General features: G+C 35.7%; 2 protein-coding genes across 17 annotated transcripts; one reads left to right on the top strand and one right to left on the bottom strand.

Moving 5' to 3' along the window:
• Positions 1-31262: 31262 nt before the first annotated feature.
• On the bottom strand, positions 31263-59899 carry GIN1 (gypsy retrotransposon integrase 1). 4 transcript variants are annotated; one of them, XM_027100509.1, is made up of 9 exons: positions 59799-59871; positions 52234-52302; positions 50265-50410; positions 48441-48634; positions 46531-46836; positions 39894-40085; positions 39622-39798; positions 38858-39143; positions 31270-31953 (listed from the first exon to the last, which is right to left on the bottom strand). In XM_027100509.1, the coding sequence occupies exons 2-9, from the start codon at positions 52242-52244 to the stop codon at positions 31679-31681; spliced, it is 1587 nt and encodes a 528-aa protein (XP_026956310.1). In that variant the 5' UTR covers positions 52245-52302; positions 59799-59871; the 3' UTR covers positions 31270-31678. The 4 variants fall into 4 exon arrangements, with proteins under 4 accessions (XP_026956316.1, XP_026956317.1, XP_026956310.1 ...); XM_027100515.1 differs by lacking the exon at positions 46531-46836 and having other exon boundaries at positions 31263-31953; positions 59799-59870; XM_027100514.1 differs by lacking the exon at positions 52234-52302 and having other exon boundaries at positions 59799-59899.
• Positions 59900-60004: 105 nt separating this feature from the next.
• PPIP5K2 (diphosphoinositol pentakisphosphate kinase 2) lies at positions 60005-135633 on the top strand. 13 transcript variants are annotated; one of them, XM_027100466.1, is made up of 31 exons: positions 60005-60228; positions 67411-67795; positions 70585-70780; positions 73283-73373; positions 74866-74951; positions 75991-76145; positions 77553-77654; positions 78778-78939; positions 80331-80452; positions 81713-81814; positions 90297-90383; positions 90991-91066; positions 91150-91259; positions 91988-92073; positions 94444-94569; positions 94812-94930; positions 95202-95384; positions 100631-100772; positions 101377-101600; positions 107543-107670; positions 108251-108365; positions 111923-112030; positions 112120-112236; positions 115296-115463; positions 117831-118004; positions 119301-119373; positions 120985-121104; positions 122000-122062; positions 125658-125798; positions 128948-129073; positions 133919-134031. In XM_027100466.1, exons 2-31 carry the CDS (start codon positions 67682-67684, stop codon positions 134029-134031), a joined length of 3729 nt encoding a protein of 1242 aa, XP_026956267.1. In that variant the 5' UTR covers positions 60005-60228; positions 67411-67681. The 13 variants fall into 13 exon arrangements, with proteins under 13 accessions (XP_026956267.1, XP_026956263.1, XP_026956283.1 ...); XM_027100462.1 differs by having other exon boundaries at positions 60005-60279; positions 94809-94930; XM_027100457.1 differs by having other exon boundaries at positions 60006-60228; positions 94809-94930; positions 133919-135633.
• The last annotated feature ends 8546 nt before the right edge of the window (positions 135634-144179 follow it).

The raw sequence follows: 144179 nt of genomic DNA, 5'->3' as shown, positions 1-144179 counted from the left end.
AGAGTTTCTGATTCACTACATTGGATGGGGCCTAGAGAGCTGCATTTTTTTTGTTTGTTTTGTTTTTGTTTTGCGGTACGCGGGCCTCTCACTGTTGTGACCTCTCCCATTGCGGAGCGCAGGCTCCGGACGCGCAGGCTCAGCGGCCATGGCTCACGGGCCCAGGCACTCCGCGGCATGTGGGATCTTCCCGGACCGGGGCACGAACGTGTGTCCCCTGCATCAGCAGGCGGACTCTCAACCACTGTGCCACCAGGGAAGCCCGAGAGCTGCATTTTTTAAAAACATCCCTGGTGATTTGGATCCAGGTGTTCCATGGACTGTCTCCAAGAAATACAGTTCTCAAGAGAGTAGCTGAGCCTTAAAACAAATTATTAGGTACACAAAAACATTTTCTCAAATATGTGGTCTCTGTAGAGTGATGGTTTGGCCCAGAAGTGATCCACCCCAGTTCCTCAAACCTAGATCACAGAAAACGTAGATGCAAATAAACTTCAGGGCCAGAACTTACCTACCAGCAGCTTCTTTCTATAGTACCCTAACACCGATTATCCCACCATGGGAAGTAACTTAGATGCATACACAGAAAGGCTACTAGGGGCCTCCCTATAACCTCCTTTAAAAAAAGCATCAGAGACAAAAGATAAAATACAAGTGATATGTTCATGTCTTCAGCAGGTCACCATGCTAGACTTTGTGTTTTTGGTTTTTTGTGGGGTTTTTTTTTGTTGTTTCTTTTTGTGGCAGTGAAAGTGTTGGGGGCGGGTTGGATCACATCTAAAGGAGACAAGACTCAACCAAACCCATTTGGTGTGTTTTTCCAGCATCATGATTTAAGTAAGGGAGCATATTCATTGTAGAGAATATATTGATGATTGTAAATGTGACTCCTCATTACGGCCTTAAAATTTTTGAAGTACCAAAGCTCAAAGATGTCAGTTATATATCCAAACTACAGGTACAAAACAAGTACATGTATTTTCCATGCAGTACACACTGTACTGTCGTAGGGAAGGGGTTTACCAATGAAGACCTGACAATAAAGTACTCAAGACTGATATACCAAAGTAAAATATAAAATAGGAGTTTATAAAAACAAGTTTGACAATAGCAGATAGTACCCTTTTCATTTCTGAGCAAAAATGCATTTCGTTATACATACTCTCTCCTAAAATAAATAAACCGGTCAATTGAGAATGCTCTGTTTTTTCCTCTATTGTACTACAACATTCTCCACGTCTTTTGAAAAAAAGATATTGTGCGGGAACTGTGGGACAAGCATGCATGTGGATGAAACAGTACAATTGCACTTGTTCTTACAGCTCACTTCTAGATAAGGAGAAAATGTTATTCATTAGCATGGCCCAGTCTTAGCCAATGTTCAGTTTGGAAAGACACTGGGTTAAGAGCAGAATGATATGAAATTCCAAGTTCTAGAATTGATGATTTTATATGCCATTGTATTAGGCTTCTTTTCTTTTTTTAAATTTTTATTGGAGTATCGTTCATCTACAATGTTGTGTTAGTTTCTACTGCACAGTAAGGTGAATTGGCCACACGTACACATGTACACTCTTTACATTCCCCTCCCATACAGGTCATTCTAGAGTGTTGAGAAGAGCTCCCCGAGCTACACAGCAGGTCCCTATTAGTTATCTACCGTTACATATAGTAGTATGTATAAATGTCAATCCCAATCTCCCAACGCATCCTCCCCCCTGTGCTCCCCACCCAACCTCCGGCAACCACAAGTTTACCCTCCACATCTGTGACCCTACCTCTGCTCTGCAAACAAGTTCTAGTCAGACTTCTTCAGTCATTAATTACAGCTCAATTCAAATGGGCTGGAACATATACACACCACTATACATAAAATAGACAACTAACAAGGACCTACACTGAACTATAATCAATATTTTATAGTAACCTATATATATATATATATCACTTTGCTGTACACCTGAAACTAACACAACATTGTAAATCAACTATACTTCAATTAAAAAAAAAAAACTAAAAACATAGGCTGAAGAACAACTTTTATTTGTTAAGAATTAATGATATATAATAATGAAAATAAGAATCAGGAACTAATAATGTATCAAGAAAAAGGATTATTACTGACTGATACACATAACTGAAAAGCCCAAGCGTGGCTAGATTCCAAGACTCAGATGATGCTATCAGGATTCTGCCTCCTTCCATCCCTCAGTTTGGCTCCCCTCCCTCTAGGATTCACTTTCATGCAGACTCTCCACATGTGGTAATAAAAGTGGCATTCAGCAGCTCTAAGTTTAAATCCTACCAGCAGTAACTCTGAGACAAAAAGCTTCTCTTTCTAAAGGGTTCCGATACGTTGACTAATTGGCCTGATCCGGTTCATGCACCAACCTCAGAACCAGTCTCTCTGGGCAGGGAAAGTGTGATGCATCGAACCTGGGCAGGGTCACGTCCCACAGTAACCACACTGCCGATTTATAAAGGATTCACTTCCCCCAAGAAAATTTCAGATACTGTTGCCAGTTGAATAGGGTAGATTCTGGGAAGAAAAAAATAGCAGATATTCACTACTATTACCATAAGACCATAACCACTTAACCATATTTTCAGATAAAGGGGTTTACTGAAATAGCTATGTGTGTGATGGTTAAACTATAACATTAAAAAGGGACATTGAGTGATTGAGTCTACACCAATGTATTCGTGAAGGTAGTCTCAAACGCCCACAGACAATACTGAACATAAGAACAAATGCTCAAGACTTCCGGGAAGATGGCGGAAGAGTAAGACGCGGAGATCACCTTCCTCCCCACAGATACACCAGAAATACATCTACCCGTGGAACAACTCCTACAGAACACCTACTGAACGCTGGCAAAAGACCTCAGACCTCCCAAAAGGCAAGAAACCCCCCACGTACCTGGGTAGGGCAAAAGAAAAAAAAATAAACAGAGACAAAAGGATAGGGACGGGACCTGCACCAGTGGGAGGGAGCTGTGAAGAAGGAAAGGTTTTCACACACTAGAAGCCCCTTCGCGGGCGGAGACTGCGGGTGGCGGAGGCGGGGAAGCTTCGGAGCCGCGGAGGAGAGGGCAGCAACAGGGGTGCGGAGGACAAAGCGGAGAGATTCCCGCACAGAGAATCAGGGCCGACCGGCACTCACCAGCCCGGGAGGCTTGTCGGCTTCCCCGCCGGGGCGGGCGGGGCTGGGAGCTGAGACTCGGGCTTCAGTCGGAGCGCAGGGAGAGGACTGGGGTTGGCAGCGTGAACACAGCCTGCAGGGGGTTAGTGCGCCACGGCTGGCCGGGAGGGAGTCCGGGGAAAAGTCTGGACCTGCCGAAGAGGCAAGAGACTTTTTCTTCCCTCTTTGTTTCCTGGTGCGCGAGGAGAGGGGATTAAGAGCGCTGCTTAAAGGAGCTCCAGAGATGGGCACGAGCCGCGGCTAAAAGCGCGGACCCCGGAGACAGGCATGAGACGCTAAGACTGCTGCTGCTGCCACCAAGAAGCCTGTGTGCGAGCACAGGTCACTATCCACACCCCGCTTCCCGGGAACCTGTGCAGCCCGCCACTGCCATGGCCCCGGGATCCAGGGACAGCTCCCCCGGGAGAACGCACGGCGCGCCTCAGGCTGGTGCAACGTCACACCGGCCTTTGCCTCCGCAGGCTAGCCCCGCACTCCGTGCCCCTCCCTCCCCCCCGGCCTGAGTGAGCCAGAGCCCCCGAATCAGCGGCTCCTTTAACCCCGTCCTGTTTGAGCGAAGAACAGATGCCCTCCTGCGACCTACACACAGAGGCGGGGCCAAATCCAAAGCTGAGCCCCTGGGAGCTGTGAGAACAAAGAAGAGAAAGGGAAATTTCTCCGAGCAGCCTCAGAAGCAGCAGATTAAAGCTCCACAATCAACTTGATGTACCCTGCATCTGTGGAATACATGAATAGACAACGAATCATCCCAAATTAAGGAGCTGTGTGGCTGAAAGGCTCTTGGTGCTCCAGCCAGGAGTTAGTGCTGTGCCTCTGAGGTGGGAGAGCCAACTTCAGGACACTGGTCCACTAGAGACCTCCCAGCTCCACATAATATCAAACGGCGAAAATCTCCCAGAGATCTCCATCTCAACACCAGCAACCAGCTTCACTCAACGACCAGAAAACTACAGTGCTGGACATCCTATGCCAAACAACTAGCAACACAGGAACACAACCCCACCCATTAGCAGAGAGGCTTCCTAAAATCATAATAAGGCCACAGACACCGCAAAACACACCACCAGACGTGGACCTGCCCACCAGAAAGACAAGATCCAGCCTCATACACCAGAACACAGGCACTACTCCCCTCCACCAGGAAGCCTACACAACCCACTGAACCAACCTTAGCCACTGGGGACAGACACCAAAAACAAGGGGAACTACGAACCTGCAGCCTGCAAAAAGGAGACCCCAAACACAGTAAGATAAGCAAAATGAGAAGACAGAAAAACACACAGCAGATGAAGGAGCAAGATAAAAACCCACCAGACCTAACAAATGAAGAGGAAATAGGCAGTTTACCTGAAAAAGAATTCAGAATAATGATAGTAAAGATGATCCAAAATCTTGGAAATAGAATAGACAAAATGCAAGAAACATTTAACAAGGACCTAAAGAACTAAAGATGAAACAAGCAACGATGAACAACACAATAAATGAAATGAAAAGTACTCTAGATGGGATCAATAGCAGAATAACTGAGGCAGAAGAAGGGATAAGTGACCTGGAAGATAAAATAGTGGAAATAACTACTGCAGAGCAGAATAAAGAAAACAAAATGAAAAGAACTGAGGACAGTCTCAGAGACCTCTGGGACAACATTAAACACACCAACATTCGAATTATAGGGGTTCCAGAAGAAGAAGAGAAAAAGAAAGGGACTGAGAAAATATTTGAAGAGATTATAGTTGAAAACTTCCCTAATATGGGAAAGGAAATAGTTAATCAAGTCCAAGAAGCACAGAGAGTCCCATACAGGATAAATCCAAGGAGAAATATGCCAAGACACATATTAATCAAACTGTCAAAAATTAAATACAAAGAAAACTTATTAAAAGCAGCAAGGGAAAAACAACGAGTAACACACAAGGGAATCCACATGAGGTTAACAGCTGATCTTTCAGCAGAAACTCTGCAAGCCAGAAGGGACTGGCAGGACATATTTAAAGTGATGAAGGAGAAAAATCTGCAACCAAGACTACTCTACGCAGCAAGGATCTCATTCAGATTTGATGAAGAAATTAAAACCTTTACAGACAAGCAAAAGCTGAAAGAGTTCAGCACCACCAAACCAGCTCTACAACAACTGCTAAAGGAACTTCTCTAGGCAAGAAACACAAGAGAAGGAAAAGACCTACAATAACGAACCCAAAACAATTAAGAAAATGGGAATGGGAACACACATATCGATAATTACCTTAAGTGTAAATGGACTAAATGCTCCCACCAAAAGACACAGATTGGCTGAATGGATACAAAAACAAGACTCATATATTTGCTGTCTACGAGAGACCCACTTCAGACCTAGAGACACATACAGACTGAAAGGGGATGGAAAAAGATATTTCATGCAAATGGAAACCAACAGAAAGCTGGAGTAGCAATTCTCATATCAGACAAAATAGACTTTAAAATAAAGACTATTAGAAGAGACAAAGAAGGACACTACATAATGATCAAGGGATTGATCCAAGAAGAAGATATAACAATTGTAAATATTTATGCACCCAACATAGGAGCACCTCAATACATAAGGCAAATACTAAAAGCTATAAAAGGGGAAATCGACAGTAACACATTCATAGTAGGGGACTTTAACACTTCACTTTCACCAATGGACAGATCATCCAAAATGAAAATAAATAAGGAAACACAAGCTTTAAATGATACATTAAACAAGATGGACTTAATTGATAGTTATAGGACATTCCATCCAAAAACAACAATACACATTTTTCTTTAGTGCTCATGGAAACAAATGGTACATGACTCTTTTTGAATTATGGTTTTCTCAGGGTATATGCCCAGTAGTGGGATTGCTGGGACGTATGGTAGTTCTATTTGTAGTTTTTTAAGGAACGTCCATACTATTCTCCATAGTGGCTGTATCAATTTACATTCCCACCAACAGGGCAAGAGGGTTCCCTTTTCTCCACACCCTCTCCAGCATTTGTTGTTTGTAGATTTTCTGATGATGCCCATTCTAACTGGTCTGAGGTGATACCTCATTGTAGTTTTGATTTGCATTTCTCTAATAATTAGTGATGTTGAGCAAATTTTCATGTGCTTCTTGGCCATCTGTATGTCTTCTTTAGAAAGATGTCTAGGTCTTCTGACCATTTTTGGATTGGGTTGCTTGTTTTTTAATATTGAGCTGCATGAGCTGCTTATAAATTTTGGAGATTAATCCTTTGTCTGTTGATTCCTTTGCAAATATTTTCTCCCATTCTGAGGGATGTCTTTTCGTCTTCTTTATAGTTTCCTTTGCTGTGCAAAAGCTTTTAAGTTTCATTTGGTCCCATTTGTTTATTTTTGTTTTTATTTCCATTACTCTAGGAGGTGGATCAAAAAAGATCTTGCTGTGATTTTTGTCAGAGTGTTCTTCCTATGTTTTCCTCTTGAGATTTATAGTGTCTGGTCTCACATTTAGGTCTTTAATCCATTTTGAGTTTATTTTTGTGTATGGTGTTAGGGAGTGTTCTAATTTCTTTCTTTTACATGTAGCTGTCCAGTTTTCCCAGCATCACTTATTGAAGAGACTGTCTTTCCTCCATTGTATATCCATGCCACCGTTATCATAGATTAGTTGACCATAGGTGCATGGGTTTATCTCTGGGCTTTCTATCCTGTTCCATTGACCTATCATTCTGTTTTTGTGCCAGTACCATATTGTCTTGATTACTGTAGCTTTGTAGTATAGTCTGAAGTCAGGGAGTCTGATTCCTCCACCTCTGTATTTTTCCCTTAAGATTGCTTTGGCTATTGGGGGTCTTTTTTGTCTCCATACAGATTTTAAGATTTTTTGTTCTAGTTTTGTAAAATATGCCATTGGTAATTTGATAGGGATTGCATTGAATCTGTAGATTTCTTTGGGTAGTATAGTCATTTTCACAGTATTGATTCTTCCATTCCGAGAACATGGTATATCTCTCCATTTATTTGTATCATCTTTAATTTCTTTCATCAGTGTCTTATAATTTTCTTCATACAGGTCTTTTGTCTCCTTAGGTAGCTTTATTACTAGATATTTTATTCTTTTTGTTGCAGTGGTGAATGGGAGTGTTTCCTTAATTTCCCTTTCTGATATTTCATTGCTAGCATATAGGAATGCAAGAGATTTCTGTGCATTAATTTTGTGTCCTGAAACTTTACCAGATTCATTGATTAGCTCTAGTAGTTTTCTGATGGCTTCTTTAGGATTCTCTATGCATAGTATCATGTCATCTGCAAATAGTGACAGCTTTACTTCTTCTTTTCCGATTTGGATTCCTTTTATTTGTTTTTCTTCTCTTATTGCTGTGGCTAAAACTTCCAAAACTATGTTGAATAAGAGTGGTGAGAGTGGGCAACCTTGTCTTGTTCCTGATCTTAGTGGAAATGCTTTCAGTTTTCACCATTGAGGACGATGTTGGCTGTGGGTTTGTCATATATGGCCTTTATTATGTTGAGGAAAGTTCCCTCCATGCCTACTTTCTGCAGGGTTTTTATCATAAATCGGTGTTGAATTTTATCAAAAGCTTTTTCTGCATCTATTAAGATTATCGTGTGGTTTTTCTTCTTCAATTTGTTAATGTGGTAGATCACATTGATTGATTTGCATATATTGAAGAATCCTTGTATCCCTGGGATAAATCCCACTTTATCATGGTGTATGATCCTTTTAATGTGTTGTGGGATTCTGTTTGCTAGTATTGTGTTGAGGATTTTTGCATCTCTATTCTTCAGTGATATTCATCTGTAATTTTTTTTTTGTAGCAATCTCTGTCTGGTTTGGTATCAAGGTGATGGTGGCCTCATAGAATGAGATTGGGACTGCTCCTTCCTCTGCAGTTTTTTGGAAGAGTTTGAGAAGGATGGATGTTAGCTCTTCTCTAAATATTTGGTAGAATTCACCTGTGAAGTCATCTGGTCCTGGACTTTTGTTTGTTGGAAGATTTTTAATCACAGTGTCAATTTCAGTACTTGTGATTGGTCTGTTCATATTTTCTGTTTCTTCCTGGTTCAGTCTTGGAAGGTTATACCTTTGTAAGAATTTGTCCTTTCTTCCAGGTTGTCCATTTTATTGGCATAGAGTTGCTTGTAGTAGTCTCTTAGTATGCTTTGCATTTCTGTAGTGTCTGTGGTAACTTCTCCTTTTTCATTTCCAATTTTATTGATTTGAGTCCTCTCCCTCTTTTTCTTGATGAGTCTGGCTAAAGGTTTATCAATTTTTTTTATCTTCTCAAAGAAGCAGCTTTTAGTTTTATTAATCTTTGCTATTGTTTTCTTTGTTTCTATTTCATTTATTTCTACTCTGATCTTTATGAGTTCTTTCTTTCTAGTAACTTTGGGTTTTGTTTGTTGTCCTCTTTCTAATTCCTTTAGGTGTAAGGGTAGATTGGTTATTTGAGATTTTTCTTATTTCTTGAGGTAGGATTGTATTGCTATAAGCTTCCTTCTTAGAACTGCTTTTGCTGCATCCCATAGGTTTTGGATCGTTGTGTTTTCATTGTCATTTTTCTCTCCGTATTTTTTTGAAATCTTCTTTGATTTCTTTAGTGATCTCTTGGTTATTTAGTAACGTACTGTTTAACCTCCATGTGTTTGTGTTTTTTATGTTTTTTTCCCTGTAACTGATTTCTAATCTTATAGCTTTGTGGTCGGAAAAGATGCTTGATGTGATATTAATTTTCTTAAATTTGCGAAGGCTCGATTTGTAACCCAAGGTGTGATCTATCCTGGAGAATGTTCCATGTGCACTTGAGAAGAAAGTGTAATCTGCTGGTTTTGGATGGAATGTCCTACAAATATCAGTTAAATCTATCTGGTCTATTGTGCCATTTAAAGCTTGTGTTTCCTTATTAATTTTCTGTCTGGATGGTCTGTCCATTGGTATAATTGAAGTGTTAAAGTCCCCCAGTATTATTGTGTTACTGTCAATTTCCTCTATTATAACTGTTAGCATTTGCCTTATGTATTGAGGTGCTCCTATGTTGGGTGCATATATGTTTATAATTGTTATATCTTCTTCTTGGACTGATCCCTTGATCATAATGTAGTGTCCCCCCTTGTCTCTTGTAACATTCTTTATTTTAAAGTCTATTTTATCTGATATGAGTATTGCTATTCCACTTTCTTTTGATTTCCATTTGCATGACATGTCTTTTTCCATCCCCTCACTTTCAGTCTGTATGTGTCCCTAGGTCTGAAGTGGGTCTCTTGTAGACAGCATATAGATGGGTCTTGTTTCTGTATCCATTCAGCAAGCTTGTGTTTTTTGGTTGGAGCATTTAATCCATTCACATTTTTTTTTCTTTTTTGTGGTACGCGGGCCTCTCACCACTGTGGCCTCTCCCGTTGTGTAGCACAGGCTCCGGACACGCAGGCCCAGCGACCATGGCCCTCGGGCCCAGCCGCTCCGTGGCACGTGGGACCCTCCCAGACCGGGGCACAAACCCATGTCCCCCGCATCGGCAGGGGGACCCCCAACCACTGCGCCACCAGGGAAGCCCTAATCCATTCACATTTAAGGTAATTATCAATATGTATGTTCCTATGACCATTTTCTTAATTGTTTTGAGTTTCTTTTTGGGTTTTTTTTGTTTGTTTTTTTGCGGTATGCGGGCCTCTCACCGTTGTGGCCTCTCCCGTTGTGGAGCACAGGCTCCAGACGTGCAGGCCCAGCGGCCACGGCTCACGGGCCCAGCAGCTCCGCAGCACGTGGGACCCTCCTGGACCGGGGCATGAACCCGCGTCCCCTGCATCAGCAGGCGGACTCCCAACCACTGCGCACCAGGGAAGCCCTCCAATAGCTTTTTAATCAAACACCTAGAGCCTTTCTAAAAATCAAGTATTGTATGGTTTTCTCAATATATTGTTGATACTTTTTCAATAAGAATATAATTCCAGAGTAACAACAAGAATCTAAAAAAAGTTCCAAAAAACAAAACTTCCAGGTGACAGCTGAAAGTATGTTCTGAAAACAAAGGCTGCAAAACATTGCATTGGTCCCACAGTTCCTGGGCTGAAAAAAGTCTGAATTACAGACCAAAGTTTAGAAAATGTTTTTAGTGAAGTTTTCACATTTGTATATGTAAATAGTTAAACTCTTTGTCATGTTACTTTTCTTAAAATACCTAGTATATCCCTTTTATTATTTAGATAGATAAAAATAAATATGTGCATTACAAGTAAATAAATTGATGCTAGATAAATAGATGATTGATTGATAGACGGACAGTCATTAGCAGGAAGGGGTGAAAGAGAGACAGAGGGAAAGAGCAATGAAAGAGACATCCACATTTATAGATTTCTCCTCAAGATTGCTTCAGGGTAGTTGTTACGAGTGCAGTGAATGGCTGACATCTGGTGGTAAAACTTAGTAAAAATTTTGCATGGATTTTTGCACTCATGAAAGAGGTGCTATTCAGTGAATGACGGCTCTGTCTTCAAGAAGAATGATTTAAAATGCTGCTAGTCATCTAGTTTTTATGGCTACATCATGCTGTACAATCAGGCCACTCAAGATGGCTGTTCTCTTGCTCTTTGTACATCCCCTGCTCCACCAGTGCCTGCTTCACTTACACGTCTCCACCTGCTAGTTTATTAAAGGGAAACATCTGCCCTGGTGATGGACATTAACCTGAGGGGCTGTGAGGGTCATGCCCCTCTGCCAGTTTCCCTGGTAACTGATGAGCCAACCTGACATCAATTCCCCTATAATTGGTAGCCTCCTTCTTCCCCAGTAGCATAGATTGCTGCCATATGCTGCTTGCCCCCAGCCGTCCACAGTAGGCGTGTTGCTGCAGAACCTTTGGTTTCAGACAAGTAAGAGTCCCCTGTCCAATAATCACTGATGTTTCTGTTGCTGGCTCTGGGCTCTTACTTTGGTCTTGTGGCTGGGCAACTACAAAGGCTTGCAGGCCTGCGGGGTGCAGCCCAACAACTAATGAGCCAGCCAGGAGGCCGGGGAAACTCCCGTGAGCACCAAGCTGTCGGGAAATAAGGACGGAGAATGGAAGGTTGCAGGGGTAATTCAGAGGTGGCCGTCCACTAGCATATGGGGCCCTGTGACAGCTGTCTACCATGAGAGATGTCTTTCTCTTCCATTATATTGGTGACATCCTGTTAACCTCGGAGCCTTGCACTCATCTGACTGCAGCGGGATAGCTGGTGAGTACAGACAAAATGCAAGAACCTGGATACCCCCAGCCCATTACCCTTAAACAATTACAGACACAGGCTTTAGCGATATTAACTCAGGTACAGGCTTGTGTATTTGACGTGACCAGTTTTTCCGAAAGGTTTGGTTGGGGCCTATTATTTCTGAGAGCAAAATAATAAAAAGAGTACTCTTGGGTTTCTGATCCCAGCTATGGAAGGGGACAGAGCAACCATATAGTGTGATGGAACAACAGCTATATGCAGTCTACAATGCATCATAAACAGGTGGAAGACATTACAGAACGCTTACCCGAGTCCTGGAGCAAGGCAAAACAACACTGTTCCGGGTCTAGAACAGCTATGTGTGAAATAGGGGACCCCAATGGACATCAGTAGTGACCAAAGAGCCCATTTCACAGGCCATGAAGTTCAGGAATGAGCTGATAAAAAAGCCATACACTGGCATTTCCACCTGCCTTAGAACCCCACTGCTGCTAGATAATCAAAAGGATGAATGGACTTAAATTAAGAGTGAGCCAGAAATCTGATCTCTCAACGTGTGGACCAGGAGGCTAACTCAAGCCGTATGAGCTATAACTGAACATCCAGGAGCAATCATCCCAGTGCCTAGGCCGTGTTAACCCAGAGGCAACTAGTCAACACCAGCCAAGTTCAGCTGTGGACCACCAGACCGTTGCCAACTATCAGTCGGGACAATAGCTCACTTCTGCCCTTGCCACGGGAGCTACCCGCAGGGGAACACATTATAAAATGGCTCTGGGGGACTTCCCTGGTGGCGCAGTGGTTGAGAGTCCGCCTGCCGATGCAGGGGACACGGGTTTGTGCCCCGGTCCGGGAGGATCCCACGTGCCGCGGAGCGGCTGGGCCCGTGAGCCATGGCCGCTGAGCCTGCGTGTCCGGAGCCTGTGCTCCACAACGGGAGAGTCCACAACAGTGAGAGGCCCGCGTACCGACCGAAAAAAAAAAAAAAAAAAAAAATGGCTGTGGGACCGGCAGGTGAGTCCCCGGTGGTTTGGATTTGCTGCCTGTGGGGAGGAGGATTAGAAAGAGATTTACCGATTTCACCGGTGTTCTACCAGCCTCGCCTAAGACTGCTAAAGTAATTAATCCAGACCCTCTACTGGAGAAAGGCACCATTATATTACACTGCCTGTCCAGGATTTAGCTTGGACTGTGGGCTCCGAGGGTGAACAGGCGGGACGGTTCTGCAGGTCAGGACAAAAACGACACACGAGGTGGTATTATCTCAGAATGTGGTCACCGCTATTTTTTTTACTTAATGGTCATGATCTTCCCCGCATTGTGCCTGTTAAACATCTCCCATTTCATCCCTAGTCTGAGTGGAGGGAATTTCTTCTGACTGGGTGACAACAGTGGCCTCACTGTGAAATGAATCTGATTGTGGAGTCTACAGCGAGATGTTGGTGTCGTCCTCTGAACTTCTGTGAAAAACTGAGTCAGTAAGCACCTGCCTCTTGAACTCTTGATACTCTTTAGCTGCTGTTACCTGTATTGCATTTGTGGTATTTGGTTGCAGTGCACCTCTACATAACTGACTCCAGGGGTAGCGAGGAAGAGGGTTGGACCAAGATTGTAAGGGTTATGCAGGGTCTGTATGGGTGGAGTATACAGTCAGGTCATTCAAGACAGCTGTGCCCTTGCTCTTTGTACATCCCTTGCTCCACCAGTCCCTACGCACTTGAACGTGCTTGTCCCCTGCCCAAGCTGGTGATTGTTCTAATCCTTAGGCCAGGTGGCTCCACCTGCTAGTTTATTAAAGAGAAACATCTGCCCTTGTGATACTTGTTAACCTGAGGGGTCTGTGAGGACATGCCCCTAGCTGCCGGTTTCTCTGGTAACTGATGAGCCGAACTGGCATCAATTCCCTCTATAAATGGTAGCCTCTTTCTCCCAGAAGCAGTCTGCCATGTTCTGCCTGCTGTATACCGTGGGGAGGTCACTCCAGGACCTTTTTGCTTCAGACGAGTAAGATCTCCCATCCAATAAACCATTGATGTTGCTGTCACTGTCGCTGTCTCTGAGCTCTTACTTCAGTCTTGAGGCTGTGCAACTACAAGGCTTGCAAGCCTGCAGGGTGCAGTTTTGTTTTTTTTTTTTTTGCGGTACGCGGGCCTCTCACTGTTGTGGCCTCTCCCGTGGTGGAGCACAGGCTCCGGATGCGCAGGCTCAGCGGCCATGGCTCACGGACCCAACCGCTCCACGGCATGTGGGATCCTCCCGGACCGGGGCACGAAGCTGTGTCCCCTGCATCGGCAGACAGACTCTCAACCACTGCGCCACCAGGGAAGCCCCAGGGTGCAGTTTAATACATGCCAAGCAGGTATCTGAAAATATCTGAAACGTCAGGTGTCACATAGATACTGACAGTATCCATGCCTGCTCTTCTCTAACTGCTGTTTTCTAACCAGAAAACAGAAAATTGTGAAATTGCTTAGCTATTTTTTACATGAACACTTAAGGAGGCAAAAATAAACATACATACATAATGCCATTCAAAAGTCACTGAATGCTTATCTATTGCCATTTTAAAAAATAAAAGTGACACCACTGCCCTCACCGAGGCCTGGACCCACCCGGACCATAAGTTTGATCTTAGACACACAGAGCAAACCTTTGTGCACTGCTGAGATGCGGGAGGCTTGGAGCAAGGAAAGCTCTCTGAGGCCCAAGAGGGCCTTGCAGCTCTAGAGAAAGATTACAAAGAGATGGGCATGGATTCCGGGGAAGCAGAAGAGGAAAAAGAGGAGGAATAATAAACAGGGGAGTGCAGCTAGCAGGCATCCCTCTCTTCTGCTCTTTACTGCCACCCTTCAGACAGCTGGTTTCAAGTTGTTTGCAGTTAGAGTTTCTGTATTATATGACTAAAATCACAGCTCTGAATGCTAAAAGCCTTTGAATTTTCACCTTAAATGAGTGGATTGTATGGTATGTAAACTATCTCAACAAAGCTCTTAAAAAAGAAAAAAAACTGTCCAATAACCTTCAAGCCAGATAAATCCCTGTCCACCTCCAAGGCCTGAAAACTCCCAGTCACAGCTGGGCCACGTGGAAATGCATTCTTGGCTTCCACAAACTGTGTCATGGCTCCTTTGAATACTGAATTATTCCAACTCTTTCCAGGGGCCTAGTTAAGTAATTACCTAACCTACACTGGTGAAAACATCTGTGGATGGTCTGCTTTTCTATACCTTTCCCCAAGGTGTCCTGCAACATTGCTTTCCTTGCTTAGGGAGAGGCTCACAGATATGGGGTGATTTTTGCTTGGAAGTCTGTGTCGTCCCACAGCAGAATCTCCCTGCCAGTTGGTGTCCTTTTGCCATGGATTAAACCGTGCCCCCAGCCCCTGCATCCCACCATCAGGCAGATCTACTCCCTACTTTAGCTTTCTCAGCTCAGGGAGACCTCAGTCTGTGAGATTGGAAACCTAAAGCCCAAGAGGCCTCTTAGTGGGGAGAGATGTGAAGCTAACTATGGAAAGAGCTAACGAGGTGTGTGAGGAGAACAGAAAATATTCTTCTTTCTGCTGCTGTGCTGCCTTCACTGCCCACTCTGTCTTCCCTAGTGGTACATGACCTTCCAGTCATTGATCACAATTCGAATGAAACCCTTTTACCACTGGAGCCAAACACACTGTCTTCCTCTGAGTGAACAGAAATGTCTTATTGCTTCAGCAAAGCCCTGTATCCCAGTGACCTTGATAATTTAGGTATCTTAGTAAAATTATGTACAATGCTAAGATTTTTAGAATCTATAATTCACTGACAGGAATTACAAGGAAGATTAGAATTAAGGGTGAATAACTTCAAGTTTGAGAAGATATTCCAAAGAATCTGATCTTTATTCTGGGGAAAAAATTTCTCTCTCCAGTTTTCAAATGCAAATTGAGTTGGAAATAGGAAAATGATATAAGAACAACTTCAGAAATTCTATGTAAATTACATTGGATTGCAAATTCCTTAGGAAAGACAAAGTACTGTGTGATGGCAAAATAATAAGTTGCTGCAGAGGCTAATGTTCTGCCTCATTCAGTTTCCACTGGCGGATGAGAATGAGATTCTTGAGAACTTACCTGCTTTATTTGTAGTCCCTTAAATGTGATGTTAGCATCAGATATATCCATCAAAAGGGGGAAGGGAGTTGAATGCTCTGCTGCCGTCATTCATAAAGCTAGGAACCTTGCTTAAGCATCTGTTTGCTCTGCCAGGTAGTATAAATAATGCCATCAAGTATGTGTAATCAATCACCAGGTGCTTTGGATCGCTGCCTCAGCAATAATTTAACGAGAAGTGTGGTGGCTCGACAGCAAGTGCAGTTCTCTGCAGCAAAGAGAATGTCTTGGTCTCCCAAAAGGACGCATATTAAAGTTTTATTTTGGAGAGTTCTGAAATGTGCATAAACGAATGCTGAATTCCTGTCTCTTGAACTTCAGGCTCTTATATCCAAATGTCTACCCAACATATCCATCTGCATGGTTATCTCAAATGCAACATGTTCAAAACTGAAGTTCTTTCTTCTTTCCCAAACCCACCTCTTCAAACTCTTCCTCATCTCATTTAGTGGCAACTCCATCCTTCTGGTTATGCAAACCTAAAAAGTTTAGAGTCATCACAGACTCCTGTCTTCCTCTAGATACCTACATTCAATATAAGCAAATTCCATGTAAACTAGCTTTAAAATATAACAGATACTAAGCATTTCTCGCCACACCCCACTGCTACCAGTGCCATGTCATCTCTCACCTGAATTATTGGAACATCCTCCTAACCTTTCTCAGTCCTCCATCGCCCTTTCTCAGTGCATTTTCATTCCAGCTTCCAAAGCGATTATCTAAAAACACGTCAGATCGCGTCACTTTTCTCAAATACTTTCAGTGAGTTACCATATTACTCACACTAAAAACAGATTCCATACAATGGCCTACAAGGCCTGAAACAACTTATTCTACCCCTTTGCCTCTCTGATCTTTTGTTATACAGTATTCCCTCTTACTCTAAGTCTCCTGGGCCCCTTGCTGTTCCTCAAAACACCAAACACAAACACCTCAGCACCTTTGCTCTTGCTGTTTCTTCTCCTCTGGAATGCTCTCCCCCCAGATATGCGCATGCCTCCTTTTCTCACTTTCTTCAAATCTTTGCCCATGTCTCACCTTCTTTAAGCTGATTTTTCTGCTCCCTTTTGGTTCTTGACTTCCTCCATGCTTTTTTATGTACCTGTAATTTATTCATTTTCATTGCTATTAAGTATTCCATTGTATGAATAAGCCACAATCCACTTATCCATTCTGTTGATAGATATCTATGTTGTTTCCAATGTTTTGCTATTACAAAAATTCCTCCTTGAACATGGCTCCTGGTGCAAAATCGCTGATTATAGGCTTGTGAATCTTCAACTTTGCTATATAATACTAAATTGTTTTTTCAAAAATGGTTGTATCAATTTATACACTCACCAATAATGTATAATTGTATTGTCTGTTCTCATCCTTGTCAATATTTTAAATTATCCCCAATCTGGTAGGTTTTAAATCATCTTTAATAATGGTTTTAATTTGCATTTTTTTCTGGCTATTAATGAGATTGAACATCTTATAATGTGTTTATTGGTTGTATCTGGATTTCAACAGTGAACAAATGACAAGTTAGCATAATCAAAGGGACTAAGCACAAAGATGTGCGTGGGATGTAGGCAAAACCCAGACTGTTACCAATAGACCTAACTCCACACCTAGATCCAAAAGGACCAGAGGAAGAAGAGGTTACTGGAAACCCAGAAGAGTAGAGTACTGTAAAGCAGGGGCCTTTTCTTGAAAGTAACAGCCAGAATGAGGACGCGGACAAGAAGAACAAATATCTCAACCTCATTTTCCTCCTTCCTTCTGATCTTTTGCCAGGAATCCCCATTGGCCAAATCCACCTGGAACTCTGCTGAGGCCAGGATCCTGGGCGGAGCACAAGGTGAAGAACAGTGGGAAGTTGGTATATAGGGGCAAACAAAAGATACTTGTAGGAGCCGTTCTCTTTCTCTTCTATGAAGTACCAATTCAAGACTATTGCCCATTTTTATATTAGGGTATCTTTTTCATATTTACTTATATTAGTTCTTTAGGTGGATAATTATTTCTATTGCAAACAAGATTAGTTTTCTTTCTAATTCTTATAACTTTTCCTTTTCTTGCCTTAATATGCTGGCTATAGCTTCCAATACAATAGTAGTAATCTTGTCTTGTTCATGATCTTAAAGAGAATCCTTTTAATATATGCTTCATTCAGTATAAATGCTTACTATAGTTGTTTTCTTAATAAAATACACTTTATCAGGATAAGGAAACGCCCTTCTGTTTGCCAAGAATTTTTTTTAATTTCACATGGATGTTAACATTCAGCAAATACTTTTTCTGCATCTACTAGATCAAGCGTCTACAAACGACTACCCCACAGGCCAAATCCAGTCCACAATTTTTTGGGGGGAAATAAAATTTTACTGGAAAACAAACACACCCATTTGTTTAGTGTGTATATATGGCTGCTTACACTACAACGGCAGAATTGTGTAGTTCCAACAGAATGTTTGGTTTGCAAAGCTGAAAAATATTTACTATCTAGCTAAGCTCTTTACAGAAAATGTTTGCCACCTAACTAGATGATTATGTGACTTTTCTTGTTTACATCTGATCATGTGGTTTTGCCTGTTCTTCTCAAATCACATGCCAACATCCATTCTCTGCCCTTTTCTGCTCTGTTCCCTACGAGGCTGATCTTAACCGCTTGCATCCCCAAGCTCCCTGACACTGACTTCCTATGGGGGCTAACAAATGAGAGGCTCTAGCAGGAGATGGGAGGGTTGTACCCACAGTTTTAACAATGACTGTTACTGTTCTAACTTGTATTGTTCTGGCAGAGGTTGCTTTCCTCTATGACTACCACCACTGATGGTTAAACTCTTTTCCATGAATTCGTCTCTCAGTGGACATTTTCACTCTTTGCCCCTTCAAGCCTAGAGGTTTCTGGCTATTGCTAGTTACTAAATGTCCCACCATCCCTTGTGGGTTCCATTAATCTTTAAATAGTTCCTTAAATTCTCCTCAGTTAAAATGTTTTGTGTGTTTCATCTCTTTTTTGCCAGATCTCTTAGAAATGCAGTCTTTAATTAAACCAAACTTGCATTTTGGGGACCCACTCAATTTGGTCATAATGCATATTTTTATAGGTCACTGGATTTGGTTTGCTAATTTATTTTTAGGTCTTTGTGTTCATGGGAGAATGACCTGTTATTTTCCTTTCTCATTCTGTCCTTTGCAGATTTTGGTATCAAGATTATGCTACCCTCATGCCAAAGATTTAAGGAGCAGTCCTTCTGCTTCTGCACCATGAATAATTGGTGTAAGATTAAAATTACGTACTCCTTAAATTTTGTTATAAATGTTTGGTAAAATCATATGGCTTATTATTTCTTCTTGAACCACTTTTGCAGGTTAAATTTTTCTATAATTTATCAGTTTTATTAAGGTTTCAAAATTATTAGAATAAAGTTATAATATCATTTATCTTTTAAATATCTGCATTATATGTGGTTCTGACCCTTTTTATATCACAATATTGTTTATAAATTCTCTAAGATTTTCTTAATTAGAACTTGCTAGATTTGTCTCAATTTATTAGTGTTTTCAGAAAAGCAATTTTGGTTCAGTTCATCCTGTCATAGGCTTATTTTCTATTCCATTAATTTCTATTATGTTCATGATTTCAAACCTATTTTCTTTAGGCTGATTCACTTGTTCTTTTTATACCACATTAAGTTGATGCTTAGCTCATTACTTTATAGCCTTTATTTTTTTCCAGTATAATCATGTAGGTCATAAATTTTCATCTAAGCACAATTTGAGCTACATCCCACAAACTTTTAAAAACAGCTTTATTAAGATATAATTCACATACCATACAATTCACCAATTTAAAGTGAATAACTCAGTAGTTTTTGGTATATTACATTATTAATTTTTCTAAATTGTGGTAAAATATATATAACATAAATGTTGCCATTGTAACCATTTTAAGTGTACAGTTCAGTGACATTAATTACATTCACAATGTTGTGCAACCATTACTACAATTCCCAAAACGTCTTCATTACTTCAAACAGAAACCTTGTAGCCATTAATCATCAACTCCCCATTTCCCCTCCCCTATTCCCTGGTAAACACTAATCTATTTTCTATCTCTATGAATTTGCCTATTCTAGATATTTCATGTAGGTGGAATCATACAATATTTTTCATTTTTTGTCTGACATATTTCACTTAGCATAATGTCTTCAAGGGTCAATCATGTAGCATTATTCAGAAATTCATTCCTTTTGATGGCCAAATAATATTCCACTGCATGTATATACCACATTTTATTTATTCATTCATCTGTTGATAGACACTTAGGCTGTTTCTACCTTTTGGCTATTGAATAATGCTACAATAAACATTGGCGTACACTTATCTGTTCCAGTCCCTGTTTTCAATTCCTTTGGGTATATACCTACAAGTGGAATTGCTGGGTCATATGGTAATACTATGTTTAGCTTTTTGAGGAACAAACAGTTTCCCATAGTGGCTGAACCATTTTACATTCCTATCAGCAATATACAAGGTTTCCAATTTCTCCACATTCTCAACACTTCTTATTTTCCTTTTTTTTTCCCCCAACTATCACAGCCATTCTAGTAAGTGTGAAGTGGTATCTCATTTGTATATCTTCTTTAGAGAAATGTATAATCAAGTATTTTGCCCATTTTTAAATTGGGTTCTTGTCTTTTTGTGTGTTGAGTTACGAGAGTTTTTATATATTCTTGATTTTATGACTTTTCACATTACATAAAAAGAAATCATTACCCTTTTAAGTGATAACATATTAACTACCTCAGGTAGAATTAGTGATTATTAAACATAGTTTGTGATCAGTGTGGCTTAACAGGGGATTGACTGTAAGTCCTATTCTCAAAGTCTAGGCAGATTTGCCACTGACTTGTTTCTAGCTATGACCAAGTAATATAAACCACCACTATGATTATTTTATCACTGTTTATTTACCACATAAAATTGTTAACTGAATAATATATGCATCTGTTTGTAAGGATGAAATTCTAAATGGAAAGAGCAAAAACCCAGAATAAAACACTCTCCAGAAATCCAGAGACTGTAGATTATATATTACAATGCAGTAGGAAAACATATTGGAGGAAGAGAACCATTCCATTTAGTATTTTTTTCTTCACCTCTATTTCAAAATAGTACACAGGAAGGAAGGAAGTCAGATTCCCTTTCCTTTCATTTCTCTTCTGTTCGTCACTTCATTTCCTGGGACCTCTTCTCAGAACTAACAGAGGCTTCATTGGGATGTGGGGGGAGAGGAGGGAGTGAAGTGGTCATTGGCTATCTGGTCTCCTCCAGCTACCCACCAGGCCAAGGAAATGGCTTTCCTCACTATGAGCTCTTCACAAGGAACTTCAACATGTGGACAGTGAGGCGGTCAGATAAGGGACGTCCCCTGGACCCAATGCTCCTTAACTTCTAAACAAGTTTTGGGTGAGTACACAAAGGAAGTAGTTTTTTTTTTTTTTTTTTTTTTTTTTTGTGGTACACGGGCCTTTCACTGTTGTGGCCTCTTCCATTGCGGAGCACAGGCTCCACACGCGCAGGCTCAGCGGCCATGGCTCACAGGCCCAGCCGCTCTGCGTCATGTGGGATCTTCCCGGACCAGGGCACGAACCCATGTCCCCTGCATCAGCAGGTGGACTCTCAACCACTGCGCCACCAGGGAAGCCCAGGAACTAGTATTAATGGGGGGTGAGGAAGTAAGAAAGGGGAGAGAGGAGGAAATTGAGGGATTCGAGGAAGCAGGAGAACCATTTGATCTGGTCCTCATGTTCAGGGCAATCTACCAATTTAGATACTTTTTAATTTGATGACATTGAATTGATCCTTGCCTGTTTAATATCAATTGTAACAATGCACAAAGCTGGCATTTCCCACTCAATAACAGATGCATTTGTGGAAAACAAAAGTTCGGAAAAAATTTGCTTTTTAAATGTTTATTTTGTTTTTAATTACTAATCATAATGGTTAGAAACTCCAGCTGGAAGTGGCCCAGTCCTTTTTAGACCTCTGAACAAAAACAGTTAGAACTTTCTACACAGTCAAAAAATAAGTGGAAGAGGCTTAAGGTCGGGATCCCACAAGATGTCTGTGCAAAAGGCTATCAATGAGATTTTAAGATTGGATGTCAGTAATGTATTCGTTAAGAACTACTGGTCACTATTCTATTGGAATGCAAGCTCTAGGAGGGCAGAGATATTTGTTTCTCATTGATATATCCTCAGTGCCAAAACAGTACATGGACATCGTAGACATTTAATACATACCTTTTTTGAATGTATGAATGAATCCCATAACTAAATATCTAGTAAGTTTTATTTTGTAAATCTTAGTGAGTTACTTCTTTTTTAAAGATGGTGATATAAGAAAAAATTTACACTTGGAATGTTAATTATGATATTTAAAAATAACTTTTCAAATGAGGAAATTATTCAAAAATTTTTTTCCTTTATTATAGCTTAGCATTTCCATTTCTTTCTATATCATGGTTTGAAGTGTTCATAAAAATACCAGAAGGTGGCATATAAAACCTCATAAAGACACTGGAATTTTTTTGGTCAAAATTTTACTATATACTTATAGAAAACCTCGCTTAAATCCAGTCAAGAGGGACCTCACTCTCGACCCTTTGCTTGAGGGCTAGGCTCTGTCCCCCTTAAGTATATGTTCCTCCCTGGAGGGTGAAAAGATCACAGGGCTCAGGGATGTGCCCCTCCCCTCCTGGAGAACCTCTTCAAAGGCCTCCCTCCTAAGGGGGTGGACAGAGAGGTGGAGAGCACATCCCAAAGGCTTGGGCTGGTCAAAGGGTGCATCTGCAGGAGCTTGAATGGGGTAGAGGGGCAGCAATGGAGGGGGGAGAGTTGTTCTTAGGAGAGGATGGAGTTGAGACAAAGAACTCTCTATGACCAGCTCTCCCTGCTTTGCCACTCATTAGTGTGAAGCTTGAAGAGTCCAAGAATTCTAGGAACCTTAAGGCATATTTGCCAAGGTAGGAATAGTTTATTAGCTCAATTTATAACTTCTAAATATTTAGGTATATGGTATATTGAAATCCATTTTCACTCTTGACAGGGCCCTGCAAACATTAGAGACAAGACTATGTATATGTATATAATTTGTTATTTGTTTACATAACATCTGTATTTGGAATCTCTATGTAAGAATCCTGAGATTTCAGTAATAAAATCAGCATTTTATTTGAATAGCTTATATTTGCTATCAGGAAATAAAAATAACTTTCATCATAGGTGGCCTTTAATAGAATTTGCAAACAAAATGAGTATGGCAGTTACTGCAGTTATATTCTAGTTTTCTTCCTTCAAGGAATATAGTAGGACTATATTAGGTGTGGCTATGTGGCTAGGTCTTTTTTTAAAACTTTGGTTTAGACTCTTTTTATAACAATTTTATTGAGATATAATTCTCATAAAATTCACCCTTTTAAAGAATACAATTCAGTGGATCTTAGTAGTTTTTCAGTTATGCATCCAGCACCATTAACTTTGGAACATTGTTTTCACTACAAAAAGAAACCTGTACCCATTAGCAGTGTGTGACTAGGTTTTACCCTTGTTATGTGAGTAGGAAGGATGTGCATAATTACACACCAAGTCTTTTCACAGCTAGTGCTCAGTTCACCGTATTCTCCCCTTGCCATGGTCACTGGTGTATTCCAGTACTCAGGTTCCTTCAGCCTGCATCTTGGAGTGAGGATGAAAATGGATGCTTAATGAACCAAGTGGGTGGCTAAGAAATGACACTGTTATTTTAAGCCACTAAGATTTTGGGGTGGTTTGTAGACATAACCTGGTGTAACCCAACATGACCAGTGCACACAGGATAAAGGTCTGTTTGATGAGAAAGTATTTAGAGGAGATAGAATTCTAAAAAAAAAAAAAAAAAAAAAATGCTTAGGAATTGTAATTCTAAAATGATTCATTACTAATTACCCTGTTACAATGGAAAAAGACTTTGAGTCAGATGATCACTGAAGAAAAGTCACTTTATTTGAGCCAAGAAAAGGGCACTTGACCACTTATATTTACCAGAGAGAGTTCAGTATGACTCCATCATGAACTTTGTTCTGCTAATAGGAGCAGGATAGGTATCACTGTTTGAGACAACTATGTTTTCTTAAGGTGTTTTTTTTTTTTTTTTTTTTTTATACAGCAGGTTCTTATTAGTGTTCTATTTTATACACATCAGTGTATACATGTCAATCCCAATCACCCAATTCAGCATACCACCAAACCCAACGCCCCATGGCTTCCCCCCTTGGTGTCCATACGTTTGTTCTCTCTATCTGTGTCGCAATTTCTGCCCTGAAAAACGGTCCATCTGTACCATTTTTCTAGGTTCCAAATACATGCGTTAATATACGATATTTGTTTTGTTCTTTCTGACTTACTTCACTCTGTATGACAGTCTCTAGATCCATCCATGTCTCAACAAATGACCCAATTTCGTTCCTTTTTATGGCTGAGTAATATTCCATTGTATATACATACCACAACTTATTTATCCATTCGTCTGTCGATGGGCATTTAGGTTGCTTCCATGACCTGGTTATTGTAAATAGTGTTGCAATGAACATTGGGGTGCATGTGTCTTTTTGAATTGTGGTTTTCTCTGGGTATATGCCCAGTAGTGAGATTGCTGGATCATACGGTAATACTATTTTCAGTTTTTTAAGGAACCTCCATACTGTTCTCCATAGTGGCGTATCAATTTACATTCCCACCAACAGTGCAAGAGGGTTCCTTTTTCTCCACACCCTCTCCAGCATTTGTTGTTTGTAGATTTTCTGATGATGCCCATTCTAACTGGTGTGAGGTGATACCTCATTGTGATTTTGATTTGCATTTCTCTAATAATTAGTGATGTTGAGCAGCTTTTCATGTGCCTCTTGGCCATCTGTATGTCTTCTTCTTTAGAAAGATGTCTATTTAGGTCTTCTGACCATTTTTGGATTGGGTTGTTTGTTTTTTTTAATATCGAGCTACATGAGCTGTTTATATATTTTGGAGATTAATCCTTTGTCTGTTGATTCCTTTGCAAATATTTTCTCCCATTCTGAGGGTTGTCTTTTCATCTTGTTTATGGTTTCCTTGCTGTGCAAAAACTTTTAAGTTTCATTAGGTTCCATTTGTTTTTTTTTTTTGTTTTTTTTTTCCATTACTCTAGGAGGTGGATCAAAAACAATCTTGCTGTGATTTATGTCAAAGAGTGTTCTTCCTATGTTTTCCTCTGAGAGTTTTATAGTGTCCGGTCTTACATTTAGGTCTTGAATCCATTTTGAGTTTATTTTTGTGTATGGTGTTAGGGAGTGTTCTAATTTCCTTCTTTTACATGGAGCTGTCCAGTTTTCCCAGCACCACTTATTGAAGAGACTGTCTTTTCTCCATTGTATATCCTTGCCTCCTTTGTCATAGATTAGTTGACCATAGGTGCATGGGTTTACCTCTGGGCTTTCTATCTTGTTCCATTGATCTATGTTTCTGTTTTTGTGCCAGTACCATATTGTCTTGATTACTGTAGCTTTGTAGTATAGTCTGAAGTCAGGGGGTCTGATTCCTCCACCTCCGTATTTTTCCCTCAAGATTGCTTTGGCTATTGGGGGTCTTTTTTGTCTCTATACAAATTTTAAGATTTTTTGTTCTAGTTCTGTAAAAAATGCCATTGGTAATTTGATAGGGATTGCATTGAATCTGTAGATTTCTTTGGGTAGGATAGTCATTTTCACAATATTGATACTTCCAATCCAAGAACATGGTATATCTCTCCAACTGTTTGTATCACCTTTAATTTCTTTCATCAGTGTCTTATAGTTTTCTGCATACAAGTCTTTTGTCTCCCTACGTAGGTTTATTCCTAGGTATTTTATTCTTTTTGTTGCAATGGTAAATGGGAGTGTTTCCTTAATTTCTCTTTCAGATATTTCATCATTAGTTTATAGGAATGCAAGAGATTTCTGTGCATTAATTTTCTATCCTGCAACTTTACACAATTCATTGATTAGCTCTGGTTTTCTGGTGGCATCTTTAGGATTCTCTATGTATAGTATCATGTCATCTGCAAACAGTGACAGTTTTACTTCTTCTTTTCCAATTTATATTCCTTTTATTTCTTTTTCTTCTCTGATTGTCGAGGCTAGGACTTCCAAAACTATGTTGAATAATAGCAGTAAGAGTGGACATCGCTGTCGTGTTCCTGATCTTAGAGGAAATGCTTTTAGATTTTCACCATTGAGAATGATGTTTGCTGTGGGTTTGTCGTATATGGACTTTATTATGTTGCGGTAGGTTCCCTCTATGCCCACTTTCTGGAGAGTTTTTATCATAGATGGGTGTTGAATTTTGTCAAAAGCTTTTTCTGCATCTATTGAGATGATCATATGGTTTTTATTCTTCAATTTGTTAATATGGTGTATCACATTGATTGATTTGCATATATTGAAGAATCCTTGCATCCCTGGGATAAATCCCACTTGATCATGGTGTATGATCCTTTTAATGTGTTGTTGGATTCTGTTTGCTAGTAGTTTGTTGAGGATTTTTGCATCTATATTCATCAGTGATAATCTGTAATTTTCTTGTTTTGTAGCATCTTTGTCTGGTTTTGGTATTAGGGTGATGGTAGCCTCATAGAATGAGTTTGGGAGTGCTCCTTCCTCTGCGATTTTTTGGAAGAGTTTGAGAAGGATGGGTGTTAGCTCTTGTCTAAATGCTTGATAGAATTCACCTGTGAAGCCACCTGGTCCTGGACTTTTGTTTGTTGGAAGATTTTTAATCACAGTGTCAATTTCAGTACTTGTGATTGGTCTGTTCATATTTTCTGTTTCTTCCTGGTTCAGTCTTGGAAGGTTATACCTTTCTAAGAATTTTTCCATTTCTTCCAGGTTGTCCACTTTATTGTCATAGAGTTGCTTGTAGTAGTCTCGTAGGATGCTTTGAAGGTATTTCTGTGGTGTTGTAACTTCTCCTTTTTCATTTCTAATTTTATTGATTTGAGTCCTCTCCCTCTTTTTATTGATGAGTCTGGCTAATGGTTTATCAATTTTGTTTATCTTCTCAAAGAACCAGCTTTTAGTTTTATTGATCTTTGCTATTGTTTTCTTTGTTTCTATTTCATTTATTTCTGCTCTGATCTTTATGATTTCTTTCCTTCTGCTAACTTTGGGTTTTGTTTGTTCTTCTTTCTCTAGTTCCTTAGGTGTAAGGTTAGATTGTTTACTTGAGATTTTTCTTGTTTCTTGAGGTAGGCTTGTATAGCTATAAACTTCTCTCTTAGAACTGCTTTTGCTGCATCCCATACGTTTTGGATTGTCGTGTTTTCATTGTCATTTGTCTCTAGGTATTTTCTGATTTCCTCTTTGATTTCTTCAGTGATCTCTTGGTTATTTAGTAATGTAGTGTTTAGCCTCCATGTGTTTGTGTTTTTTACGGTTTTTCCCCTGTAATTCATTTCTAATCTTATAGCGTTGCGGTCAGAAAAGATGCTTGATATGATTTCAGTTTTCTTAAGTTTACTGAGGCTTGATTTGTGACCCAAGAAGTGATCTATCCTGGAGAATGTTCTGTGTGCACTTGAGAAGAAAGTGTAGTCTGCTGTTTTTGGATGGAATGTCCTATAAGTATCAATTAAATCTATCTGGTCTATTGTGTCATTTAAAGCTTCTGTTTCCTTATTATTTTCATTTTGGATGATCCGTCCATTGGTGTAAGTGAGGTGTTTAAGTCCCCCACTGTTATTGTGTTACTGTTCATTTCCTCTTTTACAGCTGTTTGCAGTTGCCTTATGTATTGAGGTGCTCCTATGTTAGGTGCATATATATTTATAATTGTTATATCTTCTTCTTGGATTGATCCCTTGATCATTATGTGGTGTCCTTCCTTGTCTCTTGTAACATTCTTTATTTTAAAGTCTATTTTATCTGATATGAGTATTGCTACTCCAGCTTTCTTTTGATTTCCATTTGCATGGAATACCTTTTTCCATCCCCTCACTTTTCAGTCTGTATGTGTCCCTAGGTCTGAAGTGGGTCTCTTGTAGGCAGCATATAGATGGGTCTTGTTTTTGTATCCATTCAGGCAGCCTGTGTCTTTTGCTTGGGGCATTTAATCCATTCACGTTTAAGGTAATTATCGATATGTATGTTCCTATGACCATTTTCTTAATTGTTTTGGGTTTGTTTTTGTAGGTCCTTTTCTTCTCTTGTGTTTCCCACTTAGAGAAGTTCCTTTAGCATTTGTTGTAAAGCTGGTTTGGTGGTGCTGAATTCTCTTAGCTTTTGCTTGTCTGTAAAGCTTTTGATTTCTCCATCGAATCTGAATGAGATCCTTGCTGGGTAGAGTAATCTTGGTTGTAGGTTCTTCCCTTTCATCACTTTAAGTATATCATGCCACTTCCTTCTGGCTTGTAGAGTTTCTGCTGAGAAATCGCTGTTAACCTTATGGGAGTTGCCTTGTATGTTATTTGTTGCTTTTGCCTTGCTGCTTTCAATAATTTTTCTTTGTCTTTAATTTTTGCCAACTTGATTACTATGTGTCTTGGTGTGTTTCTTCTTGGGTTTATCCTGAATGGGTCTCACTGTGCTTCCTGGACTTGGGTGGCTGTTTCCTTTCCCCTGTTAGGGAAGTTTTGGACTATAATCTCTTCAAATATTTTCTTGAGTCCTTTCTCTCTCTCTTCTCCTTCTGGGACCCCTATAATGTGAATGTTCTTGCATTTAATGTTGTCCCAGAGGTCTCTTAGTCTGTCTTCATTTCTTTTCATTCTTTTTTCTTTTTTCTGTTCCGCAGCAGTGAATTCCACCATTCTGTTTTCCAGGTCACTTATCCGTTCTTCTGCCTCAGTTATTCTGCTATTGATTTTTTCTAGTGTAGTTTTCATTTCAGTTATTGTATTGTTCATCTCTGTTTGTTTGTTCTTTACTTCTTCTTTGTTAAACATTTCTTGCATCTTCTCTATCTTTGCCTCCATTCTTTTTCTGAGGTCCTGGATCATCTTCACTATCATTATTCTGAATTCTTTTTCTGGAAGGTTGCCTATCTCCACTTCATTTAGTTGTTTTTCTGGGGTTTTATCTTGTTCCTTCATCTGGTACATAACCCTCTGCCTTTTCATCTTGTCTATCTGTGAATGTGGTTTTTGTTCCAGAGGCTTCAGTATCGTAGTTCTTGTTGCTTCTGCTGTCTGTCATCTGGTGGATGAGGCTGTCTTAGAGGCTTGTGCAGGTTTCCTGATTGGAGGGACTGGTGGTGGGTAGAGCTGGCTGTTGCTCTGGTGGGCAGAACTCAGTAAAACTTTAATCCGCTTGACTGCTGATGGGTGGGGCTGGGTTCCCTCCCTGTTGGTTGTTTGGTCTGAGGCAACCCAACACTGGAGCCTACCTGGGCTCTTTGGTGGGGCTAATGGCAGACTCTGGGAGGGCTCACGCCAAGGAGTACTTCCCAGAACTTCTGCTGCCAGTGTCCTTGTTCCCACAGTGAGCCACAGCCACCGCCCGCCTCTGCAGGAGACCCTCCAACAGTAGCAGGTAGTTCTGGTTCAGTCTCCCCTGGGGTCACTGCTCCTTCCCCTGGGTCCCGATGCGCACACTACTTTGTGTGTGCCCTCTAAGGTGGAGTCTCTGTTTCCCTCTGTCCTGTCAAAGTCCTGCAATCAAATCCCACTAGCCTTCAAAGTCCGATTTTCTAGGAATTCTTCCTCCCGTTGCTGGACCCCCAGGTTGGGAACCCTGACGTAGGGCTCAGAGCCTTCACTCTAGTGGGTGGACTTCTGTGGTATAAGTGTTCTCCAGTCTGTGAGTCACCCACCCAGCAGTTATGGGATTTGACTTTACTGTGATTGTGCCCCTCCTACTGTCTCATTGTGGCTTCTCCTTTGTCCCTGGATGTGGGGTATCTTTTTGGTGAGTTCCAGTTTCTTCCTGTCGATGACTGTCCAGCAGCTAGCTGTGATTCTGGTGTTCTCACAAGAGGGAGTGAAAGCACGTTCTTCTACTCCGCCATCTTCGTTCAGCTTCTGTTTTCTAAAGGTTTGTTTCTGGAATTCTACTTGGAATTCATTTGTCTGTGGTATAAGATGGAGTCCTTGATTTCTTTCCTCCAATCACTTTTACTTTAGCCTATATTAAACATAATTTAACCTTTCTTAAATGAGTAACTGTAATACCTCACCTCAGGTTTCTATTTTCAATATCACTGTTCAGTATGGTTGATGCCAAAAATACGAGATATTCTGTAGATCTTGAGATATGCTCCATTTATTACTAATGCTACTAGAATAGTTCAGGTTCCTATTATTCATCATCAAAGTCATAACTAATCCTCCATGCTTTGCTTCTCTCCTCCTCTAATCAGTTCTTTACTAGTTGCCAGATTAAGCTTCCTAAATCATAGTCCTGATGACACTTCCCTATACAAAGACCTTCAATGGGTCTCAGAAAATAAAAAATAATTTAACTAGGTATTTATATTACTTTGCTAGGGCTGCTGTAAAGTGCCACAAACCTGGTGACTTAAAGAAAAGATACTGTTTCACAGTTCTGGAGGCTACAAAGCTGAAATGAAGGTGTTGACAGGGCTGCTTCCTTCTCTGGGCTCTGAGGAAGAGTCTATTCCATGCCTCTCCTTTAGTTTCTGGTGGTTTTCTGGTAACCTCTGGCATTCCTTGGCTTGTGGATGAATCACCCCGATCTCTGCCTTCATCTTCACATGGCATTCTCCCTGGCTCTATGACCAAATTTCCCCCTCTTGTAAGGATATCAGTCATACTGGATTAGGCCCCACTCTACTTCAGCATGACCTCATCTTAACTTATCAATATCTGCAATAAACTTTTTTCCAAATAAGGTCACATTCTAAGGTACTAGGGTTTACAACTCCAACATGTGAATTTGGAGGGAGGGGGACACAATTCAACCCCTAACAGTATTCAAAGCCCTCCACAAGGTTTCCTACTTCCCCTTCAGCTTTATCTCCCCATACCTTACCATTTCACCTTACACTGGAGGCAATGTAGACAACAAAAAGCCCTGCCTTTCTGTAAATCATTACAATACTTTCTGTCTCTGTGCATTTGTTTTCCTCTAATTTTTTGGACCCTCTCATCAAATCCTATTCATTCTTCAGGGTCAAGCTCAAAAGATCCTTCTTCCATTAATAGCCTAAGTTTCCTATCCAGAAATAAACTCTTTCTTTTCTTCCTCCCTAAATATATTATTTGCACTTTTCTTATGGAACTTAGCACGTAACTTGTAACTACTGTTGTACATGGCTTATATGATCTATATTCCCTACTGGACTGTATGTCTCTCTTGGGGACAAGGCACACACAGCATTTATTTTTCCCACAGTATTCTTCAAAGTGCTTTATAACAAATATTTGTTGAGCAAAGTTATAACTATCATAGAAATTATAGTTTAAAATCTTTGATATCAGTTATTTTATAATTATTATTTACTTCTTTAAGGCTGAAGAAAAAATCTTATTAATGGATGCTTCTGACTTTAATATATACTATGGAAATGCACAAATGTTTTCAAACCAATATATAGTTTCAGATCCTAATCCTGAGCCTGTCTAACAAGGTGAACTTACCAATACACTGTAGGAGCCCATTAAACAACTCTAAATTTTTTCCTACAATATTGTTTTTAGAAGTTCCAATGACACAGAAAGAGGTTTCATTTATCACATTTAATAAATATTTATTAATGCAATTCCAGGTAGTTCAAACATTTTTTAAAAGGGGGGAATATTAAAAAAAAATTAAAACTGAAAACATGGTACCAATATCAAACAAAGTTTTGAGCTAGAATTTAGTTTACTTCCTAAGAAGCAAGCATGCTTTGCCTGTTCTCTTTTTAGAAGAAAAAATGACATCTATGTAATATACTTCCTTTGCATATATATATATGCACTGACATTCAAATGAGGCACAACTTTAGATAAATAAATAGTTATAAAATAAATCTTCAGGATTTAGTCATTAAGAGTTTGTCAAGATACTTTTTCTAAATAACCTTTTTGAATGGAAAAGATAACAAGATTCAAGGAGATATACTTTCTAAACAATCACTTTAAATGAATTTTGGTGTTCACTAACTTAAGTACTCAAGGACTTGGTTTGAAGAGTCCAAGAGACTAAAAGTCTGCTTTTCAAGAGTACTATGATCTTCTATCAAGGGAGAGATTTTGGCATTTCTATATTCTAACAGTTCACGATCCTTGCTTGATGTCAGTAATTCATTGTCGACTACTCCAATAGTTGCATCTTCTACCAGAATATTTGCTTGGTATGCTCCAACTGAAATTTCAGGCATTCCAATGTAGTCATGATCTGCCACTACTGAACCTTGTAAGAGATAAAGACTGTCTGAAAGAAGAAACATAAGTTTGCCTTTTAGAATTATAATTAAACCACTTTAAAATTAAATAATGTTAAATGAGGAACAAAATTCCAAGTAATACAAATTAACTATCAAGATTAATTTCTGGTGGGTTCTCGTATCTCCTAAATAAATATGTCAAAGAATGAATAAAATGACATATGAATTTGACAGTGCATACATACAGAATTCAGGAAAGATCAAGGATTTTAAAAGAGCCAAACTTTTTTTTTCCAATTAAAAAAAAAAGGAATAATATAAAGGGATTTTTTTTTACAGGATTTAAAAAAAAATTTTATTGGGGTATAGTTGATTTACAATGTTGTGTTAGTTTCAGGTATACAGCAAAGTGAATCTGTTATACATACACATATATCCACTCTTTTTTGGATTCTTTTCCCATTTGGCCATTACAGAGTATTCTCTTGACCTGTGTTTGGTAGGTGTGGGTGGAGGGGGTGGTAGGTGTGGGTGAGGGGCTGAGAATCATGGTATAGATTAAAAATGAGAGTTATAAAACTATATTTTTGATATTGATGATATTCTTAATATACTTCTGCAAAGCATTTCTGGGTGAATTAACATCTCAAAAGATGTTTTAACAAATGGAATTGTTAAATACTTACATTTACAACTTTAGATAATTCTCTGGTCTTTATAGAAGCCATATCAGGGCAATAATATTAAATTGTCACAATATGAAATGATAAACTAAAATGAAGATTAAGTTCCTAGAATCAGGCTTATATAATAGGAATGTGAAAGTAGGCAGGCTACAACGAATTAGATTAAAAAGCTTAGCTTACTTAAGTCTAATTTAATATTAAAATGCTCATGACCTCTTAAGGTGTAGCTAAATCCATACTAAAATGTGACAAGGAATCTTCCCTGTCAGCATTTCATTCTATTTTGAGCAAATTTATCATCACTATCAGGAAAAAAAATGCTTAATATGAAAAACACATGGCAAAGTAGCATCATCTTTATAAATAAAGGTTAATTATATAAAAGAATTTCTCCCTACATAATATTTTAATTCATTACAACAAAGAACTATTCCACCGCCGCTGATTAACTTCCTGGACCCCTGCCTTCTCTTTCTGGATTTTCTCCCAAAACATTAACAGATTCTCTTAAAGATTTTAATACCTTAAAGAATCCTAAAATTTTAAGTCCAATAAATAGCAAAAGGAACATTAATTATCCATTTAGATTAGAGATCAATGAAAGTTTCTCAGAGCAGATAAATTTGGTAATATATCCCAGAACATCATTCCACCCTACCCATCCTCATACTAATATGTGAAAAGCTAACTGAATCTATCCCAACCCTATAAGTTACACATTTATGAACTTTAAATTTACAAACATCAAAAGATCAAACAGGACTTCCCTGGTGGCGCAGTGGTTAAGAATCCGCCTGCCAATGCAGGGGACATGGGTTCGAGCCCTGGTCTGGGAACATCCCACATGCTGCAGAGCAACTAAGCCCGTGTGCCATAACTACTGAGCCTGCACTCTAGAGCCTGTGAGCCACAACTACGCGCGCCTAGAGCCCATGCTCCACAACAAGAGAAGCCACCACAATGAGAAGCCCGCGCACTGCAACAGAGTAGGCCCCGCTCGCCGCAACTAAAAGAAAGCCCTAACACAGCAACGAAGACCCAACACAGCCAAAATAAATAAATAAACAAATAAATAAACTTTAAAAAAAGAATATTAAAAAAAAAGATCAAACAAAGCTATGCTCTCTCCCAACAATGGCATAAGTAGACTTGGGCTTGTATGGACATTTAGTTTTGCCCATTTACTTCTTCATTAGGCAAAGTGTAGTTGGTATTTTAGTTTTGAGAGGCTTTCTAAGTTTAACCCCACCAATTCTTATTAATGCAAAAGTAGTAATTAGATTGAAAATGCTGTTAAGAAGATATACATACTTATGATGGAAATAATAGTATGGGTAATTGAAGGTGATAAGAAAATGATTTTTGTATGTTAGTAGGGGATGTATTGCTGAACAAGAGAACAAGTCTGAAAGATACAAAAATCATGCAACCCATGAGAAGTGCTATGCCCAAGAGTAGCAGGAAAGAAGAAAAAATGATCAGTGAAATTGAAACACTTTTAGAATGTGTTGCTAGAGCTTCAACATCAAAGTCTGCTATTAGCTTGTTAATACTAGAGAAAGATAGGTTGTAATTTAAAAGAGAACTTAAAAAGGTTAGATATGGTAAAAATGTTGCTGATGAAATTTTTCTAATAAGCCATGAAGAATTTCATAAGTTCAGGGTACACTGCTGCAATGTATTAGTGACAGCAGCTACAATATAGCATTTAAAGTATTTCCAAATTGGATCTTTGCAGAGATCTTTGATGAAGGAAGTTTTCTGTCTCAAAAATTTTTTTGCATACAGAAAGCGGGTCTATTGTAGTAAAATATGTCCAGTAAACATGTATCAACAGGGAAACTATGGATGGATGTAAAGCTCTTAGAAGTTATCACTTTGATTTCCTGCAAATGCATTCAAAGACCTTGAGTGTAAGCACCTCCTAATTACAGTAGACTTAGAAACAAATGGACTTTACCAACCTCACCTGTTTGCAAGAGGACAGCTTCTATATGAAAGTAACCAATATATATCTGAATATACATACACACACACACACACACACTTTCTTTTAAATAAACTTTAAAGTAACTTAGTGTGATAAAACTGTAGAGAATAAAGATTATACTCAGCAAATTCTACACAAATCACTCTATATGCAATTGAAAACTACGCTGGAGATTTCAAGCCTTCTTTGTGTAGGAAAAAACAAAATTCTCATTCATTCATAAAGGTCAAATATGTTTCAATTCCTACTATGTTCTAAATCTAGTGGACCCAAGAGAAATGCTCTTTAACTTCGAAAAAGATTACCAAAGACTTACCAGAAAGAGATTTTTGAGGCCTTACATACATGTTGAAATAATCTATCTTAGATAGATAATAAATAATGCTATCTTAGATATACTGGGTAACTATAAAATATATTATTAACATTTTTTTCACCTACTTTTTAAACATGGCTACTAGAAAATTTTAAATTTTATATTACATAGTTTTTGCATTACATATCCATTGGACAGTACTGATCTAGAACAGTCCTGAGTTAGGGATATAGAAAAGAACAAGATAAGTTTTTGCACCCAAGATAAAAAGACAGAGAAATAAACAAACAAAACCATATTAAAGGACTTTTCTACTCAGTCACATTACACGATAGAATTTAATTATTTTAATTTTCTCATTCTATTTATTTAGTTACTATTATGACATGTTTGATGAAAGCATTATTTCGGTTTTGACTGGACTGAATACTTAAGTCTTCAGTTTCTTAGAAGCAGAGGTATTTTCAAGACATTTCAGGAAGGTGTTATCAGCAGTTTTGACAAACTTTTTCTTATTTAGTTTTAAGGAGAAAAAAAATGAGATTAAGAGTATTAAAATTTCCCTAGGGAGAAAAATAAGTTAAAACCAAAGCCTCAGAAAAGTCTGAGTGATTGGATTAATTTATTTTTTCAAATAGAAAGAAAAGTACAAGGTTTCAGAATAATTAATTTTCTTATTGTGAAGTGAGGTGTCTTGACTAATCCTATACATGGCCTGATATCCTAAAACTATTACAAATGTATTGCCATACTAGTACATCTTTTCTTATGATAAAATAACAAATAACTACAATTTGATACATAACACATAATTGTCATAATAGATAACCAATACTAACACAGAGAACTGAATGACTTTTAATTTTGAGATTACATAATTAGAGGCCAAAGGGAGGTGCTTTGCTAAAACTACAGTTGGCTCTCCATATCCCAGGGTTCGTATCCATGGATGTGCGGGTGGGGTAGGGGATAAAGGTTGGGGGTACTGTACTATGCCATTTTATGTAAGGGACCTGAGCATGAGTGGATTTTGGTATCCACAGGGCTCCTGGAACTGATCCCCTGTGGATACCAACTGATGACTGTGTATTAATAATAAAGTCAAGCTCATGGGCTTGATATTAATATAGGGACTAAGCTTTATTTTGTTTTGCGAATGTAGACCATAATTGTGGTAGGCAGAATAATGGACCCCTAAAGATAGCCATGTACTAATTCATGAAACTTGTGATTACGTTACCTTACATGGCAAAGGAGACTTAGGGTAGTGATAGAATTATGGTTGCTAACCAACCAACAGGGAGAAACAGGGAGATTATCCTGGATTATCAGGATGGGCCCAAGGATAAGAGTCCTTAAATGTGGAAGGGGAAGGAAGAATAGGAGGATGGAGTGATGTAATAAATGTGAGAAGAACTCTACCCCCACTGCTGGCTTTTAAGATAGAGGAAGAGGACCACAGCCAAGCAATGGGAACAGCCTCTAGAAGGTGGAAAATGCACAGAAACACCATCTTCTTGAGCCTCCAGAAAGGAACACAGCCCTGCCAATGCCTCAATTTTAGCCCAACGAGACCTACATTGGATTTCTAAGTATAGAACTGTAAGATAATAAACTTGTGTTGTTCTAAGCCACTAAATTTGTGGTAAATTGTTACGGCAGCAATAGGAAACTTATAAAAGAATAAAAACCATTTCACAAATTGTGAAGGGCAATCATACCAAAGCCTTTAGGGGAGGCAGACACAAACTGATCACAATAATTCCCACTCAGAACAAAACTACTCAAAATCTATGTCAGATAGAATAATGGGTCAATAACATTTTTCCTTTCAAAGGGAAACATTACGATTATGAAGAGACACTATGGTATGTCAAAAAATTTCTTGTTAAAATACTTAGTCTTGAAAAGGTGCCTGGCACTGAACTAGACAAAAAGGCAAATAGGCCTACTTAAAATAGCAATGTCAACCTAGTACTGAATGTGCTCCCTCAACATTATGTTCTAGATAAGAATGGATAAGTTCGCAATGGAAGCATATCTGCTTTGTACAGTGAACTTTAATACAGCTATGAAATCTCAATGCTGGTAAGAGAAACAATGCAGACAAATTCATAGTTCTTTTGGCTATACCTTATTCAAATTTATGTCAAAAGAATGGGATGACTATTCAAAGACATTTTGTTTGGTTTAAATTCAGTTCAAAGACTCTTTAAAATCAGCTTTTGAGGTGAAGATTTTCAGGAAAATATGTGATAGAAATCACATTTATTTTGAATTTTCTACAAATAAGAAAAACAGACAAAAACGGACCAAAGAGTAAACAAGAACCAGACTCTAGGATAGCTAGATTAGTACTTCCTTTGATTAATAAGAAAAAACAACTTTACCCATTAATCTCAGGTTCCTTATATGTATACACTAGTACTAATACTGCAATTTCCTTTTTATTACTGGAAGAATAATCTGCAGAGAATTCAAGCATGAGGCAATAATTGTACTGCCTCTGTTTAGAAATTGTTCTATTCAATTGGATTCTGAAATATTCAGCAGTAGCAAAATGTTAGGTCTCCTTAAGAAATTCTTCAGCAAGAGCAAATTGCAAAATGTTGAAACAGATCCTGATACAGCAACATTTTAAGCAGAAATTTTGTATTAATTAAGGAAGGTTAACACATTAGAAGGGAGCAAGTCCTGAACACCAAAGATTAAGGGGAAAATCAAAAGAAGAAGAAAGGACAACATGCACCTGTATAATCTTTTGTCCCTACTTAACTTGCAGAAAGGAGAAATCATAAAGGGCAGCTTAGAACTAAGAGGAGGCACAAGGAATAAAAGTGCTTATCTTCTAACAACGAGAATGAAGGTACTGTGAGCTTTCTGAATTGGAACAGTCCAAGCTAAGTTTACTACTAGAGCAACTAGTTCTGCCATAAGCAGAAAGGAAGGTACTCAGAGCTTTTAACATGAGAGTTGTGACCCAGATCAGAAACAGAGTTGAGCTATTACAAAGCAGCCCCAAGGGCTTCATATCCTAAGAAAGAGGGTTATCTATTATCATCATTTTTGTAATTATTATTTACTTAAGCCTGTTAAATACCTCAGTTGTTTATATTGTTTAAAATTGTACTAAATTGTATCTTCCTTAACTGCTACTCAGATTCAAATAATACTGATGCTTTATCTTTCTTTATAGAATAAACAAAATTAACTAGCTAAGGTACCAATTCACTCCCTCTAAGTTATCCACTCCAAAGAAACTCTAAGGAGCACATAAAATAGGACATAAAGTGGGACTTAATCTGAAAGCCATGTCATTTAGCTCCAGTCTATGAAAGAAAGGGTTAGAGAAGATCAGGATATCTTGACTATTCGTAATCACATTTTGAGGCAAGTATTACCTTGTCCAGTGTGCTATTTACCTCTTCTTATATGGCACTTTATAGCATTCTGAGTATCTCCCACTCTCACCTTCCCCTGCATCCACCATGACTGTGACTAAGATGCAACATTAAAAATTAATCACATTTTAAAATGTCCCCTAATTTATTTATCTCACAACAGAATTCTAGAGAGTATGTTTGTTTTTGGCATTATTTATCTTAGTTACTATCATTTCATGCTAAAAGTGACAAAATATTCTGAAAGTGAAAATAATGAAGATATAATTCTTCCTTCTGTGAAACACGTTCAGTGTCTCCCACATGAACTGTGGGAAAGTGTGTGAAAAGTACACTAGAAATCAAGATAAAATCTCTTACAAACCTGACAGTTCCAGAAGACACATGCTTATAAAAAAGACTACCTGGGCTCCAATACTGTACAAAATTTTATAAAAATGAGAAGGGAAAAGAAAAACTAACCAAAGGAGGGGTGCGGGGCGGGGGAGATTTCTTATATTTTTAACTTCTCTCTTCATTCAAAGAAAGTAAAAATGTAGAGAAGTGACAGATATTTACCTTGTTCACTGGATTCTCTTACATAGGGCTTGAGGTGGGACATTTTGATGGGTCTTTTAAGTCTTGTCCCAGTGTTGTCTCTCAGAACAGCACATCCATTTTCTGTAATATAGTCTATGACACAAGGACCAACCCATTCAGATTGGAAACGACCATCCTTCCACCAGTTTTTCCTTTGTCTTAAGACTTCATGACCTACTTTTAGTTGAAATGGATTTAATTGCTTTGGTTTCTTTTTAACAATGATTTTGCTTTTATTTAGTTCATCAAAACTGTTGTTCTCCATCTGCAAGTGTAAAAACAAAAAAAAAGAACAAAGGGATGAAAGAGCTAGAGTTTCTTGAAGGTATATACAGATAATATTATAAGAAAAAGATTACTTATTGAGATGCTACTGAAAGCTAGGCAAGAATCCCACTTAATTTTTTAAAACAATATTTCAAAGTCAGTATTATTACCTCAACTTTATAAAGAAAATAAAGTAATATGAGATAAAGTAACATGCCCAAGTTAAACAACTAGAAAGCAAAACCAGGGATTTGAATTCAGCTCTACCTTGATTCCAAAACACATAGTTTTCCTAGTAATGTCTCTCAGAATTTCATAGCTAATAAACATACTGTTTAATCAAAACATGCAGAATTCAATGGAAAAAAATTGGTTTTAGGGTATATCATAGGTATGTGAGTGTATGCTGAAATTTAAAAAAAAATCACTTTATAGATTTTTAGATTATAGAGTTTTTTTCTATTAGATAGAATCACCTGGCCCGCTGAAGTTGTCTTATTCTCCATTACTTTATCAGCTTCTTTAATTGCACCTAGAATTCTGGCAAACATACTTGTATTATTACCATCCACTTCACGAAGAATATCTGAAGTCTCAGGCATGTAAAGATTTCTATTAAACATTTGAAAATACGGTGTATTTTTAGTAGGTTCCTATTAAGAAAAATAAACAACAGTTTGTAATAAAACATTTATGTAGCCAAGAAATAGTCATAATTCACAAGTACAGATTATAAAAAGGTACATACCGAGTGAGTAACGTTGAAGGCAAACGAAACAGCTGCTAGGTGATCATCCCAGTTGTTTGGGTAGTCAGCACAGTGTTTGGAAAGAAATGTTTTGATTGTGCTAGGTGTACTTACAGTTGGATTAATAGTTTGGGAGGCATGAGAAATTACAATTTGCTTTGTACCAAACAATTCACACAGTTCTACATTGATCTGAAAAACATATAAAAAACAAAGCTGATTTTAAAATCTGTATTTTATTTTTCCCTGGATTGAAAGGTTGCAAAAGAATTTGAATCTTGCCTTTTCCTTGACCATAGCCAGTCTTTATGAAAACATACATATTTTGTTTAAAAGAGTAACTACCATTTATTGAGTCCTTACTATGTGCTGATGCTTTACATTACAGTCATTATACATGACAAAAATCTTATGAGATATTAACTCCATTTTAAAGATAAGCAGCTGAAGCTCTGGGAGGTTAAGTGCCTTGCCAGACACACACATACAGCAAGGAAATGGAAGAACAGAATTTAACACTAACTCTGAGTTCAGATAACATTTTAATTCAGTAGACAGTTTCTCAAACACAGTTAACATAATCCACTTGACAGCTACATGACCTTGGCCAAATCACCAAACCTCTGTGTACTCAGTTTCTTCATCTGTAAAATGAGGAAAATCCTACCCACGACTCTCGAGGATTAAATGAATAAATGTTTATAAGGCACTTAAAACAGTGCTTGGCAAGTAGTAACCACTTTATAACTCTTAATGTTACTATTATTTTTGTTGTTATATTTATTATGGGCAGGGCCTAATAAGTCAAAATGAGTTTAGAAAACTTCTAAGAATAAGCCTGTTAACTTATTTTTCCTACCTTATTTACACCTCAAACTATTTTTTCTTATTATTTTTCGTTGGGGTAGTCAGATAGTAGTGATATAGTAGTGGGGTAGTGATATAGTTCTGGCCAAAAAGATTTAAGTGAAAGTTGTTGGGCAGACTCAGCTAGTTCTAGCTTTTTTTGCCCATTAACCTCCCCCTTCTTTCTGCCAGAAATGTAGAATTTGTGGCATGCCATATTGTAAGCATAAGATTGAGAGTCACATCTCAAAGATGGTGGAACAGAATGCTAGAAGCATGGGTTCCCAATGACATTCAGAGTTACCCTTCCAACCCTGGAGAGGCTGGCTTTCTTTTCCCTAAGTATAAAATAAACTCCTATTGGAGTTTATATATTGGAGGGAAGAGAAGGGTTCTCTGTTACTCGCAGTGGAATACAATTCCTACCTAATATATGTACTAACGAAGGCCGCCTTTTTTTTTTTTAACATCTTTACTGGAGTATAACTGCTTTACAATGGTGTGTTAGTTTCTGCTTTATAACAAAGTGAATCAGCTATACATATACATATATCCCCATATCTCCTCCCTCTTGCGTCTCCCTCTCACCCTCCCTATCCCACCCCTCTAGGTGGTCACAAAGCCCCGAGCTGTTCTCCCTGTGCTTTGTGGCTGCTTCCCACTAGCTATCTATTTCACATTTGGTAGTATATATTAGTCTGTGCCACTCTCTCACTTCATCCCAGCTTACCCTTCCCCCTCCCCGTGACCTCAAGTCCATTCTCTACATCAGTGTCATTATTCCTGTCCTTTCCCTAGGTTCTTCATAACCATTTTTTTTTTTAGATTCCATATATATGTGTTAGCATACGGTATGTTTTTCTTTCTGACTTCACTCTGTATGAGAGACTCTAGGTCCATCCACCTCACTACAGATAACTCAATTTTGTTTCTTTTTATGGCTGAGTAATATTCCACTGTATATATGTTAGGCCACCTCCTTTTAAATCAAAAGTAATCTAAAAGAAATCCCAGAAAATAGGTATTATTTGGGTCAGCCTCAATCTGAGGTCATAATTAATGGTTTTAAAAATGACTGACTTTTGGAAAAGGCTTCAACTTGAAGAGGTTGCCTAGAACTGATCCAGTGAATCCATTTGTGAGATGCTACCTAGATATCCTTAACCCAAGAGCCTTTTTTTCTCCCCATCAAACCAGACATTCCATTAGTGGTCACAATTTTAGCTTTCCATAAGACATATTTTTAAAATTAAAGAAATAATTTTTCCTTTACAAATGTTAATTCTCTTTTCTTCACAGGTTTATAAAAAGGTCTTTGTGTATTTTATTGAACCAATTTAGCAAATACTCAAATGCTCTAAGCTGAGATATGTTAGAAACATCTGTACTTTCATCAACTTTATAATAAACCTCCCACATTGTGTATAATGTTCTAAATCTTATTTTAATACTTTAGCAGTGTTTCCTATGTCAGTATATGCTGACAAAAAAACCCATTTTATTTTGTCACGATTATGCCTGCTGTATAATATTTAAGCCATATAAATCACAGCAAAAAGAACAAATTTTCTTAATCACATGTGATTTTTTTTTTTTTTGTTAAACCTCATAAAAGGCTTATAAACATTTATTGTTACTTTTGGTAAAATTTTCAAAGTCTTGGATTATCATATGACTATTTTTTTATTTTTAAAATTTATTTTTATTGGAGTATGGTTGCTTTACAATGTTGTGTTAGCCTCCAGTGCACAACAAAATGAATCAGCCATACACATACAGATATCCCCTCTCTATTGGACTTCCCTCCCATATAGGTTATCACAGTGCATTAGGTAGAGTTCCCTGTGCTACACAGTATGTTCCCATCAGCTGTCTATTTTATACATAGTACCAATAATGTATACATCATATGACTTTAAACATGACTGGAAAGACTGCTGGTGATTCATAATGGTTTCATATTGTCATTACCTAGTATCTTGAAGTAATATATGCATTTAGGATGAGGCTTTTCATTAATAAAGGTGAAAGTAAGACAATATTTCAAATAGATTTCTTGATAATTTTGAGTTTTGGTGGCCAATTTCCTATCAGATCTGATTAGTCCACATTTATTTTTATATCGTTAATATATCTGTGAAAGAGCTAGTACTAGAAGTTACTTGTGTCAGCTCTATCATTTTCCTGTGGTTGAAAGGTGATTGCATTATTATTCGTATGATCTTGTTTCACTGCAAGAAAATTAAGCCACCTAGTTATTCTATGAAGGGTAGTTTGGCAAAAACTGGACAATATCCATAAATTTAATTACTGCTGCTAAAGCAAAAGAATGAGTGAGGGAACCACTATGGACTCCCACATGTTGCAGATTCTCACTTTTTTCCCAAGATGCCTTCCCGTACCATGTGCGACACACAATCATCTGCTTTGTTGATTCAGGATGCTATTATGAATCTCTATATATTATTAGTAAAAGCTTCATTTCTTTCTTATTTATTAGATAAAAATTATAAACAAAAGTTCTAATATTGTCATCCTACAAACTAGATTGTCTTGCACACCTCATTTTGCAGACCACTGCTATGTCAGTCAAGGTAGGCAATATTATACTGCAGTTACAAAACACATTCAAGGCTCAGTGGTTTAACTCAAAAATTTTACTACTTGCTCAGACAAGGTCAGCTGTAGGTCAGGGTGTCTCTCCAAAGCACCTAGGTGCCTCAGAAATCCTGGATGAGAGAAAATCCACTACCCTTTAGGGTAATATCTGAAATATGCAGTTAATTCTCCAGAGACAGAATAAGACTGGGAGAAGGAAGAATTGAGGATGAAGTTTTCAATACCTCAGGCTGAAAGGGGCACACATTCATCCATTCAACTTCTTTGCCCAGATGTGTTACTTGGGCTTGCCCACCTGAAAGAGGCTAGGACAGTCGTCTATGTTTGGAAGGCTAGGAGAACTAGTTATTGCTAAGCACTAGTAATTTATATCACAAAACAACAGATGATTATGTATATTTTAATCACTAATAGTTATAAAAACAACATAATGATAACATATAAACTGAAAAGTTAAGGGGAAAAACCTATAATCTCATTACTCTTAAAAACTCCATGGTTAACCATATAAATTTTTATTTTAGTTTCTTTACATCTATTTTTTTACATAGTTATCTGTGTAAAGTATGTATACATAATGTATGTAATAAAATCTTTTACCCAGAGTTTTAACTGAACATGTTTTAATCAGTGTCCATGTTATTTCCTTTTCTTGTAAACATTTTTAATGACTACAAAATATTTCATCATGTGGCTTGATGTTTTTCTGAAACACTTTCTTTATTTGGATATTTAGGTCATTTCCTGTTTCTCGTTAATATACATAGCATTGTGGTAAATAATATTGTAAAAGAGCTATTTTTCTATACTTTGGATAATCGCCTTAGAATTCTTAGAAATAGGATCGTTCACCAAGAGATATATATATATATGGCTCTTACTGGACCTTTGGCAGACTGCTTTACAAGAGTTAGTTTCAAGTTGCTATACTACCTGTAATGTAAGGCTATATTATTTTATCTGTAGTCTATTTGGTATTTTTGGTATTACTACTATTTTTCTTGATTTAGATAAACAAAAAATGGTCTTAATTTACATTACTCATTACTATTAGGTTTGAACATTTTTCCATATTTATTATTTTTATTCCCTCTTGTGAATTACGTTTCTGCCATTGACTAAATTTTTTAATTTGTTTGAAATTTTATAATAAAGGCATTAGCCCTTTCCTGCATGAATGTGCTTTATTTTTTTGGCCTATTTCTTGGCCTGTACGTTTTGGAGATTTTACCATATATAAATTTCTAATTTTTAAACAGCCAAAGTTGGTGATTTTTCCATTTAAATTTATGCCACTATTCCCTAAGCTTGGAAAGTTAACTCAGTCTCTAGAGATTGAAAAAAAAAAAGTCAATTGTATTTTTTTGTTTCAATTAAAAAAAAAATTTTTAAATTTACCTGAAAACAATTTTGGTGTGCAGTAATTCTAAAATCATATTATAGAAATAACTAGAAAAGAAAATTGTTATTTATGCTGTTAATTAAATTAAATTTATTAAATAATCCTTCCCTAACTCCACTCATTTATGATACCAGCTCTATCATTTTAAACATGGTTACTAAACTCTGTGCCAAAGGGCCTCCTTAACATCTGTTGGACACCTTGAAAACTACTAGCTTAAGGTAATTTATGGTTTCAACATTAGATCAGACTACATTGCTTTTGATGATGTTGTATCTTTACAGAACTGTTTTTTGACAGGTGCTATGATAAAAAGCAATGACTGTATAAAAATCAATGCAAAACAGGAAATGAGGATGGCAGTGTCCAAACTGATTCCAAAGTATGAAAAGCTTAGCAGTGGTAAACAGGTATACATATCCCATTAGTAACTAACTGTGGTTATTTAAGAATGAAATGAAAATGAAATGAAATGAAATGAAAAGAATGAAATGAAAATATTATTTCTTTCAATTTATGACTACTATTTTTTTAAATGGCTAAGTGGTTAGGATATAAATACTAAGTTGTTTGGACCTGTGCAGAAAAAGAGTTAACATAGCAGAACTAAGGCTGCTATCCTGTGAAAGTCCTGCTTACAAAGTTGGCCCTTGGCTGGTGTCTAGGACCTTGGATTTCGTGTGGGTTTCCACCATTCCCTAACTGATTAAGGGTGGCTCACAGTGCCAAAACTGTTTATACAATCAAGGTGGCTTATGCTGAACACCTTCTTTCTTTTGAGAATCTAGAATTTTTGGTGCTTATGTGATCAGCTCCCAGTAAAAATCCTAGGCACTGAGTCTCTAGTGAGCCTCCCTGGTAGACAACAATTTACATGGGTTGCTATAACTCTGCTGGGAGAACTGAGCATGTCCTGTGTGATTACACTGGGAGAGGATGTCTTAGAAGCTTGTTCCTAGTTTCCACTGGACTTATCCCCATGAGCCTTTTGTCTGCTGATTTTGCTTTGTATCCTTTAGTTATAATAAATTTTAGCCATAGTATGACCATCTGCTGAGTCCTCCTAGTGAATTATAAAACCTGGAGATAACCTTAGGGACCCCGTGGCACAAGCCCTAACTATTTGATAAGTATCATTTTAGGTATTTCTTTTGGACTGAGATATCAAAGGTGCCGTGAACCTAGACAGTCTGGTTATTTTCTTACACCAGTACCCTGTCAATTATAAAAATTTAATAATATGCCTTAAGTATGGTAGTTATATTCCTTTTTTAGAATTTTTGTATGTATTCCTGTCCACTTATTCTTTCAGGTTAACTTTAATGCGGATAAAGGCCAGGGCAAGGGAAAATGCTCCCTCCTTTTTAATGCTGATTAGAAATACATTAACATATAAATTAATTTTAATTTGGGAAAAATTGGTATCTTTCAATATTGAATATTCTCATTCACAAGCATGACTGTACTTCTCCATTTAGTCAATTCTCCCTCTACATCTCAATCACAGAATTTTTAAGCTAGAAGCAAAAAAAGACTCTTTGGTCCAACCTCCTCATTTTACTTTCAAGAAAACTAAAGACAGGTTTACAATTACTTAGTGGCATAGTAACTATTAAAATCCTTAATTTCCAGTCCAACTACCTTTGTACTATACAATATTAAACCTCTATATCTGTAGGAATTTTCTAAACTTATTAAGTACCATATAAGTTGCGCTGCTCACTGAAAGGTGAGTAAAATATGCTCCTAGATCTAACTAGTTTGTCTTACCTGATGAATGAACTCATCTCTTTGGTCCATTATTATTTTCTGAGGAGGTCCATATAAGAAAAATATATTGATAATAGCTTTAGAAATTTCTGATGCTGAAACATCACAAAGAGGCAAAATCACAACCCATTTTGTGAACAAATCTGTCATGATTATAGCATATACATGACTTCTGCTGCTTGTATGAAAAGGGCCCATCAGATCAACAGTAACTATACTCCATGGATTCTCCACTTTGAGAAGGTGCTGTTTAGGTGCTAGAATAACCGTATTTTTTGCCACTTGGCAATGCTGACAAGCATATACCTATAAAACAGGCATACAATAAAGAAAAGGTATACAAATGTTAATATATTCAATATAATAAAAGCAGTCTTATAAATCTGAACTTTGAAATGGTTGATAGGTACTTTGTGTTTTGAAGGAGAAACTTTTGGACTATTCTCATAATAAAATAAAACCTATTCAGAATATAAGCAAATATTACTTGCTACTACTATTCAATGACTGCCTTAAGGGTTTTTATTCACATGGAACATAATTCTGGTTTACAATCAATAAATATTTATTAAATGAATAGATCTTAAAACATGTTTGCTATAATTTTAAATCAGTATGTGAGTATATAATTTCTATAAGCAAAAAATTTTTTTCTTTTAAAGTTATCACTCTACTGAGTTCATTCATTCATGTATGCAATAATATTCATTAAAATATAACTTTATTCAAACAATATTTATAGATGCCAGAAATTCCACTAGGTCCTGGAAAAAGAGAATGAACAAAAACAAAGCCCATGCTGTCATGGAGCTGTGTGAGATGAGATCAATTGATCAACATATGGATGGTGCCATTGTTCAACATATTTCTGGAATTACACTTTGGAAACTACTTTCAAACCAAGTCCTGAACAAAATTTTTAAACCAGTCTTTTTGCATTATAGTTACTTTTGATCAAAATTTTTATTTTCTAGTTTTTCTAACTTAAACTAATTCTCATCACAAATTACCTTATTTCCCAAAATCATTTTTCAAATGATAAAGATGTGACAAAGATTTCATTGAATGTCTGTAAAGGAATGTGTGGCAGGTTCTAAAGGCAAATACAAAAACTGAGGTCTTTGGAATACCTGCACAGACTCACAAATGATACTTAGTTAAATTAAATGTTGTGTTAATTCTTTATGCCTGAAATGACAGTCTTTTTAATGCACTATTACGATTATTAACGGGCACTCACATACATACTAAGGAATTTCTATCATTTGCTATATGGAGCACACTAGAAAGAGTAGGGATCAACTGACCTAGCAGCAAGAATCCCAGAACTCCTAGGTGAATTTTCTATTAGAAGAAGTTGAGGTCCTAATGGGTTATAAAGTTACAAAAGTCAGACTAATTTCATTATCTTCACAACTTGATTTTGCAATTAGTTGGTTTGGTGTTTCTGCCATATTTGACATTTTCTATGTCAAGACAATATACGGACAAAAGAGGAGACACACATGGGGCCTGACTTATAATGAACATATTCTCCTCTCAAGAAAAGATTGTATGACTGCCATCAAAGAGGTAATGATTAATTTTTGGTCAAAGAAATTTCAGCCCCATTTAAATTCTGCCTACACAAGATAGTTCAATGATGAAAATCTGGTTCTAGATAATCTATCTAAACAGAGTATTTTCAAATATTTAAATAATGCTTTGTTCTAGTTCAAATTATATTTCAGTGATTTTAAAGAAGATTTTTGAAGGGAAATAAAACTCCCTTTAAATGTTTTGCAGAAAAACTACCCAGACAAAAAGTACTTAATGAGAAGTGATATCTAGAGTTAATCTGGAGCAAACATGAATTTTGGATATATACTACAAAGACATTATTCAAAATATTCTAAATACATAAGCCATACCCACTGTTTGACATCATTGGTCACAGAAGTCCAATAGTAGCTGGATTCCACTAGAGTAAGGGTTCTGGATATGCCATGATGGGCTCCAGTGTCATTTTCATGGCATTCTCTTAGGACTTTCTTTTTTTCTTCTTCTGAAACAATTACCAAACGATTTTGTTTTCTGTCTTTTCCGACATAAAACAGCTTTTTTTCTGAAATAAAAAAATACCAAAAAGATATAATTGAAATTTTTAGATATCTATATAGTTTTAAGATAATCATAGCCTTATCTTCAAACCGTGAGGTTTTTTTTGTTAAATCCTTTTCCCTCTAATATAGAATATTTGTGATGATGCTACCATACAATCTGAAAGGTCCTCAGCTGTTACACTTACTAATAGATATGTAGAACTAGCCGCTATAGTTTTGTAGCTATCAACACAAGTAGGGCTAGCTTGTTCACCAAAGCACATGGTAAATATGGGAGTATAAAATTATCTTCTATGGGAGTAATCAAACTAGAAAAATACTTGCAGCAGGCACCTCCTAAAAAAGGCAGGAATTAGCAAATAAATTATGTACAGACAAGCAACTTCTGGAATAGAATTTTCCAAAATAGCATTTCATCATAGCTGTATTTTTGTAAGCAACCACCTCTCTTAAGTTTTTCAGGATTTGGGTAGGAAATAGGGTTCATAAAGCCAAGAAAGTGGGCAAACCTTAATCCTCAGGGCAGTTGTTTTCCTTTGGAGACACCTGGAAAGAGTCTACGGCTGGGAAGTAATCAGGGCAGGAAGAGAATAGCTAATTCTCCAGTGTGGATGAGTAGCTATTCAAACTCCAAAATACACCAGTAAGCTATTAGTGTGCTTAATTAAGCACATGCTGAGTGGAACATTCCTTACTTGAATTAGAAAGTAAGCAACTTAAGGGCAGGAGTTATCTATCTTATTCATCAACATGTTCCCAAGGCCTAAAATGTGACTGGCACACAGGAGGAACTCAGTAAACATTTGTTGCATAAATGATTAAATAAATGAATGAATGAATCCTCTTTAGTCTAAGATGTAATAGGTATGCCTGTTCTTAAGCTTAAGGGAGTTACTGGAAGGGGTGTACACAGGGAAAAATAAGCAGGTATTTATTTATTATCTTAGAATTTTCTTGACCTGCTTTTAGAAAAGCCTGATTCTGTACCTACAGGCAAAATTCCCATTAATAGTACCAACATTCATTTAGTCATCTGGTGATTGTACGTCTTTGCTTATCTCATCCCAAACTTCTCTTCCCCTTTGGAGGAGGAAGAGAAAGAGGTGAAAATTATCATAACCTTTCAAGATAAATATTCTACTGTCTTTCAAATATTTAATTCATTCAGGGGGATTAGGAGTTCAAAAATAAATATGATCCTGAGACTATTTAATGGCACTGAGAGGGAGGAACCACAGAAATAAGTAGAGTAAGTTAACTTTGTCAACATTTTCAATATTAGGCATCAAATAAGTTCTTCATTGAGAGTGACACGAATGTTTACAAGTGTACCACTAGAGTAGGAATCACCTGAGGACAAAAGCAGGTGACATTAATTTAGGTAAGTGTTTTGTTTTGTTCATGGTATCATTTTCTGTCTATGATTTAAAATGCCCTTTTCACGCTTACTGGCCTTCAGTTAGCTTCAATGTGAGTTTTATTTTGCTTTTGACTGAATGGCATTATCAATTTAAATGGTAATTGTTAAGCAACGACCAATTACTACAGAAATTCTCAGGATTCCACAAGGAATTACATATGGAGAAACATCTATATAAACTCTATACTAAAAATTGGGGGCATTAATTTTACCTTTGAAGGCAAATTTTTTTGCTGCTCTTCTTATGCCACTTCTCTCACTAGGCAGTGTAGTTGGATGATATTCACCAATTCGTTTATAATATGCAATCTGTTTAAGATGAAGGTCACCATTTTTTCCACTACGAACCATCATGAACCTAGGTAAAAGGTATTTAAAGATATAATTTAAATGATAAACTAATTCAGTTGCTATTTCAGTTTAGCCTTCTGTCATATTTCTGCTTACATGTGAACTGAACATTCCCGGAATATTATCTGTGTCAGAGATAATTGTAGTACACAAAAGTGTGTGATGTAGATGAACTAAAATATTCAAATGCTATTTTTGAGACACAACATGACACATTATCTCGTCTCTTTCCCTGTGAAAAGAAATACTGAAAAATTTCCACATACTGGGAAAAAAGGAAATGACAAGCACACTTCAAAAAGTTTTGCTTAAAGTCTCTATTACCATCAACTGAAATGTTACTTAACATAGGATAGTTCTGTTATGTGACATTTGAACAAATGACAGCTTATAAGAGGGAAAATGTAATTTTATATTACTTCTAAATATATTCATGGTCATTGCAAAATGCAAAAAATTCTCAAATCATTTATGAGAAAGATACATTTTAGAAATGTTCAAATGATAAATGGCAATGAAGATATTTCGCTATGCTAGATCTCATACACTCTTCTGAACTACATGTAAGCTAATTTTTCTTGAATAGAAATGACTTTTGTTCTGTGTGTACTTTCCCTATGTTATAAAGAAAAATCTGGCTGGACTGGCGAAAACAAAACTTCTCTATTTTAGACCTAAGCCATATGGAAAACCATTACTACATTCAAAAAAAAAAACCTTTCCCTCATATTTTCAGTCAAAACGAACTATTCTGCGCTGGTTATTTTGTTTGCCACCATCCCCGCTGATCCAGATACATGTTTGGCCTTTCTCTCCCTGCTGCTGTACCCTTGCAGACTGACCCTTGCAGACTGCATTTATAGTTTTCTGGTTGGACTCGTCCAATGGGAGATACGAGCAGGCAAATCAGATGGCAGAAGAAAGAGGTCAGGATGTTTATTTCCCGGCTCCTTCCTTGGTTTAAGCTGCAACCCTCTACAATCATAGCTCCTGTCAGGAAGCCCATCTTCTGTGTCTCTAGTTCTCACTGGAAGTCTGTAACAACATTTCTTCTTGCTGCTTCAGCCCTAGAGGTGGTTGCTATTTTCTGCTGTTGCTAGTCTCCAGGTGCCATCTTGGTTTCTTTGACCCTTTCCATCATATGTTTATAAACAGGAACTTCATTAAATTTTCTTTAAAATCCTAGCAGAGTATATCTTCTGTTTCCTGCTAGAACTATAATTGATACAAATGCTTAAAATTCTGAATTTCCAAAAACAATATAGATGTTTACTGACCACTAGAAGATGCAGGGATAAGGCTACAAGAAAATATTACTGCAGAGAGAGTGTTAGAACAAAGCAGAATAGACCATGCTTATAAACTATGGCTTAAAAAGCTTATTAAGTCTCTTTCCCAATGATACAGCACTTTGCACATTTAATAACCATCTTTCCGATCTTTTCATAACTTTGGGATATCAGTACGCCATTTTAAAAGCAAAGGTTCTGCAAAGCTAATTCTCTCCTATCATAACCTAAAAAACAGGTCAATTATCTCTATAAAACAATTAGCTTATTCTAAGTTTAATTCACTTTCCATTAAATACATAATTTTTTTTTCATTTTATAATAAATGGTTGTACCCCTAAATCAAACAAATGTACCTTATCACAGTTTCTAAAACATCTCAAAAATGAATGGATCAGATTTTAAGACCATCTATGAAACTACAGTAAATCAGACAGTGAAGTACTGGCATAAGCCAATACTTATGGATAGACAAACAGGTCACTGAAATAGAATAGGGAGTCCAGAATTAAATCCACATGTATGCAGTCAATTAACTTACAACAAAGGCATCAATACGATGTGGGAAGAGATGGTCTTTTCGATAAATGATGCTGAAGCAATTGGATATCTGTATCAGAAAAAAAAATTAATATTGACCACCTACCTACATCATGAACAAAAGTAATTCCAGACAAATCATAAACCTAAAAGTGAAAAGTAAACTATAAAACTTCTGGAAGGAAACACAGAAGAAGATCTTCAAAACCTTGGGATAAGCAAAGATTTCTTAAACAGGACACAAAAAGCACTATTCATAAAAGAAAAAAATTATAACACGTTGGATTTCATTAAAATCAAAACTTGTTCATCAAAAGACCATTAAGAAGGGAAAGGGTAATCCACAGATTGGGAGAAGATATCTTTAATGTATATATATCTCATGAAAGACTCATACCCAGCATATATAATTAACTACTATAAAATCAAGAAGAAAAGGATAAAACTCAATACAAAAAAATGGGGAGGGGCTTCCCTGGTGGCGCAGTGGTTGAGAGTCCGCCTGCCGATGCAGGGGACACGGGTTCGTGTCCCATTTGGGAAGATCCCACGTGCCATGGGCTAGGCCCGTGAGCCATGGCCGCTGAGCCTGCGCGTCTGGAGCCTGTGCTCGGCAAGGGAGAGGCCACAACAGTAAGAGGCCCACGTACCGCAAAAAAAAAAAGTGGGGGGGGAAATCTTACATTTCAAAGAAGTGAATATCCAAATGGTTAATAAGCAAGTGAAAATGTGCTCAACATCATTACCCCTAGGGCAATGCAAATTAAAGCCAAAATGATTTACAACTACACACTATTAAAAAGGCTAAATTTAAAAACAGAGACAACACCAGGGGTTGTGAGGACAGGTAACCGAAACTCATACACTGTTTGTGGAAGTGTAAAATGGTACAGCCACCTTGGAAAACGGACAGTTTCTTCTAAAGCTAAACATGTTTACCCTAAGGACTTGGCAATTCTATTTTTAAGTTTATATCCTAGTGAAATGAGTATATGAGTATCAGAAGACATGTATAAAAATTTTCATAGATGTTATATAGTCATAATACCCCTAACTAGAAACAGTAAAGGCATCAAGAGGTTTTACCCTGTGTATACTCAGTCCTTGCCCTATAGACACTTCTGTTGTTTTCCAGTTCCGTGTTGCTCTAAATCTCAGTGCTTTTCAAACTAACTGTGAAATCTGTGACAATAGACCCCCTGATGCCTTTATTTTCATGTCATCCTATCTACAGCCTTTCCTCTGCCAAAAGATTCTGTGGCAAACTTACACCCTTCATCAATTTTCAATTTAGGAAGACTTGTGTGGTTTTAAGTATGGAATATAGACTGTCAGTCTACCTATCCATTTGCCTGCCTGTCATTCTAGCTCTGTATTATTAATAATTCTCCTTAACTCTTAAAAAATCAACCAAAAAACAGGCAAAAATCATTTTTCTCTGTCTTATTTTCATCTCTAGGATACACTGACGCAAGCTCTTCCAAGTCCAAGAGATAGAAGGACCCGTCCTTTCTTAGTTTACATTAAATCATTATGGTCTATATTCTGTAAAATTTATAATATATTATAAATGACCCCAAATTCTTGTTTTCCCTTAATGGCTTTTGGGACCACCAATGTTCTAAATCATAAAAGAAAACGTTAAAACATCCCAGCCTAGCCACTGGGAGCATGGTACCTGTAGGAGGATGAAATTTATTTTAAAAAGGTAAAATCCTTTGTTACCTCCATTTCAGAGACCAGTAAAGGTTGCAAAATTTCCTGAAGGACATTAAAAAGAAAAGGGGAGAAGCCTTTTCAGGCCTCTAAAAAGCCCGCAGGAGCAAAAGACCAAACTCTCACACCTCAAAGGAAGTACAGGTCCTAAAACACAGAGGTTTATCCCAGGGGATACAAGGATTCTTCAATGTACGCAAATCAATCAATGTGATACACCATACTAAAACACAGAGGGATGTGGGTAATTGCAACTGGTAGAAAAAAATTGGCCATTGGAAAACATGAACGTCTGCATAAAGCACAGTGATGTCTATATCTTGCCCTTATACTTAAAAACCTCTCTCTTCTAAGTTCCCACCATACCCCTCCCATTTCCCTTCTCCTGGGTATCTTAGTCCATATGGGCTGCTATGGTAATTTATTATAGACTAGGTGGCTTAATAATAACAAACATTTGTTTCTGATAATTCTAGAGGCTGGGAAGTTCAAGAACAATCTGGTGGATTCGGTGTCTGGTAACAGCTTGCTTCCTGGTTCATAAATGGCATCTTTCCTATGTCCTTACATGGTAGAAGGGGTTCAGGAGCTCTCTGAGCTCTCTCTTATAAAGACACTTAACCCATTCTTGAGAGTTCTACCCTCAGGATCTAATCATCTACCAAAGATGCCACCTACTAATACCATCACATTAGGGGTTAGAATTTCAACACATGAATTTTGGGGGGACACAAACATTGTCTATAGCATTGAGGTAACTATAGTTACTTACTAATGGCATGCCTGCACCTCTGGTCAGTGTACAATTTCTCAAACCTTGGAATTAGATTAGACACTGCCACCCTCATTTCTTCTTCCGTACTGATTTTCGTACAGTATCTGCATTATTACCACAGCAAACATCCAAAAACCAGTCTTGCAAAGATATAAAAAAAAGGAATGTAGTGTGACCTAATGTTGAAACTGTGAACTAGTGGTCCACAAGGGATATGATAGATGTTGAATACACCTGTGTTTCCCTTGAAAGTTTACAGTGTTTCATGGCACCCTGTGAATTCACTATGATGCGCTAGGAAGCCTTGGCACACAGCTTGACAATTCAGAGTTAAGGCATTTAACAAGTGAATACAAATTGGATTTATTAAGTTAAATTTTTGGATGTTAAAAGGTTGTAGACTGATAACACTGATATTTATAAATTATAGGTCGCTCAGAGGTACAGACTAAAAGTTTTCGACATTCCTTTAACTGGAATCAAAAAAACCTGGCAGATGACAATGCTAATACTAAGTTCTCTAAGTGTATAACAAAAAGCACCTATCAGGTCAATTCCATATATCTCTTTTCTAAGCACTTCCTAAATAAAGAAAAAAGGCAAGAGGTAATTTCACAGAAGAAAAAGGTTTCTTATTTCATTTTCTCTTTGTAAAATTAATTTTTACACTTCTTAAAACATACACATCATTCTTGATGATGTGTACTTCTAACTTCCAAAAAGTTCAGGAAATAAGGCTTTCTAATTTGAAAGACCAATCATTATTAACAGGAGAGTTAGTTTATTTCATTATTTCTATTCTTTTGCATCTTTCACACAATTATAATATAGCAAAGGATATTAAAATACATTTAATCTTCAAGAAGTAGGGAAAGATGAACAGATTTTTGAAAACTTAAATATACCACATCACACACTGAAAAATTAGATCTTGACTAAAGAACACATTAATATAGCAGCAAAAGGAAGCCCAGTGACTGTGATTCAATATCCCATTTTCCAGATAAGAAAAAAGACTTCAAGTGGTTAATTCAGATTGAAATTGACTGGTAAATTATAATACTCAACAATGGAAGTAAATTATTCCTTTCTGAAACAGCATTTAAAAATTCCCATATAGGCTTCTGCCTAGAATGCAGAAAGCTGGAAAAAAAAAGTCACTCCTACCCTAACAATGAGAAAAGAACTGGATAAGTTCACTAAGATGTCAGTTCTCCACAAACTGATCTATAGAATCAATGCAATGCAATCAGAAACCCAACAAGCTCTTTTGTAGGAACTGACAAGCTGATTCTAAAATTGATATGGAAAACCAAAGGACTCAGAATAGCTAAAGCAAGTTTGAAAAACAAGAATATAGTTGAAAAATTTTACATTACCTGGTTTCAAGACTTACTTTAATGTTATAGTAATCAAAACTGTGTGGTACTGGCAAAATGACAGCCATTGATCTACAGAACAGAATAGAGTGTCCAGAAATATAGCCACACAGAAATGGTGTTTACTTATTTTTGACATAGGTGCCAAGGTAATTCAATAGAGAAAGAATAATATTTATAACAAATGATGCTGGAGCAACTAACTAAACATCCATATGAAAAAACATGAATCTCAACTCATACCTTGCACCATATGAAGAAATTAAAATTATTCACGATGGTCACAGACCTAAATGTAACACCTAAAGTTACAGAACTTCTAGAAGACAACAAAAAAGAAAATTTTTGTGAGCTTAGGTTAGGCAATGACTCTCAGATAACAAACAGAAAGAACCCCATAAAAGAAAAAATTAAAACTTCTGTTTTAATTTAAGAAAATAGAGAAATCACAGCCCAGAGAAAGTATTTGCAGTACACGTATATAATGAAAAACCTGGGTCCAGAATTTATAAAGAATTCTCAAAGCTCAATAATAAGAAAACAAACAATCCAATTTTTAAAATGGGCAAAAGGTGTGAACAGACACTTCATCAAAGAAGATATGGTTAGCAAATAAAAACATGGAAAGATGTTCAACACCATTAGACAACAAAAACGCAAATTAAAACCACAATGAGATACCACTACAGATCCACCAAAATGGCAAAAAACAACAAAAACAAACAAAACCTGGCAATACTAAGTACTACCAAGCATGAAAAGCATTGCTGGTAAGAATAAAAAATGGTGTAAACATGTTGGAAAACAGTTTTAACCCAAGAGAAATGAAAGTATATGTTCACACAAAAATGTGTATGTGAATGTTTCTAGAAGCTTTATTCATAACAGCCAAAACCTGAATACAATCCAGAAGTTCATCAACAGGTGAATGGATAAACAAACTGTGGTAGATCCACACAGTGGAATACCACTCAGCAAAAAGGAACTACAAATACATTTAACAATAGAGAGGAATCTCAAAATCATTGTGTTAAGTGAAAGCAGACACAAAAGGCTACATACATACTATACACCAGTCTTTTTATGACATCTGGAAAAGCCAAAACTATAAAAAGAGGAAACAATTTTTTGAACTGATTTTTGAAAAATAACTACAAAAGCAGATTTTAAAAATAATAGCAAACATTTATACAGCACTTTACTGTGATGATCCTCACAACATGCTATGGAACAGGTACTAGTTTTACATCTGTTTTAGAGATAAGAAAATGGAGGTTCAGAGAGATCATCCACTTTACTCAAGGCAACACAGTTAGTGAATGCATCCATTGACTTAAATTTAAACCTTGGTCTCTGTTGCTTCAAATTTCATGGTCCGTCCCCTGACATACACTAATTTAATTATTTGTCATCCTCAGCTTTCATAATACTTGGTTCAGGCCTCTGCTAGAAAAGTTATAAAGTGATTTTTGTAATAAATAATTTAGGTTATAAATGAGGAATGAGAAGGTCTTGTTAGTTTTTAATGTTTCACATAGTATTCAGGACACAGTGGACATTCAACTATTTGTAAATGAGTAAGAATTACTTGCATTTCCTGACAGGAGAGGTAGCATTGAATTTAAAAAGAGCACACGTTCCAAAGGTGACTATTATTTCACTTCAGCAAACATTACTTCACTTGCATGTATTGATATATGGTACTACAAGTAGGGCCTGTCTAAGAAGGTACGGCTTTTAGGAGTCAGAATTTCTAGCATGTGACAGTTACCTGTCTCAGTATCCATGTTTGACAAAAAGGAAATAATACCTACCTTTCCTTTTTCACAATTATGAAGATCAATGGGATAATTATGAATTTGAAAAGTCCTTTGCAAATGGTAATGCAATATATAATTACTGTTAAAATGTTTTAAGTATTATTATCATCCATATAAAACTGTTCACAGTAGCAAAGAACTTTCTTGTCTCAAAACCTTTATCTTCAAGGAAAAAAAGATTTTAAAATCTCGTTCCTTTCATTAATGGAACGAGATTAATGTTACACAGCAATGTTTATTTATGTTTTACTGCTAAACATGAAACCCAGAAGAATCAAGAGTTGTATACTTTATAATGAGTTTATAGTCTAATTGGGTTCACAAGTTTGTGGTTCTGGCACTAAAGACAGATGACAAGGAGAAATAGAAAACGAATAAGAAAGAAAAATCAGTTCACAAAAAGTATAGTCCTCTAAGTGGAAGGTTAAAAGTTTCCTGCTAATGTTTGCTATTTATATATAGGTATAACTTAAAGAACTAATAGTTTTTTCCTTTTCAAAAGAAATATTTGGTCCCTAGAAACCATCCAATGGAATAGTTAATATGAGCAAATGGCTTTAGGCTATAATACTCAGAACAAAGATAAATATCTTCCTATTCCCAAATATTATTAAACAAAGGTATCATTTACAAGGGAGAATTAAGTGGTTTGAGTTATAAACACGAAGATTACATTACACCTTTTTTGGATATGCTCATATTTTCAAGAATTCTTAAAAAAAATAATTACTCATGTATTAAAATATGTAGGGATGAGAAAAGGCAGTACAGGTGTCTTATTACAAATCCTAATTGAGGAACTGTCAGGATCAAATTTGGTTGAGCTTTTTACACTATGTCCCTGGTACAACATTAGATGAAATCAATGAATACTTATTGTAGGTGTAAATACTTATTACTTGATTCCTTTAATAATTTTATCTTGTGTGTGCAATAAAGGCAGTTAGGTACCACTTTAAATAAAATTAGGATTTAACTGTGTTTCACCAAGGGCAAAACCCAATTTAAGCTTCTAAAGGTTATAATACGCATATGTCCCAACTTTAAAACTTAAAATCTGTAATATTTCGATAAACATATTTACTTGGGATCATTAATTTTACTTCTGAATTATTCTATTATAATCTCTGAAAAACTGGAAGTGCACAATTTTATGTAACGAAAACGACTGGGAAATCTAATTACACAATACACTTCCCTATAATCTGCTTCACTTCAACGTGCAAATTCATTTAACAAAAACGCCTTCATCTCCATATGCATAAACATGAAGCCACATGTGATAAATGAATTTAAATTTTAAAAATTATTTCTCTACTTTGGTTCAGAAACGCTCATTTAAAGAACATCCACAGAGATAGTAATTTTCCTTTAAAACAACAGGGCAAGATTCTCCCTTAAACTCGCATTTCTCCCCGCCACAGGAGATTTTAATCTGGGGCAAAAGATTAAATGACAACTATGATAAAGTAAGGAGGCGAATTCTTTACTGTCAGCCAAAGGCAGCACTCAACTTCTGAATTTGCTACTCTGAGGGAGCATTTCCAGAGTTTGGGTTACTCGTTAACTAATTCTTAAGGGCAAGCTCCAGGTAATTTAGCGTAGGCAAGAAAACGACCAATAAGTAAAAGTCGGTCACACGCAGAAAGCACCTCCCTAGGCCCGACAACGGAACACGTCCCTTTCCTGCTCAGCTGTCGCGGGCATCGCAACGCCCAAACAAGGCCCTCCCGCTCCAAGGGCGCCTGCGCAATCTCCACAAAGTCAATTAAACCCTTCTTTAAACTAGTTGACGCGAATGGTTTTGAAATTACTGTCAGCTCACGCCTCATTTTAAAAAATCATCAAGTGTGAACACACCAAAACGACCACTCACCGAAGTGGTCCTAAACGCAAGCGTCAAGATTTAAGCGTCCTCTCGCGATTTATGTGGTGCTGCCGGAAGCGGAACTACCCGTGTGGTTAAGAGAGGAGTGTTTACGGGGGCCTCGGAGCTTCGGTCACAAAAGGTTAGGGCGGATCGTTTGGTTCTTGCCGGAAATCGTTCCGCCCGGTGAGGTTTCAGTGTGAGACCCGAGGCGGGAGGGGAAGAGGCGTGACCAGGGTTCGGCGAGGTGTAGTGTTGCCTACAGTATCTCTCTGTGGCCTTCCAGCTGCTATTGAAGAGAGAAGACCCAGGTTCAAGCTAACAGCTGGAGTCTCTTTGATGAACACCTCAGTTCTGTCCCGGGGATTAAAGGGGAAACCGAGGCCTGAATGGGCGTGGTCATTTCCTGCAGTTCGCGTGACGACCGCAGCCGTGGCAGGTGCGGGCCCAGTGACCGAAGGAATCAAGATGTGGAACCTGGTCCCCCGAGGTTTGCGGCAGCTGCTGGGCAGTTGTTTTGTCTCCTGCTGCGCTCTGGGGGAGACTAGACACGCGCTCCTCCTAGGGGCATGTGCCAGAGAGGCAGCGTGGGTGTGGAGGAGTGGCAGTACAGCCTTGAGGGTCTTTCCGTGTCTTATTTTCTCTTTCTCCTCCATCACTTCCCTTTTCCATTTCTTGGGTTTGAGATACCGGAGGTTTCATCTTAGCTCGAAGGGAACTGCCGAGGTTCTGGCTGGTACGCCAGGCTGCGGTCTCGTTCCACCGAAGTAGGCAGTCTCGAGTTTGGGGACTGCTGTGGGTAGAGATGGCCATTTTCATTTTCATTCCTCAGTCTTTGTCCTTCTGCTCCTCGGCTTCTCCACTCCACTACAAGAGACCAAAAGCCCCTTCCGTTGCAGCTTTCCAGAGTAGGGAAGGAGGCTGCAGGTCACTGCCGCCCCTAATCGGTTGGAGTGTTGCATCCTCGCGCGCTTCGAGGGGGAAGGGGCGAGGGTGGTGACCGCTGGATCTCATCTACTAGGACTTCCTGGGAGTTTGCGACCTTTGGAGTCCCGTGGATGATACTTACCTTGGCTTTAGCGTATTGAAAAGCTTAGTTGTGGAAGTAGGAAGCCTCCTTGCTGACTTAGGCACCTAGCTTCCTTGCTCTGCAGTGGGATAGAGTTTTGCTTTGCTACTGAAAATTCTTCATGAAAAATAAAGGTTTTGTTTCAAGCAAATAAAAAAAATGATAGCTGCCATTCACTGAGTTCTTATGTGTGCCAAGTGCTTTACATAGTTTCTCATATACTTCTCTCAACAATTCCATGAGGTGTATTGTATTAGATTATTATTCTCATTTTACAGAGGTAGGAACTGAGCCTTATCTCTAAGCCTCACTTAACTTGCTCTAGTAAATTTTTTCTACTGGTAAACGTTTGAACAAACCTGTACTAGAAAGCAGGTTTTTCATACTTCAAAATCTGTATACTTAACTATTACATTACCATTGTCCTACCGTTGTGCTTCATTGCTTCCAACTTCTTCACTAACGTTTTCAGTAGCTGAAAGTATTCATTAGAAAAATATTTGGTATGCCTATTTAGGTGTCTGAAGGCAGACAGATGTGACGTCTGTCTTCATGGAGCTTCAGTATTGATGCAGAATTAAATAGTTCAGAAACCAAAATACTTAAACTTGCATGGGTTTGTTTAAAGCAGGTGATTAAACTGGTGGGCAGAAGGTGCAGGTTGTGCAATCAAAGCTTGCTGTTTAAGTTTTAAACTCACGACTTGCAGGGTAGTTGTGAGGGTATTAAACTTAACAATTGGTGGAACACTTATTCATCACCCAAATAAGTGCTATGCACCAATTAAGTACTGGGAATATATAGATGACATCCTCGTTCTCTAAAAGCTCCCATGCAACTACATATGAATAGTATTGTGGAACTATTAATGTTCTTATGTGGAAATGATACTGTGGTTTTGTAAGAGCATGTCCTTATTTTTAGGAGATGCATAGTAAAGTATTTAGAGATGACACATATTGATGTCTACAACTTACTTTCAAATGGTAGAGCAATTGTTGAGTCCAGTGGTGGGTATATGGGTGTTTACAGTGAACTGTTCTTTCAATTTCTGTGAATATTTGAAATTTTTCACAATAAAAAGTTGGGGAGGAAAACTGTAACTGTAGTGGAAACATATTTGTAACGATAGATCCAAAATGCTGTGGAACATAGAGGATGGAAGAGGGTGCTGATGTGTATTTGGGGGTTAGCAAAGGTGTGACTTCCAGACTTTTTAGTTTAGTAGTTTAACAAGCCCTCCAGGTGATTTGAGTGCATTCTAGAGTTTGAGAACCAGTGCTTTGAGTGTGGGTACTTTAGTAGCATGATACTAATTTCAAATTTAGAAATCAGCCTTAATAGGTATTTGTCTTTTGCACAAATTTAAACAGATTACCAAACCTGGCTACACTTTGATTTGTTAAAATATAGATTATCTGGTTAAGAAATGCTGCTGTAGAAAATTTGTGGGAGGTCTATTAACTTGAGTTTTTACAGATGTCCCAGATAATTCTGATGTAGCCAGTTTATTATGGGACTACTGCTATACAAAGAATCTTAAAAATAAGAAAGGCTCAACTTTGATACTTGAATAATGTAATATCTTTAAGGCCAGTTATATGTTTTGGAATTCATGATGGAGGATGTAGGTTGGTCGAAATGCTAAATAATGTGGAAATGCATAAGGTATATTTGGTTTGTCAGGGGTTCAGGTGAAATAGCAATTCATTAGAATATCCTGGATTTCCTATCATGCCCATAAAATTTCATCTTGTACTACAGTATACATATCACTTGGGTAGGGGAAACAAAAAATACATTTATTTCATACTTTTAGTTTTATAAGTATTTATTTAATATGTGTAATACTATGGTAAGGACTGTGGAGTCCTGATTTTGCCCTTAAGTGATCACGATGGCCTTCGGTTTAAACAGACTTGGATTTGATTTCTTTTTACAGGTCTTATTGGGTGTGTGGTTACAGTCAAATTTCTTGAACTTTCTGAGCTTCAAGTCCTCATTTATAATCAAATGATGGACATTTATCTATGTACTGGAAGCATTTGTAAAACGAGGAAAATATCTCTAATCCCAGGATTGTTAAGAATAATTGTTAAATCACAAAGTCATAACTGCTTCCCAACTTTTTTCATATTAGAGTATTCATAGAAAGTGATAGTATTTGTACGATGTTTCCAGGAGAAACTGAAGAGAGTGGTGTTGGAGGCAACTGGCCGGGGGTTCCAGCTGCCACACTTGGCATACTTAAAGTATTCATTCATGGTGAGGCAATGTGTTGCGAGGCTCTGGGTTAACAAATTAAGTACATACCAGGTAGCAGTGGTGAATAAATGTTCGTTCTCTTGAAGCTTATCGTGTTTTGAAGGGATGTACACAACCAAAACAGCTAAATAATGCCAAAGTTAGAGGTGACCAAAGGGCAAAATGAATGATTCAGAGAAGAAATCTTGGAAATTGTTAAGGAAAGGTTTGTGAGGGAATATTTTTTGGGTACTTGAGATGTGCCAAGCGTCAAGAAGACAAAGACTCTGCTTCATCAGCTTTGTCTCCTTTTTTATCAGATCATCAGATCTCCTGTAATAATAGCATGCTCCCCTAACAATGGCAAACACAGGTTTTGCTTGCCATGTACTTCCATTGTTCTACACTCCCCCTCCTTTTTTTGAGTTCTACAGGGGTTCTCAAACTTGGGTGCACATTAGAATCTGAGAAGCCTTAAAAATACCTGGGCCTTTCTCCCAAATATTTCGATAAAATTGGTATGGAGTATTGCCTGAGCGGTGGGATATAAGAACTTTCTAAATATAATTTAATCTGTAAAACAACTTGAAAGATAGGTACAATTTACTGAGGCTCTTAGAGGTTAATTAACTTGCTCAATGTCACACAGCTACTGGAGTTAAGATTTAACACCAAGTGTTTTTGGCTCCAGAATCCATACTATTAACCACTAGCCTGTTCTGTCTATTTCTGGTATTTGTAAGTATCATTCATATATCAGAAGAGAAAACAAAAAATAAAGCCTTTGCCTACCCTTATAACAAAGCCCTTCAAAATAATTGTCAATATAGCTTGTCTCTACTTCTTCTTCTCCCGTTCTCTTAAAAGCAATCCAATCACATTTAATAAAATTGAAAATTCTTACCGTGGCTTCTCAGTCCTCTGTATGTATCTTAGCTACTTCTCCGACTTTATTTTCTACCATTTTTCCTTTACTTGCTTGCTCTGCTCCAGCTGCAATGTTCTCCTTACTTTTCCTTGATCATGTGAAATCTGCCAAATATTTATGTTTTAGGGCCTTTAGAGTTTGTTTCTTGTCTGGAATGCTCTTGTCATGTAACCCCATGGCTGGTTTCCTCATTAATTCAGATTTCTACTCAAATGTCACCATATTAGGGAGGTCTTCCTATCATATATTTATTTGTTGATTTGTCTATCGTCTCTCTCCAAATGAGTGAATGAGACATGGTTTCAGACCTAAACCCATAATCAGATGGGGGACATACATAAATGTATTTGAAGACATATATGTATTTGAAGCAGCATTGAAGACTGAAACAGAATTTGACTAAGTGAAGAGAAGGGGACAGATCAGTCATTCATTTATACTCTTGGAAAAAAATGTGCAGGATACACGTTTTTTTCCAAAAGCTGATTTCTACTCACACATAATACACATATAAAGTAGCTCAAAAATTTGGGAAAATATAGAGTAAAGGGACTAGTAGGAAATACAACCCAATAATTCCACAACTAAGAACTACAACCAGTAGTTCTGCCACTGGGTCATGGTATTATTAACTGACTTATAAATTTTCATTTTTATGCATTCTAGACTTTTCACGATGAACACTCTAAAATTACAGTTTTTGAAAATTAATTTTCAGCTCTGTAGAACAGGATTATTATCACTCATTAAAGCACCTAAATTAGAAGAAAGTACAATTTTAAAATCATGCCATAAAGTGTACACATACACATACTTACATGCATATATATATATATATAAGTAAACATATATCTTTATATGCACTGAAATACATCTCCCACTGTTGCCGTTCTGAAAAGTGAGACATTATTGCATATTTCTATTGTAGTTTTGTTGGTGTGCTTATCACACTAAAACAGAAAATGTTAATTTACTTGGCTGTCTTCTTTCTAGACTTTAAGCTGCTTAAGAAAAAGGTTCATGTTTACTTTGACTTTATATTGCTAGCACCTAATACTGTGCCTTCTGTAATAGGTTAAAAGTTATTTGTGATTTAGGTCAACAAATAATGAGCAATATTCATTTTGTTAGATTTTATGTTATGTTAATAGGGAGCTTGGTTTATAGAGTGCCTATAGAAACTAAGGTTTATTGAGTGTTTAGTATATGCCAAACATTTACTTACTCTTCACAGAGTTACAGGGTACTATGATACCCCTTTTTTTATAGATGAAGAAATTTAGAGAAACTAGCATAAGTTGCTTGTTATGTAATGACAGATTTAAATAGGTATATCTGACTCTAAAACACATGCCCTTTCTGGTACTAAATATTCAATATTAGGGCTGGTTTTAGGTGGATGGGAGGGGTTAAAAACTAAAAAGAAACCAAAGAAGTTTGCCTTTTGATACAAAACAGAAGAACTGAGATCAACTTATTCACTACCATCAAGTTTTACAACAATTGGAAACTTCCTTTTTTTTTTTTTCAGCAAACATCTTTTATGTATGAAACAGTGCAAGGGAAATAGGAATAAAAAGCACTGATACATAAAATGAATTATTTCTGCTTTTATTCTTTAATGACAAAGTTTTAAATTTCATAAAAATGTAGTTGCCTGGCTAGGTAAACTAGTTTTTTTTTTTTTTAATATAAATTTATTTATTTATTTACTTTTGGCTGTGTTGGGGCTTCGTTGCTGTGTATAAGCTTTGTTTAGTTGTGGTGAGTGGGGGCTACTCTTCGTTGTGGTGCGCGGGCTTCTCATTGTCGTGGCTTCTTGTTGTGGAGCACAGGCTCTAGGCGCACAGGCTTCAGTAGTTGTGGCACGTGGGCTCAGTAGATCTCAGGCTCAGTAGTTGTAGCGCACGGGCTTAGTTGCTCCGCGGCGTATGGGATCATCCCAGGCCAGGGCTCGAACCCATGTCCCTTGCATTGGCAGGCAGATTCTTAACCACTGCACCACCAGGGAAGCCCAAGGTAAACTAGTTTTAATGTTTCATAGGGAGCCACCAATTAAACTGGAATTAGATCTTTAGGGATAGGACTTTTGGCATTATGCTTTGCAGTTCTAGCTAGCTTATCATTCAGCTCCTAAGAATATTTAATCAAGTAATTTCTTGTATTACCAGTAATCTAATAAAGTATTTGATATGTAGTTTCATCTTGGTAGGTGATTAGTTTTAATATGACCAAGGAACCAAGTACATGTAAACAGCTTTGCTAAGGAATATTCTGAGGTTATATCACTGTTGTATGATAGTTCTTAAACTGATGTTCATGGGCATCTGTTTTTGTGGAAGTTTGGATGTCTGTCAATCACATAAAATTGCTTGCAGAATTTAGTGTACTTGTGTATTTTTTCTGAGAAGATCCATAGATTTTAGTAGATTTGCCACAGGTTTTTTTTTTTTAGGCTTTATTTTTTTAAATTGAGGTATACTTGACATATAATATGTAAGTTACAGGTATACAATACAGTGATTCACAATTTTTAAAGGTTATACTCCATTTATGGTTATTATAAAATATTGCAAAAGCGTTTGTGACTCTAAAACTTTGAGCTGCTGTTATAATGAAATCCTGTTTTCATTCTAATCTTGTTCTGTTGATTTATATGTGAGACCAAAATTAAGAATGGTTATGTACCCCAAAAAACCTGTTTGCAAATTGAACTTTTACAAATTGAAGCCTTTTTAAAAATTGATTTAATGTAATTTCAGATTGGTGTATAGTTGTTAATTACTTTTAAATCCACATTATATTTTATCCTTTTCCATTCTATTCAGATATTACTGAGCTATGTGCAGAGGGATTTAGCTTTTTTTTTTTTTTTTTTTTCTTGTGGTACGCGGGCCTCTCACTGATGTGGCCTCTCCCGTTGCGGAGCACAGGCTCCGGACACGCAGGCTCAGCGGCCGTGGCTCACGGGCCCAGCCGCTCCGTGGCATGTGGGATCTTCCCGGACCGGGGCACGAACCCGTGTCCCCTGCATCGGCAGGCGGACTCTCAACCACTGCTCCACTAGGGAAGCCCGAGGGATTTAGCTTTTAGTGTAATTTTGTTATAATTTGAATAATTTTCTCCTAATTCCTTAGATATTTTTAGACTTGAATTTAGTGTACTGTTTTTTGTTATTTTGTATCAGTTTGTCAAATTGCCAAGATATATATTATTGAAGATGAGAGTCTAAATTTCTTAAGTTTATGGAAAAATGTCTTTTCATTTGAAGGTATACATCAAGTTATTGATAATGATTTTACAAGTGTCATTTAAAGTTATTTTTACATGAGTGATTTTGAAGTACAGTCTCCAAAATTAATTTTTTAATTGCATTTTAGGTAAAAAGATTGCCATATCAACTCACTGAAGCAATAGGTCACTGTCTTGTCTTTTAAACTGCATCAACAATGAAGCAATAATATCTGAGAACAAATGAACATTTGCCAACTAACTGTCATCACAATTTCAAGTGATTGTATAAGCAGAAACAAGCTGCAACAGACCCATGTGTCAACTCTTACAGAGAGAATGCTTTTTTCAGATGCTGTTTATTTAGAAACAGTTTTAGTATATCACATTTAAGTTATATTTATATCAAATGAAATAAAAATGAGTGAAGGCCCCAGATTCTTTGTTGGACCTGAGGATACAGAAATAAACCCTGGAAATTATCGACACTTCTTCCACCATGCAGACGAAGATGATGAGGAGGAGGATGAATCTGTAAGTTGTTTGTTTAGTGAAGACCAATACAGTCTGGGCTTTTTACTGATCACTGTGAAGGAGAATTGATACCATTGTCTTAAATTATTAAGACATTTTTTTCATATAGAAATTTGTTGGAAAGTTTTAAACTGAAAAAGCATACTGTGTTTCATTAGTAACATTACTGGATCTATAGTGCTTCAAGAAAGACAATTAGAGGTCAGATTTCTAAGTTGTTTAATAATGACTAATTTAGTGTCTTTCATTGCTATGTCTAATATAACACAGGGTTAGGTAGAAAAAGTGACAAGGAGAAAGAGTAATCAGGGCCATAAATCAAAAGGGTTCCTTGTATGTAGAAGTGTTACAGCAAATACATCAAGATAAAGAATTTTAAAGGTATTAAAGAAGAACTGCTTAACCAGCTTCATTAAGTTTGTCTTGTTGTCAACACAAGTAGTGGCTGACCTGAAGATACCCCTTTTATTAACTATTCAGAAGTCTAAACTGTGTGACTAGGAGAAACTACCTCAAGTATCTACGGGTGTGTGTGTGTATGTGTGTAAACCATACTGGATCTTTAGGAGTAACACACATTTATTATGTTTATTTTGCTATGGTTATGTTAGCTCAAGATTTTTATTACTCATCATTTTTGTCCCTTTACAATTAGAGATTGCTTTACTTTGAGAACCTATTTAAAATACAAACTTAAAATATGTGTTTCTTATATTTCCAATTGAAAAAAGAATTTTGTTTTAAAACAAAAACCTGTTATACTTGATATAAGTAGTAAAAATGAACCAAAAATAGCTATTAGATGACTCTTCAAATTCTTTTTCACTGTTATTTAACAACACCTTTCACAGTGCAGTTATACATCTGAAATGCAAAATCAGACTGTCACCCATTTAAAATCTATCCCACCCCCCCCCACCTCACCCCTAGAAAAAAATGATGGTTTTCAAACTTCTCATACCAGCCAAAACTTTTCTTCATCTAAAGTCTTATGTAGAAGTCCAGTAACTAAAACATAAAAGCAGAGCTTCTCTAACTGACTTAGACTAGAAAGTACTTTTGATTCTGCCTCTGCTACGCTTACCCCTTTTCTTTAGAGTTCTTCTGAGCACATGAGAACACCGCTGATAAATCAAGTCCAGTCTTCTTCCATATAAGGATTTTTATCTCTCTCCTATGTCTAGAACTGTACTTGTCTCTCTTCTCTTTTACCTTTTATGTTTTAGCAATATCAGATTTTTATTTCCCACATATTCCATCTTGTACCACGCCTCTTTGCTGTTGTATGTACTTCTTTATCTCTGTGAAATACCCCTCCTTTTTGGATAATTTGTGAATCAGTTTTCGTTCTTCAAAACCTCAAATTTCATGTTGTTCAGTCTTCCCCCTCTCCTTACTCTTTTCCCCATGAGAAACTTGAACATTTTTTCCTCAATACCATTTCTATACCTTGACTATATACTTCTATTCTGTGTATCACTATGTACTGTATGATTACTGTGTTTCCTGTTAGATTCAAAGTGCTTGATGACAGGTAGTTTCTGTATATGTAACTCTTCAGTGCTTAGCATAATTCTTGGAATATTGGTACTAATTAAATTGAGTTCACATTTTGAGGAGCTTGATTTGGTTCATTTGACCTGTAGATTGATAAAATGATTTGTTCCAGACTGTTCTGTTAAGGTATCAAAGACGTTAGGTTGAGTACTCTTGTTGTCTAGGGAAATCTACTTAAGGAACATCATAATGAGCTATGCCGAGGCTTTTGATCAGGAAAGAATTGAATAAGGGAACATAAAAGTAGATGATCAGAGGGTGAAAGACAGCAGATCCCAGGGAGGTTAGAATTTACAATCTTTGATGGTAACATCAAATCCAATACCAATTTGAACTCTAAATTTCATATGAGTGAGAGGAATAATGCTAAGCATAAAGAAGAAGAATTATTCAGATGTTGCCCTGTTTTATTTTTAGATTTATAATAAGAGAAGGTCTAGTAAAACACTTTTGGGCCCAGATTATAATGTCATATGAAATAAATAAATATAGAAGAGAGAAGAACTGAAATGGAAAACTGGACACAGCTTTATATTTGATAAAACTCTCAAAGTACCTGAAAGCAAAGACCTCAGAATGAATCTTGAGTAATTTTATAAACCCATGAGCTACTCATAAGTTTTCTATATTCTGCATTTTAAATTTCAGGCTGAATCATGGCCTTTGAGCTGTAGCAAGGGTGCCAGAGATGAGCAACACTATAAACTAGGAATGTTGAGTACGAAGATTGGGGTGTCAAAGAGCATAGACACCTCTGTTTAGCAGTGTGGCTTTCTCCAAAATTTCCTTCTAAGTTGTCATTGGTGACCAACTCATATTTAAGCTCAATCTACAAAAATATTTTAACACTGCATAGCTTTGTAGTGAAAATATCTTATTTTCACTCCTATTGGCCCTTTAGGCCTTATTTGCTCCTTTAGCAATTTAACAATTTGCTAAATTGTTATTTAGCAAATAAACGCTAGAGACAGTTAAGGAAGTATTTAAGTTTGAAATCTGAATGAAAATAGTAACAGTGTTCTGAAACTTTAAAAAAATTTTTCCAGACCTTTGTAGAAAACTATTATTATTATTTATTATAACAATATAATCTTGAAAAATGCCTGTTCGGGTAATGTGTCACTTTTATTGATTCATCACATACTTTATGTACTTCTGACAGAGATTTAAGATAGCTGTACTTTGGAGTTGTTATCAAGTCAACCTGATTTTTTGTTTTCTTTCTGTTTTAGCCACCAGAAAGGCAGATTGTGGTTGGAATATGTTCCATGGCAAAGAAATCCAAATCCAAACCAATGAAGGAAATTCTTGAACGGATCTCCTTATTTAAATATATCACAGTAGTAGTATTTGAAGAAGATGTTATTTTGAATGAACCGGTGGAAAACTGGCCTTTGTGTGATTGTCTCATTTCTTTTCATTCTAAAGGTAGTAAAATAGGGAGGGAAACCTCTTTATCCTTTCTAACTATAAAACTAATAGATAAAATAGAAAAATAAAATTAAACTCACCTAGTCTCACAGATAAGTGATATTAACATTTTGATATATTTCTTTCCAATCTTTTTTTCTGTGTGTATTTTTTAAAAACATATTTAGTGTTATAGTGTATATGTAATTTTATATTTAATTTTTAACCTAATTACATCAAGAGGTTTTCCCCTTCTATATCATTTGTCAAAAACCTGATTTTTAATGGTGTCACAGTATATCATCCTGTGAATGTACTATATCATACTTAGCCAATATCCTAAAAGTGAGATGGTTTCCAATTTTTACTATTAAAAATAAGGTTGTGATGAACTTTTTGAATGTATGTCTTTGTTTACAACTGTAAGTTTCTTAGGACAAATTCTTGATTTTTTAAATACTATAAACCCATATGTTTTGCCATATAGAAGATGATCTATCATTCCTCAATACATATTCATGCTTTATTTCTTAAGAACTTAATATTTGAATTTTATATTTTCCTTGCTTTTATAAATCAAACTGAAATATCAATTAAGCTTAAGTATTTCTTCAAAGTAAAGTCCACTAATCAAAAGTTATTAAGTGTATGTCTGAAAATTTATAACCTAAGAATCTGTGAATTAAGTGAGTTTTCATTAAGAGCTCTAATTTAAAAGATATGCACTCAGTTATAAATGTATTCATATTAAATCGTTTTTGTTACCAAACTAATGTAGCCTCCAGGTGTGTTAAAGTCTCACTTCAGTTAGGTGTTTAAAAAGCATCCCCTTCAGCAAGAAGGGGATGGAGCAGGTTAAGATTTTTTGTGCTCCCATACCCTATATTGATTTTCATTATTTCATAGAGAAGTCAAGTCCCTGGTCTTCTTTACAGACTGAAGTCATTCATTTTAGAGGATCTTAAAACTTGCTTATCCTTGATGGTAAGGTGTTATTCCCTTACTGTCACGTGGTTCTTCCTATTTATTAAGTTAAAGCTAGTTATTTGCTTGTAAAAACTAGATACTACCTAAGGTCATGTCCCACATGCTGCCTCTTTAACAGCAACAAAAGCAGGGTAATGACTGTATAGGCGTTTCTTATTTCCTGAATTCTGTTACAAGGCTTCAAACCATAGACATTGAGACATCTTTACAGTAAGTGATGAATTCTTAAGAGTCTATAACACTAGATGGGTTTGTGATTTGTGGCCCATTGATTCTTGGTATAGAGTACTTCTAATTAAATGTTAAAAGCTAAGAGGAATTTAGGATTAAATCTTTTTTTTAACTGACCATAGCTCTTTGTTTTGTTTTTGTTTTTTTAACTTCAGTAGGCTTTAACACTTCCTTCCTCTACTAACTATTCTGATAATGCTACAAAATACAGTGTCTTCACAGATACACTGTAGCATACTATAGTTAAATGCTAAAGCTATGTATGCCTGATGATTGTTACGCTTTTGCTTATTTATTAAAATATTGTTGTTTAGGGAATAATAATAGTTAACATTTATGGAGCAGTTATTATGCCAGGTATTGTAATGTGTTTTATATACAGTATTATATTTAATTTCCCCAAAACCCTTTTAGTTAAAATACCCCTTTACAGCTGGGAATCAGAGACTTGGAGATATTAAATAAATTTGCCCACGGTCACATAGCTAATGAAAGGTGGAGTTAGGGTTTGAACCTTGGTTTATGCTCTTAACATCTATGGTATACTGCCATTCTTAATCATAAACTATACGTTGATGGATAAAATTGGAGTCTTTTAGTGTTAATACAGAGAGTGAAGTATAATCATTAAAATTATTTAGATTTTTTTTTAGATCTCTTACTATATCTGCCATTTGATTTGTTTTCATTGTAATTAGTAATTTTACCGAAGTCTAGAAATGGTAAGGACTTAATTTCTGCTGTGTTATTGACTTAGTTAACAGCAAGCTTGATTCTGCTCATATATTTTATATTTTGAGCATATCTGTTGAATGTAAATTAATTTTTCTTTTGCTGTTTTTGAAGATGCTTAAGTTCTTTGAATTATCAGCTAATTTATATGTATATGCATCAAAATATCGTTAGAAGAAGAGGAGTTATATAAATTTTTTAAAAATCACCAGGTGATTGTGATACACTTATTTGTATATAGATTTCTATTTGTGTATGAGGTAGTCTTACCTTCTGTCAGGTGACTTTGAATAATCAGGCATCAACTAACATGTCAGTGCTCTAAATTGGGTTATGTAACCACTGGCTTGCTGTGCCTTATCTATCAAATTCACTAAGAAAAAATAAGATTTATTTACTAGTACAAGATAAATCAAGTTTTGTGTATTTATAATTCTATCTTCTAAAGAAAGCAGTTACATGCATAATGAAATTAGTCTTTTATAGGAAATGGCATAAATTCAAGTTGATTAAGTTATAGATGTCAACTTATCTTGAGATTCTACAGAATATGTTAATATGTGTTCTTAGGATTTCCACTGGACAAGGCAGTTGCCTATGCAAAACTCAGGAATCCATTTGTAATCAATGACTTGAATATGCAGTATCTCATACAAGATAGGTGAGTGGTTAAGTTGGCTAAATTAAGGAAGGAAAATTAACATTTATTTAGTATCTACTTAAACTGACATGGTATCAGGTGTTTTTATACATATATAAATTTGTGGTATCCTTGAAATAATACTTAGAAATAGGTATTTATACCCAGTTTTACAGATGACAAAACTTGAGAATCAGGCAGATCATTTAGTTTGCCAAAAGTCACAAGTAGTTTCTCAGGTAGTGGGACAAGGACTTAAACCAGGTCTGTTTAATTTCCAGACCCTACTAAACCATTGAAAATTATGAACAGTTTTTCTATCATGTGACTGATGATGAAGCTACGGCTTTACCCATTATAACTAGGTTTTTAATGGTAAAGTGGAACCATTTTTTTTGTTTGTTTGTTTTTGTTTTTTTTTGTGTGTGTGTGTGGTACGCGGGCCTCTCACTGTTGTGGCCTCTCCCGTTGCGGAGCACAGGCTCCGGACGCGCAGGCTCAGCGGCCATGGCTCACGGGCCCAGCCGCTCCGCGGCACGTGGGATCTTCCCGGACCGGGGCACGAACCCTTGTCCCCTGCATCGGCAGGCGGACTCTCAACCACTGCGCCACCAGGGAAGCCCAAGTGGAACCATTTTGAGAAATATATTACTGTATATCTTAGCAATTCATTTAACAGGTCAAAAACATAGATATTTAAAAGAAATTGTAAAATACAAATGCATTTATATATTTCATTTAATTGGTGTTTCACTCTACTGGCTACCCTTATAATTTCACCGGTATTCTATTTTATTCTGTCTTAGCATTACAATATGAGGTTATACATATGAAAATGCTATATGAAGTGTAAGGCCCTATAGTTTTTTGTTTTTCTATTTTTGTTTTTCCTTTTCCAGATAGTTAATATCTCAATTTTTATAACATTTTTCCTAGGTTTACATGTTTATATAGTATAAATATATATATGTATATATATAAATGCATATTCATTTTAAGAAATTTAAAAAATAAAATTATGAAGAAAGGAATTTAACCCTGCCACTACGTTTACCATATTTTTTTAATATAGAAAGCAATACATATATGCACTTATATTTTACAAAATTAGCATCACATTTCTATTAAAAGACTATAAACATTTTCCCACATTGTTAAATATTCTTTGAGTACTGTATAAGGGTTTTAATACTTAGGTAATATTCTGTCATTGTGATATAGTAACTTTAACCATTTCTTTTTATACACTTACATTCCCAATTTTAAAAATTAGTATTTTAATATGCCATAAAAAGTATTGTACATACACTTTTGTTCTAATATTGCTGAATATTTACTTAGAATACAGCTTTTCAATGTTTTAAATGACATATTTGTTTACTTAAAAAAAGACTTTATATGCATGACTTTTTTAATGATAGAACAGTAATAATGTACTTTATGAACAGTACAGCAATATACTCATTGTGAAACAGAACAATAAAACAGTAAGGATATTTTCTTTTTTCTTCAGGAGAGAAGTATATAGTATTCTTCAAGCTGAAGGTATTTTACTTCCTCGTTACGCAATTTTGAATCGTGACCCAAATAATCCCAAAGGTAAGAGTAAGAGATTTTAAACAAGCTATCTTTTGTCACTTAACATACTTTTGAGCCACTGTCTTCTATAATTAAATGGAAAGAATTTAAATTATGTTATTCTATTCAATTTTTAAAAAATGATCCAAATAGGCAATTAAATTTCAATAAAAATGTGACACTATGAACTACAAGGCTAACTAATAATCAGGAGTTGTATGTCCTACATTTCTTTGGTCTACATTTGACATATCAGAATCATAAAGAAGAATTTTTAAATTACATGCTTAATAAATTTGTATTGATTGGGGTAAATGAGTGATTCATCTATGACTATTGATTTAAGTATTAGAAACTTCATGTTAGTATGCCACAACTAAACTTCTGATGAGTAGGAATTTTGAAATACTACTATTTATTAATATTTTAAAGTACCCTTTGCTTCATTTTCCTGGTTATCTAAAGCATAGCATGTAAGTTACACTTAGTCTAAAAAGGCAAGATAAATGTTTATATGTTTTAATATTTAATATTCTGATAACTATTTGGGGGAATTTTGATGACTTTATTGTACATTAGAGGAATTTTTATTAAAAACCAGATATAGTACCATCTGTAACAGGGAACTTTTCTCATTTGTCTAGAGGTACAACTTGCTGATTGGATTGCTTGGTTACTCTGTATATTGGTTAATTTTCTAACTTAAATAATTTCATGTTTTATGGTATCTGTGGTATAATGATTCCATACATTTTTCAGAAGATGATAGCATTATGTAGTTATTTCTCAATCTTTCTTGTGTATCATTTCATATCTAACTTTGAATTCTATGGGGTGGCAGGGTAAAACGGCCAGTCCATTAGATTTTTGAAGAATATAGTTCCTAATGTCACAGATCATATGTTTGCATAAATATTTTTAATTAAAATCAAATCAGTACATTATCCAAGGTTACTTTTCTTTGTAATCTCTATTATAGTAAAAACAAAAAAAGTCCTTAATAATATATCTAGGTAATATACAATATATAATTTTTCTTGCTATTGTGTTTGATTTATAGAATGTAATCTGATTGAAGGGGAAGATCATGTAGAAGTAAATGGGGAAGTTTTCCAAAAGCCATTTGTAGAAAAGCCAGTCAGTGCAGAAGACCACAATGTTTACATTTATTATCCAACATCTGCTGGTGGTGGAAGTCAAAGACTTTTTCGAAAGGTAAACCTTTGTTACCCTAGTGAATACTATTCTAAATACATTGTTGTATAAATTTTACTAAAAGTAATGAAGTATTTAGTAAAACTAAGATTAACAATGTATCATTTAGAGATAAATTAATAAAACTGATATCATATCAATACTTTGTTAGAAAAGCAAAGCTTACCTACAGAATACCAAGAAAATTATTTGATCTTCTTTCTACCTTCCATTTATGTATCTGTCATGTGAGAAATTCGGTAAAGATCAGCATTTTTTTTTAAGAAAAATGGCCTTCCAAATGGATAGTTCATAGAAAAAGTAATGCCAATGAACTCTTAAATACATGAAAGTATGCTCAAAATTTTACACCCATAATAAAATAAATGTAAAGTCTAAAAGGTAATGACATTGAATTACTTTTTGAATTAGCATGATCAAAAAGATTGAGGTAGTTGGAAAACAAGTACAAGTCCAAACTTTGTTAGCAACATTTCTACTTAGCAATATAACTTAGCAATATATCAGGATTAAAAGTGCACGTTCAGGGCTTCCCTGGTGGGGCAGTGGTTGAGAGTCCGCCTGCCGATGCAGGGGACATGGGTTCATGCCCCGGTCCGGGAAGATCCCACATGCTGCGGAGCAGCTAGGCCCGTGAGCCATGGCCGCTGAGCCTGCGCGTCCGGATCCTGTGCTCCGCAACGGGAGAGGCCACAGCAGTGAGAGGCCCGCGTACCAAAAAAAAAAAAAATGTGCACGTTCACTCATAAACAGTCATGGAAATGCAAAGTAAGAACACAATGAGGTACTTGTTTTGTATTCATTAGAGTGGCAAATATTAGGAGGTCTGACAATACCAAATATAGATAATTGTAGATCAGTAGAAACTCTTATACATTGCTGGAGAGACTGGAAATTATTAAAACAGTTTTTAAAAGATTTTGGCATTATTTTGTAAGTTGAATGTGAGCATATTCTATCACCTAGCGATTCCATTTCTAGTATATGCCTTAGAAACACTCCTGCACACGTGTGCCATGGGGATATTTAAAAGAAAGTTCGAAGCAAGATTGCTCTACTAGCTAAAGCTTAGAAAACAACCTAAATATATATTGATAGGCAAATGAATGAATTATGGGCTATTTATACAGAGGAAAATTCTATAGTATTAAGAAAGTAGTTACATGCAGCAATATGGTTGAATCTTAGAAACACTGTTCTTAGTGTTCATTGTATTTTTACGCTATTCAAGTTACCATTAGAGCAAAAAATAATATAGTGTCAACTATGTAATGTGTTGTTAAATATTTGTTGATTAAAAAAATTTTTGGAAATATCAGTGATGGAAATAGATGGTAAAAAGGGTTATTTTATAAAAATGAGGAGAATAATTTAGTTTTTACATTGATAGACTTCTTTTATTTTCAGATTGGCAGTAGAAGTAGTGTTTATTCCCCAGAAAGCAATGTACGAAAAACAGGCTCATATATATATGAAGAGTTTATGCCCACAGATGGTACTGATGTTAAGGTAGGATTGATTAAAGTATATTTTTATTTTGTATTTTGAGTTTACCAGTGATCTCAGAAAAAGAGATTACCTTTTAGTTAGCTATATATAACCTCTATTCTGAATCTCTTTCTTTTTAACTAGGGATTCTTAATCTGTTTTGTATTATGAATGCCATTGGCAGTCTGAAGCCTATGGACCCTTTATACAGGATAATGTTCTTAAATGCTTAAAATAAACCACACAGGATTACCAAGGAGATAGATTTTATTGAATATTTAAAAACCAACCCAAAATATAGTGGCTAAGGGTCTAATAGCCACCACGATGTTTCCAGGCATTGATCAGTGTAAATGATATTTTGAGAACTTTGACAACTATAATGTGATTTAAAAAAAAATAGGTGTGATTTCTGTTGGTGACAAATAAGGTCTTAACTGCTTTACCTTCAGCCAGTCTGTGTCTAGAGAGTTCTTTCTTAGGTGTAAACCTGATCATGAACTTCTTTTTAAAAATTCTCTTGTGGATCCTCATTGACCACAGGGTAATAATCAGATTTATAAGGCTGGCATAGATACTTCACAGTCTGCCCTCTGTCCTACAAACCTTATTTCTTACATTATAAACCATATCAAATACGTACTGTTACCTGAATACATCATGCTGTTTTGTTTCTCTGCCCTTTGTCTGTGTTTATTACCTTTGCTTAGAGTGCGTTTCCGTCTCTTGTCTGCTTTTGAATTCATGCTGTCCCTCATCCCCCACCCCCTTTTAAATCTTTATTTTGGCAGTTACTTCCTTCTGTAATTTTTAAATTTATTTGTACCTCTACTTTGTTAAACTAAAACAATTTGAGAAGGGTCACATCATATGCATTCTAGTATTCCCTCATAATGTTCAGTATAATTATTTTTTATAGAGAACAGGACCTTACTTTACCAATTTTTGCTGTATAATTAATTATTTATAACCTCTTCCAGTGTATTGAAAATTTTCACATGTAAAATAGAAAGATGTGTGAAAAAATAGTCTGGACACTGAGGTATTTTTTATTTATTATTTTTATTTGAATTTGTTGTCTGCTGTTTTTATATATATATATATATATTTTTAAGTAAAATATGTATTTTAATATTTCTGAAAGGTTTATACAGTAGGTCCAGATTATGCCCATGCTGAAGCTCGAAAATCTCCTGCACTTGATGGCAAGGTGGAACGAGATAGTGAAGGAAAAGAAGTAAGGTACCCTGTTATTCTCAATGCACGAGAGAAATTAATTGCTTGGAGAGTTTGCCTTGCATTTAAGGTGAGATGTTATGCAGGCCATATAGACTCTTGTAAAAATTCTAATTTTTTTTTTTGAGTAAATGAGATGTTATTTGGGCTTGTAACAGGAGAGAGAAGCAGAGAAAATAAAGTGGTATATCTGAATGGTTTATGTACTTTTCAAGGGATTCTTGTAGTGCCATTAATATTAAAAATATATAATAAATGAAGACCTTTGTTTCTCTTTATTCTTTCTGTATTATATAGAAGGAAACCGTGTCAATTTATTCAGAAACTACAATTACAGAGGAAAACTTAACTGAAACAGTAGAATTACAGGAGTATTATTTAACATACCCCTATAACCAAAACTGATTACAAGTATCTATTCAGAGTTGATAAATGATTTTTTTAAATAAAAAATGTCATCAGTCTTCTAGCCTTTGCAGTTGATCCTTTAGCCTATTATGTATAGTAAAATATGTTCATGAAAGCTATACTAATACACTTCCTAAAGAAAACTTTTTACTTATGACATTTGACTAGTTCTCTCAATCTGTATTATTAGGCTTTGCCTGTACTGTACAGTAAAGATTTAAATAGAGTAGTTCAACTTGAATCTAATAAAGGATAAACTTTACCTTGTTGAAGCCTTGCCTTGGATATGTAACTTAAAGACTAGTGTATATTACTGGTTATTAAATAATAAATAAGTTCTTTGTGTTTTAGTAATTTGAAGTCTCTCATGGAAGGAATCTTAGCCTGAAATATGTTTTAATAGCTTTATGTGAATTGTTTTAATTTTGTAATACCAGGATTCCAAAAGCCTTGACTTAAAATAATATTATACTAATATGTGATATGTGAATATAAAATGTAGAAGATCAGAAAATTCCTGGAGCCCGAGCAGGAAATTCATACCCTTCAACTGTTTTCTCCCAAATAAAGTAAATTTACTTCAGGTGCTCACAAGTATGTGGTTATCAGCGTTTAAAAGATTCATAGGGATAATGGGACATTTCCTCTGGGATATGTCTTCAAAACTTTCTCCTGTTTAGCTTTTTGTGGTTTTTTTTGGATTAAAATGATATAATTTCTACTAGCACAGAATTTATTGAAGCCTTTAAAAATTTTTACTTTTATTTTTTAATAAAATGTTAATTGAAGAATTTCTTGGCCTCTCTAGTCCCATAAGCATTATTGTTCTACATCTACTTCATAGGAAGAACTTAAATAATCATATGACATGCATATTTCAGAGTATTCAAGTTACAGATACGTAGTTTCTTTGTTTTTACTTGCTATGAAGTAAACTGATAAGCAGTAATATACTTTTAGGCAGTTATAAAATTTGATGTTTTCTAATAAGACTGGAAAACTGTAAGTCATAATTCAAATGGAACTTTAAAGTTTATACTTTATTTTAAATAGCAAACAGTTTGTGGCTTTGATTTGTTACGGGCCAATGGACAGTCCTATGTCTGTGATGTCAATGGCTTCAGTTTTGTGAAAAATTCCATGAAGTATTATGATGATTGTGCAAAAATACTTGGGTAAGATTTTCTTCTTTATACTTCTTCCTCTTTACTTTTGTTACAGCTAATGCATACTGGTTATTCAGAAACCAAATAATGGTAAACATCAAGTGATCAGGGTTTTGTAAACACTGCAGAGTAAAAATCAATGTTCATAAAATGACATGCCCAAAGACCATGCCAAATCCTGAATTACACTTTGGGTTATGAAAGACAAATCAATATATGACCAGTATAGATAAAGGCTTAAAGGTATTTAACTTCATAGATTTAGAAATGCTGTAACAGTGATTTTTAGTGATTATTACAGTGGTTATTCATCAAAATGGCTAATTTATTTGATTATTTTGTTTCTCAAGTTTTTGATATGTAATTATAGTACTTAATGGTTCAAAATTAACCAGAATAAGTAACCAGAATAAAATAGAAATATCTGGAATTTAGAATTCTTTTGAATGATTCTGCTTTCTACACGCATATGTTACTTTAAAATAATCTCATGAGATTATGAAGTGAATATAAAAGAAATTATTGCATATAGAAATGCCATTTTTATATTCTTTGACTTATTTTCTTATATCCTGATTTAGACGACTTGAAAGACAAGAACTATTTTTAAACCATTTCAAAGTATATTTGACAAAGCCGTAAAAAACTTACACTTTAAAATGTATTTTAATAATTGGGGTCAGCTGTTATAGTATATTTCAAAGGTTTGTGAACTTACCCTTAAAGTGAAATTTGGGGGAGCTTACTAAATTTTAGCATGAATAAATGCTAAATTTAAACAAAACAAAAAATGTCTTATAATTACTTAAACATGTTTTCATTATTAACCTTATTAGCAAAGAGTAATAAGAAATTTGTTAAACATGAGCAATAGTTTAAAATAGCTTTGCAGGTGATAAATAAAAACTGAAAGAAATGATCAATGGCCACACAGAAGAGATAATCTTGGATTTCAGAATCTTTGTAAGTAGATACGCAGTTACAGTGATTTACTTGAATCCTGTGTAATTTATATTTTTAAAATGAGAGTAAATAAGTAAAGCCAAATTCACGACATCCTGTTAGTGTGTTCTATACAACAGTTTAGCACTGCTGATCTAATTTTTCTTGACCAGGATTGATTTTTTAGGTTACTTTTTATGTGCTGTATTCACATAATCACTAGATAGTTTGACTTTACCTCCTATAATACTCAGTTATTTGTCATTAAATACCCAGGTTTGTCTTGAAATGAACTAGTTTAATTTTTCTTTTCTTTTTGTCTTGAAGGAATATTGTAATGCGAGAGCTTGCTCCACAGTTTCATATCCCCTGGTCCATACCCTTAGAAGCTGAAGATATCCCGATTGTACCAACTACATCTGGAACTATGTAAGTTTAAATATTTTCATTTAGAAACTCCTTGGGTTTTCCCCATTGGTTAGTGCTATTACAGTGAAGATTATATTTCTGAATAATTATTAGACACTCTACTGTGTATGTTTTCATATGATTGACTTTGCAGATGGAGAAATAGATTATATGCTTTACATAGGGCTATTTAGACTAAAGATCTTTTCTGTTGTTCCAAATAAAATCCTGAAAAATGCTTATATAGTTATAGAACTATTGAATTAAGCCATAAGAATAAAGGAGGTGCCAACAGATGTGTTCCCTAAAGGTTCGTGGTCAGTGGTCATACAACTTTAGTGCTCTCATCATGTAAAGGAAAAATATACAGTTATATCTTGAAGTAAATTAATTAGACCAACATTGCCAAAGTGTTTCATAAATTCTAGTGAAAGTTACTGCTTGAAATTCACCTGTCACTCAGGTGAGTTGACCAAATGCTTCATATTCACAGCTTAGAGCTTTATCTTAGCGTATTAAATATTCTTAGGAGTCCTGATTGGGGCGGAGAGGAGGGCAAAAATACTTAATTTTGTTTTTAAACCAATATTTCCAAACTTATTTAACACAAAACGTATTTTTGGGTAACTTATTCTATAGAGTTATGTTCTATGTCTCACAGTCTGGCAAGTGTTAAATTGTACCCTACCATTCCTGCTAAGACAGTTTTATCTTCCAGTAACTTGAGTTTGAAATATTTTTCTTCTTACGTGGGCAAAATAAATATAGCAGCTTTATTTTATCTGATTTAATGAAATCTCAGTCTATAGTGATCTGTGCTACAGGGCAGATAATTAAAGAAGTTAGGGGATTACAGTCCATTTACTTTATTTTTTTAATATTTATTTGATTTATTTATTTTAACATCTTTATTGGAGTATAATTGCTTTATAATGGTTTGTCAGTTTCTGCTTTATAACAAAGTGAATCAGCTATACATATACATATATCCCCCTATCTCTTCCCTCTTGCGTCTCCCTCCCTATCCCACCCCTCTAGGTGGCCACAAAGCACTGAGCTGATCTCCCTGTGCTATGCGGCTGCTTCCCACTAGCTATCGATTTTACATTTGGTAGTGTATATATGTCAATGCCACTCTCTCACTTTGTCCCAGCTTACCCTTCCCCCTCCCCGTGTCCTCAAGTCCGTTCTCTAGTAGGTCTGCGTTTTTATTCCCATCCTGCCCCTAGGTTCTTCATAACCATTTTTTTTCTTAGATTCCATGTATATGTGTTAGCATATGGTATTTGTTTTCCTGTGTCTGACTTACTTCACTCTGTATGACAGACTGTAGGTCCATCCACCTCACTACAAATAACTCAGTTTCGTTTCCTTTTATGCCTGAGTAATATTCCATTGTACATATGTGCCACATCTTCTTTATCCATGCGTCTGTCCATGGACACATAAGTTGTTTCCATGTCCTGGCTATTGTAAATAGAGCTGCAATGAACATTGTGGTACATGACCCTTTTTGAATTATGGTTTTCTCAGGGTATATGCATAGTAGTGGGATTCCTGGGTTGTATGGTAGTTCTATTTTTTATTTTTTAAGGAACGTCCATACTGTTCTCTTAATAGTGGGTGTATCAATTTACATTCCAACCAACAGTGAAGAGAGTTCCCTTTTCTCCACACCGTCTGCAGCATTTATTGTTTGTAGACTTTTTGATGATGGCCATTCTGACACGTGTGAGGTGATACCTCATTGTAGGTTTTTTTTTTTTGTTTTTTTTTTTGCGGTTCTACTGGCCTTTCTCTTTTTTTTCCTCTCCTTTTTTGGGTGACGGCGTTGGACGCGCAGGCTCAGCAGCCGTGGCTCACGGGCCTAGCTGCTCCGCGGCATGTGGTATCTTCCCGGACCGGGGCACGAACCTGTGTCCCCTGCATTGGCAGGCTGACTCTCAACCACTGCACCACCAGGGAAGCCCTCTCATTGTAGTTTTGATTTGCATTTCTCTAATGATTACTGATGTTGAGTATCCATTCATATGTTTGTTGGCAATCTGCAAATCTTCTTTGGAGAAATGTCTGTTTAGGTCTTCTGCCCATTTTTGGATTAGGTTGTTTGTTTTTGAGATTGAACTGCATGAGCTGCTTATAAATTTTGGAGATTAATCCTTTGTCAGTCGCTCCCTTTGCAAATATTTCTCCCATTCTGAAGGTTGTCTTTTCATCTTGTTTATGGTTTCTTTTGCTGTGCAAAAGCTTTTCAGTTTCATTAGGTCCCATTTGTTTATTTTTGCTTTTATTTCCATTTCTAGGAGGTGGGTCAAAAAGGATCTTGCTGTGATTTATGTCATAGAGTGTCCTGCCTATGTTTTCTCTAAGAGTTTTATAGTGTCTGGCCTTACATTTAGGTCGTTAATCCATTTTGAGTTTATTTTTGTGTGTGGTGTTAGGGAGTGTTCTAATTTCATTCTTTTACATGTAGCTGTCCACTTTTCCCATCACCACTTATTGAAGAGGTTCTCTTTTCTCCGTTGTATATTCTTGCCTCCTTTATCAAAAATAAGGTGACCATATGTGCATGGGTTTATCTCTGGGCTTTCTGTCCTGTTCCATTGAGCTATATTTCTGTTTTTGTGCAATTACCATACTGTGTTGATTACTGTAGCTTTGTAGTATAGTCTGAAATCAGGGAGCCTGATTCCGCCAGCTCCGTTTTTCTTTCTCAAGGTTGCTTTGGCTATTTGGGGTCTTTTGTGTTTCCATACAAATTGTGAAATTTTTTGTTCTAGTTCTGTGAAAAATGCCACTGGTGATTTGATAGGGATTGCATTGAATCTGTAGCTTGCTTTGGGTAGTATAGTCATTTTCACAATATTGATTCTTCCAATCCAGGAACATGGTATATCTCTCTGTCTGTTTGTATCATCTTTAATTTCTTTCATCAGCGTCTTATAATTTTCTGCATACAGGTCTTTTGTCTCCTTAGGTAGGTTTATTTCTAGGTATTTTATTCTTTTTGTTACAGTGGTAAATGGGAGCGTTTCCTTAATTTCTCTTTCAGATTTTTCATCATTAGTGTATAGGAATGCAAGAGATTTCTGTGCATTAATTTTGTGTCCTCCTACTCTACCAAATTCATTGTTTAGCTCTAGTGGTTTTCTGGTAGCATCTTTAGGATTCTCTATATAGTATGTCATCTGCAAACAGTGACAGCTTTACTTCTTCTTTTCCGATTTGGATTCCTTTCACTTCTTTTTCTTCTCTGGTTGCTGTGGCTAAAACTTCCAGAACAATATTGAATAATAGTGGTGAGAGTGGGCAACCTTGGGTTGTTCCTGGGCTTAGTGGAAATGGTTTCAGTTTTTCACCATTGAGGATGATGTTGGCTGCGGGTTTGTCGAATATGGCCTTTATTATGTTGAAGTAAGTTCCCTCCATGCCTACTTTTTGGAGGTTTTTTATCATAAATGGGTGTTGAATTTTGTCAAAAGCTTTTTCTGCATCTATTGAGATGATCATTTGGTTTTTATTCCTCTTTTTGTTAATATGGTGTATCACATTGATTGATTTGCATATATTGAAGATTCCTTGCATTCCTGGGATAAACCCCACTTGGTCATAGTGTACAATACTTTTAATGCGCTGTTGGATTCTGTTTGCTAGTATTTTGTTGAGGATTTCTGCGTGTGTATTCATCAGTGATATTGGCCTGTAGTTTTCTTTCTTTGTGACATCTTTGGTTTTGGTATCAGGGTGATGGTGGCCTCGTAGAATGAGTTTGGGAGTGTACCTCCCTCTGCTATGTTTTGCAAGAGTTTGAGAAGGATAGGTGTTAGCTCTCCTGTAAATGTTTGATAAAATTCACCTGTGAAGCCATCTGGTCCTGGGCTTTTGTTTTTTGGAAGATTTTTAATCACAGTCTCAATTTCAGTGCTTGTGATTGGTTTGTTTATATATTCTGTTTCTTTCTGGTTCAGTCTCAGAAGGCTGCGCTTTTCTAAGAATTTATCTGTTTCTTTGTGGTTGTCCATTTTATTGGCATAGAGTTGCTTGTAGTAATCTCTCATGATCCTTTGTATTTCTGCAGTGTCAGTTGTTACTTCTTTTTCATTTCTAATTCTGTTGATTTGAGTCTTCTCCCTTTTTTCTTGCTGAGTCTGGCTAATGGTTTATCAATTTTGTTTATCTTCTCAAAGAATGAGCTTTTAGTTTTATTGATCTTCGCTATCGTTTCCTTCATTTCTTTTTCATTTATTTCTGATCTGAGCTTTATGATTTCTTTCCTTCTGCTAACTTTGGGGATTTTTGTCCTTCCTTCTCTAATTGCTTTAGGTGTAACGTTTGGTTGTTTTTTTGAGATGTTTCTTGTTTCTTGAGGTAGGATTGTATTGCTATTAACTTCCCTCTTAGAACTGATTTTGCTGCATTCCGTAGGTTTTGGGTTTTCTTGTTTTCATTGTCATTTGTTTCTAGGTATTTTTTGATTTCCTCTTTGATTTCTTCAGTGATCTCTTGGTTATTAAGTAGTGTATTGTTTAGCCTCCATGTGTATGTATTTTTATAGATTTTTTTTCCTGTAATTGATATCTAGTCTCATAGTGTTGTGGTTGGAAAAGATACTTGATACAATTTCAATATTCTTAAATTTACCAAGGCTTGATTTGTGACCCAAGATATGATCTATCCTGGAGAATGTTCCGTGAGCCCTTGAGAAGAAAGTTATTCTGTTGTTTTTGGATGGAATGTCCTATAAATATCAATTAAGTCCATCTTGTTTAATGTATCATTTCAAGCTTGTGTTTCCTTATTTATTTTCATTTTGGATGATCTGTCCATTGGTGAAAGTGGGGTGTTAAAGTCCCCTGTTATGATTGTGTTACTGGCGATTTCCCCTTTTATGGCTGTTATCATTTGCCTGATGTATTGTGGTGCTCCTATGTTGGGTGCATAAATGTTTACAATTGTTATATCTTCTTTTTGGATTGATCCCTTGATCATTATTTGTGTCCTTCTTTGTATCTTGTAATAGTCTTTATTTTAAAGTCTATTTTGTCTGATATGAGCATTGGTACTCCAGCTTTCTTTTGATTTCCATTTTCATGTAATACCTTTTTCCATCCCCTCACTTTCAGTCTCTATGTGTCCCTAGGTCTGAAGTGGGTCTCTTGTAGACAGCATATGTACGGGTCTTATTTTTGTATCCATTCGCCCAGTCTGTGTCTTTTGGTTGGAGCATTTAATCCATTTACATTTAAGGTAATTATCGATATGCATGTTCCTATTACCATTTTCTTAATTGTTTTGGGTGTGTTTTTGTAGGTCTTTTCCTTCTCTTGTGTTTCCTGCATAAAGACGTTCCTTTAGCATTTGTTGTAGAGCTGGTTTCATGGTGCTGAATTCTCTTAGCTTTTGCTTGTCTGTAAAGGTTTTAATTTCTCCATCAAATCTGAATGAGATCCTTGCTGGGTAGAGTAATCTTGGTTGTAGGATTTCTCCTTTCACCACTTTAAATATGTCCTGCCACCTCCTTCTGGCTTGCAAGGTTTCTGCTGAAAGATCAGCTGTTAACCTTATGGGGATTCCCTTTTATGTTATTTGTTGTTTTTCCCTTGCTGCTTTTAATATTATTTCTTTGTATTTAATTTTTGATAGTGTGATTAATGTGTGTCTTGGCATGGATTTATCCTGTATGGGACTCTCTGTGCTTCCTGGACTTGATTAACTATTTCCTTTCCCATATTGGGGAAGTTTTCAACTATAATCTCTTCACATATTTTCTCAGTCCCTTTCTTTTTCTCTTCTTCTTCTGGGACCCCTATAATTCGAATGTTGGTGCTTTTAATGTTGTCCCAGAGGTCTCTGAGACTCTCCTCAATTCTTTTCATTTTTTTTTCTTTATTCTGCTCTGCCTTAGTTATTTCCACTATTTTATCTTCCAGGTCACTTATCCGTTCTTCTGCCACAGTTATTCTGCTATTGATTCCTTCTAGAGACTTTTTTATTTCATTTATTGTGTTTTTCATCATTGTTTGTTTGATTTTTAGGTCTCCTAGGTCCTTGTTAAACATTTCTTGTATTTTCTCCATTCAGTATCCAAGATTTTGGACCATCTTTACTATGCTTACTCTGAATTCTTTTTCAGGTAGACTGCCTATTTACTCTTCATTTGTTTGTTCTGGTGGGTTTTTACCTTGCTCCTTCATCTGCTGTGTGTTTCTCTGTTTTCTCATTTTGCTTCATTTACTGTGTTTCGGGTCTCCTTTTTGCAGGCTGCAGGTTCGTAGTTCCTGTTTTTTTTGGTGTCTACCCCCAGTGGCTAAGGTTTGTTCCGTGGGTTGTGTAGGCTTCCTGGTGGAGGGGACTAGTGCCTGTGTTCTGGTGGATGAGGCTGGATCTTGTCTTTCTGGTTGGTGGGTCCATGTCCGGTGGTGTGTTTTTGGGTGTCTATGACCTATTATGAGTTTAGGCAGCCTTTCTGCTAGTGGGTGGGGTTGTGTTCCTGTTTTGCTAGTTGTTTGGCATAGGGTGTCCAGCACTGTAGTTTGCTGGTCATTGAGTGGAACTGGGTCTTGGTGTTGAGATGGAGATCTCTGGGAGATTTTTGCCATTTGCCATTACGTGGAGCTGGGAGGTTTCTGGTGGACCAACGTCCTGAACTCCGCTCTCCCACCTCAGAGGCACAGGCCTGACACGCAGCTGGAGCACCAAGATTCTGTCATCCACACAGCTCAGAATAAAAGGGAGAAAAATAAATAAATTAATTAAATAAAATAAAGTTGTTAAAGTAAAAAATAATTATTAAAAATAAAAAAATTTTTAAGTAATAAAAAAAAGAAAGAAAGAAGAGAGCAAGGAAACCAAAAAACAGATCCACCAATGATAAGAAGTGCTAAAAACTATACTAAAAAAAAATGGGCAGACAGAATCCTAGGACAAATGATAAAAACAAAGGTATACAGACAGAATTACACACAGAAGCATACACATACACACTCACAAAAGAGAAAAAAGAAGTGTGTGTATATATATATATATATCATTGCTCCCAAAGTCCACTGCCTCAATTTGCGATGATTTGTTGTCTGTTCAGGTATTAAGAGATGCAGCGTACATCAAGTTGATTGTGGAGATTTAATCCGCTGCTCCTGAGGCTGCTGGGAGAGATTTCCCTTTCTCTTCTTTGTTCGCTCAGCTCCTGGGGTTCAGCTTTGCATTTGGCCCCTCCTCTGCATCACCTGAGGGCGTCTGTTCTTCGCTCAGACAGGACGGGGTTAAAGGAGCAGCTGATTAGGGGGCTCTGGCTCACTCAGGCTGTGGGGAGTGAAGCGTATGGAATGTGGGGTGAGCCTGCGGCAGCAGAGGCCAGCGTGATGTTGCAGCGGCCTGAGAAATGCCTTGTGTTCTCCCAGGGAAGTTATCCCTGGATCACGGGGCCCTGGCAGTGGCGGGCTGCACAGGCTCCAGGAGGGGAGGTGTGGATAGTGACCTGTGCTTGCACACAGACTTTTTGGTGGCTTCAGCAGCAGCCTTAGCATTTCATGCCCGTCTCTCATGTCCGCGCTGATAGCTGTGGCTCGCGCTCATCTCTAGAGCTCGTTTAGGCGGTGCTCTGAATCCCCTCCTCACACACCGTGAAACAAAGAGGCAAGAAAAAGTTTGCCTCTTAGGGAGGTCCAGACTTTTTCCCTGACTCCCTCCCAGCTAGCTGTGACACACTAGCCCCCTTCAGGCTGTGTTCATGCAGCCAGCCCCAGTCCTCTCCCTGGGATCTGACCTTCCGAAGCCCGGGCCTCAGCTCCCAGCTCCTCCCGCCCCGGCGGGTGAGCACACAAGCCTCTCCGGCTGGTGAGTGCAGGTCAGCCCCAATCTTCTGTGCAGGAATCTCTCTGCTTTGCCCTGTGCACCCCTGTTGCTGCGCTCTCCTCCGTGACTCCAAAGCTTCACCCCTCTGCCACCCGCAGTCTCCACCTGCAATGGGGCTTCCTAGTGTGTGGAAACCTTTTCTCCTTCACAGCTCCCTCCCACTGGTGCAGATCCCATCCCTATTCTTTTGTCTCTGTTTTTTCTTTTGCCCTACCCAGGTACGTGGGGAGTTTCTTGCCTTTTGGGAGGTCTGAGGTCTTCTGCCAGCGTTCAGTAGGTGTTCTGTAGGAGTTGTTCCACATGTAGGTGTATTTCTGATGTATTTGTAGGGAGGAAGGTGATCTCCACGTCTTACTCTTTCACCATCTTTAAGGTCTCCCCTCCATTTACTTTTATCCTAGAGTTAGCATAGTCATCTCAAGAGAAGAAGCAGGTATTGTGTAGCTTAATATTACTCCCCCTCCAGCCTCTTAAATTCTTTTTAGGATTTGATTTGATAAAATTAAGACTATTTGTTATAAGCACTATGCTTCATGGAGAATATCTTAGAGTGGTAAAAGATGGTTCTATAATATAATTAGATATATTAATCTGAATTATATAACACAAATCTTTGTCAGAAAATTGAACGTTATTTTTTAAATTTTAGGATGGAACTTAGATGTGTCATAGCTGTCATACGTCATGGGGACCGAACACCAAAACAAAAAATGAAAATGGAAGTGAGGCATCAAAAGTATGTTTAAAGGGGAATAATTTAACTCCTAGGAGATAATTTAAGATTTCTGATAGGTGCTTAGTTATTTTGATTAATACTTCATATAGAAAAACTGTTTACCACTACTTCTTGGCCATTAATATTTAAACCACTGGAAAGCAATAAAATCCAACAAAATCCATTTTAAATTGTATATTTTAGCATCTGAAAATTACTGTAGCAATATCCATATATGGTCATCATCCTGACCTAGCTTTTATTTATTGTTGTAAATATTCAGTCTTCTGTTATTATTCTCTTACATTGCTTTCTGAGAATCATTAACTTCTCAACCTTCTAGATGAAAATTAGTAGAATGAAAGTTTGTTGCTTCTATTCAGTGAATCTAGTGATTATTAGTTTGATATGATTTAAGAAAATACTAAGTTTTATCAATCAAAGTAGAGGAGCGACATCATATAGTGAAAGAGGGCACACAGTGTTTGAAGTCCATAGACCCCAAGTCCCATATCTATTATTAATTATTGTTTTAGTCCCATATCTATCATTTATTGTAATTATTTGTGTTAGTTTATAGAGGTAATATTGTTGCAAATGCCTAACAGTGCTCTGTCTTTCTTATAAGATTCTTTGATCTTTTTGAAAAGTGTGATGGATATAAATCTGGGAAATTAAAGCTGAAAAAACCAAAACAATTACAGGTAAGTGCATCTGATTTCTTGTTGGGTTTTAAATTGCTAATCGCAAAGTTACATAAAAATTCAATTCTTTATTTATTTTACAGGAAGTGCTGGATATTGCACGACAACTTCTTATAGAGTTGGGACAAAATAATGATTCTGAAATTGAAGAAAACAAGTCAAAACTTGAACAACTTAAGACCGTGTTAGAGATGTAAGTATCTTTTTGAAACCTATAATTTTGGTAACTACTTATAGTGCTTTTTTTTTTAATATGTGTGACTTTTCATGTTAATTTCCTTCACAGTTTTATCTTCTTTCTCTTTATCACTGTAGCTGAGGAGAAATTAGTGGAAATCTAACAAGAACTTTATTTTCAACAGTGAGAAAAGAGATTGTTGTATTGAAGTTTCTGTTTTAGTTTTAATTTTGATGAGAAGATCAAAAGAGGGCATCACATTTAGATCTTGTATGAAGTACTACTTAGGATGAAGGCCACATTGCTAAGTTAACCACAGATTCAGTGCTGTTTAAGTGAAAAATAATTTTGAACTATGTTTTAATCAAATGAAATTGGTACCACCAATATTCCTCTTATAAACTTTATTTCCTTGACCACTTAAAATCGTTTTTTCTTTTATTTTTTTAAAGACACATACATTTATGTTTTTGTATGTTTATATACTTTGGCATCTATTCAAAATTCTCCAGCTTTTATAGAGAAACTTTATTGTATTTTTATTTTTAACGTGGTTAGAATAATTACCTAGGATACAGATTTTGCGCTAGGATATTTTGAAGAATTCAGCAAGGTAATTACAAATAGGAAGCATTAATATGTAAGATTTAGTTTTTGTCCAGGTGGATTTTAGTTTTTCTTTAGGAGGTTGCATCGCATGCTTATTGAATATTGTCTGTTCTGTTTGCCATTTTATTTTTCAGGTATGGCCATTTTTCTGGAATAAATCGTAAGGTCCAATTAACCTATCTCCCTCATGGTTGTCCTAAGACATCTAGTGAAGAAGAAGGTATGTCACTATTAATGCCCATTGTGTTTTATTTATATGTAGGGACTTACTACTCGTTGTTGATTACCTTTGTAATCTTCTGTCTAATAGTTTAGGGGGTTAGCATGCTGAATAGAGGAAAAATAACATGGAGTTGTGTTAACTATGCCTTCTATCCTTTAAATAAAAGATGTTTTACGTTTTATCCTTTAGGTAAAGGATACCTTTTATTATTTTGAAAACTGTCTAGGACTTCTCTTTTACTCTTCTGAAAGCTTATTTGTTTGTAACTAAATGTTACTTAATGGGTCCCTATCCCATACAGGGTATACAGGAAGAAAACTTAAGAAATATGAAAAGATTGTTTAAAAAAATACGTAATCACCTTGTTTCTAAAATAGATATTTTTCTCTGCCAATAAATCAGAATAAGCATTTAAAATTAGTCTCCTAAGAGCAGTGAGCACAAAAGTTCATTTACTTTTCAAAAGAAAAATGGGCAGGGATTGGGAAGCCATTTTACGGAGAAGTGGAGATGCCCAATACAATAATGATAATAGTAATAATCAGTCTTGCCTATCACACTGGCAAAGTGTTTTCTTATTTTCTTCTTTTTCAAATGATAATAAAGAATGCTGATGAGAGTACAATGTGACAAGATTTCAGTTTACTGGTAGGATTGTAAATTGACATAACTCTTTTTTTTTTTTTAACTTTGTTTTATTTATTTTATTTTTGGCTGCATTGGGTCTTTGTTGCTGTGCGTGGGCTTTCTCTAAATGTAGCAAGTGCAGGCTACTTTTTGTTGTGGTGCACCGGCTTCTTATTGCGGTGGCTTCTTTTGTTGTGGAGCACGGGCTCTAGGTGTGCAGGCTTCAGTAATTGTGGCTCGTGGGCTCAGTAGTTGTGGCTCGTGGGCTCTGGAGCTCAGGCTCTGTAGTTGTGGCACATGGGCTTGGTTGCCCTGTGGCATGTGGGATCTTCCCAGACCAGGGCTCCAACCCGTGTCCTCTGCATTGGCAGGCAGATTCTTAACCACTGTGCCACCAGGGAAGCGTTGACATAATTTTTTGAAAAGTAATTTGGCAATATATATCAACATTTCAGGGGACTTCCCTGGCAGTCCAGTGGTTAAGCCTCCACTCTTCCACTGCAGGGGACACGGTTTCGAGCCCTGGTTGGGGAACTAAGATCCAGCATGTTACACAGTGCAGCTGGGGGGAAAAAAAACACTTCAGAAATTTTTCATATGCTTTGACCTTAATTCTACTTATAAGAATCTATCCCAAGGGGGTAATCAGATATTGAGGGAAAGATTGTTCTATAGGGATATTCACAGTGGCATTATTTATAGTAGCAAAAATTGAAGTAATGATTATTTTAAATGCAAACAAATTTGATTATGTTGATCTTTATATATTCTAAAATTTGATATATTGCTCTTGTCACACCTTGTGATTAATAGCAACACAGATTAATTTTCTATATTTTGATGTTTATATCAAAAAAATCCATAAACAACTATAATTAACAAGTCAATTAATTACCTTTCTATAAATGTTGGCTTGCATGATAAAGCACATACAGCTACTAACTAGCCCCAGGGGAAAGGGTGATTTTCTATCACTTTTAATGAATCATCAAATTCTTTAGTGCTTATAGTGCTAACTTTTAAATGACCTTTGTTTCTGTAATCCAGCACAGATCTTAGGACGTGATAAAGAGCAAGTCAAAATTAAATATAGAAACTCAGACCTCCCCTATATCTGAGAATATACTTTGGTCTGGAACATACAGATTCTACAACTCCAAATTTAAAAAGCTGTTCTTGGCTATATTTTATTGTATATCTCACCCATAAGTTTAAATTATAATAAATATTAAGCTCTGTCATCTCACATCTTGAAAGTTATGCAAATCACTGATTACTAATCATAAAAATGTGTATATCTTCTTCACTTCAGATAACATTAACTTTTATGTGACAGCACTGCAGGAGGCTCTTAATATAAAGCCAAGATCTGAATCCTGTCATCAAGGAGCTCTTAATCTAGTATATGTAGTACAACTAAATACATTGGGCAAATACCATTGCTCTCATACCACTGAGAGCAGGGAAGGGAGAAGTTTCCTTTTAGAGAACTGGGAAAGAGCCTTCTTTCTAGAGTGTGGGAGAGATTTTGAAATTTTAGTAAGATTTTAACAGGTGGAGCAAGGGGTATTCCTAGCAGAAGCAACAGCCTACAAGAAAGGTATATTTAGGGAACAAAATAATTTACATAAGGGCCATATTCCACTGCAGAAGAGACACAAAGAAAAAATTAATCTTGAAATATGTCTGTTTAGAAGAAAAAACCTTGACATTTGCTTTATTCATTCACATGTATCTTAGACAGCCGAAGAGAAGAGCCATCCTTACTTCTGGTTCTAAAATGGGGAGGAGAACTAACCCCTGCAGGCAGGGTCCAGGCTGAAGAACTTGGAAGAGCTTTCAGGTGTATGTACCCTGGAGGTCAAGGTAAATCTTAGAGTTTCTTTAATTCAGTTAAATTCATACAGGCTGGGTCCAGGCTGAAGAACTTGGAAGAGCTTTGAGGTGTATGTATCCTGGAGGTCAAGGTAAATATTGGAGTTTCTTTAATTCAGTTAAATTCATACATCATATTTTCAAATCCTAATTTTGAGATGTTATTAAATATTTATAGAAATACAGTGAGGTAAAAATATAGCTTAAGTGATCTGAGGATTTATTTTCAGGAGATTATGCAGGATTTCCTGGTTGTGGTTTACTTAGATTACACAGTACCTACCGACATGACCTTAAAATATACGCCTCTGATGAAGGACGAGTCCAGATGACTGCAGCTGCTTTTGCAAAGGTATAAATAAATGTTTTTTAGAATTATTAGAATTTTCATCTAATATAGCATTTTAAAAGATTTTTACTAAGGTATTATTTTAATATTCTAAATTTGAAACTTCTAACTAAAGCCCTGAAATGGCAATGACAAGTTGCATTATTAATAAAGTTTATTGTAAATAGTAAGCTTACACCTTGTGAAATTCAGCATGTAACAAGATAATTATTAAGATACCTTCTATTTTGCATACTAATTCTTAATCTGTTTTGGCTTTATTTTATGTATTTAGGGGCTATTAGCTCTAGAAGGAGAACTTACACCCATTCTTGTTCAGATGGTGAAAAGTGCAAACATGAATGGCCTTTTGGATAGTGATAGTGACTCTTTGAGCAGTTGTCAGCAACGTGTGAAAGCAAGACTTCATGAAATACTTCAGAAAGACAGAGATTTTACTGCTGAAGATTATGAAAAGGTGGGTCTTACCAAACTCTTGCATTGTCAAATATTACATGCACATACACATAGAAAAGTGCATAAAATGTAAACTTAGAGCTTATCATATTATAAAGCAAAGAGTTATATAATCAGTACGGAGATACAGAACGTTGGAACAACTCTAGCCTCTGTGTGTCCCTTCCCAGTTGCAGCCCCTTCCCTATCTGCTAGAAATAATCACTATCCTAACTTTTTATAGTCTTATACCCAGAGTGCTTATTTGGCTAAGTATGTATCTGTAGCTACCATAGTCTCAGTTTGGGGTATTTTTTAAGCTTCATGTAATAGAATGTTTTCTTTTATGTCTGGCTTCTTTTTCTCAGTGTTATGTTTGTGAAATTCATCCATAGTTTTGAGAATTTTCATTTCTATGTAGTATTGTTTTCAGAGGTTGGCAAACTTTTTCTATAAAAGACCAGATAGTAAATATTTCAGGCTTTGTAGATCACATATAGTTGCTTGTTGCATATGCTTTTCTTTTTTACACCACCTTTTAAAAATGTAAAAACCATTTATTAGCTCACAGGCTATCACAGGTCATGTTTGGCCTAGTTTGTTGATCCATATTCTATTTTATGAGTATATGCCAATTTATATATGCTTTCTAATATTGTGATAGTTTGGGGCTGTTAGGCTAATACTGCCGTGAATATCCATATATGCCTCCTAGTGCATATGAGCATATGTTTCTCTTTGGTGTATTCTAGGAGTGGAAGTGTTGTGCCCCACAGTGTGCTAATATTTCAATATTAGTAGATGTCAAACTGTTTTCCAAAGTCATTGAAGCAATTTATACTCCCACCAGAAGTCCATGGAAATTGTTATTGCTCTACATAGTCTCTATTCTTGGTATTTTCAGACCATTCAATTTTGCCTATTCTGAAGGTGGATGTATAGTAGTACCTCACTGTGGTTTTAATATTCGTTGACCATTTAGGTATTTTCTTTCATAAGGCCTGCTCTTCAAGTCTTGTCCTTTTTTTCTACTAGTTGCCTGTGTTTTTCTTATTGAATAGTAGAATTTCTTTGTATATTTTGGATATGAGCTCTTTGTTATGTGTTCTAAATACTGCCATCTACTCTGAGCCTTAATGATTTCCTTTGATAAGCAGAAATTCTTATTTTCCATGAATTTCTTTTTTTTTTTCCCATGTATTTCAAGGTCAATTTTTTCCTTTACGTTCAGTGCATTTTAATGCATTCTTTATAATACCTTTTTCTTTTTTTTAATTTATCATAGGTTCAACAATTAAACCTATATTTTATTCTTATATATATATATTTTTTTACATCTTTATTGGAGTATAATTGCTTTACAATGGTGTGTTAGTTTCTGCTTTATAACAAAGTGAATCAGTTATACATATACATATGTTCCCATATCTCTTCCCTCTTGCATCTCCCTCCCTCCCACCCTCCCTATCCCACCCCTCCAGGCGGTCACAAAGCACCGAGCTGATCTCCCTGTGCTATGCGGCTGCTTCCCACTAGCTATCTACCTTATGTTTGGTAGTGTATATATGTCCATGCCTCTCTCTCGCTTTGTCACAGCTTACCCTTCCCCCTCCCCATATCTTCAAGTCCATTCTCTAGTAGGTCTGTGTCTTTATTCCTGTCTTACCCCTAGGTTCTTCATGACATTTTTATTTTTCTTAAATTCCATATATGTGTGTTAGCGTACAGTATAATACCTTTTTCTAATGTGGGGTCATAAGGTATTCCCATATACGATCTTCTATATACTTTACTGTTTTTCCCTGCACATTTATCTACAATCTAGCTAAAATTGACTTTTGTGTGTGCTATTAGATAAGGATGTCAAAATTGATGTTTTCCCCCCAACCATATGTACATCCAGGTGTCTCAACACCACATACTGAAAAGACCATCCTTTCCCCACTACTCTGTAGTGCCAGCTTTATCATATGTGTGTTCTCTGTTTCTAGAACGTATTCTTTTGTTGACTCTTGGGCCATTGAATAAGATCTCCCAAATCCTACATGGGTCCTTCTTCAAGTTCTTCTTGGCTTTTCTTGTATTTCCATATAAATTTTAAAATAACCTGGCCTAAAATCCTGTTGGAATATTGATTTAGATTGCATTAGATCTATAGTTTGTGAAAACTTACATCTTTAAAAAAAAATTTTGTGTACTTGTAAACGCTCCCTCTAAAAAGGTTACTATCTGTTGCTGCTATGTACAAATAGTTTTTTTAATATTGACTTTATATGTGTCAACTTTATTGAACTTATTTATTAACTTAGTAATTTATCTGTAGATTAAAAAAAATCTTTTCAAAGCATATCCCCAGGTTTTTGTCTTCCTTTCCAGTTTTTATGTTTTTAATTCTTTTTATTGCTTTACTTTAATAGCTAGTACCATCAAAGTGACAGTAAATAGAAGTGGCTTTTCTGTTTTTGTTTATATTCTCAAAGGGAAATCTTTTTAACACTGTCCATTAAGTATGGTCTCTGTAGATTTTTTTAAAGCTACTCTTTTTCAAAATAAGGAAAATCCATTCTACTCCTGTTTTCTTAAGAGGTTTTATCATGACAAGTTTTTAAATTTTATATTTTCTTATCTGTTAAACATCATATGATTTGGGGGAGAGGCTACCGTGGTTCCTAGAATAAGCTCATTTAAAATATATATATATATATCACTGGTTTGGGTTTACTAATATTTTTGGTTAGGAGTTTTACATCTGTGTTCATGAGTCATACTGACCTTTACTTTTTTATTCTTGTTGTCTTTGTCTGCTTTCAATATCAAGATTATGCTGTTCTCATAAAATTAATTAGAGAGTCCTGTTTGGGGGGAATAATTCATGTATATATGTTTCAGTAAATGTTTGGTAAAATTTACTGGTAAATCCCATGGGCATTTTCTTTATGGGAAAGCTTGTAATTGTGGTTTCCAGAGTAATTTAGTAGTTTGCATTTATTATGTCTTGTGTCTGTATTAAGTTACATTCTTCCAGAAATTTGTGTATATACTCCTCTTAAGTTGTTTATAATGTCTGCAAGATCAGTAGAGATATTCCTTTTTGTTTTGTAACATTGTACAGTCTTCCCCCCCTTTTTTTTCCTTGATCAGTTTTGCCATAGTTGATCAGCTTTATTAGTCCTTTAAAAGAACTGTCTTTCAGATTTGTTGGTTCACTAAATTATGCACTTGTTTTCTATTTTATTAATTTTTATTGTTTAATATTTTATTCCTTCTACTTCTGTAGTTTTATTTTGCTCTTTTTCTAATTGTTAAAAACTGATGTCACTAGATGGATGCTTATTAACTCATGAATGTTCAATCTTTTGTAAAATACACACTCTAGGCCCTTTATGCACTGTTTTGACTGTATTCATAAATTGAGGTTTATGCCATCTGGGACATTTTCTAATTTCCTTAGTGATTTCTTTGATCATATGTTATTTAGAAGTGTACTTTTAAAATTTTCAAACCTATGCATTTTTAAGTTATATTTTTGTTATTTCTAACTTTATATCATTTTGGTAAAAACAAAAATTCTTGCTGATTTTTTTTTGGTCTGTTTTTTCTTTCTTTACTGTTGTGTGTTAAAATTTCCCACTATAATTGTGGATTTTTCTTGTCTTTGTAATCTCTTAAGCCTTGCTTTACATGTTTTGATGTCATGCTATTAAATGCATACAAATTAAGAATTGGTATATTTCAATCAGTATTTTTGCCTCAAAATTTACTTTGAGATTAATATAGCTAAAACAGTTGTTTTTTCTTTTACTTGGTGTTTGTACAGTATCTTTTTTATCTTTTAACTTTCAGTCTTTCTGAAACTATACTTTTAGATGTATCTCTTAAAATCTGCATATAGATTTTTAAAAAATTTGTCATGAAAATCTTTGTTTAGGACAATTATTTATATTATAAATTACTGAAATTTGTATATGAATCTATTATCCTTTTAAGTGCTTTATATTTATACTGCCTATTTTTATTTTTCTCTCCTTTCTTGCTTCATTGGAATTGGTACTTTTTATTTATTTATTTCCCTGGTAGTTAGAAAATTATATTTGATTTTACTATTTGTTTTGTCACTACCCAAGAGAGAACAATAGGCTTCTATGACATCTGCAAACTGAATGTTTACATCATGCTTTTATCCTCTTCCTGGACAAAGCAAGGACTCTAGAACTAAAGTGTTTTTCAAACTTACTTGACTAAGAATCATCTGGGGTCTTGTTAAAAATGCAGACTCCAGTTTATCCCTTTTTTGAACCCTAAATGTAGAGTTTACCAGAGTTTCACCTTTGAAAATCCTGGACTTCACTTTTTTTGTCCTGTTAACATAAAATGATATTAAAGCTCTATTCTTCTTCTCTGCTGTCTATTCAGAATCAACAGATGTCTCCAATGCAAAAACAGCCTTAAAAGCCAGTATCACTCTCTGGATCTCTGACCAGAGAGTTTGGTTTCCATAATTCTTAATAATTCTTAATATCTTATCTCTCAGATACCTTAAAGCAGAAGTATAGAAGTTCTTTGCCCAGGAGTTTTACTAATCTTCAGTGGTTAGATTGGCCTAAACTACCTAGTTCACCATAACAAGAAGTGGAATTCCACTTTACATTTTTTATATTTATACAAATTTATTTGATGGGGTTAAATTACTTGCCAAGCAAAGTTTCAACAGTGAAAATTGAAACTATTTGTCATTAATGGCTTTTGTTGACTTGCAAAAAATCTCATCACAAAGGCATTTACATGGTGGTTAAGAGCACAGCTCTTTAGCCAGATTACCTGCTTTTTTAATCTCACTCTTTGCATACTAGTGGTTTGATCTTAGGGAAGGTGCTTTAACCTCTGTTAAGTACCTCATCTGGAAAAAGTGATGAAAATAATAGTCTCGAGGTTATTCCATGTCAATATATGTCAAATGGTTAAACCATATTTGCAAATACCAAGTGAATCAGCAAAATGTCTGCAAAATATTAGAATAAAATCTCCTTGTAAATTAGAGTACTTCTATTAGATTTTCCCTGTGGATAATCTAATGTTAGCTAAGGTTTAGGATTTTTTTAACATGAAATTTTGAGGTTTTTATTTCCTCCTTGATCTTATTTCTGTATTTTGGGGGTATCTTCATTTGTAGTTTGAGTTATTCTGCAGCTACTGGAAAATTTTGTATATTGTTCTCTTGGCCAATTGAGCATAACCAGATGTAAAAATATATACTCTATTCATTTGTAGCTTACTCCATCTGGAAGCATTTCTCTTATCAAATCAATGCATTTAATTAAAAATCCTGTGAAGACCTGTGACAAAGTGTATTTCTTGATACAAAGTTTGACTTCTCAAATCAGACATCGAATGGAAGATCCCAAATCATCAGGTAAATATTTTGTTTTCCTTAGATTAGAAAACAAATAAAAGGCACTATCCAGTTGCTATAAACATTTTTTAAATAAGATGTGCCAATCATAAAAAATTCAAGCCTTTAATGCTATATTTAGCATTAGATAGGTATGTCTAGGTGTAATTTGAGTTAGTATATATCCAGCAAAAGAATAATAGCGAAGTTATAATTGCTTTTATCTGTGGTAGCATGAAAGGGATAATAAAACATTTTTATTTGGTTAATTATGTAGCATTACTGTACAGTTCAGCAGCAAATAGGCAGCATAATAAGAAGGAGCAAGCAACAGGAAGGTGATCAGTGCTCTGGCTCTGAGACTAGCTTAGTTAATAACTTGGGCAACTAACGTATGTAACATATGGAAGGTCTTCTATAAAACCAGTTCCTAACCCATGTATTTATACCTTTATTCAAGTCTACAAAATATATGGTTGCTAATAGTATATGCCTATGATAACATTTCCTAGCTTGTTAACAATTTTACCTTTGATATTTAAGAAGTTTCTAACTACCAATTTTTAATATATATTCTTTATCTGATTTTGAAGTTTAATACACTAAAACTGTTATGTTGTTTTAGATATTCAGCTTTATCATAGTGAGACCTTAGAGCTCATGCTACGTAGATGGTCCAAGTTGGAGAAAGACTTTAAAACAAAGAATGGAAGATATGATATTAGTAAAATCCCTGACATATATGACTGTATAAAATATGATGTCCAGCATAATGGTTCCTTGAAATTAGAAAACACAATGGAATTATATAGGCTTTCAAAGGCATTAGCAGATATTGTTATCCCTCAGGTAAGTAATTCCTGCATATCAATTTTCTTGTACTGTTATATAGATACTTTTAAAACGTCTATCAGTGGATAAAAGATAGTTGGTTTTTGTGTCCCAGTAAGCCTATAATTTTAAAAAGGAAAGTAACTAATTATGAATTTATATTTTAAACTTTTTGTTATATTAAATCATTGTTTGATTTTTTAATAGTTTAAAGTGACTTTTTAAAATTTAAGAATTGATACTCTTAATACTAATATGCTAACAACAAACAAGACAACTGAAAATAGGATGGGATAAGTCACTTAAGTATTTATTGGGCATTTATTGTGCACCTACCAGCTCTGTGCTATGGGAATGTGTGCAAAGTGGGAGAAAAAGATAGTTGTGTCCCTATATAAATTTTGGAAGTTTTTTTACCTTATGTGGAAGTATTTTGAAAATAATATTTAGAGGCCAGGATGTAAGTAGTTATTTGTGGGGTGTGGTAGAGGTGGAACGGGGGGCCTTATCATTATAGGAGAGTAAAAATAGAGGTGTAACCAAAATTCAGTTAACTGAAATGTAATTAAACAGAGAATCAGATGATAATAAAGAGACAGGTGACAAGACAAGTTGAGATAAGAAATGTGTTAGAAGAAAACAGTTGCAGATGCCCTTTGGAGAACTTTTTTCAACTCAATTACTAAAAGATCATTTGGACATTGTAAAAGGGAGATTGGAGTAAATCACACATTCCAACTGTGAACCAAAGTTAAAAAGCAGGAAAAATGAAATACAGTTGATTTTTGACCAATGTGGGTTTGAACTGTAGTGGGTCCACTTATACGCAGATTTTTTTACAATAGTAAATACTACAGTACTGCATGATCCACATATCCACAGTTGAATCTGCCAGGGATGCAGAACCACAAATAAGTTATTCTCGAATTTTCAGTGGTGTGCAGGGTTGGTGCTCCTAACCTCCACGTTTTTCAAGGGTCACTGTACATGAAAAGTGTAAAGATTGTATATAAAAGTAGCCTCACTTAAAGATACTCATATATAGAAAACAGTGGGGAGGTTCCTTAATAACTAAAAATAGAACTATTTTATGATCCAGCAATCCCACTCCCATATATCCAGAAAAGATAAAAACTCTTAATTCAGAAAGATACATGCATCCCGGTGTTCATAGCAACACTGTTTACAATAGCCAAGACATGGAAACAACTGGAGTGCCCATCAGTGGATGATTGGTTTAAGAAGATGTGGTGTGTGTATGTATATATACATATATATATCTCTCTACACACATATACGTATATATACATACACACACCACATATACATACACACACACCATGGAATATTACTCAGCCATAAAAACAAAATATTGCCATTTGCAGCAACATGGATGGACCTAGAGAGCACCATACTAAGTGAATTAAGTCAGAGGAAGACAAATATTATATGATATCACTTGTATGTGGAATCTAAAAAATAATACAAATGAATCTATATTAAAAAGTGGAAACAGACTCATAGACATAGAAAACAAACTTACAGTAAGGGAGAGGGGGAATGATAAAGAGTATGGGATACACACCGCTATACATAAAATAGATAAGCAACAAGGATTTACTATATTCTCTCAAGGATTTACTATATACTAGTTTTCAAGGAGAACTATATTCAATATCTTGTAATAACCTATAATGGAAAATTATCTGAAAAAATATTGGATTGGCCAAAAAGTTCGTTCGGGTTTTTATGTTATAGAAAAACCCGAACGAACATTTTGGCCAACCCAATATATAACTGAATCACTTTACTGTACAATTGAAACCAACACAATACTGTAAATCTACTACAATTAAAACTATACTTCAGGACTTCCCTGGTGGCACAGTGGTTAAGAATCCACCTGCCAATGCAGGGGACATGAGTTTGATCCCTGGTCCGGGAAGATCGTACATGCTGAGGAGCAACTAAGCTCATGTGCCACAACTACTGAGCCTGTGCTCTAGAGCCCGCGAGCTGCAACTAGTGAGCCTGTGCACTACAACTACTGAAGCCCATGTGCTCTGGGGCCCACAAGCCACAACTACTGAGCCTGCGTTCTGAAACTACTGAAGCCTGCATGCCTAGAGCCCGTGCTCTGCAACAAGGGAAGCCACCATAATGAGAAATGCATGCACTGCAATGAAGACCCAGCGCAGCAAAAAAAAAAAAAAAAAAAAAAACCCTCCAGTGTCCTTTTCCTAATATTCACAGAATATCCAGGAAAAACTAGAGACTTTTAAAAACTGGGAATTCAGGCTGCACAACTTACCTATAAGTATTTGTGTACACGTTAAAGTTTAGCTTATTCTTGCAGCATGAAAGAACAACTATTTATTTGTTTGGTCAGTGTATATGATGTAGACAGGTTTAAGTATATTGTATAAATCAGTGATTTGCAAATAAATTCTCTTTAAAAGAGGATAAAAATATCTCATACTGCAAGAATATGTCTTTGGGCCTCACTATAAGAAACATAGGCTTAGAAAACAAGGACTTAGTCTCTGACAACATCTTTCATTTGCTAAATAGAAGTTTTATTTTGCAAAAGAGGTTTTATTTTACACAATAAAAAGTTGTATTTTTATAACAGATAAGAAAAGCAGACATGTAGATGAATGGAACAGAATTGAGAGCCCAGAAACAAACCCGCACATATATGGACAATTAGTTTATGATAAAGGAGCCAAGAACATACAATGGAAAAAGCATAGTCTCTTCAATATAGTATTGGGAAAACTGGACGGCCACATGCCAAAGAATGAAACTAGACCACTATATCACACCATACACAAAACTCAAAATGGATTAAAGACTAGAATGTAAGACCTGAAACCATAAAACTAAAAGTAAACATAGTATGCTCCTTGAAGTTGGTCTTAGCAATATCTTTTTGGATATGTTTCCTTGGGCAGGGAAACAGAAGCAAAAATAAACAAACAGGACTACATCAAACTAAAAAGCTCTGTACAGTAAAGTAAATCATCAACTAAACGAAGAGACAACCTACGGAATGGGAGAAGATATTTACAAATCATATATTCAATTTGGGGGTAATATCCAAAATATATGAAGAACTCATACAACTCAACAACAACAAAAACACAGTCTGATTAAACAATGGGTAGAGGAGCTAAATATTTTTCCAAAGAAGACATACAGGTTGCCAGGAGGCTCATGAAAAGATATTCAACATCACTAATTATTGGAGAAATGCAAATCGAAACCACAGTGAGAGATCACCTCAGGCCTGTTAGAATGGCTGTTATCAAAAAGGCAAGAAATAACTAGTACTGGAGAGGATGTGGAAAAAAGTGTGGTACACTGTTGGTGGGAATGTAAATTGGTGCAGCCACTATGGAAAACAGTATGGAGATTCTTCAAAAAATTAACACTAGAACTACCCTATGATCCAGGTATTCCACTTCTGGGTATTTATCTGAAGAATATGAAGACTCTAATTCGAATAGACACATGCACCCTGTGTTCATTGTGGCATTATTTACAATAGCCAAGATATGGAAAGTGCCCATTGATGAATGGATAGTTGAAGTAGTATATATAATACAGTGGAATACATAAAAAAGATACAGTCTTGCCATTTGTGGCAACATGGTTGTACCTTGAGGGTGTTATGATAAATAAGTCATTCAAAGAAAAACATATTATATGATTTCACTCAAATGTGAATATTAAAATTTCTTTTAAATAAATGAACAAACCAAGCAAAATAAACATGTATTTATAGAGAAAAGAGTAATAATTACCAGAAGGGAAAGGGGGTGAATTGAGTAAAGGAGGTAAACTGTATGGTGATGAGTAGAAACAACTTCTGGTGTTGAGCATACTGTAGTTTATACAGAAGTCAAAATATAATGTTCACATGAGACATGTTATAAACCAATGTTACCTCAGTAAATTAAGTAAATAGTAAAAGAGCCTCGATGGTATGATGGAAGATAAGAACATCTAAAGATTATATTTGTTATTAAGAGTCTTAATTGAGATGGCACACATTTATTGAAGTTTGAAGATCATTTCTTTGGTGATTGTATTATGAAATGCAGAGGATTCTTTATAATAGCATTTGCAATATAAAGTCCAATGATACTCTCATTAAATATCACCATATAATAAGCTTTCAAATATCTTCATCGGTTATTTTAATCAGTTCTTTTTGTGGAAGAAATAAGAGAACTTGGGTATCCAACAATTAATTATTTGGTCCTAGTTGGTTATGGCAGCTTGCTTTTTCAGCTCTACAAAATATGTCACTGTTTTGAAGGGAAAGGTTTTTTTGTTATGAAAGTAATATATCTTTGTTATAAAATATAGATATAGCCAAAAAAAAAAAATCAGTATGCCATTACCAACTAGAGAAAAACATTTCACTGTTTTGGAAAATTCTAAAAGGCCTTTTCCCTTAAATTCATGGATAAAATTTTTTTCATAAATTCGTATATATGACAAATGTATTCTTTGCAAAAATGGAACCAGGAAATGCATACTATTTTATAACCTGATTTTTTTTTCTTGGCATCAAGAAATTTTTTCCAAATCAGTAAAGCTAAATATACTTCATTTTTCCTAATGGCTGAATGATGTGATGTAATAATAGCTATTTAACCAATTTCTCACATTTGGAAATGTGGATTCTTTTACTTTCTTTCACTCTCCTTATACATATGTCTTCTACGTAAAATCAAGAAGATTTCCAGAACTCTTTTACCAGTTTTGTTACAGACCAGCAGTGTATGAGAGTGCCTGTTTCATTACACCTTGCTAATAACAACAGAAAAATTTCCTTTGATGATGTTAATTTCAACATTTTCCTTTTGTTTACACATACATACACAATTGCATACGTATTTCTTTTTTTCATACCAATTTCACAGTCATCTATGTTGGTGAGATAATTAACCAACCAAGCTTTTGTGTTTAAGGTAAATGACCCAAGAGGTTCCATTTTCATACGTCTTCCATCTAATCAATCAGCCTTTTCTTTATTAGGCAGTTTTGAGATTTATTATCCATGCTAAAGTTTTGCCATCTGGGAAGTACCTGATAACAGCAAGTAGCCTTTAAATACAGGTATCCCAGAAGGAACTGGGAGAGAAAGAGTGTGCTTATTTCTTCCCTCTTCTCTACTCTTCCTTCTTTCTCTCTCTGTCCCTGCCTTCCTCCGCCTCCACCCCACTTTCTGCCCTCTTCCTCTTATACCCTCTCTTCCCATCTATACACACAAAACAGATTTTTTTCTTATATCAGGTCATTTTCTCATCTACCTCTTTGAACTGTAATTTTTATTATAATTCTTACAATTACTATGTTTTCTTAACACTTTGGATTGTAATTCCTCATTTAATTAACTTATAATGGTTATAGAGCTCATTAAGTTTGATAATTTCACGGCATTTTTGGCTAACCACTAGTTAAAACCTTTACAGTATTGGCCAAAGGCTTTTAAATAATTTGTTAACCTTTTTAATCTTTGACATTCAAATAGACAAAAATTTCATGGTTTCAATTTATATTTCTTTCTGTATGTTTATTGACTATTTGTTCTGTGCTTTAATGTTTGTGCCCTTAATCCATCTTTCTTTTAGGGTTGTTTCTACATTTAAAACCTGGTTGAGTTGAATACTGTTCATAAAGATTACATTCATCCATTCATCCTATCCTCTTTAGAAATTACTTTCTTTTTCATTTACACCAAAATAAAATTCTTCTAATTACACTCAATACTTTGGGGAATAGTGTACTTGAAGTTGCAGAAATGTAAACTAGGAGCATTGTATAATGTTCAAAAGAGGCTAAATAAAAATACTTGTCGCTCACTAAAATTCTTAAATTTAGTAGTACCTTTATTGGAGTTCTTTATTATTATACCCTTTTTCTAATGTTGTGTATGTTCTGCTCAGGAATATGGTATAACTAAAGCTGAAAAACTGGAGATTGCCAAAGGCTACTGTACTCCTCTAGTTAGAAAAATTCGCTCAGATCTTCAAAGGACACAAGATGATGACACTGTAAATAAACTCCATCCTGTGTAAGAGACTGTACTGGTATTTAAGTCTATAGGCATCTGTTTTTGCATTCTTCAAATCTAATTACTTTTTAATGTTCCTATGGCTAAATCAGGAGTGTATCACTTGGCACACTGTGGAAATAAATATTACCTAGGTATTTCTAATAGTTAACTTCCAACCAAGGTTCTTTTTGGCTCCAAATTGGAGAAAAAACTGAGGCAAACAGGGAAAGAGGATGTGTGTTATCATTCACATGTGATCATCAGTGATCATCCTCATTCAGCAGCATTAACATCTGTGAGCTTCTTTAGTGCTATGACCTCTTTCGTTGTTAATAAAGGTGCTTAAATAACCTATTTACAGTGAACTTGACTAATATTAATGCTTCTTTGACTAATCTCAGTGGTCCCAGTTAGTTCCAGTTATTTTCATGTTAGAGGAATACCTGCTAAGATAACGCCTCAATTGTTATTGGAAGAGTGATAGATTTGCTTACTATGTTCTTTTACTTCTAGTAAGATTAAATTCCATTTTACAAAATAATTTCATTAAGTTTTAACTGCATGGTTACGTTTTAACAGTGTCTGCTCCTTACTCTAGGTATTCCAGGGGTGTTCTGTCACCTGAACGTCATGTCCGTACCAGATTATATTTCACCAGTGAAAGTCATGTACATTCTTTACTGTCTATTCTTCGCTATGGTGCCTTATGTGATGTAAGTAGGATAAGTTATATAAATCTATTTAACAAATATGTGTTATTGAATTTATAATCAAATCACTAACACCATTTTTTTACTGTGCAGTTTTTAATAATTCATTATTTACCATCATTTGTCAAGGGTCTACTTTATACCAAGCACTCTGCTAGATGTTGGAGATAATGACATGTTCTCTTCCCTTTGGAGAAGATCCATTTAAGCAAACAATAATACAAAATATTTTAGGTAATGTTACAGGCCAGTGGCAGTGAGATAAAGACAAACTGATGAATTTGCATTATTTAGAGGTTAGAATCAATAGGACTTGGTGTTTGGTTGGACATTGTGACTCTTATTTACTGTTAGGTAATGAATCATACCAAAGGTTACTGCCTTAAAACAACCACAGTCATTTTATTTTTCTCTCTCATGGTTTAAAGGCTAACTGTGATCAGGCAGTTTTGCATTGGGCCTCTCGTGATATTGCAGTCAGACAGTGGCTCGGGCTCAAGTCATCTCACAACTTTCTTCTCATGTCTGGTGCTTGATGCACAGAACATAGCAGCTGAGTTCCAAAAGTGAACTTCCTAAAAGAGCAAGGAGCAAGCACAAAGCATTTTTATGACCTAACTTATGAAGTTACGTAGTATCACTTCTGCTGAGCATTTTTGGAGGCAGTCACCGAGTCCCATCCAGGTTCAAGGGGTGGGGAATAGACCCATATTACTAGATGAGTGGAGTATCACTGTCACTTACTTATTGTAAGATGAATACTTGGGATTGGATGTATTTTGGTGGCCATATTTGGAAAACAGAGTCTATCACAGTATGTCCATTACCCACACAATCCATATTTCTCCCTCATGCAAAATTCAGGTGATCGCTCCTCCAGTATTCCCTCAGGCTTATCTATTATAGCATAAACTTGACATCCAGGATCTCATTATCTAAATCAGGTCCAGGTGTGGATGGGACTCCTTGGGCAGAGCTCCTTGAGTGCTCAGGAGAACTCAATCTCGTTTCAAAGACCTATGAACTGAAGATACCAATTGTCTGTCCTTCATACATTTGACATACAGTGGTGGGATAAGCATAGAATAACTGCTGTAGATAACCTTTTCAAAAGAGGGGAAAACAGAAGGTACACCGTGGTCACTGGTCCATAGCAATTTTGAAATCTGCCTAGGTACTTACTGCCCATTCCTTAATTAGGGCTCTGTCATACTGCCAGGGAGTTGTTTATAATGGTTCATGGCTTCATACTTTGGGTTCTTAATTGCTTCATCTAGGTCATCCTTCCTTTTCCATAAAAAGTAGCTCACATTTGCAGCTAAGTAGTTTTCTTTAACCTGCTTCCTGTCCAAGGAAGTTTGGGGATCCAAAGGTCTGTTTATTTTTAGTTCAAGATGGTATAATTTAAAAAACAAAACAAAAAGGAGTAATTTATAATCTACTTTATTAAACAGTTCACACCCACAAATCTTAAGAATAAGCCCATTTTTACATTGGGCTCCCTCTGTGTCTACTGAGGGATAGTACTCAGCAGTCCTTATTGCTTAATAGTGAGTATCTGAGAGACATGGTAGTATAATCCTGAGAAAGTCTTTGCGTCTTTGAAAGGTCTGTGAGCCTTAAATCTTTCTGAAGTCTTAGCAAGTGTTTTTACAATCACACCCATGTTTTCATGACAGATTCCTGCGTTTCTGTTCTTCCTGGAAGCCACTTTTTAACTATAGCATTTTTTGCTCTCTGGAGAGGCTAGGAATGAGAAACAGTTTTATTTCTGAACTCTGCAAGTCTTGGCTCCTTTAATTAACCATTTTCCTGTAGTTTATCTCCCTCCTCTCATAGTTCATCACAGGTAGTGAGAAGAATCTTGGTGGCCTTTTGAGAATTTTTCCTGGAGTTTTTGGTAGCTAGCTCATTGAGTTCCACTGTCTGCAGGCTATAGTGTTTCTACACTTTATGCCACTACATAACAAGGGTTCTTTTTCCTATAGTTTCCAGTAAGATTTTTTTTTAACCTTCCTATAGTCCCTCACCAACAACCTCCTCAGTGCCCTTTCAGGCTTTCACTAACACTCTCTTTTTGAGGCATTTTAACTTTCACCAACACTATCCTTGAGGCCCTTTCTTTGCTTACAGGTGTGGAAGGTAAGAAAGAAAAGAGAGTCAAGAAAGGTTCCCATATTTCTAACAGGATCATCTACAAAATTACTCATCATTCACTGATAAGTAACACTTGGGGGAGTATCAGGCATTAGAAGGAAAGTAATGAGGTTAGATAGCTTGAATTTGAGGCACTAGTAGGCTAGTCAAGTGAAGATGACCAGTAGTATGTTTATATGTAAGGCTAGAGGTTTGGGTTAAAGGTACAGAGTTGGTAAGCCAACATATTAATGATGGCTGAAGCAGTGGCTATTAATAAGATTCCCAGGAAGTTTGTATGTGAAAAAATAAAGAAAATGATGTTTTAGAGATTGGCAGTGGAAGTGATAACCACACAGACTTAGAAATTTTAATATCCCCTTTCTTTCTCAGTACACTCAAACCACAAATTATCTAGAATACAATGTCACTTCTATTATATATCAAAAATATCTTTTCAGCCATCTCCAAACTAGCAAAAAATAAGAATTAAAAAACTTTTTATGTGTATATATATATATTAGCATATACATTTATGCACATCTATAAAAAATAATCTTTAAAAGAAAATGAATTCAACTTTGTTTTCTTTTGTACTTTTTAAAATAAAGGGCAGTCAGTGAAATGTATGAAGATTTGGTATATGTCTCCTGATTCTTAATTTCTCTTATCATTGGGCCTTGATGAATAGTTATTATCAGAGTTACCCTAAGACTATGTAAGTGTTCTTTTCCCATCAAATTTTCCAATTCATATGTTCTTTTCTCTTGTTTTTTATTTCTTTTTTATTCCTTAATAGGATAGCAAAGTGGCATCCCTTGCATACATATGAGGATTAGTGGAGCTTTAATAAAAGAAATAGAGAAAAAAATGACCCTTAATTAGCAAGGCAAGAGCTTATATATCCATTAGTAATGATGGAATTGTTTTAGGGGAGGAGAGATACATCTCTTATGTGGTCACCTTTTAACTTTCTTGCACTTATTTATAAGGTAGAAAGAACATAGAAGATGTAAGAATGGAGAGAAAGCCTATAATTGAAGCGTAATAGTGAATGATGCATAAAATTGTAACAGATAAGTTTGGAGAGCCATGCCTTGAGGATTCTAAGAGGATTGGGAAGCCATTAAAAGGTTTTAAGCAGGGAAGTGAATGGCTTTGGTTTCTGTGTAGACAATAGATAAGTAGAAGTAGATATGAGGAAACGATTTAGGGAGCTATCACAGTGATCTAAAGAAAGATGATGTAGTTTACACTTAGGGTGGTGGCAGTAGAAGAAAGCTTGTTGAGTATATATAAGCTTGTTGAGTATTAAGTATTCACCTCATTTGTGTGGTATCAGTCAGGATTAAACAAATTACCATAATGAAAATAAAGTGGTTTTAAAGTAACATAATATGAGAAAATGCTTACCATTTGTTCAGGAATCAAAGGATGAACAGTGGAAACGAGCTATGGATTATTTAAATGTTGTCAGTGAACTCAACTACATGACTCAGATTGTTATCATGCTTTACGAGGATCCTAACAAGGTAACAGAGTCTTGATTTGCGTGTGTTACCAGAGGTAAATAAATAACTTGAAGTTTCTCATTTTGAAAGTGTTCTGTAATATTTTTTAGGATCTTTCCTCTGAGGAACGCTTTCATGTTGAATTACATTTTAGTCCAGGAGCCAAAGGATGTGAAGAAGACAAAAATTTACCATCTGGCTATGGATATAGACCAGCTTCAAGGGAGGTAATGAAGATGAAATTTTCATTGCTTAGTTACTACAGTTCTAAATATAAATGAGGTTTCTTTAAGAATTTTCTATTACGTACTATAATTCTTATCTCAACTAAGTAGCAAGATGGTTTAAATTTCTTGAAGTATGATTTGGGTAGACAACATTTTTATGAATATTAGAATTTTATATTTTATCTTTTCTCTAGATTTTTTGGATTTTTAAGATCAGTAGTTAGAATGGATAACTATAATTTTTGTTTTTGTCCTCAAGTCCTACTTGAGGACTAGTCCATTCTTTACTATGCTAAGCACTTGTTACGAATTACTGCAGTTTAATTCTTAACCTTACAAAAGTTAAATATGTACTCAGCTTTAAACCTTTTTTACTAAACTATAATACATATTCGTAAACATACCTAAATCATAAGTGTGTAGTTTAATGATATATCACAAAATGAACACAATTGTAAAACAACTAGCCAGGTTATAGATAGAAGATCATTCTAGAAGAACCAGTTGTGCCCCCTCTTTCTCACAACCTCCCTGCCTTCTCCCCAAAGTTACCTACTATCATGACTTAGATTAATTTTGTCTATTTTTGGACTTTATGATCACAAATGAAATCACAAAATATGTGCTTTTTGGGGGTGGAGAGTGGGTTTGGTTTCTTTCATTATGTGTTTGAGATTCATCGGTTCTTCATTTTTGTTGCCATGTAGGATTACATTAAATAAATATGGTGCAGTTTATTAATCCATTTCACTATGATGATCATTTGATTTGTTTCCAGTTCAAGGTTTGAAGATGGATGCTTTTATGAAGATTCTTGTTCAGGTCTTTTTCTGAACATATGTACACATTGCTTTTGGATATATATGTAGGCGTAAAATTGCTGGGTTATAGGGTATGCATATGTTCAACTTTTTAAAATACAGTCAAATAACTTTCCAAAGATACTACCATATCTTTATCAGCACTTGGTATGATTAGTGTTTTTAATATAGCTATTTTGGGGACTATGTAGTGATATCTTGTTGTGGCTTAAATTTACATTACCCTCATGACCAATAAGGATTAGTACCTTTTCTTATATTCATTGGTTATTTGAATATGCTTTTTGTGAAGTGCTACTGGCTAGGACTAGTATGGTGTTGAGTAGAAGTGTTGATGCTAAGCATCCTTAGTATCATCCTTGTTCATTCCCAAACTAAAGCAAAAGGTCATGTTTCAAAGTGAACTTTTTAGAATTTTGATTGAAATTACATAAACTCTGCAGATCAGTGTTGAGAGAAATAACACTTTTACAGAATTGAATCTTCTAGTCCAAGGACTTGATATACAGCTCTGAATTTAGTGAGCTATTCTTTATATGTTCTTGATAAAATTAAGACTTTTTTTAATGTCTTGTATTTTCTTTGTCAGGGTAATTCCTAAATTCTTTATGTTATCATAAATGGCTTATTTAAATTTCATTTTCTGTTTGCTATTTTCATATTGAATTTTAACTCATTTTTATAGAGAGGTTTTATAACTAACAACCTTACTGCATGCTGTTTATTCATTCTAATAATTTATACATAGAGTCATTTGAATTTTCTATGTATATGATCATATCTGTGAATGATGACAAATGTCCAGCAAAATGTTGAATAGATTTAGTGATGGTGGGCACTCTTGTCTTCCAGTGATTTATTAATTGTGGTGATTGTTTCAAGTTTTTAGATATCCCTTACCTGGTTGAAGAAGTTTATCTTTATTTTCTATACCCCTTAGTTTGATGAAGGTTTTTATGTACTTCTGCTTGGCTTCTTTTAACTAACGTACGTTCATAAGATTCATTGATGTAATTAGTTTTAGTTTGCCCATTCTTAGTGCTTTAAAATATGTGTTTTAGTGTAATTTACCCAATTTATCCGTCCTGTTTATTTTTAAATTTATTTATTTTTTTATTTTTGGCTGCATTGGGTCTTCGTTGCTGTGCGTGGGCTTTCCCTAGTTGTGGCGAGCAGGGGTGACTCTTCGTTGCGGTGTGTGGGCTTCTCATTGCGGTGGCTTCTCTTGTTGTGGAGCACGGGCTCTAGACGTGTGGGCTTCAGTAGTTGTGGCACACGGGCTTAGTTGCTCTGCGGCATGTGGTATCTTCCCAGACCAGGGCTCGAACCTGTGTCCCCTGCATTGGCAGGCAGATTCTTTTTTTTTTTTTTTTTTGCGGTACGCGGGCCTCTCACTGTTGTGGCCTCTCCCGTTGCGGAGCACAGGCTCCAGACGCGCAGGCTCAGCGGCCATGGCTCACGGGCCTAGCTGCTCTGCGGCATGTGAGAATCTTCCCGGACCGGGGCACAAACCCGTGTCCCCTGCATCAGCAGGCGGACTCTCAACCACAGCGCCACCAGGGAAGCCCGGCAGGCAGATTCTTAACCACTGCGCCACCAGGGAAGCCCTACCCATTCTATTTAGATGGATATTTAGTGTAACTTTTTTAAACGTATCTGTTTTCTGTACTATACTGTGAGATTCTTATAATTTGGGACAGTATCTTATTCATCTGTGTCTTGGCACGTGGTACATACTCACTAAATATTCAGTGAGTCATCAAATGGTTGTTATTTAAGTATGCAGTCATTACATTTGTTGGAAATATTTGGCATAGAGTTTGAATTTTCTAAAATTTATAACTTCAGATACTGTTTCAGTTTGTGATTGAGTTGATGGCATTACTGGTAACAAAACTGATCTCTTTTTTCTTACTGTCATTTATTATTATTGCTTATTTATTTGGGCATTGGATGAAATTTAATTAAGTACTTTGTTTTATATGGCTCTTTATTGTCGTTTTATGGTTTAATGTATCCAAAGAGTATGTATTTCTTGAAGTCAGGAACTCTGTCATCTGTCTTACAATATCCAGAATAATACTAGGCTTTCATAAGAATTCAATTATTAATTTACTTGAATAAACAAACTTGTATATGTACTGCAAGTGACTACACCAGTTGGTGGTTGAATTTGTTCATCTGAAGAGATTGATTTGTTTTATCTGAATTTTATTATGTTATGTTCTTTCTGCACAGAGTGAAGGCAGGAGATCTTTTAAAATTGATAGTGATGATGAGCCACATACTTCTAAAAAAGATGAGGTTGATCGAGCTGTGATATTGTTTAAACCTATGGTATCAGAGCCAATTCATATACACAGGAAGTCTCCACTTCCAAGATCTAGGAAGATGGCTGCAAATGAAGTAAGTATATATCAGAGCATGTTTTTTATGAAGTAAACTAACTATATTTTAATAAAACAGAAAAGAAAATACAGCTGTAATTATCAAGCTTGGGAACCTAACAGATTTTTAATTGTCAACTTTATTTTTCAAATAAATTTTTTAAAATATAGAGGCAGTTAGAAAATGCAAAGATTAATTTTAGAATTTGGAGCTTTATAGTTTTCATAGCAAAGTTGAATAGAAGTAGTAAAATAAGGCCTTTTGAAGACTTGATCCATTATTTTCTTGTCACTTTAGGTTATTCTAATAAAGAACTTTTTTCAAAGTCTGATATAATGGATCAGGAATAATTTTTGGTTAAAAGTAGTGAGGAATTGCCAGAGATGCTTCAGCAACAACTGATTCCAATGACACTGTATAATAAGATGTGAGATTCTGAATTGTTAACCTGATTGCTAAAGTCAGTATAGGAATTTGAAATTTTGATGCTATGGTTGAAAAATTTACCTTTGTATTATATTAAGGTCTATAATTAAATAACTTAGGCTAATTCTTATGCTCACTAACAAAATAACATTTAAATAACTACTAAAATAACATTTAAAAGGAAAGTTGAAAAAAAAGAAAGGAAAGTTGAGCAGTTGGAGTAAAGTTTAAGTAAATCTTTAACATCTGTATACATTTTTATACTCTGAATACCTTCTTTTTGGGTTATTTATATTCTCTATAGGATGATTCCCCCAGCACTGATTTGAGATCAGTGCTTAAAAATGTTCTCTAAATGCTCAAGTAAAAGTATAAGATAGGAAGAACCATCAACTTTTAAGTTAGAAAAATACTTTTTGTTGATGATTAAATATGCCAAATCTTAAGTTAGGTATAACATCTAGCAGTTGGTGAATAGGAACGTAAACACCAACAAATGAGAATTATGCTCATTTCTATAGCCCCAAATTATACAAACATATGTGCTTTTGATTCTCAAATTTCAAATGTATGTGTCCCAATTTGACAATGGTGTATAGGAAAAACATCTCGATAAAACAGACTGTTGTAATTTTACAGCTGAAAATGTATACTAGTTAGGATTCCCGTGAATGGGATATTTTAAGTTAATTATGGGTTGGCCAAAAAGTTCGTTCGGGTTTTTCCTGCACTCTTTTGGCCAACCCAATAAAAAGAGGATGATTAAAAATTGTAGAATTTGGGATTATTCTATTATAGCTTAATTTAAGAATGAGAAACCTGGGGTTATGTTCAGTTATCTTTAATTTCAGAAAATTGGGAAATGACATTTATTAATGTAACCTAAAATACCATTTGCGTGAGGGCAGTGATTTTGGTGTTGTTGAACAAAGCAATCTGCAATTCATCAGACTGTTCAGAATTTCACCATTAAACCTTTTTTCTGAACTCCAGAAGAAGTCTGTAACACTGATACAGTCAAACGTATTCTGAGTCTCATCTGTATTTGTGAAATCTTCAACAAAATCACTGCCCTTTGTTAACTCTTAAAACGCAGAACACATTTATAAACCTTTTTCTCGTAAATACTTAAATAGTTGCTTTCAAGAGATTATTTCTATGCCATGCTAAACTTTTACTTCCATAAGGTAAATTATTCAAGTAAAACCTTGAAGACTTTTTCCAGCGTCCATCATCTCCATGGATATCAGAAGTTTGTACTTCCAAAAGACATACAGAGAAAAAGACTATTCTCTTCATTTTGTGCAAGTAGATTTTACTCTGTCCTCACTGTCTGAAACCTGAACATGCAAACATGTAAAATGAGAATGTTTGCTGCATGTTTTGCCTACTGAACTCTATAAATAATCTTTGGAGGGGGTAAATAAATAGATAGCTTGAAAGTGTAAACAAGTGCAATTTGAATCCTCCATCTTACGATCTCTAATTTTTTTTGTCTGGCAGACAGATTTCCTTTCATACATATATACAATGAAGTCTCTTTAACCCTTTGCAGGATTCTTTAGTGCTTTGGGTTGAAAAGTTTGCCCAGTATAGCATAAAACCTCCTGAATATCATATTTTTAACATTGCTAAGATAAAAAATTGTTAAAATCTTTCAAGTTCTAAGAGGGAAGTGACAACTATTAAGCAGTATAAATATTTTGTATATTTAAGATAGTAATGTAATTCTCATAATTATTATTACTTACAATTAGATTTATAACTCATTCCGATCAATTTCTCAAATATTAAAATATTTGGCTCCCAAATTACTGTTTAATAGTTTTTTAAAAATTGATAAACAAATGCAAACAAACTGTATTTTTTTTTCTTTCTGATCATTTGGCTCTGTTGTATCTAACTTTGCATGCTCTGCTTTTTTTTTTTTTTTTTTTTTTGCCCCTTTCTCACTTCCAGGAAGAGAGCCCCCTGAGTGTGTCTAGCCCAGAGGGTACTGGTACCTGGCTGCATTACACCAGTGGTGTGGGTACTGGGCGTCGAAGACGCAGATCAGGGGAACAAATCACTTCTTCCCCTGTCTCCCCCAAATCATTGGCTTTCACATCCAGTATTTTTGGCTCATGGCAACAGGTTTTTAAACTTTACTTCATTAAACATTTTTCCTCCCCGCATTCAGAGCAACAAACAGCTGTCTTTGAGGACATCTAATCCCTTATATTTTACATCAGAGTAAATAATTCTGTTTTTAAATTTTGAATTCATTTAAAAATGCTTGTAATGTCTCACAATATTTGAGGGAAAGAAACCACTTACATTGCATGTGTTTAGCATTTTTACTGGGGGGGTTTTAAATATCCAGGATTTTAAAATTAGTCAATAAATTTTATACTCCTGGAACTTTAGCTTGTTAATTAAAATTTTTTAAATGTAAAGAAATCATTTTTTTGACTTATTCTTTAAAACATTCAGAAATGAAATTACATAATTTGATGATAAGAAAATTTAATAACCTTTTCCCCCATAATTGAAAAATAGATTCCATTTGGAATTTGCTGAGAATGTGAACATTTTTTTAAATATCAAAATTTATGTGGCCCTATGTTAATTAGCAGGATACATCTAATACTGATGGTTCTCTCCCTTGCTTTCTATTATCTGGAAGTATCTAATAATTACATACAGTATGGGTTTTTTTAGTTGTATAATATCTTAATGCTCTCTTTAAGATAAAAGGGGACAATGTATATGTGCCCATCAATAATATGCCCCAACAAAAGGGGTCAAAATAAAATTTCTTCAGAAGGACTTTTTGTGATGACATTTGGAAACTTAAAATACTGTGGGTTTTTTTAGTTTTTTGTTTTTTCACAATGGAAGGTCTGCTCATACACATGACTTTTCCGAGAATTTCAGCAATTTCCTTTTGGAAATATAATGCATTGATTATAGGAAAAGGGATTATGGTATCCATTAAGGCTGTGAATATTTAAAGGTTACTCTGATAAAGCCTGTGCATGGATCAGTAATTGTATGGTGATCTCAACAGTCTGTCTGTCCTTTCTTTTGTTTGTGATTGTTTTTTCCCCCTTCAAATACAGGAGCCGTTTAAGAGTGGGCATTTGGCTTCTTTTAAGAGAGAGTGAAATTATTAATTGTCTATTAATTGTTTCTTTTCATCTGTCTTGTTTCATACATGATATTTAATTCTGAATGCCTGCTTCGCACCACTTCATTGCAAGGACCTCATATGAAATGGACTCCCTTCAGAAGGGGATCTTGCATGATCTTTCATTATTTGTGTATTTCTACTAATATTTATCATACAGCTTATTAACCTTTGTCTGTCTGGAACAGGCTGCAAATGAAGTATGGACTTTTTAATTTATTTTACTGTTTTAGTTCATTTATTTTGCTTTCCTTGTGCAGGTTGTATCTGAAAATGCTAATTACTTGCGAACACCACGAACTCTTGTAGAACAGAAGCAGAACCCTACTGTAGGTATGTGGTCTAAAGGAAGTTGTATTCCAAATCTTAAACTCACTATTTTGCACACATGTAAAACTCTTCAGAGGTGAAAGCATGACCAAATGCTATGCTTTAGTTTTTATTTAACATACACTAATTCAGAAATGTTGAGTCATAAAGCTCAAAATATAAAGTTTTGATGAAATAAATACGAAATAGCATTAATTTTGTTTCATAACCCTTTTGAATGCCCATAATGTAAACTACTTAGTCTAATTGCCAGTGCTCATTTTTAATCTTGTATTCTATAAGTTAAAATCCCAACATGTTTTAATTTAGGAAGGAAACTTCATTTTTCCCAGCTGATAAAGATGAAAATATGCTATCACATACAAAAAGAATCTACTATTCTGATTAAAAAAATTTTTAAGTGGGGAGTGTTTCAAACCCTGTCTGGGTATATTAATTATCCTTTTGGTTTTGGTCATCTCTTAAGGAAAGCCAAAGCAAAACTAATGTACAGTGACAATGTTAATTCTTCATTGACCTACAGAACGTAATTGTTTCTTTGCTAACACTCAAGCAAAGCAACATTGAAGAAGACCTTTCTAAACTTATTTTAGTTTTAAGGTCATGATAGATAAACTACATGAGGTAATGACGTATTATTTTCTGTAAATAGTTGTCTAAATCAGTTTAATAACAGCATAAATAAATTTCATTATGTTTCGACTATGTATGTACTATGATCTCTATACTAAGTTTATGAACTGTCCATTGATGCCTACATACTTGAAAAATCTCTCTTTAATTACATATTTGTTAATTGATAACTTTTGATATTCCCACAGTGTCTTGCCAGATACACATTCACACACACGTGTGTGTGTATATATATATGTGTGTGTGTATATATATATATACATACATATTTTATTTATTTTTATTTATATATATATATATAAAAAACTCCTTTCTTTATATATCATAATGCATCTGATAAAAATTTACTTAATCCTTACCCAGTGGTAAAAGTTTTACTTGGGTATAAAGACTTTTACTACAAGTTAAGCATTAGATTGGGGTCTTATTAATTAAGATCTTAAATCATTTAAGTATTAGGAATTTAGAGTGATTTAGGCCTGAATGACCACTTAAAAGGAATTGTTTCACCTGGTCTTCTCACAAATTTCATAATAGATATTGATAACTCAAATTCAAGGGCATCAGGAAAGCTTCTTCATTTACAGATATACATTCAAAAATATTGATTTAGTATGATTTAATTTATGCTAGGAGAAGTTTTTTTATATGGCCTGCTCACGCAAATTGATTGACAGAATTCCTTATCATCCTAAATTAATTTTTATGATAGTGTTTTTTTAAATATGTATATGTCTAATTATTGTGTGGGCATATTATTTTCCTCAAAGAACATTTTCTCCAGTGTAAAATGCCTCCATTTGTACATATGATAAATGGTGGTGGTGATTGTATTAAGTTGACATTAAAAGTGAATTGTGAGCCTGTTCAGGGCACTGCCAAGTATGTGTGGTAAGAGCCATGTTATTGCATGCTGCATGAATTCCCAATGTGAATAGAAGAACACCCGTTGTTGTATGTATTTTCTCTAACTCCCATCAGGGTCTCACTGTGCGGGCCTGTTTAGCACCTCGGTGCTCGGGGGTTCTTCAAGCGCACCTAACCTACAGGATTATGCTCGTACTCATCGTAAAAAGCTGACCTCTTCTGGCTGCATAGATGGTATGTGCACACATGCACACACAGATTCATACCTACACCCATGCACACACCCATGAGCATACGATATTTCTCAAAGACAAGCCTAAGGCCACTAACTGATGCAAGTGGAATCCTAGCACCCTTTGCCTAAGTGACTATCAGTGCTCTGTTATTCACTACTTGGGTCCATGTTTCATCAAATAGTTAATTGTAGTTAGACTTACAGTACTTGTTCAGTGAGTATTTCACTGAAATATGAAATTTAGAACTACATCATATGTATTCTTCTTTTAAATAGTTGATAAGCCATATTATAAAGAATAAATCTTTCTTTGATCTTTTAAACGGTTGTTCATTATTAAACCTTATTTACTAGTATTGATCTAAATAAATAAAGTGAATGGAATGTTTATAAGTAGAAGAAAATATCATATTGGCAATATTTTTATAAGAATAAACATAAGATGAGAATATTTTAGGATGCCTAGTAGAAGGAAATCCTCTCATTACTGTTAATACACCTTAAATTATAGTATTCAGAACATCTCTTGAGGCTCACAGAAGCTTGCCCCTTTTGTTAATAGGAGTGTTTATTAGCCCTTTCTGAATTAGCTTTATTTGAAACTTTTTCTCATGTATCCACAAATTTATTTTACTCAGTAAAACATGGCTTTCCCAGAATTGCCAGCTCATCCTGCTTTTCTTTCTTTTGTATATTTCGTTAAACACTTTGCCTCTATCATCAAGCCATTTACTTCTTTTAACCAGTTTTTGGCTTATTTCTCTCTCTCACCATCCCTTCTGCATGTCACCTAATTCTAACCTCCTCATATATTTGTTTTTCCTCCTCTTTTTTTAAGTGTCCTTCTTTTGGTAGCTGTTATGAATTTCAGGTACCTGTTTTTCTCTTTCTCAGACGCCACACGCGGTTCTGCTGTTAAAAGGTTTTCTATCTCATTTGCTCGACACCCAACCAATGGTACGTTTTGCTTTTATTTTAAAAGATAATCCCCTGCTTCATCCTTTTTTATTTTTCTTCTGTTTCAAAATATGTGGGGTATACAGTATCATTCATTTCTCAGTCCTTAATTTCAATTGGCATACAATTCTAACTTATTATTCACCCAAAATATTGATACTGTCTAGCTCCCTGTTTCATCTGTAATTTAGACAATAATTTAGCACTACTCATCAAACTTTTAAATGACCACAATGATGATGAGTTTTAATACTTAATTAGCACCTAAAAATTCCTTCTGATTTCTCAAGTGATCAATCTATGTAATTTTAAAAATACAGTTAGTATTATTTATTTTCTTTTTAATTCTTAATAATTTTAATGTGTTTTTCTTTCTAATTTATTTTCTTTTTTTATGAATTTTTGAATTTTATTTTTTTATACAGCAGGTTCTTATTAGTTATCTATTTTATACATATTAGTATATATAGGTCAATCCCAATCTTCCAATTCTCCCAACCATGATCACATGGTTGTTTCATTGAGCTATTTAACAAAAATACAGAACCACACTTGTCAAATAGCCAAATGAGATGTGTCTTTGAAAACTTCTTGGGAACCAGGGGATGCAGGTTTCACTGTGTAACATTATTTATCCCTGTCTAAAGCAAAACCCAACTTGGTCTGGAGCACTCTGAAAACTTCATTCAGCGTTCACTTTGTCCTCATGTGGCAATATGGTTTGCTGCTGTCGAGCAACCAATTTTGGGGGGGGTATCATTGCTTTTTGTTAGGATTTGGAGGGCTCCTGATCGGAAGAAGACTAGGCTAAAAATCTAGACAACCAGTTCAATTAAATTCAGTTTTTGAGGCTGAACAGGAAGGTTTTGTGGCCATTATTTATAAGCTGAATTTTGCACTATTACAGCTTTCTTACATAGAGCTTTTTTCATGTGGGACAAGAGGGAATATTTACTAATCATTTTTAAATAACTCAGAATCAAAGAATTTAAAAGAAAACATACATGTTTTTGCTTTTATTCGGAATGAAGTTGTTTTTATCCATGCAATTTTTTTTCTTTTTCTTTTTAATTGTAAGTAAGTCTTTCAAAAACTCAGGTCAGTTCTTTCAGAAACTATTATGAAGCTCAGGGATTGAACACAAGTTTATAGTCATTCTTCTCCTTCTGGATCCTTTAACAGCACACCTAAGTTAACAGTGCACTAATACTTCTTGAAGGTGGAGTAAGAAGATCTAATCCTCAACAAGTGAAAATTTAGCCTTAAAGCTAAATGTGCTTTCCCTCCATTGTAGCTGTTTAAATGCTACTTTTTGAAGAAAAAGATCCTTATTTGATACAGCTGCAGCTTCTAAAGAACCCACATGCATAAGAACTTCTTAGAAGAAAAACCAAAGTCACAAGAAAAACCGAAGTCACAAGGAAAACCGAAGTCACAAAATTCTAAAGAAGAGACATTGAAGATTTAAGACTGACTATAGTTTTTATACAAAATGCTTATGTGTTTATAGCCAGTATTGCAAGTTTTATATAGGAGAAATCTTTGTTTACTGAAGCTTAAAAATAAAAAAGCTTTTGTTAAGTTTAACAGAAAATAGAGTAATTTTATATTCTTTTGGTTTAGACTTTTTTAAAAATGTGGATTTTCCACACATTGTGTGACTTGATGCATATAAAATGCATCCCTTTCAATTCTATAAATATTTCTTTTGGGTTTCAAATTTTCTTTTTTATGCTGTGTTGTCTTATCTGTCCTATGAGTTGTCATTTGACTCTTTCTTTTTCTTTTCCTTAACTTTCATGTTTTTTCCATCTTAACACATATTATGGACTTACCCCTCCCCTTCATCTTTAGTTCAAAGAACATGGTGAAACAAGTATCTTCTGACAGTGCTTTACCTTATTTTCTGGGCCTCTGTGCAGAACACCTACACCTCTATAGGTGCTGGTCCGTTTCCTCTGTGGAATTTCTAGGCTCCAGTGGTATGTTTTTATAGCTTCTAAACATGACAGCAGGGTGGCTTTTTAAACTGCTGCGCTAACCCTTTCACTGTGCATTAAAGAAAAAGTTTACTAAGGATAGATGGAAAAAGATGTAGTCCAAAGGGGCTTGATTATATTGTCATTTGCCTGTTATAAAATCTAACAGGCAAGTGCAAGAAAATAGTTGTTACAAAAGACTTATAAACATTCTGAGGAAAGGATAAAAAAGCCACAGTATTAAGTTTAGCATAATGCAAGGAAAGGGTTTGCGCTTATTTGCATGAATCTTGTACTTCTAAAGAAATGTAGTACTTGTGGAAGCCTAATTTCTTTAGTGCTTAACTTAGGTGCTTTAGCTGCTGCTATGGTATTATAGTTTTGTTTTAAGTATATGTAATGTTCTGTCATGCTTTGGTTTGCACCTGAAAATCAAACATACCAGTTTTGTTAATCAAAGGATTTGTTGTTTTCATTGAAAGATAGATTCTCTTTTAACCAGAGTTTCCCTATTGCAACTAAGAATTAGACAGTTCTTAGGTCAGTATTTTCTCCCAAAATTAAATAAGTATCAGTCAGTGTTAAAATGAGCACATGCCTATTGAAGCAGAGAGTTTTCCAGTCTATTTGAGTTTAATTAATTTTTACTTTTAAGTTAAGAATATTAGACTTTATGTAGAAACTAAACATTAAAAGTATTTCTTTTGGAGGAAAACTAGTTTAAATTTTTGAAAAAGTACATGCAGAAAGACTTGTTATTTTAGTTGTATATAAAAGCAATTTTAAAAGCCATTCAGTTGAATAAAGTAGGCAATATTTATAAAAAGTGAATAACCTATGTCCTATTTGTTTAAAAAAACTGTATATTTAAGTGCTTTTGTTTCACTGATGGTATTAATACATATCTGCATGGTTTGTTTCATGAAATTTTTGTATTCCTGTGCCGTTGTTGAATGCAAACATATATGTATTTTGTATTGCTTTTTACTTGGCCTGACTTCACTCAGCTAGCAATTTCCAAAAATAGAATTATTGTGTTAATTCAATAAAGGTAGGTGAAATATGTTTTGGAATTTTAATTTCAGCGTAAATGAATGGATGTTTTTTTGGGGTCACACTAGAGAGTATTATTGGCCTTGTTATGACTAGAAAAGTATTTAAAATCACTCTTCACAAGTAATCGCTTAATTGTTTTTCAACAAGAAATTACCTTTAGCATTCTGGCATCAGGGACACATTATGGCATCAGCTTATTCACCTATCAAATAGAGCTGATTCTAAAAAGTAAAAACTAAAAAACCTGTATTTTTCTCTGTTTATTATTCCCCCAGGTTTTTTTCTTTAAGTATTATTCTTAGATTTTACCAAAATAGAGAAAGAAATTGTGTGCATGCTGTACTATGTGGTTACATTTAAAATGAAATCTTTGTCACATCCTGATCCAACCCCATACTGCATAGCATCTGGTGTCATGACTTCAGAGATCTCGTGTGTTTGCATGTGATAGATTGAAAAGATCTAAACTGTCTGGTTCTAAGCAATGGTCTTCTTCCTTTTTAATTAATGATTTTTAAGATATCCAACTCTTGTTTTTGTTTTTGTTTTTTTCCCCTCAGGCTTTGAATTGTATTCGATGGTGCCATCTATTTGTCCTCTAGAAACTCTTCACAATGCCCTGTCTTTAAAGCAGGTGGATGAATTTCTTGCTTCCATTGCTTCTCCATCAAGTGAAGTTCCACAGAAGACCCCTGAAATTTGTAGGAAAATTATTATTATTATTTGATTTTTAGGCAATAGAGATTATCTGAATATAAAAATAATTATAAAAACATAAATTCAATAGTGATAGTAAATAGAATTTTAGGAGAGAAAGAGAAGAACATTATTTAGAATTCTTTGGTGTAATATGCAATGTACCAGGCTGTTGTCTTGACTCTTCCGCAAAGACTTTTTTTTTTTTTTTTTTTTTTACAGAAAGGGGGGAAAAATCTAAGACCCAGCAATAAAATCAGCAACATGTAATATAGAGTCATGGTCTTATTTTCACATTCCTATTGTATGTCATTTTATCATAAGCTTTTTAAAAATGACAAAACATCAGTCTATATTAACCTACACATGCCACATGCCCATCCCTTCACCACTTTTGATAAGCAGTCATATAGACTCAGAAAGAGCCCTTAACTAAAGAGAGCAAATTAGGACAACAGTTTTTTAAATTGTGTTCTGCAGAAAATATTCTGAAGAGGTTAATTCCTCTGTGTAAAAAAAAAAAAAAAAAGGGGGTTTGTGGCTAAGTAAGTTTTGGAAACTTTATTATATCCCACCTCCCTTTCAAGAGGTGTAGTTTCATCAGCATATAAACAGCTAAGTTTCTTCTTTCTATAAAGAAAACTATACACCCACATTTTCCAGAACTTACTTGCTGAGAAAACACTTTTTTTGGTAATGCATTTAAACATCATGTAGAACTATTCTGAGGGACTTCAGTTTGGGAAATGTTCAGGGCTACCTTTTTAGATGTGAGAAGTCAGCTGGCTGTTGTCATTTTCAGCTCTGTAGGATTCTTTGACACATTGGAATTTCCAGTTTAGGAAGCATTCATCCTGAAAGAGAATGCTCTGCTTAGAGTTAAAAGTCTTGCTAGTCCTAGTCATATCTTAGGAAAGGTACAAACTTTCTATGTATACCAACTCCTTTTTGTAAGGAGAATGTTGTAAATATGTTTTTCCCAAGAATGAAATTGGAGGTCTTGGGATGAAAGCCACTTTTGTGTGTTGCTGTTACTCTCCTCCCTTTCCTGGGGAACCACAATGTATTATTCTGCAGAGTTCTATTCAGTGTATTCTGTCCAAACAGTGCCCCCTGCATTTTTGCCTTTCTCTTTCACATCTGGTGGCAGAGGTCAGCTTTTAACCATTAAGGGTAATGGAGAGGTATCTTGGTGTGAACGTTCTAAAATATTTCACTTTAGGAATGGTTTGGGGAAGTAGGTTTCAGTTTTAAATGTACATATGAATGTGTCTGATTCTGAGAATTGATAATACTCCAAATGAAATAACCTGCAAGCTATAAAGTCAAAGTCAGGAAACTGAAGGATGTTCTTCCTTTTATATTCTCTGTTAGCTGATAGAATGGACAATGCTACTCCTCAGAACGTAGTAGAGAACCTGAATAAATAAATTCTCATTTTCTCTTTTACCTTTCTTTATACTTGGCATTTCAGTGCTTCCCTGGGTCAGGGATTTATAATCTTAAAATAGAGATTAAAGAAAGACTGTAATTAGTAAATAAGAATTTAGGGTAGGCATTAATGCTGCTTTGAGTTTAGAAGATCTTCAGTAAATGACTTAAAGGTAAAGTAGCAGTAATGACATCTGTTTTGGAAAGGGAATTTTGGTGGAATATTTACAAAAAGATAATCTTTGAATGTTTATGCTGTGGCATTGCTACCTTATGATGGCTTCATTTCTGTGGTTAGTGAATTCAGTTCCTCAGAGTGTATTATTGAGGTATATTAATGAAATGAAATATTAAATTCCTTTTCTAGTTCTCATTAACTCTTCTCTATATTATGGACACAAGTTGTACCCCAACCCCTCTAGTTCTCTTAAAATTTCATTCCATTACTTACTAAGGGAACTAGATGAGAAAGTAAGTATAGTTAATGCAGTTCATAGAGTTGGATAAACCTTAGAGTTAATCTAATTCATTGGTCTTCAAAGTATATTCCCAAGAGCTTTAGGAAGTTCCGTGAGGAAGAGAAGGATGCTGAGTGATTAGGCCTGTGTCTTCTGTGGTTGCTTCAATCAGAGTCTCTGCTTTGATTTGTTTTATTTAAGATTTCATTTGAGAAAAGCTTACTGTTTTAAGAGAAAAACTTAGAGACACCATTGAGGAAATTAACCAGTTAGTGCTCAAAAAAAGACTAAAACCCAGGTCTCCTAAAGTGTATGGTTTTTCCATTCTCTTTGATTAAAGAAAATAGGGTTCCAATTATGATGGAAGTATCTGAATCCTGTATTGTATAGTGTAACTGCAGAATAAATATTTAGTAGTCACAATATATTTATGTAATTTATACTTAATTCCCTGGATTGTCAAGGAAGTAACATCATAATATAGAACTATACTGAATTTGTGGCATTCATAACAAGGGAGAAGACATTGTTAATATCTGTCATTCACAGATTTTTTTCTCACCTAGGACAAAATTAATTTTGTGGTAACTAGTAGATAGCTTACAATGAGGCACTGACAATATCATGTTGGTGGAAAAGGTGTGAGAATACTAATTGGATAAGTTAGAGGTGGAAGTTATAATAGGATAAAAAATGCAAGCAGAAAAGAGCTAAGTAATGATGTGGTGCTTTATAGGATGTTTTAGGCACTTTTTAATCATTTGTGTATTATTTTATTAATGGCTGCTTTGATCTTCTGCCAGTGAAATTTGTATTCATTCAGTGTAGGTATCAACCACCAAAGGCACATTTGCCATAATTGGCCCACATATTGATTTTTCAGAGACACAGTGTTTATTGCTATCAGGTCCTCTTCCAAAATTGCAGTAATAGGCAAATTGGTCTTTTGTTATCTCCTTAACTCCCTTTGTTTAGGAACCCAAAAGGTCATGCCAATAGCTCCCCCACTCCAGCCTATCCTTTCCCAGAGGACTTCATACTTAAGAATTGTACCTACTTGTCCTTTTCATACCTCTCAATCTCCCCACCTTAATTAGAAAGAAAAAAAAATATTTAAATTTCTTTTGCTTGAAGATAAATCTCATCTGGGTGATATAGGAAGACAATCTGATTTAATTATTTGTAATCTAGTTAGTTTAGATTTGATAGAATTGTCAGAAAATTATTGAATTACCATGTTGGGTTTGTTTGTTTGTTTTTTCCAGCCTCTTCAGCTTCACGTTCCAGTCCAATAATAAGAAGAAAAGTATCTTTAAATACATATACACCTGCAAAGATCCTCCCAATGCCAGAAGCTACCATAAAGAGTACTAAAGCAAGCAGCAAACCAGGTTAGGAGTGTGTGTGAATTTGTGGATTCAATATAGCAATTAAAATATATATATATATATATATATATATATATATATATATATATATAGCAACTAGAGGGGCTTCCCTGGTGGCGCAGTGGTTGAGAGTCCGCCTGCCGATGCAGGGGACACGGGTTCGTGCCCGGGTCCGGGAAGATCCCACATGCCGCGGAGCGGCTGGGCCTGTGAGCAGTTGCCACTGAGCCTGTGCGTCTGGAGCTTGTGCTCTGCAACACGAGAGGCCACAGCAGTGCGAGGCCCGCGTACCACAAAAAAAAAAATATATATATATATATAGCAATTAGAGGAGTAATAATAGCTTGCTTTGTAGATGTAAAGATCTGTTTTTAAGTAGGATCATTAGACTCTAGGAACTCTGTTATTGTAGCCTATTTACATATTTGGGGTTTTTTTCCTCCATTAATTATCCCCCCTTTCCCTCACATATGTTAATAAAATATACTTCATACTCATACTTTTCCAAACTGATTTATGGACTGTCTTGTCTTCTTTTGCTTTTCTCTTGAGCCAAGGCATCACTTTAGTCATTTTGTTTGAAAGATTTTTTTTTTCTCTTTCCCTAGAGTATTTTAATCTCTCCATTCTCAGTCTGGTGCTGTAACTACCAAATTCAACTATGTTTTATCAGCTTTTTTCTGTTTTTACTTGGCTTATTTGATTGTGTTGTTGCCCATTACAGATGAAGAAAGTTGCAGAGAGATTATGACTTGTCCCTGTTCATGTAGCTAGTAGTCAGTAGACCTAAGACCTGAATACTCTTTGAATCATGGTGCATTGTTCTCTATGTTTTAGATGCATAATAAATGTACCAAGTGCACTAAAAAAGAATTATTCCATAGTTTATTGATGTAGCATTCTGTAAGTATCCATTAGGTCAAGATTGTTGATAATGTTACTCAGATCTTCTGCGTATTTACCATTTTGGGGGATGGCAACACGTACAAGGGAGAGGAGGTTCTGATTGTTCTAGCAGTTGCTTAGAGAGCAGTTTCTACTCACAATTGTGGAATTGTCTGCTTCCCTCTTTAATTTGGTCAGTTTTTACTTTGTGAATTTTGAAACCCTGTTATTAGGTGCATACACATTTGATTGTTATGACTTCCTAATGTATTGCCCCAATATCATCATGAAATTTCCCTCTTTGATTTCTAGTAATGCTTTGTCTTAAAGTTTATTTTATCTAATGTGAATTTAGCTACTTCAGCTTTCTTATGACTACTGTATGCATGGTGTATATATATATATATATATATATATATATATATTTAATTTATTTTATTGAAGTATAGTTGATTTACAATGTTGTGTTAATATCTGATGTACAGCAAAGTGTTTCAGTTTTATATATATATATACTTTTTCATATTCTTTTCCATTCTGGTTTATTACAGGATATTGTATACTTCCCTGTGCTTTAATTTAAAGTAGGACCTTGTTGTTTATCCATTCTATATATAATAGTTTACATCTGCTAATCCCAAACCCCCAATCCATCCCTCCCCCACCCACCCTCCCCCTTGGCAATCACAGGTCTGTTCTCTATATCTGTGAGTCTGTTTCTGTTTCGTAGATAAGTTCATTTATGTCATATTTTAGATTCCACATATAAGTGATATTATATGGTATTTGTTTTTCTGACTTACTTCACTTAGTGTGATAAGTGAAGTCCATCTAGGTCCATGAAGTTCATCTAGGTCCATCCATGTTGCTGCAAATGGCATTATTTCATTCTTTTTGTGGCTGAGTAGTATTCCATTGTATATATATATATATATATATACCATATCTTCTTTATCCATTCATCTGTCGATGGACATTTAGGTTGTTTCCATGTCTTGGCTATTGTAAATAGTGCTGCTGTGAACATAGGGGTGCATGTATCTTTTTGAATTATAGTTTTTTTCCGGATATATGCCCAGGAACGGGATTGCTGGATCATATGATAACTCTATTTTTAGTTTTTTGAGGAACCTCCAAACTGTTTTCCATAGTGGCTGTGCCAGTTTACATTCCCACCATCAGTGTAGGAGGGTTCCCTTTTCTCCACACCCTCGCTAGCACTTGTAATTTGTAGACTTTTTAATGATGGCCATTCTGACCAGTGTGAGGTGGTACTTCATTGTAGTTTTGATTTGCATTTCTCTAATAATGAGCAATGATGAGCATCTTTTCATTTGCCTATTGATCATCTGTATGTCTTCTTTGAAGAAATGACTATTTAGGTCTTCATGCACGTGTATATTTTTTTTAACCAAACTATCTTCATATTTAAGGGGATCTTTTTTAGACAGCATATATTTGGCTTTTTTAAAAGGCCATTCTAACAGTATGTGCCTTACAGTTAGTGTTTATAGTCCATTAACATTTAATGTAATTATTGATATGGTTGAGTTAGGTCTACTCTTTTATTAAATATTTTCTGTTTATTCCTTCTGATTATTATTCCTTTATTCTTTCCTTCTTGTTTTTTTTTATTAATTCAGTATTTTTTAGAATTTCATTTTAACTTATCTATTGGCTTTTTAGCTGTACCTTTTTGCATTATTCTTTTATTAGTAGCAGTAAATACATATTTCTGGCTTTTCATGGTCTACTTCGAGTCAATTTTGTGCCACTTAACGTAAAATGTAGAAACCTTCCAACTGTATAGGTGTGTTTACCTTCCCTTCTTTCCATCTTTTACACATAGTGTCCCATATGTGTTACTTTCACATGTATCATAAAGGCTACAGTACAATGTTATGATATTTGCTTTAAAGAGTCATATGTATTTTAAAGAAATTAAAAAGAGAAAGAAGTCTTTAATTATCCACATATTTGCTATTTTTAATGTTCTTTATTTCTTAAGTGTTTGTTTCCATCTGGTTTCATTTCCCTTCAACTTGAATCTATTTACCATTTCTTATACTTCAGATCTGTTACTATATCTGAAAAAAAAATCTTTATTTTGGGCTTCCCTGGTGGTGCAGTGGTTGAGAGTCCACCTGCCGATGCATGGGACACAGGTTCGTGCCCCGGTCCAGGAAGATCCCACATGCCGCAGAGTGGCTGGGCCCGTGAGCCATGGCCACTGAGCCTGCACGTCTGGAGCCTGTGCTCCGCTATGGGAGAGGCCACAACAGTGAGAGGCCCGTGTACCGCAAAAAAAAAAAAAAATCTTTATTTTACCTTCATTCTTGAAAGGTAGTTTTGCTGGACAAAGAATTTGGGAAGAAAGTTTTTTCTTTTGGCATTTTAAGGATGTTGTTCCACTATCTTGTCATTCCTCTTATTTCTGATGAGAAATCTTTGTTAATTTGAATTGGTTGTTCCTATGTATGCAATGGGTTAATGGATTATTTTTCTCTGCCTGCTATCAGTGTTTTCCCTTTATCTTTGGTTCTCAGAAGTCTGACTGCGGCATGCTTAGGACTTTTTTTTTTTGGTAATAAAATCCTGGTTGATAGTCACTTTTACCTGTCATCTCTATTCTGCTGTTAAACCCATCCAGTGAAATTTTATTTCATATATTTATTCTTTAGTTTTAGACATTTGTTTTGATTCTTCTTTGTAGTTTTTTTCCTTCAGAGATTTCCTATATTTTTATTCATTATAAGCATATTTTCCTTTGTTCTTGAGCATAGTTAAAATAGTTGCTTTAAAATTCTTGTCTATTAATCTGGCTGATCTCAGGATTGGTCTCATAAATTTTCTCATTCCCAAGAAGGAAGGTTTATTTCCTGTTTTTCATATACTAAGTAATTTTGGATTGTATCCTAGACAAACACTGGACTCTGTTGTTTCTCTTATGTTCCTCCAAAGAGTATTGGATTGTTTTTAAAGCAAAGAGTTAACCTTGGCTGAACTCAGATTGAAAACCTATGTCTTCTGAAGTGACTGACAGCTCAAATTTCACTTCACTTCTTTTAGCCTGAGCCGGACTTCTTAGGAGCTTACTCTGCTCAAGTCACACACTTGATCAGGGTTTACACAAAGATTTGGGATTCCCCACTGGACTTCCAAGCAGCTATTTTTGCCCCAATACTTTTCTTCTGGTTCTTCATGCTAGTAGGACTGAGTTTTATGTTGTAGTTTTAGCCATTCCACATGGGGCAGACTGGATCCTGTCCTTAAGCCTAAAGCTTTTTTAAAAAGGTCATGGGGGACTAACTCCATGTTGTTCCCTTCTTCCAAATATTGATTCTTTTCTAGTATATGCCTGCTTTTGTTCATTCTTCAGTGTCTTCAGGTAGTTGTTTTTTTCATATTTTATCCTGCACTTATACTTGTTACCTGCAGGAGGAGGATTGGTCTGGCAGGAACTTGCCCATCCATACAAAAGTGTAACCTGGCTTAGAATAACTTTTTGATAACTCATTGGGGCTTGATGTTGGTTTGGATATAAAAGGATGATTCCCAAGTCAAGAATGTTTCTAGTTCTTTAATCTTTCAGCTTTTTAGATAGTGGTAAGATAGGAGATACTGAAGAAAATAGATGTTTATAGGGAAAATGATGAGTTCCGTTTTAAACATGGTAAGTTTATATTTCCTGTCAAATATCTATATAGAGGTTTGTAGTAGGATGTACAGGATATACAGATCTTGAGGTAAGGGAAAAAGGTCTGGACCAGAAGTATAAATTTGAAGGTCATTAGGACATTAGATGTTAATTAAAAATGATGGAATAAATGAGTTTCCCAGGAAGAATGCAGGGAAAAAGAGAAGTTTGTTTTATGTTATTTGAACTTCTGTTGATTATTTTGTATTATCTGAACTTGGATTGCTTGTGAAAATCTAAACAGTAGTTTTTCTTTTTATGTATAGCTCCCAGCGGACCTTCTAGTATGGTTGTTCCCAATACCTCATCTCGGAAAAAGGGTGTGAGTAGCAAAACAGAAATGCATGAACACAAAAAAAACACTGCGAAAAAAAAATGAAATCTTCTTAGCAGAAGCTGGAACTCATTATACTTATAAAAAATCACGTGTTCAGTAGAAAGAGACACGTAATAAACCTTGACTGAAAAGTATCAAAGCAAGTAATTTGTGTCTCCTTATACATCTCTGTATTAATTTAAAGATATATGACATCTAGAGAATTCTTTGTATATATTCAGTTAAGGCCTTTGTCATGATATGGAAATGTTTAAAACAATGTTTATTAGCATTTTATGAGTAGCAAAACTTATGGTGATAAAGATCTGTTGTTCTGAATGTGATGTTTACTGTGTGCCTGTGGTAAAGAAGAGGAATGGGAAAACCCAGACAGCCTGTGCCAATGTCACACAGTAATGCTGTTTGCTGAAGAACCTGTGAGGTGGCCTCTGTACACATTTTCACTTTCAGAGGATCACATCTGGGCTGCAAAAACCTATAGCTTAAAATTTGATGACCATACTGGGGACTTTTAAAAAGCATATTTCCAAAGAGATTTCATATAGACCATATAGATTAGAAACCTTTTTTTCCCCAATTGTTATGATTACATATATGCTGCAATATTTAATAACTGGAGTATTGGCATATGGGTTATTTTTTCAATCTATGCTTTGAATTTTTATTGTGTATTATTTAAAATATTACATATGCAGCTGGGTTAACTATACCTTTATGCACATACATTTGTAGAAAATATTTTCTTTATATATTTCCTTACCATAAGGTGCTTTTGTTCGTCAGGACAATTTTCTTTGTATATTGGCAAGAAAGACATCTTTAGAGTTTCTCTTTAAGATATAGTTGACAAGTTTATAAATGTTAGTTATTTTCAGAGTTCTTTTTAGATCTAAAAAACTGAGTTCAAGAATGGAGGTAATCAATGTAAGAAGAGTATCTGAATTCCATTGTTAGTAGATACTATGTATAGCACCTATTTTTACCATTTCCATTCTTATCTCTAGAATATCAGTTGATCTCACTAAGATAACTTAAAGATTGAGCATTTGAAATACATTCTCATTTCAAATGGTTAGATTTTGAACGGAAATTGAGATGATTGCATTGTGATTTCATCTATAATGTGAAAAAATATTTATTATCCTTGGTGCTTACTTTCCCCTGATGCACAAATAATTATTGTATAAACCACTTGAAATGACTTAAACTGTAAACCAAACAGTACATCCTGATAAGAATTGCATCCATTGCCAGTTAGGTAACTTAAATTGCTAAAGCTTTAGTTTGAGGCTTATGTTTAGAAAAATTATTGAATTCTCGTATGAATGCAGCTATTAAAATCCTTCAGTAGAGACTCTCCTAACCTTAAATCATCATATATGAATTGACTTTAGAAAATAAGCATAATACGTGTTCATTTTAAAAGGTACCAGATGCAAAAGTCACAAATATATACAATTCTATAAGTTCATATATTTCACATGAATGTAAATGTATTACATGGAGACATGTCTTGTAAACAGTTGAATGTACCTAAGCTTTCTGTATGTGAAAATGTGGTTAATGTGCTCATTGTCAGATTAAAGAAACTACTTTTATTTTTTAAATGGAACTGAATTAAAATATTTTATTTCTAGAATCAGAGGATGGCTTAAATGGCAAGTTATTTTTTATTCTTTTCTTTGACCGTTTACTTTTAACTTTCAAAGTAGAATGAGGAAAAGTATTTTAATATTAAACAATGCTCATCTTAGATATTAGATAAAATTTCTTAGTATTGGCCATAGCTATCACAATAGAAACTAACTAGAAAGTTCAGTGCAAGTCACATTTTTCCATTGATATACAAGAACTGTGATTTCACTGTAGTCGCCAAACTTGGTAATAACTGCTGTGTAGACAGGACAGTTTTATTTGCAAGAACCTTAGATTCATTTTCCAAAACAAACAAAAAGAAATTATAGTTATCACCATTCAATGGAAGTTTGACTGAAGCATCTGTTTCTCACTTGATTCTATCCCTGTAAAGTGTGTTTTTTGTTTGTTTTAAATACTAGAAGAGATTTCTTCTCATAGCTAATCCTCCATCCAGCAAAGAGATGAGAAAGCCCAGCTTGAGGTACTGTTCAGTTATCCTGGCCTGTTAGTCTTCATAGTGCATTATTCAATCTTTTCCCCTTAAAAACCCTGCATATGAACTCAAACCTATTTTTTGCCCTTGAAGTCCAGTGCCAGCAGGTTCTGCTGCTCTGGTTCTAATGAGTTCTTGTAGTCCATTCTTAACTATTAGAAAATGTTTTGGGGGTGTTGTACAGTCTTGGGTTATGGAGAAAAGTATGCTGAACACTTTATATCATGTTTCCTTTGAGTAGGAAATGGAGGCAGAAGGTAGACAGTAAATGAACAGAGAACATGTGGCAGTATGCTTAATATATACATACCTAGAGCAAGAGGGTGATAGATGGCAATTGTGAGAGAAAAGTTAAATGATAGTTCTTCTTCAAGAACTCTCTTGTTAAAACTCTTTAGACAAAGGAAGAGTTTTTTGATCAAGGTCACCTAGATTTTTCTCCAGGTTCTGCTGACTCTGATCTACCCTGCACGTCCACTATTATTTATTTCCATGCCAGTTTGAACTAAGATTTTACTTTTTTGTTTTGTGTTCATACTTTGGTAAAAAATTCTCAATCTTTACTTGTGTGCTTATCAAAGTTTGCCTTACATAAAGCATTCATTAGTTTTCTGTCAGTTTACCCTTGCCTTATTTTCTGGACAGTATAGGCAGCCATACTATTCTTGGTCAGGTTGGGATCACTTCTGTGATGGCCCAGCAGTTCCCTCTCTAGCCTCTCTCTAATTCTCTTTCTCTGTACCTGGTGCTACCACAAATAGCAGCATTCTTGCCCATGGGAACAATTTTTACACTCCTGAAGGAGTCCCTTGTGATAAGGAGTCCAAGTAGAAACAGTTGTCCCTTTGTATGGAATCCTGGGTACCAAACTATTGGCATGTAAAGTTTTCTTTACATGGGTCAATTTTTGTGGAAGATCTAGTCTCTATTTTCAGAGAATGGAGTACTATACAAAATCTCTTTATTGTTTTATACTTTATATATATTATATCCTGATTAAAGATATTATTTAGATTTTCTATAGACTTTTCCTTTGATCCACATGCTTAGTCATGACTTGAGAGAGAGGTAAGTTAAACTCTCCACTTACAGATTACTGTTAAGTTCTCCTCCTATTATCTGTGGTTTTTACTTTACTTTTTTCTGTACAGTACGTGGCTGTTTTCTGTTGCAAATGAATTCACAACTGTTAAATTTCCATTGTGGGTTTTACCTTTGCCATTATAACAATATTTTTTTTCCTCATTGGATGCTTTTGAAATGTCAGATATTAAGATTATGACCTGTTTTATTTTGGCTTGCATTTGCCTGATATACCCTTATTCATCCTTTTATTTTTTTATAGTGTCAATTTATTTAGGTATTTTATTTTAACTTACTATATAGTGGGTTTTGCTTTGTGATTCTATTTTAGTATCTTATTTCATTTATTAGTGTAGTCTAATTGTATTTATTTATATGTAATATATCTTTGCTTTTAGTTATGTTTTGTTTTTATTGCTTATTTAGTTTATCTTTTTGTAAAAGAATACTTTTCATTGCAAGTAGGAAAAACTCCAATTGAAATTAACTTAAAATCATAAGGAAATTCACTGTTAAACATTTCTGAAGGTCCAAAGATGGTGAGCTTCAGCCACAGTTCTATCAGTCATGTCATCAAGGGCCTAGGTTCTCTCCCTGTTTCCTTTAGCATAGAATAAACTTTTTCCCAAAGTTGTTTTCCGTCATGTTCACAAGATGGTTACCAGTGGCTTCATGTTGCCTTGTTCATGTCCAGCACAACAGAAATTGAGGAAAATTCTCCTTCAACCATGGAATAGTAAGTCATCTTCTTCAGTGTGATTGGGCTAACTTATTTGGTTATTTGTCCACTTTCTGGATGAATAACATTCACCAGGAGAATCCTATGAACTTATTGGCCCTAGAGCTGGTGATGGGGTCAGATTTCCCCAAAAGCCTCAGCAGTGTTGGTATTTTGGACCAGTTAATTCATTGTGGGAGGCTGTTATGTGCGTTGTAAGATGTTTAGCAGTATCCCTGCACCAAGCTGGAAGGGTTTTAAGACAGTGAGCCAAAATGAAAGTAACAATCAAGTCTTTATTTACTTACTGTGATAAGCGAGAGGCCAAAAAGGAAAGTAGGAAAACAGTGCCCACTCCTCACTGTTCCAAACCCCCACTCCCCGTAGAATGGCACTGAGCAAGGATCAATCAAATGACAGGTAGTACAGGTGGAGGAAATTGTCTTACTGCTGAGGAGCCTGGAATAAAAGGTTCCTGCCATTTTATGAACCAAGGGGACTAGAGGAAAGGCTATGAGTGAAAAAACTGAGTCATAGTGGAGAAAAGTGTCTTGGTCAAGGCCCGCCCCATAAGGAGGTCTCAGTGGAGAGATCTAAAGTGTGTCTCAGCCAAGGTCTCCCGATAAGCCTGGGCTAGGAATGCAGATATGCATATGAGCATGCAGGCCCAGAGGTTATTGATTATAACTCTCTTGGAAGACTATATGTGGGAAGGGCAGCTTTTCCCCATGAATCCTGTCAGGCAAAGCCTTTGTAATTGCCTGTGATAAGGTCTGAAAGATCACATACAGGATTTTGGCCTGGAGCCAGTCACGTCATCCTGGCCTCTACCCTAAATGCCAGTAGCATCCTCCCCGAAATTGTGAGAGTCAACATCTCCAGACAGGATCAGATGTCCCCTGGAGGGGCAGAATCACCTTCAGTTAAGAAACAGTGCCCTAGAGCCCATGACAGCATGAAGAAAGGATGGATATATGACACAAATTAGGGTTCTGATAGGAGGGAGAGGTAGGGAGATGGATAATGAATAAGTAATCAATATAAACTGTACACTATCAATTATATTATCCATGTTTGCTATAGTTTCTTTGGTTCCACTAATAGTTTTCTTTTTAACTATAATTTTGTATTATACATTTAATTTTTTAGGTGCTACTGACTCCCTGCTATGAGCAATGTCCAATTAGTACACTTCCTTCTACCTTTTCTCTACTTCACAGCTTTGGTTGATTTCCTTGGTTCTTCCTGTGTTTAACTTTTATAAATATTTTTATGCCTTATTACATGCTTATCAATTTAAATGTTATATTTTGAACCCCTGGTTAATCAAGATGAAGAAATCATTTCACCTTATCTCTTCTTTGCCTTCTCTTAGTTTTGCTTATTTCCACTGTATTCTTTCTGGTGTGACCTTATTTCTGGGATGTCTTTATTTTTTCTCTTTCTTTCCTGAACTCTGTTAGCTCATATTGCATTGCCTTTGGTTGTTTTGCCAGGTGGTTTCTGATCACTGTATATCTGGATGAACTTTTCACTTCCTTAAATTTTTTGAATTTTGATAGTATGTTTGGTCACATATTTTGTATGCTCAGCAAATTCATTTTCTCTGTTGAATGGTTTTATCTGCTGTTGTTTCTTCTGTTCCTTTCCTCCTTTTCTTCGAGTGTGTTTATGTTAGCACTGTGTGAGGTCATTCTCATTTATTACTCTTCTTTAGATGAGGTAAGTTTCTTTGTGGCTCACCTATTTGGTATAAATTCATATGGTGGATAGGGCAGCATTTTGTTTTATTTATTTATTTATTTGGCTGTGTTGGGTCTTTGTTGCTGCACGCGGGCTTTCTCTAGTTGTGGTGAGCGGGGGCTACTCTTCGTTGTGGTGCACGGGCCTCTCGTTGCGGTGGCCTTTCCCGCTGTGGAGCACAGGCTCTAGGCGTGCGAGCTTCAGTAGTTGTGGTATGTGGGCTCAGTAGTTGTGGCTCACAGGCTCTAGAGCGCAGGCTCAGTAGCTGTGGTGCACGGGCTTTGTTGCTCCGCGGCATGTGGGATCTTCCCAGACCAGGGCTCAAACCCATGTCTCCTACATTGGCAGGCAATTCCCAACCACTGCACCACCAGGGAAGTCCCTAGGGCACCATTTTGGATTAATAGTTCTTCCTGGGTTACAGTGAAGCTACTTATGACAGGACTGTGGGTCTGAGAGATTTTTTTGAGCCTTTTGTTCTCTCCTGCTAACAAGGGTTGGCAACTGCAGAGCTACTCACCTTTGGAATCTCTTTCCTCCCTTCTGACTCATCCACAGATTGCTTCTTGTATGTGACATGTCTATATTTCCTTCTTTGGCTTTGCCTCTCCTGCTACTCTGTGGTACCAGGTAGTGTTCAGAAAATTCCCTCCTGCTGGCACTCAGCCCATTTCCATTTTTTCAGACAAGGAATTGGCTTTGCCCCTCCAATTATGCCATCTATTTTGGAGTCTTTTGGTCTAGTGACTTTGAGATCTGCCCTGTGAGCATCCTCTCCAGGCGTCATCCTGTTTGACCTTGACTACATGTCATCCCTTTCTCATATACTGTGGCTGAGGTTACAGGTGTCTTCTAGTTGTGTTGAAGACAGTTTATATTTCTGTTTTATATTTGGGGATAATTTTTTTATTGAGAAATAATTCCTCCTTTTTTTTCAAACTGGGAATCGCTTCTTTTTTTGTTACTGTCCTTTAACAAGAAGGAAGAGGAGGAGGAGGAAGGAGAAAAGGAGAAGCCCATGTCTTCTCATCCCAGTTATATTTTATTAATGAAGCTAGTAATGCCAGTCCTGCCTGCAGTACAATGTTGGCAGGATCAAATGAAATGTTAATTTGGTAAACCATAAAGGGAAGAACAAAATCGAAGCATTGTTTGCATTCTTTTGTTGTAATAGAGTTGTATATAGTCCAGATGTCGACCAGGCCTGTTTTCAATGGTGTTTCAGCATTTTTCAGTCAAGGATGTTCTGGACAGCTCCTAATACTCCTTTATGGTTGCTCTTGTTGCCATGGGAACAGCCTGCCTAGTAACAATCTAATGAAACCTACCCCCCACCCCCAAATCAAGGTTATTCTGCCACCTTTCCCTTTTTAAAAATAAAGTATTTAAAATAAGGCAATACAGTCCTTCTTAAAGCGGGTTAAAAAAAAAGCAACATAGTATTTAATCAGGCCTGCCCTCCCACCCATCCATCTCATATTGTATGTGATGTGAATGACAACAGTTATATGACCCTGGTGCGATAATGGTTGTACAGTTTAAATACCTATTTTCAAGCACTTACAAGCATGTATCTTGATGGGGAAAGTGAGCTACTTCTTTATCATTCTATGTAAGGTGCTTCAGGAGTGCTTGACATACGGAAGGATGATTTTTAAAAGGAAAAAGAAACCCAATGTGCCTTCTGAAAGGGTTTTGCTGCTTTTAAAGCCCATAGATTTTTCTCAAACTAGTCATTGCTGAATAGAAAGCTCAGTGATAAAGGTAGATGGATGGATGGAAAAATGGGGAGAAAAGAGAGAAAGTGAGGGAGAGGTGAGGCAGAGAATAAAAGAACACAGGCTCTACTGTTATCAAAAAGCATCATTGCTGATGTGAAGAAATTGGAAACCAAATAATTAGACTCTCTTTCATTACACATAGAAATGCTAATTTGTCCTATAATGTCTAGCACAAGATTCATGACAATAAAATGAGACCCGCGACTCTCAAATGTAATAACTCATCACAATTTTTTATTACTGTTTCTTCATTGGTCAGATAGAAACCTTTTTGAAAGTCCCATATACCATACCTACATCCCAGTAGAATAGATGGAAAAGCCACAAAGAATAAGCCACACAATAGTACCCATATTGAAAGAGAACTGTGTCTGCTCCACCTGTGGGAAATGCAATCACTTTAAAAATGTGAAAATTGAAAGAATCAATAGATCAAAGAAAGCACGGAGTCATTTCAGAAATCCTGTATGAAATATTAAATGTCCAGATTGGAATTATGTGACTGAAATGCCCTCATGTGATCATTCCACAGTCTGGGCAAGAGGATAGAGCACTGAATAGATAGATGCTTTAATTCCATTTTTAGCAATGAAATTTGTATATGTAAAAACATGCATGTTGAACTGCCTGGCTATAATGCTTTTTTCCACACTTTTTCAAAGCCTCTTCAGGAAGAAAGAGCAAAGTCATTGCTATGAAAGGTAGAATACGGGACTGGGAGAAAGGAGACCTGGTTTTGCCTCCCGGGTCTGCTACTGGCTGTCTGGGAGACTGTGATGCTCCATACTTCTTTGGTCCCCAGATCCCTTATCTCTGCCTCCAGAGGGTTTGCCTGAGGCCCTTTCTTCTAAAACTTTATATGAACTTGCTTTATTTTCCCTTCTACAGAATTCTAGAACCTTAACCATTCTCTCTAATATCACTAGCTCCCTCTTCTATCATAGTCAATAAGTGTTTTTTTGAACACTTATTTAGGTAGATAGCATAGCTCAAAAAACAGTTAGTGGTACTAATTCACATTACTACTCCCTCTTGTTCCCCAGATGTTCTTTTGAGGAATTTACTGTTAATAGAGTTAATGCTACAATATTTATAATAATAACTTTGAGAATTATCAACATGAGAATATTTACTTAATAGTTTCCCTTTATTACCCAGAATGCATTTAGTTCTGGATATTGGTTGGTATTGTAAATGCAAACTCTTCTTCATATTAGCCTTAATAAAATGAAATACAGTTATGGAAATGTTTTTGTAGCAAGAAAAGAATATTTATACACAGTATCCTTATGGGTGGTGTAGTCCTATGGGCTGTGTAAAAGCAAATGACTGTAAGGGGAAATCTTTCAGTGTATAGCATATGTTCCATATTCCTACTACACATGCATTATTACCCTTGTCCAACTGGTTGTTTAAACCAACATCTGTAAAATTAATCTGTAAAATGATCATGTGGGTTCTGACCTCTCACTTACAGTCTATGATGCTGTGATTCTAAGGAAGTTCTTTCCCTTGTTATCTTCTGTCTTCTATATTCTGACCAATCCTGCAATCACAAATAAGTACATGGTATCATTTCATCATAACACTTGGTTATAAATGGCTATAACTCATTTTCACACACACACACACATTATCCCTAAAAAACTAGAGTGACTCCGTAGGAATCAGGTGACCTCGTATTACTGGGTTGGGCCAAGAGGCTACTACATAAGCAGAAAATTTGGTTGCTGAGTAAGGTGTGAGAATTTGGAAGGAATTTATCTGCTCAAAATATCTCACCTACTTGCTAGATTTAGTGTCTGAAGTGTAAACACTGGAGATCTTTGAGGGAAAAAATCATTAAGAAAGCTCAATGAACTCCCCTGTGAACACATAGATAGCCCCTTTTAAAATGCAAATACCCTTGGAAGGTTTACCTCATTAAGCTAGTCATTAACCCCATAATTAATCAAATGGTTTTCTCAGTCATCTGAGAATAGTCATTTCTTCACCAAGTGTGTGTTGAATGCCTATTATAAACCAGTTACTGTGCTAAGCCCTGGTGATAACAAAGGTGAAAAGTTCTGTTTTCATTCTTTAAGGAATTTACTGTCCACTGAGGACTAAGTGCTCTAAAGTAATCAGAATCCATGGCAAAATGACTGAGTAATTAGCTCTTCCATTCCAAACACTTAAAACTTCTGGATAAAATATTTTGAAAATAAATGCAACAGTTCAAAAACAAATTAAAACCAGAGGGTATCCAAAATATAAAAACAATCAACAGCTAAATCAAGCTTGAAGTCTTTTTATCCAAGGGATTCAAAGGGTACCTCGATCTCCGATTTTTCAGGGATAATTTATTTAGTCAACATGAGCTATAGCTAAGGGTACTTTTGAGAAGATATAATAGGGATTGTGGTTGCAAACTATATGCATGGCAAGTTACTGGAGCTGGGCTCCATTCATAAAGGAGAGAGCAGGAAACACTCTTCACTGTTGGTAATCAGAACTGTTAGAATCTCATGCCTGCTCATTATCTTGATAAGTCCTGTGGGACCATAAAAAGAAGCAAATACCAAAACATACAGTGGAGACACTTTCACAATTCAGAGCACACACAGGGCACTCCCACAATAGAAAATCACACTCAAGGGAATCTCGCAGTTAAACAACAACTCAAAAATCCCCTGAGCAAACCGCTAGAGACAGTTGGCAACCTAGGAGAGGAGACTTCTTATCTGAGGAACTA

The sequence above is a fragment of the Aethalodelphis obliquidens genome, unplaced genomic scaffold, assembly GCF_003676395.1.
Source record: "Aethalodelphis obliquidens isolate GAN/ISIS:26980383/991018 unplaced genomic scaffold, ASM367639v1 scaffold4, whole genome shotgun sequence".
NCBI lineage: Eukaryota > Metazoa > Chordata > Mammalia > Artiodactyla > Delphinidae > Aethalodelphis > Aethalodelphis obliquidens.
Note: the sequence above shows the minus strand (reverse complement) of the source record. Positions and strands in the feature narration are given on the sequence as shown.

What these genes read in the sequence shown, in the direction of transcription:
- GIN1 (XM_027100509.1), bottom strand. An exon ending in GAGATGAGTTCATTCATCAG is followed by an intron (nt 40,086 to 46,530) that starts GTAAGACAAACT and finishes TATGTTTTTCAG; the next exon opens with ATCAATGTAGAACTGTGTGA. An exon ending in CCTTCAACGTTACTCACTCG is followed by an intron (nt 39,799 to 39,893) that starts GTATGTACCTTT and finishes TTTTCTTAATAG; the next exon opens with GAACCTACTAAAAATACACC.
- PPIP5K2 (XM_027100457.1), top strand. Translation starts at nt 67,682, where the DNA reads ATGAGTGAAGGCCCCAGATTCTTTGTTGGACCTGAGGATACAGAAATA. An exon ending in AAAAACCAAAACAATTACAG is followed by an intron (nt 91,067 to 91,149) that starts GTAAGTGCATCT and finishes TTTATTTTACAG; the next exon opens with GAAGTGCTGGATATTGCACG. An exon ending in CTTAAGACCGTGTTAGAGAT is followed by an intron (nt 91,260 to 91,987) that starts GTAAGTATCTTT and finishes TTTATTTTTCAG; the next exon opens with GTATGGCCATTTTTCTGGAA.